The 120616-nt window shown below is 42.2% G+C and overlaps 2 protein-coding genes and 1 long non-coding RNA gene across 5 annotated transcripts; 1 reads left to right on the top strand and 2 right to left on the bottom strand.

Moving 5' to 3' along the window:
* Positions 1 to 240: 240 nt before the first annotated feature.
* On the bottom strand, positions 241 to 100584 carry MIPEP (mitochondrial intermediate peptidase). 3 transcript variants are annotated; one of them, XM_019497373.2, is made up of 19 exons: positions 100393 to 100584; positions 95017 to 95190; positions 91815 to 91903; positions 89835 to 89921; positions 87346 to 87409; positions 83276 to 83458; positions 80232 to 80388; positions 79556 to 79604; positions 78432 to 78492; positions 77750 to 77802; positions 59143 to 59296; positions 56373 to 56450; positions 53062 to 53266; positions 47278 to 47387; positions 33060 to 33134; positions 21550 to 21669; positions 10235 to 10356; positions 8251 to 8324; positions 241 to 502 (listed from the first exon to the last, which is right to left on the bottom strand). In XM_019497373.2, the coding sequence occupies exons 1-19, from the start codon at positions 100567 to 100569 to the stop codon at positions 405 to 407; spliced, it is 2130 nt and encodes a 709-aa protein (XP_019352918.2). In that variant the 5' UTR covers positions 100570 to 100584; the 3' UTR covers positions 241 to 404. The 3 variants fall into 3 exon arrangements, with proteins under 3 accessions (XP_019352918.2, XP_059576419.1, XP_059576416.1); XM_059720436.1 differs by lacking the exon at positions 8251 to 8324; XM_059720433.1 differs by lacking the exon at positions 56373 to 56450.
* Positions 100585 to 100700: 116 nt separating this feature from the next.
* Positions 100701 to 115596, top strand: LOC109285651 (uncharacterized). Its single transcript, XR_002093466.2, has 3 exons — positions 100701 to 100823; positions 112326 to 112459; positions 115512 to 115596. It is a non-coding gene; the product is annotated as an uncharacterized LOC109285651 (long non-coding RNA).
* Positions 105821 to 114117, bottom strand: LOC106736649 (complement C1q and tumor necrosis factor-related protein 9A). Its single transcript, XM_006274428.3, has 4 exons — positions 114017 to 114117; positions 112061 to 112227; positions 110089 to 110151; positions 105821 to 107361 (listed from the first exon to the last, which is right to left on the bottom strand). The coding sequence occupies exons 2-4, from the start codon at positions 112224 to 112226 to the stop codon at positions 106571 to 106573; spliced, it is 1020 nt and encodes a 339-aa protein (XP_006274490.1). The 5' UTR covers position 112227; positions 114017 to 114117; the 3' UTR covers positions 105821 to 106570.
* Positions 115597 to 120616: the final 5020 nt, after the last annotated feature.

Genomic DNA, 120616 nt, shown 5'->3' with positions numbered 1-120616 from the left:
TCTGTTGAGACATTTGATTTTTTTTTTTGTTGCTAATTCTGAATTCAGCAACTGTGTATTGAAAGATGTATCATTCTTACCACCCACCTTGGTGCCAGTTGGATTTCTAAATGGCCAGATCCTCGACAAAGATCAAATTTTCAAAGAGGTATATGTATATCAGAGGTACAGGTTGTACCTCACACCTTTGGCAAAGCTGCTGGAAACTTTAATCCATCTTCTTAAATGAAGTCACATGTGTTCCATTAAAACTATTTATTTTTAAATTCTACCAATATAAATTTTCACAAGTTGTTTCAGAAGTGTTCACTGAGAGGCAGAAACAAACACACACAGTAGTAGCATTATGTCCATTATTACTAAGATATGTCATCCACCTTTTGAGTATTCCATTCATTCCCACATTATTCTGAGTCCATGAAAAATGTCTCAAAGTCCTGATCTAAGTCTGAAACAAGGGCATCCACAAAGTCTTCAACTGATGGGGCCTTCTGAAGCATACCTATGAAAAGGAACACAACAGCCTCTTAGCAAGAATTATACAAACATTAAAATATTGAGAAAGACTATGTTTAACCTGAACTAATTTGCTCATTAGAGTTGTCAGGATTCGTAATCAAGAAAGAGGTAACCATTCTACATGGGAATTGCCTAGTGCTCAGAGTATCAGCATCCCTCACATGCTCCTCATTAGTATCCCTGTGATCCAGGAAGAATGATCTCCACTTCACAAGCAGATAACTAAGGCACAGGGTAGACTGGTTTGCAAATGGTCACAAGGAAAAACTGCAGCTCACCAGGAACTAGCCATATGTCTGTTGAGTCTCAAGCTGCGGTTTTTGTTTGCTAAAACAGCTATTCTATCCTGATACCCCATATTATACTAAAAAAAAAAGCCCAGCCTCTCACATGAAGAACCATTAAGATACATTTATCATCAGTGAAGCATGTCATATGACCGTATAGTTTAAAATCCTGTCAGGTGATTTCATTTTCTCGTCATGCTGTCAGCAAATTCAAGCTTCGATCCAGAAACACAGTACAAGCAGTACCAAGATGGGGATTTTTTTTTTTACTGGGGTATTACAACGCAGCACCCTATGGTGCTGACTTTAAAAAAAATGCAGCCTTCAGCTTTGTTTATACACCATTATTCTATTTTACATAAATTTAGAAATACCTAGAATATACTACTGTATCAGAACAGAAAACCTGAGTGGCAACATTTCTTTTTCAAATCTTTGCTTGGAAAAAAAAAAAGACACTAGTCTCTATTAATAAAGTACAATCAATTCACAAAATAATCAGACAATGTTTGTCAACATGCATTGGCAGCAAACGGTCAACACAAACTGGATTTGCAACAGGAAAAACACATTTTCTTTAAAAGCATAAAATTATATTGTTTAAATTATTTTGGGTGGTCCGTTGAATACAAATGCAAGACGCTAACTTGCTGAGTGGCTTCTTGTTAAGATTTTAAACTTAATTTTTTTTTCACGTGTAGTGGAAAAAAATCAAGAACAGTTTATACAGATCCAGTGTGTGTAAATAAAATGTAACTGCTGTGTGGCTTTGAAGTGATTAATTCTTTCTGACACAACTGCCAACGTAAATATAACCTTGCTCTTCCCTTTAGAATAAGTACACCTAGTGCACATCATTGCATTCTTTCACATCCGTAAGACTATTCAGTTTCGATAGAAATAATAATAGTGGCATTTATGATCAACAAAATCTTTCAGTGCATCTTTCAATAAAATCTGACTAGAGCCAACTGGCTCAATTCAATGTTTCTTGTAAGCACAGTAACTGCTAAATATAATGATTCAAGAAGAAAAGAAACCAAGTCTCCAGGCAATTGTCCCTAGTAACCAGATAGTTTCCTTGCTAGGATTTTAGAGCATCCTGATCTTAGTTAGTTTTAAACATGTATTGCAAGCATCAACATGAACTGCCATAACACCGTGGGTTAATACCACGAATTACAAGAAAAACAAAAAGTTCACAGTAAAGATGGCATTAAAAGGTAATCAAAGAATATTTGCATTCAGTTATTTTCAAAACCAAAGGGAAATAAATGGGTTTTTTAAATGGCCTACCATGATCACTGCCCTAGTTTTTGTAAAATAAAGTATTCAATGTACTTTTAGGGCATGGACAAACGTACAGCTGGAGTGGCTTCACAATGGGAGACAGACTGCTACCGGGGAGTTTGCAGCAGCTGTTGCATGTTCATGAGCCTGTAGCCATGCTAGTATACTCAAAATATTCTCCTAGTGGAAACTGCAAGTGTACAAGCATTCATTCAACTTCTCATGGGGAAAAAATGCCCCTTCTGGAAGATCTTCCATGTGTCCACCTGAAAGATTTCCTGTGCGAGAGAAACTCTCACATAAGATGTATGCCTGTAGACATCCGTGGTGGTCCACAAAGGGAGGAGAGGGGAGCAGCGGGGTAATGTTCCTTGACCCTTCCACAGACTGGGGACTGCCCAGTGTCAGAACTGGCCTGGCCTTCAACTGGCCTGGAAGGGGAGGGGAGTAGCAGGGCAAAGCTCCTCTACTTTCTCTCTGTTTCATAAGAGCCACATACCTACAGTGTCATTGGCTCCCCAGACCAGGGCTTCCCAAGTCTGAGCAGCAAGTAGGGAGCTTTGTCCCACTACTCCAGTACCCCCAGGACCAGAGAAGTGGAACAGCTGATGCCTTCCTCAATCTGGGGAAGGGACTGAGAGCAGGGAAGAAGGGGAGGCTCTAGGCTGAATATATGCACTGCTCCCCCACCTAGAACAATTTCTAGCAGTCACAATTTCTCAGATATTGCAAACAGAAATGAATGCCTGTGTGAAGCCAAAGTGAGGGCAATTTAGCTCATTTGTATGGATACAGGCTCACTGTAGATGCAAGTTACAGTGTAATAGCTGCCACGCACTCCCAAGCAGCAGTTCCCCCTACCCTTCTAAAGCCACTTTAAGTGTACACTGGTCCACACCCTTAGTTCATCAAGAAAAGGAGGTGCCTTTTAGACATGTACCTTATGTGGGTGGAAACACACAATGGTGTGCTGAAAGCAGTTAGGGTGGATAGAAACACAAACACCATTTTGACTACAGATCTGCAAACAACAATCCAAAAACAATCCACCCCAAAAATCCACAACCTATGTACAGAGGGGATTTTCTGTGGGAAGACCTCCTGCTCTTTAGTGGATTATGCATCTTGCCACACCATCAGCTTAAGTCTGCATTATTTCCCAGTAGTTCTCCCCGCCATGGAGATACCCGTTTAAAAAAGTCCTCTAAAAATTACTAGCAAGCTTAAAACATGGTTCCACTGAAGCTATACTACTTATGGGCAGCCACAACAAGCAGGCTGCAAGATTCCCTGTAGTCTGTCCCTCTAACAGAACCATTTGTTCCAAAAGCTGTGCGCCTTCTTGAACAGAACAGAAATCTTAACAGAACACAAGTGATTTTTTTGGTTTTCTCTTCAAAATATTGATAAAAAAAAAAAAAAGAATATTTTAAAAAGTAATATATTGTATAAAATCAGCCTAACCAAATGACACATACTTGTTCTGTCAAAAAGAATTAGTTAACAAACTTATTGTGCTATTGACAACTCCAACAAAAAATGACATGAAGATATGTACTAAAAAGAAAAAAATACATGCAAGTCAGTTTGAAAATAAAGAGATGTGATCCAAAGAAGCAAACCCAAGACAATCTGATTTATCTCTTCAGTAAAATAACAACTTATCATAAAAATCCTCCCACTGAAAAATGCAGTAAATCAAAGGAAAAGAAAATAACTATAAGTTTATTTTAATATAGCTAAATGAAGCCTCACAAAACCTTACTCAAAAATTATTTCAAACTGGATTCAAGCGAACTGAAAATTACTTAAAAAGATACCAGCAGCAGAGGTGGTGTCAGCCACTGTTTTTAAGCCACAGGGGGTTAAGACTGAGACCTGTATAAGAGACTGTAGAAGACTAGACTGTAGACTGTCTAATGACAAGAAAAGAGAAAGCCCTTACTAAATAAAACACTGAACACAGTAAAAGTCCAAAATTACAATTTAGAATTATGCTACAGCAGTGTTTCAAACTATTGCTGTATATAGGTCACACCACAGGATCAGAGATTTTAAGGCCAAAAGGGACTTTTTGTAGGTCTTGAAAAATGTTGGGTGCTGCATAACACTTCAATCTAAATGATTCAGTAAGATGGTCACAAAAACTGGCGGTTGCAGCTTTCAAAACTGTGAGCATATTTTACAAGTTCAGCCTGATTCCTATTCCAAGTCAGTCTCTCCCAAGCCTAGGGCAACTGCATTGCTCACCTCCTCTGCTTTGAAGTTGTCTTCCACATTAAAGCACTGAGGTTAACCACACCCTTTCCAGACATGGTTAGCCATAACCTACAATCACCTGTAAATGGAAAATTATAAAACCTGTGGCAAAACATGGCCTCTGCCCCCTTGGAACCTTGTAATTATTTTGTTTCTGTTTAGTTTGGAATAATATTTATTGCCATTCATAGCTGATGTTATAACCACATTTATCATTCATGTAAAAGCTCCTTATATAAGGCTCCGCAGGCCATATGTTGCTGAACTCTGGCCTACAATATTCACAAACTGCTGTAAGAAAGACAAAAGCACTTCCTGCTCTCACATGGGTGTGGAATAAGATGAAAAGCCACCAAACCCTAATTTCCATTTCGACAAGATTAGTGTTTTAGGTGACCATTATTCAAGCATGCTATTAAGTTTTGCACTGACATTCTTTTAAATAAATTGCTTAAGCGTTAAAGCAAAAACAATACTAAACTAAAAACACATTTTTCCTGCTAATTTGATAAGTACATTTTGGTTTGACTTGCACAGAGTTGTAACAAGCAGAGTTGCTCTCTGGGCGAAAGCTGGGGGGTGGGGATGGGGGTGGGCAGGGAGTCATACTTTCAAGAGTGGGGGAGTGGGAAGGTGCAGGGATTCTGGGTTCCCAGAGTTCTTTTTTTTTTTTTTTGGGAGGGGGGGGGAGAATGGGACATATGGGATGGGGTGCAGCACAGCAATCCCACCCATCTTGGGAACTCCTAAACAAGGGAACCCCAGCTGAGCTGCTGCTGCCATATGCCCTGCCCACGCCAGCTGTTGCTCTTAAAGAAGCAGCAGCAACAGCAGTGACAGCAGCAACAAGGTGCTGTTTTGCGTAGCCATGGGACGGCTCTTGTTGCTGGGATGCAGACTACATGGAGATGGGGGGTGATTCCAGTGTCCCTCCTAACTTGGTACTCAGGAAAGTACCCTTCTTTCCCACTCCTAGTTACGGTCCTGGGTTCACAACCCCTTACTGCTTCCACTGCTCTGGCAGCAGTGCCAACCTCACCACCCTGTTACTTGCTAGCCAGACCTGTTGGCATGATTTTTACTACACTGCCTGTTTAACCATTGTCCTTGTCCTCAATTTCAATTTGCACTGCTATCGCTCTCTTTCTTCAGCTTAATACTCTCCGCAGACTTGCTTTGTTCCAGAGAACCCACAAAAAGTTATTAAGAGAAAAGGATTTTTGTGGATAATGTCATTATTGGACTAAATGCATGATTGAGATAGACAAGCTTTCAGATATCACAATACCCTTCTTCAGGTCTCTTAGAGAAAGTTTCTCTCCCACAGATCCAAAGGAAGGCAGCTCTTAACTATCCCAAAATCAACGTTCTGAAACTTAACTGACATTAATGAATTAATGATACTTTAAGAGCTCAGAGGAAAGGTACTGTATAAGCATAAAGCATTCTTTCATTGAGCACCTAGCTTATATGTTTCAACACTGACATTTACATAGTTTACATACTATGATATGTGCTCAATGTCGGGAGAAAGGTGTTTACTCTGATCACATAATGCAAAGAGATTTTAAGAGGCAGACAACAAAGAATGTCTGAAGGTTGTTTTCATCACTTTTACCTTCTTTTGAAGATAATGCATAATCTAACTTTTCAATTGCTGATCCTAGAACACAAGTTCCAACCCACTACTAAAAGTGATAACAGCAGAGCTAGAAGAGATATTAGCTGAAACACCAAATAATCTTTATTCCTGCTTTATACTGAGAGTGAGTAGTCATAGTGCTGGTGCAGGCTGAAGTATTTTACTGCTATGATAATGAGATGGCACAGACTTCCTGTTTGTCAGCACTCGCAGCACCAGCTACTGCTGACATTTCATGTATTATACAAAACTGGTAGGCTCGGGCAGATTCACTGTTTATTGGTAAATGTTGATAAGCATCAATTTCACTTCACATTCAGACTGAAGGAAAAATATTTCCATCGTTAATAATCAAAATTTATAGAAAGGGGATGAAAGAAAAATGATGGCTGACGGAGCGTGACAGTGGGAGGAGCAGTCCTACAGAACCGTGCTGACTGTAGTTTGGACAGCAAATCCCAGAAACCCCAGGGGACTGGGAACAAAGGGAGAGGAAGTGACAGAACAGACAAGGGAACTACAGGAGAATGAAGCCAGGACTGATGGCAGTCCTAGAGCAGTTATATTTGTTGCAGCAGGCAGTTAAACTGTACAACCCTGAAAATGTAATTAACACAAACTGAAATAAGTGCTTAAAAATAAACATCAATAATATCTATCAAAATTATTAAAAAATAAAAAATGAATCTGGCCAAAGCTAAAAATTGGTTTAAAAAAGGAACACCCCTCCTTTATTAAAACCACCTGACTGAATCCACAGTCCGATGGATTGCAAATTGGCTGAAGGGTTGTACTCAGAGGGTGGTGGTGGATGGGTCATATTCGACCTGGGGGGGAAGCGGGCAGCGGAGTCCCCCAGGGCTCGGTTCTTGGGCCCGCACTGTTCAATTTCTTTATCAGCGATTTGGATGATGGGGTGAAAAGCAACCTGTTTAAATTTGCTGATGATACCAAAATTTGGGGTGAGGTGGGCATGCTAGTAGGGAGGGAAAGACTGCAGCAAGACCTGGATAGGTTGCAAGGGTGGGCTAACAAAAACAGGATGCGTTTCAATACAGACAAGTGCACGGTGCTGCACTTGGGCAGTAGTAACCAGCAGCACACTTATAGGATGGGAAACTCCCTTCTTGAGAGCACAGAGGCAGAAAGGGATCTTGGAGTCATTATTGACTCCAAGATGAACATGGGCCGACCATGCGAGGTCACGGTCGGCAGGGCTAACCGGACCCTATCGTGCATCCACAGGTGCATCTCAAGTAGTCCAAGGAGGTGATCCTCCCCCTCTACGTGACACTGGTCAGGCCACAGCTGGAGTACTGTGTCCAGTTCTGGGCACCCCACTTAAATAGGGATGTGGACAACAGTGAGAGGGTCCAGAGGAGGGCCACCTGCATGATCCGGGGACAGCAGGGCAGACCCTACGATGAGAGGCTACGAGACCTAAACCTGTTCAGCCTTCACAAGAGAAGGCTGAGGGGGGACCTGGTGATCATCTATAAACTCACTAGGGGGGACCAGAAGGGTTTGGGGGAGACCTTGTTTCCCCTAGCGCCCCTCGGGATAACAAGGAATAATGGCCACAAGTTGTTGGAGAGTAGGTTAAGATTAGACATCCATAAGAACTACTTCACAGTTAGGGCGGCTAGGATCTGGAGCCACTTCCAAGGGAAGTGGTGCTGGCTCCTACCCTGGGGGTCTTTAAGAAGCGGCTCGATGCCTACATGGCTGGGGTCACTTGAGCCCAGTTTCTCTCCTGCCCAGGCAAGGGGTCGGACTTGAAGATCTACAAGGTCCCTTCCGACCCTACTTCTATGATTCTCTGAGTTCTGAGGATATTTTATAAGACACCCCCCTTCCATCACTCTGTTCCTATTGCTGGAGTTGCAAAATTCGTGGTCCATAAAGCATAATCTAAGGACTAGTCTGTCTAATCAAATAAATCTAACACAGCCCCTGCAGAAATTCTATGAAAACACTGGTTAGATATAAAGGATCGAATACAAAAATACCATTAAATTATTGATTACTAGCCATCAATACTAGCTAGATGTGGGGTACTAGCTTATAAAAGCTTATACCCCACATCTCTGATTTAGTCTATAAAGGTGTAAATCTAACCTGCCTTCTTTCTGCCTGACTTCAGATTAACACAGCTAAGTACCTTTATTTAAGATGCAACCACAGAAGTTTGTTAAAATTACAAGGGACATTCTGGCTGAAAAATAATAATAGCAACCTTCCTTTTCCTTTTACCTTGAACCATGAGCATGGGCTCTTTTCCTCCACCATGTACCAGCATCTCTCTGCGATAACGTTCACCCATTGCCCTGAAGGAACAGATATAGTAAGATTATAGCCAACTGCATTCACAACCTGCTTGGCTTTCACTCACATTTGTCTTCAGCTTCTTCAAAGAACTGACACAGAAATAGATCTAATGAAGCCTGCTGCCATGAAGCAATAGCTGTCTTCATTCCACTGACTCCAGAACTGCAGAATTTACTTAAAATTACAATATAAAGGACAGAGCTGGATAAATGTGATAAAAATAAGTTGCTAATTATTTAATATTTTAACTTGGCAAAGTATTTCTTAGCATTTGCTGCAATAAAGAGAAAAATTTAAAAAGTTTCCTGTAGCTGCTTAGAGTACTCAGTTAAATTATAAAAATGGTCTGGTATCTTTCATTTCACAACATATCCTCAAAAGAATAACATAACCTTATAAATTATTTTATAATGAAAAAATCCATTTGTCAGACTTATTCAAATAAGGACCTGTGAATACATTTCTATTTTTGTTTTATTTCCCTTCAGCAGGCTGAATATACAATACTTCATCAAACTTTTCATGTCTTATTAACTTTATCTGTAGCTGATGAAATGCCTAAGTAATACCTCAGATACGGCTGCCTACAGCATCCCCGAGAATCAACCAGTAATGCTCCACACGTCTCCCAGAGTGTTGCATGAGTCACATGAGGGGATCCAATATCCTCAGTGTTCCTAGTTCCTATACATGAGGGGAGCAGGTGACTACCCTGGGCACATTTGGGATCCCAGCTTGATCATTACATCTGAAGTGACATTTGTAGCTTCATTTAATTAATAGCTTTGAAAACATCAGGAAATGCAGATATTATTGTTTATTGTCATCAATTTTCACAATTTTCATCTGGAAGGATTTCCTTGTTTTCAGAAATCAGTTTGAATTTTAAACATCACACGTTAAAACAAAGGATGTCTGAAGTGCTGAAAGATGCTTTCTATAAATAAGACTGATTTTGAGAGCCCACATGATATTTAAATTAAATGCTAATTCAATGCAAAAAGTAGCTTGCAGAGTGCAACAACCAACTTGCTATCTGTGGACAGACAAATCAAAAGAGGCTACACAGAAGAGGAACTGGCAATTGACATAAAAGTCAGCTAGATCCACTGAAAGCAGCATGGTAGAATTGCCCCTGAAGGAACATCTATGCAGCGCAATGCCAGTGTCATGCAGAAATACCTGAACTAGCCAGCTTGAGTACTGGAAACTGTAAAACCATATAAGAATAACGTTCTGCCATGCATTATTTATAACCTACTACTGTAACCATTCTACGACAAGTATCTGAGTAAATTTAGGTACTTCTATGTGGCACTGCAGAAACAGTGCAATGTAGACATACCCTAAATGGGACCTAGATTCACACAGTGTAAGAAGACTTGCAACAGATGAGCTCAGGGAGGCTACGCTATGCAAAATAGGCTGAAAATGAAAGGCACAGAAGAGATGCTACAAAAAGCCAACAAACAAGCAAATAGAGCTACGTAGACTGGTAGAGCAGAGAAATGCAATGCAAAGGGAAATAACCAGGTAAAGGCTTTGAAGTTGGTGATAAAAAGTTTGTTTAATACTTGCAGCTCCTGCAGACTTCAATCAAAGTTACAGGTAATTAGCCACTCTGAAAATCAAGCTATTTAATTAGAGGTCTAACTATGAATTTGGGTGCTTCTCACCTGGCACCTATGTTTTAAAATTCTGGCTTGAATTCTCTGCATCATTGAACATGTTCTAAAATACACCTGTGCTTCTACTTTGTTACATTTTTTAAAATTAACCACAGTGAAAAATAATTGGAATGGGATAAAAAAGAATGCAAAATGTTAATACAGATATAGCAAGGATGCTTCCTGATTGTCAGAACAAGCAGGCCATTAAATACCGCTCTGTGCATTTTTTCCCTTTTTACCTGTCAAATGGGTCCTGAGCAAAACACTGTTTCCACACCATGGAGGCGACAGCCCTGGACATGAGGTAAGAGTAGTATTTAGCACTATATCCCACAAGATGGCTGAATCTCAGCTGCCAAGCCTATAAGGAGAAGAATCAATGGAATTCATGTCACTTCTATCCAACATATTATTTTGATGTTACATATTATCCTTACAACAGATTCTTTCCGGCAAAAAGTGCACAAACTGGACATTGAATCCGTTAATTAATACAGTGACAGCTGGAATAATATAAATGAAAGACTCTGATGCTAGTAATGAGAAATGGCCAAAAAATTAATATAAAACCTTATTCTATTTAGTATTATTTGAGCAAAACATTACTTTTGTGCTATGGTGATCAGCATAATATGAGTAAACAAGGTCAAAAGCAGAGAAAAGTAAGTGTAAATAGTATAAAATATGGACATATTTAAGTATGACTAAATTTCTATTTGTGGTTAAGAGAAAAAAAAGAAATTCACTTATTACAAGCAACACCATGTTTTATCATTTTCCACATGGATAATTGCAGTGCCACATTTGAAAAAAGTTAAATCCATAAGCTTTTGCCACAAACAAAATTATAGGAGAGGCTTGTATTTGGTACTATATAAAGTACAGCTTTCCCACATACCAAAATACAGGCTCAGAGGTAGATGAATTACATCCACATGCCAGACCATTGTTTGCAGATTTGTTTATATATAACAGATTAGGCTGTAATGATATAATTGTTTGTCTGAGCTGTCACTTAGCTTTCTGACTCATTCCAGGGCAGGTGGATTCCCCTCTTAATGCTGCTTTGTGTTTACTATTTGGCTGTTTCTTTAGCAGAGAAACTTGGAAATATCTGTTCTACACACAAGAAAAACGTCCATGTTTTTAGAGTTTCCCTGCCTGTAATGTGGAAAGGACAGCAAATTTAAACTGAAAACACATATGCTTCCCTGCAGTCTTCTTACATGCTTCTTCAAAGTAAGTTACACCCGAGGAACAATGGATGAATGAGAAAGCCTTATTTGCCTTATTGGCTCCTTCTCAGGAAGTAAAGAGGCAGTCAATTCACACCACTTATTTGTCTAAATGTAATCCAATCTCCTCTCTGGATAATAATCTGAATGTTAAAAGTATGAAAGAGAGGGAGCCTCTTCCATATGAAACTGGGAAACAAGGTCAGAAACACCTAACCTTTCCTGAAGTCTTTTGGGCAGGGGAAGGAGGGAGCAGCAGTAAAGAATCTTTTGAAATCCTTTTCAGACTCAGCTTCTTCCCTTAAAGCAGGCCCATGAGCACAGTCCAAAAGTCAACAGATTCTGCTACTAGAAAGCATTCTTGGAGGGAGGCCCACATAAGGACCCTCAACTTCTATGAAGGCTTTATGTAGGAGTCTGGGTAAGGCAGGTGCACTTTACTGTTTAATTATTTTTATTACTGCAGTACATAGGAACTTCAGTCACTGAGCAGAACACTCTTGTGCTAGGTGCTGCTTAAACACTGGGGCAGAGGGGAAGGGGGAAAGAGGGTGAATCTCTACTCTGAAATAAATTATAATTCAAATGTAGACAAGATATGAAACTATAAGATGAGATTGATACAGGCATTATGATATAATTCTGGTCAGCATGGTAGGCAGTGGTCTCAACACACGAAGTAAGCACTGTCAAGATTTTTACAGGCACCACAACAAAGGAGAATTTGAACAGGGGATTTGAAGGATAAATGAGTCCATTGTGGAGGTGTTTCCAATCAGCATCGATGGACTGTTGGGGTTTTTTTGGTTATTTTTGTTTTTTGTTGTTTTTTTGGTGAGGGAGGGAGGGGGTGTTGCTCCTAACACTATTGGATAAAGTTGAGGTAGACTGAGCAGAAAGAAGCATATTGGAAGTTAAAATCCAGGACCAAAAAACAAGATCTAAAAGTTTGATTTAACCCAATCAAAAACAGCAGTCCTCTCATTTTTAAGAGTAGAGACTGGCAAAGTTAGTTTGTTGGGCTGTATGAAGTGCTGGTGCACTTTTGACGCATACGTCAACTGAAACTACTGATTAAGAGAGATTTTTGGTGCAAAAATCACCTGTGGTTTCTGCTTCAAGTCGAACAGAAAATTTGTTGCCCACTGGCTCAAAGAGAATGATGACAGATGAAGCTGGCTGCTCCTTTCTCTGTGAAATGTTAAATATTCCCACCTAACACCACAGAGGGGTACATTTTTAAAACCATACAATGCCCAAAGAACTGTTTGGAAAATGGATTCCTGGTTCGTACTACAACAGCATAAATCAAAGCATCCTACTTTGACCTCATTTAAAAAGAGGCTTCTCATAACACAGTGCAGAGCATAATCCACACAATGAAAGAAAATTTAATCAGTTTATAAAATTTTTCGCACTGGAATGAAATATCTAAAAATCACACTAAAAAGTGCCTTGTGACTTGATGGAAGTTCTTAAAAATGAATTTTAAACCCAATTATCCTACCCTAGGAGAGCACATGGTTTGAGACTCAGTTCAGCTTGCACTAAGAAGTTCTGCAGTTATGCAGTATTTCTACACAACATCTATAATTTTTCTAGCAACTCCCTTAATTTATCCATAATCACTAAACTGAAAAGACATTTTGAAACAGACGGAGAGGACACTAATGTTAGAAGACTGAACCAGGAAAACATGCCAGTCTTTATTTTATTCTATAATAGGTCATCGTTCTCATAGGTCAGAGGCTTTAAGGTTTCTGCTTGAAATACAGCAGTTTTCCCAGGGAAAAAAAAAAAACAAATAAACCTTGTATTGTTCTTTTTCTTCCACGTACTTAGAAGCATAATAATTTCCAAATCTGTGTATGAAATATTGAAAGAACACAGCTTTTTTGGTACTAGGGGAGAAGAACCCTTTCCAGAAGCTTGGCATAAGGGAGACTGCTTCATCCTGCCTTATGTCCCTCAGTAAGTAAAGATTTAATAATCTCCAACTGAAAGACATAGCAGCATGTCTCTTCAAGAAAGGGAGCACAGCCATCTGGCCCTTTGTTCTTTCTACTGGACATCTATAAAGTACTACATTCAACCCAAGGGCTTAGTTTATCTTTAAAGGTACTCAACAGTCTGAGCCCAGAGTAGCTAAAAGATCCCCGATAACACCTCCATTCTTCAGGGCCAACAGGCTGGTCACAAATAAGCAGGAGACAGATTTTCTCAAGTTCTGGTCCAAAATGGTAAAACACATTTCCTGCTTGAGTTACAGGGCAAGAAGGATTTTATAAGAAGTTTCTTAACTCCCAAAGGCTGTAGACAAGTCTCCCATTGCAGAACACAAATCTCTAGGTATAGCTTTTTGGTTTTTGCAGTATCCCCACACAAAGTGGATCCCAATTATTCCGATCCTTAAAGCAGTTATCAACTCCCCAAATCCAACTCCAAGACTTTTCAGTATTATACAAGCAAGTTTTTCCAGCTCTTTAGCTATTAACTCCTAAACCTGGCCCAAGGAAGTCAAGTTTTAAACATTTACAGTAAAAGCTGTGTTAACTGGCATGAGTGGGGTAAGGGGGGTGCCAGGTATCTAAAAATTCCAGTTATCTGAGGCAGGGCTTTTCAAACTTTTTGAAAACCAGCTGGGAGGGGGAAGCAGCCGCACGCAGAGTGGGATCGGAGGGGTGGGGCATGGCAGCAGCCGTACACAGAGCGGCAGCAGCGCAGGGTGGTGTGAGAGGAAGCTGCGTGCATTTTTCCATGATTAAAATGCAATGCCACTATATATATGGAGGGAGAGAGAGAGAGAGAGAGAGAAGTAGACAGATAAAGGTATCAATTTAACATGATGTTTTATTGATATAGCTATAATTTTAAAACAATTTGGAAGCCTCCCAGTACCTCAATCATTATAATAAAATAAATTTGAAATACCTATATATTTTGGCATTTGATTTTAGTTATTTTTATCATGGAAAAAAATCAGAGCTCTCTGCAGCAGGGCACTGGGATGTGGCTGCTCCTTTAAGGGCACAAGCAGCCCAAGAGGCTGCTTGCAGGTGGCACAGGCAGCTAACAAGAGACTCACCTGACCAGAAGAGGGCTTAGGCTGGCGCTATATAAGCCCAGAGCCTGCACCGGTCAGGCAGTCTCTCCTTGGCAGCCATGAAGCATGAAGCTCCTGGCTGCAGGGCTCCTGAAGGGACCTGGATTTAACTAAACAACTCTGCAGGCCTGGAAACACAGGCAAGTTCCCTGGACAGATAAAAACTGGGTTTGACAGGCAAGCAGCCTTTGTTTTATGTTAAACCCCTAGGCTAGGAACAGAAGTTACACATTAACTGGTTTATATGATCAGAAATTGGTTTAAACCTGTAACAGAAATTCAATGCATGTAAACCAGTTTCAAAATGGCCGAAACTGGTTTCAAATATACCTGGTTGAATGTAGCATCAGATTTAACTGATTTGGGTCAAACTGGTTTACAAAACTTCTATCCCAAACCCCTTCCTGGTTCAAGTTAAATCACAGTCCCCCAGAATCCCAGCATGCTCTCCAGCCCTGGGCTGAGCTCAGCTGTCTGCTCCAGAGAGCAGGGCTGGCTGCACCCCTCTGCACCATAGCTGGAGCAGTGACAGCTAGCTCACTGCACCACCCCCCTCACTCCCCCCCTCCCCCAGGCAAACCTTGCTGGGGTCTGGGGCCAGGAGGGGGCTTAAACTTCCCTTCCCGCGGGTACGGAGATGCTCTGCCCTGCTTACTTAGTGCTGGCTGCAACTGTGGACTACAAATCCCAGAAGTTAGGAAGCAGGAAGAGGAAGTGATGAACAACCCTGCAGAGTCTTGCTGCTGTGAGACTGGGCTGCAAATCCCAGAGACCTCAAGAGCAGCAGGAAGAGAAAGCAAACACACAGTCCATGCTGGCTACATGCCAGAGAGCCATGCTGTAGTACCCCTCGGCTTTTGGCTTGAGCCACTGCAGGCACGTGGCTGCATTTCCTGAATCAAAAGTGAATGTCTGTTCATTTGCTTATTGGTTCAATCTTTGCAGCTCAGACTAACCTGCAAAGAGTGAATCAATTCAGCCTCAGGTTTTTTGACTGTCTGTACTTAGCCCTAGATGGTCTGAGGTGCCTGTCAGAGGGCTGCAATGTTGCTTGTTTATTTGTTACACTGGTAGCTTAGCCTTGAGCCCTGCAGTGACAGGCTCAAGGCCAACTTAGAAAACCAGTTACCCAGGAGCCCTCAGATAGAGTGGGGCCCAGCAATGAGTTCAGGAGCCCAGGAAAAGGCTGAGACATGGACCAGAGGGTCCACATGCCCAGGGAAAGGCTGAACCAGGCTAGAGGGTCCACAAGCCTGGAGCAGGCTAAGCCAAACTAGAGGGTCCTGAGTCCAGAGGAGTTGAGTGCAGAATCAGAGGTCTGATAGACACTCCCCCCTCCCCCCCCCCCAGCACCAGAGGTCTGGTGAAGCCCCCCCCCCCCGCAGCACCTCCCAGATCCCCATCCCTGCATGCACAGGTGATGCTGGCCTTGCCACGTGGCTCCCCATCACCCCCTTCCCCTACTAGAGGGGAAGGCTCATCCCCCCCCTCACATTCCATCTCCCCCATACACACCTGCCACAACCTCTCTTCCCCCATCCCGGATAGTCCCCAAACCCCGGCCCTCCAACCCCCACCTCCCACAGACCTACCTGAATCCAGCTGCCGGGGATGCTTCCACCACCCTGCCTGACTGTATGCTGGGGGTGGGTGGGTGTGTGTGTGTGTGTGTGCGTGTACATATGCACGTGTTGCCCCCTGCCTCCAATCGTCTTCCCCCCCAACCCTACCAGCCCCAAACAGCTTCTTGCAGGCTGAAAGACTGCCATCTTGTATGGGGAAATCCACCATTTCCCATGGTTTTCTCCTTTAAAGAGGAAAACCCACATTTTTCTCCATCAAATGAGAAAATCCATGTTTTCCTGCAGCAAACGGAAAACCAGACCCCTGTGTAATTATGCACCTTGTAGCTTAAAAATTTATTTTATGAAATTTCTTATAGGTGCAAATGTTCCTGATTTCCAGACTTTTTTCATTTCTAGTACTGAATGATTTCTCTCTACCATTAAAAAAATCCAACATATTGAATAACAATTGAAAAGGCTGCAGGATAGACAAATTAGGACACATTTCTTAGCTGCAACTTAATGGAAATTTAACAATGAAGTTAAAGAATTTTCTAAGTATATCCACTATTTGAAGAATATATGTAATAATCATGAAAGTTTCATGAAGACATTCCTGGAGTTTATTAAACAACAGTATATTTCTGCAGCTTAGCCTAGAGCTTAAGATAATATGCCATCTGCAGGTCATGTCACTGCCTGTTATTTTTTATGGCATAGCTGACAAAAATAAAGATGCATGACTGAACCTCTCAAATTATTAAAGATAAGATACCTATTTACCATAAGTTTTCCAATTACCATGTCTGCAGAATTTCCAAACTCTTATTTACAAAAGCCTTTCTTATATTAAAGAACCCTTAAAATTTTAAATACAGTACATTTGCTGTACTCATATATGAAACAGCACTTTAAAGAAACTACATTGTTCTACAAGCTATTTAAAAAGTGAAATGATTTTACTAATTTAACCATCCCCAAGCTAAAGCATGTTAAGCTTTAAAAATGTTTCCAACTTATGTTTATCAAAAATAGGGTGAATTATGAGAGACAGCAACGTCAAAATGACAACTAAATCAATTAATACACAACTCAGCATTGATCCCTAAAAGACTCAACCATATTTTAAAAGGACCAATAAATTAAAATTATTGTGTACTTTAGTATACAATATATTATTGGAAAGTTGATTCACTGCAAGGTTTTGCATTAACAAAACCATCAGCCTGCAGTTGGATTTTGCTTGCTGGCAAGACAAGTGCACGTTGTTTATTAGTGCTTTGAGATTTTAAAATATTACCCAATACCATATTTTTATTTCTTGCTGTTTTTAATATTTGCTGTGCAGTAGAGTAATTATAGTTTTTAGCACCTTGTGTTGTGGTGCACGTTTTGGTCTAAAAGAGTATAAGAAGCATTTGTGAATTTTTTATTTTGAAGAAGTGTGTGTTAGACAAACTGTGAAGGAAGAGTGCTGTAAACTGTTTGTGGTCTTGGGAAGAAGCCTGCAATGTTGATTAAGCATCGGAACAGGCTACACAGAGGTTGGAAATGTTAAACCAGGGATGATCCTGCCTATAGTTCAGAATTTTGAAATACCATCAATTTCTGAGGTTAGGAGTGAAACAGGGTGCAAGATAAACCGACTAAAAGACATCAAAGGGACTAGAATGGAAGTTGAACAAGAGATTCAAGGTTCAATGTATAATACTTCTGTGTTTTTATAAAAAGTCATAAATAAATCTAGAAAGACAGGGAATGTAAATATTTTCACAGGAGTTTATACTGGGGAAGAGGAAAGGAATTTAATGTACAATTAACCACTTAGGTGTTTCTGCTTATGTACTATATGGACTCTGAATTATATAAATTAAATGAGAATGTGTTTACAATTGTGTTTATAATCTATCAAATGATTTGACTGTCACAACTCAAATGCTCAAAAACTATTTACACCTATACTCACATACAAGAGTGAGATGCGAGAATTATTTTGTGGTTCAATATTGCTCCACTGTCTATCAGATAATCAGTTTAAAATTCAGGCAAAGCAGAACATAAATAAAGATTTAGGGTAGCTAAATTGGACTATTTACTTAAAACAGACTTTGCTATTATTTGTACATATGTTAGTCATAATTTTTTAAAGTAAAATAGCAACAAGATGTATAATGTAAGAACTTCCAAATTCATCCTTTCTCTTCCAAGACATACCTACCTTGGATATTCATACATATGCAGCGCATATACAACAATGAACAAAGAATATTAGAATCAGGATGTGGGTATCCCTAAGCTTTTCCTGGACATATGTTCAGGCCTCAGTCTGTCTTTCAGAGCAGCAGTAGCATACTGGGATTAAATAAAATAGGTCAATACTTTAAGGTAATGTAGAGAAACACATTTTTGCAAGAGGTGGTAAATTACTAGTAAATATTTGCATAAAATGTTGGCAAAATTTCCCAGTTTATTCACGTAAAACCTGTCTCTACAAAAGGAAATGAGACATTAACCATTATTGTAAACCACTGTTCATTCAGGATCATTCTGTTCTTTTTGTCTGAGCATTTGAACATACTAGATCAGAACTCAGGATCCTACTTCTAGCACTCCTGGGACTTTGACCTTGAGCCAGTCATGTGATTTCTCTAAGCTTCAGTTCTCCATATGAAAGACAAGGGCCATAACACACTACCTAACCCTTTTCTGCTTTTTAGATAGACTTTTCGGGTTGTCCCTTATTAAATGCTCATACAGTCCTTAGGAAAAGGGATCTTGGTATCAGTTGTGGCCTCTCTATAAGATACTTATTATGTACATAATAATACACAGGCAGTTACAATTAAATTGCCACATACATATATAGCACTAAGGCTGCCATCCTGAAAACATTAGAAATTTGGCATGATTCATAGATTCACAGATGTTAGGGTCAGAAGGGACCTCAACAGATCATCGAGTTCGACCCCCTGCATAGGCAGGAAAGAGTGCTGGGTCTAGATGACCCCAGCTAGATACTCATCTAACCTCCTCTTGAAGACCCCCAGGATAGGGGAGAGCACCACCTCCCTTGGGAGCCCGTTCCAGACCCTGGCCACTCGAACTGTGAAGAAGTTCTTCCTAATGTCCAGTCTAAATCTGCTCTCTGCTAGCTTGTGGCCATTGTTTCTTGTAACCCCCGGGGGCGCCTTGGTGAATAAATACTCACCAATTCCCTTCTGTGCCCCCGTGAGAAAGAACTGTATTTTGTACACTGACTAAATGATATAGGAAGTAGATATAAACATCTATTTCAAATGCTCCCAAATCAACTTTAAAAGTTACTTAAGTACTACCTGTATCCGCTTAATTAAAAAAAAAATCAGCCTTATTACACACAAATATCACTAAAAGTTTGTTTGAGTTTCATGGGACTAATGCTTGTAAAAATAAATTCCTTAAAAGCATTTCACTATCTTATAGTTTCTGTAAATACTCTGCTGCCACAGACATAGTTGTCCTGTGAATAGTGTTATATTACTTCTAGAAAGCAAACATTTCAGCATACTTGTTATCAGGATTTTTTATTTGTCATAAAGCGAACAGAAACCCTTTAAAAAGCCAAACAAATCTCTCAGAGTGACTTTAAGACCCTCTGAAATGCCCAACGGCTTTGAACTGCATGTTGAACTTTGTGTCTCACCAATTCTTTTCAAACTGCTTTTAGCTGTTAATTATTTATAGAAAATTAACGTCTTCAGAGTTGACAGAGTGTGTGTTTAATATTCCTCTCCTCATACCTAGACCCTGAAATCTGATATTATCATATACCTGAAGAAGGCCCATTTGAAAGCTAATCCAGCGATGTGCACTTTACACAAACAACTGGGGCTTCTTCCAGTTTGGCAAAGCACCAACTTATTCTTTAGAGGTTACACAAACTTCCTGAGGGACTGATGGGTATACCACTTTCCAGAACACTCTAATGAGTTATAATCAGAGTGGCAACAGTGTCAGTATAAGTAGCTGCTTAGTAGGAAAAAAGAAGAAGAATCAAAAGACTCCATGCCTTTATCATCAAATAGGGAAACTTGGGAAAGTTTATCATCAGTCAAATAATCTGTATCTTTGATGCAGAATCACAGAAATAGGGAGCTGGAAGGGACCTGAAGGTATCATCTATCCCATGGATGTCAAACTCACTTAGGCTCCAAGCTGGATGCAAACTGTTAGACTCCTTGTGGTCTGGATCCAGACCAGGGCACAGGGGCAGCCGCTGTGGCCACCATGGCAGCAATGACAACAGGTCCGTGGGTGGCAAGGACTTTGGCGGCAGCAGATCCTAAGATGGTCCAGGGGCATCAGTAGGATTTGGGAACAGCTGCAAGCCAATTTTGCTGCTGACAACCATGGCCTGCAGTGTTGAAGGGCCCCACGTTCTGTGGCAGGTCACATCCCCAACTTCCAATAGCCTGTGGGCCACATTTGACACCTCTGATCTAGTCCACATGGTAAGTATACCTTCAGACCATCCCAGACAAATGTTTACCTAACTTGTTTCTAAAAGCCTTCAAAATTAAGATTTCACAGTGTTCCTATGTAGCCTGCTGCAGTGTTTTACAACTCTTCCTTACCATCCAACTCTAATCTTCCTGGCTTCAAATTAAATCACTTTATTCTTATCCTGCCCCAGTGAACACAGAAGAATGGCTCACCATCTACATAAAATATTCAGCGGCACAAAAAAGGCTCGTTGTGCCTACAGCTTCAGTCTTTTCTGTTTTGGAATATACTGACATAAAATTTGAAAACATAAAAATTCTGCTAAAAAGGGATGGATAACCTATTAAGGCAGGAGTAGGTAATTATTTGGGCTGGAGAGTCACTTAAATGAGTCAGTGTCCTCTTGAGGGCCACATCTCTCTCCCCCTCTCTTCCTGCTTCCCTCCATGGAGCTGTATATGCCCTAGTCCCCATCCTCTCTGTCTCTCCCCCTCCTTCCCTCTCTGAAGCTGTAGCACACCCCAATTCTCTCTCCCCCCTGCTCCCCCTCCCCCCAGCAGAGCTGTAGGACACCCTGATCCTCACTCTCCCTCCTTCCCTGGAGATGAAGCAGCCCCAATCTTCTCTCTCTCTCCCCCTCCCTGGAGCTATTTCACACCCCAACCCCCTCCTCTCTCTCCCCCCACTCCCTACTGCTTCCTCTGCCCCTCCCCCTCCGCCCAGAGCTGTAGCACACTCTGATCCCCATCCCCAACCTGGAGCCTACAGGCCCCATTCGCAGCTTACACCACTACCTGCCCAGCATGGTGGAAGCAGCCCCAAGCAGCCACCAGTGTCAGCTGTGGATGCACCTGGCAGGTTCCAGGTGGGGCATCTAGGCATCCACTTAGGTCCACAGCTGATGCCACTGCATCAGTGCCAGGCAGAAGCAGTCCTGCCTGCCAGCCTGGCACAACATAGTGGCTGGAGCCAGAACTGCCAACTGCCCACAGGCTGGATCCCACAAGTTTATAGCCGCCTGCCTGCAGGCCAAATACAATTAGTTGGCGGGCCAGATCAGGCCCCTGGACCATAATTTGCCCACCCCTGTATTAAATGGCAAAGTCCAAAGACACAAACATTTCCAAGCTTTCTGCTTTAAACCATTAAAGCATAAATGTTATACTTACAGTATTAGATACGTAAGGCAATCCATAAAATTTCTCCTGGGTTTCCTTTAAAATTTCTGTGGTTGATCTCTTTAGAGGATGTTTCCCATGATAGATCTGGTCCAAGACAGCATAAAAGACCTAGACGGATAAAATACATACATATTCAGCTTTGGTTCACACTCTTGGCATTTGGCATGTGGTTAGCCAATGGAGATAAATGCAACAGCATACCTCATGAAAATTGGAAAATGCATACATTTTCCAGCTGTTCTACTTTCTGTGTAAGATTAAAAGGGAAAAGGCCTGGTCCCACTGATGTGCTCAGTATGATTAACTCCAACTAACATAAACAGGTACCAACTGACTCATGATCCTGTAGGATTCATCTTTTAACACTTAAAGGGCACTGTCACCTTTTGTGAGTTTATATATTTATTTACCTATCTTAAAACTGAGACCTATTCCTAAAGGCTTCTAGAAATCCATCTTTTCATTGAAAATGTTTTAAAATAAATTTAATTAAAGATCTACTAACACCACTCTTTCATTGCAAGAAACTCAGACACAGGACAGCACAACATGCTCTCTCTAGGACAGCATTTCTCAACCCGTGGGTCTCTACCCAGTGTGAGAATATATAAAAGGGTCATGAACAAATTTTAAAAAATAGATTATCCTTTAAAGGAGAAAAACATGGGAAGCCGTGGCTTTTTCCTTGCAGGCTGACAGAGTTCCAGTCTGCGAGGGGCTGCTTGGGGCTCCCCCTACCTCCAAACACCTACTTCTTGCCCCACACACTGGGGGGCTGGGGGTGGGGGGACAGCAGGTCAGGAGTGAGGGGCACTGGGTTGAGAGTGACCACTGAAGTTTACAAATGGGTCCTGGTACAAAAAAGGTTGAGAACCAGTGCTCTAGGACATGTGGTGCTATGCATTCAACCATACAAAAGAGACTGCATCTGCTGTGAAGTAGGTTTGGACTAAACAATGGACATCAAAAGTCTCTTGAGCAGCCATTAGCGGTATCCTCTATAACTGACCCACTAGAGTACTTTGAGAAAAGTGTCTTCCCATTTGCCAAAGAATAGTAAGAGGTAAGGGAAACTGGAAAGAAGCACTACTGAAGACTCCTATTTTACAAGTGCTTTGTGATGTGGAAGGCAGACTATATGGGTCCCAGAATGTAAATGCAGGGTACTGAGGGTTTGTCAAGTTTAGAAATGGGAGATGTGAAGAAGTATCATTTTTGTGGGAGTCATGGGAGAAAGAAGGTAAGAGATGCACATAAGTAGTCCAAATCTATGATATTCTGCAGATTATTGGTGAAGTCTATAAAATAAGATCAGACTGCTTTATAGCAACCAACCATCCAATGGAGCAGCAGTGATGCTTAGCATCCTAGGGAACTTTCCAGGATTTTTTTTTTTGTGAGTTGAACTGGGGAGTCTAGATAGAGTCCTTGCCCGACACCCACTGAAATCAATGTGTTTATGGGTTGGAAAGAGTGTAAAGTACTGTACAACAATAGTGTAAATATTGTACAACTTCTACTCCTCTTCACCCTGTGATGGGAGCCTTCAGGTGTTTATGAGAAAACAGTAATTGCTGACAGACTAAGGAAACAGAGAACCTGCACAACTCTTTGTATCAGGAAGGAAAAGATCACTGTCTGTTATACTGTGCATGTATTTAAGAACAATTAACTTGTAGAAAGAGCAAGACCTATATTAACTTTCATGTGATACAGTGAGTAGTGTTATATAACAGTGCTTACTTATGTACTCCATTGCCATGGGAGCCATGGAACAATTCAGGAGCCTGTATTAGGTGTGTACTAGGTGTGAACTACCATGAAAATAAAGTTTGTAAAACAGCCACATATACTCTTTTCTTCTACAAAATTGTTTTATTTAATGTTGGCTATAAAACAATGAACTTGATTTTATCATGAAAAAGCTGGTTACGTTATTTAACATGACTACAGAACATATAATGCTCAACTATTTATTTCAGAATTTAAATTAATTAAAAAAACCCCAAAGCCACTGAGCATTTATGATTTAGCTAGGATTTATTTATTGATTATAGATTTAGTTTGGATTATAACCTCATGTAAATCTATGCATCTGAAACGTAAACACTTCCTAAGGATTAGGTTGCTTCCATGTAAATGACTACTCTTCTAAACATAGTGCGCCTTAATAAACCTTTCAACTATAGTTCCAAAATGATAAGTTGATAAAGATATTCAAAAGTTGCTTTTCCATGGAAAAAAGGGAATGTTTTAGATGTTAGAGAAAATGACTGGGTATTGGGACTTGGGGGATTTTATTCCTGTATTCTCCGCCAATTTACTAGATGATCTTGAGATAGTTTTGCAAATTTAAGCCCACTTGACTATCTTTAATATTTGGAGCCTCAAGTTTGCATGCTCAGACTCAGCTGGTGAGGCCCTGTTAAGAGGTGCTGAACATATACAAACTCATCCATTTATAACACAGAATATGTACAAAAATATCAGCCAAGCAGATAATTTTTCAATTAAGGCACTGGATAAACAGTGCATATTTTTATAAACTGAGACTCTGTAAATTCAGTATATTAGGAACATCATACTTTTTAAAGATAACTTATAGTAAATGTAATGCTGGGTAACTTCTCACTTATCGTGTCACAAACGGATGACAGAGGATGAAAGTACCTTCATTTATTTTTGTCTCCAGTCTGAGCAACGAAAAACCTGAAGTGCTCCTATAGCAGCTCTCTTTATTAGATATGGATGTTTTATTTGCTTCCTTTCTCCATCTGCTGGTATGAAGAGGCAGTTTTGGATGCAACAAGATCTTCACTGCAGTGGTCAATGATAGTAAAATTAGGCGGAATCAGTAGATGAGGAGGAGAACTTAATTATTGGTTAGAAGAGAGTCTCGTTTTAGGATGTTCTATGCATAGATAAAAGGATACCAGTGAGAGTTTAATACTGAATGTTGAAAAATTGGAAAGGATAGAAGAAGCCACAAAAACTATTTGAGGATGGGAGAAAATACTTTATAGAGAAAGACTTAATGAGCTCAATCTTACTATCAAAGAAGATTGAAAGGTTACTTGGTTACAGTGTATAATATATCATGGGGAGGAAATACCAGGGAATAAAAAGTCTTGACTCTAGGGGAAATGGGCAGAATGAAACCCAATGGCTGGAAACTGAAACCAGACAAATCTAAATTAGAAATGGAATGCACACTTTTTAACATCAAAGATGATTAATCTCTGGAACTAACTACCAAGGGATGTGGTCAATTTTCAACCTTTCAATATCTTCAGATCAAGACTTAATGCCTTAAACCTTTACAGAAGCACAAGTTATGGGGCTCAATTGTGGGGTAAAAAATGAAATTCAAATGGATTGTGATATACGCAATATGTCAATGTAACTTTGACAGACCTAGCCAGCTGCCTGCTCACCCCCCGGTATACCCAAGGTACAGTGAGGACATCATCACATGGACACATGAGAAGGAATCTCTAGAGAAATTCCACCAGCACGTCTACAACTTCCACCCCTTCATCAGACTACATTATAGAATACTCTGCCCGCATATTCATTTATCGGATACCACTGTGAAAGTTTGTAGGCCTTAAGACGGACTAAGAACAGTTAAAATCTGGAAGTCAAGTTCTGTGGAAAGCACGGGAGTGCACCAGAGCATTTGGAATCGTGTCAAGAACCCTGTGATGTAAGGATCAGTACAATCTTCCATACTAGATAAGAAAAATACGTAGGATAGTATAATCAACCTGGTACGTACCTGGGAAGATATGTAAGAATGCTGTAATTAAGTTCATTAATCAACACATTGTTAGGTGCATGGCACCAAATGTAACTGATCATATGTGGCTAATGATAAGGGCTTAAAAGTAAGTGCTTCTAATGGATAAAAAATAGAAATGCATTTTGGATCTGTGTTTAACCCTGCACTATCTCTGCTGTCAGCCAGTCTGATCACCTGGCTGATAGTATGAATAAAGGCTACACTAAGTTTATACTCACTAAATAACTGTGCCATGTGCTTATTTGAACTGTGCTGCAATAGGACTTAACAGGACCATGGTGACAGCAACACTTATCATTATCACATTGTATTGGAAACCAACCAATCGCTAGAACTACCTCCATGTCAACAACTCATATCCTAAGCACACTATATCATCGACAGCCAAACTATGCTACAACCGTATCTGCTCTGATCCTACTGACCAAGATGTACACCTTAAGAATATGGAGCAGAGATTCCTAGACTTACAATACAATCCTAAAACCACAGTCACTCAAAGGAACAGTCAGACTCAGACTCTGCTTTGACCTGCTTACAATAGCAACTCCAAGATGAGGACAGATTTCACTTTTCCCCTTCATGTCTATTTAGGCATGAACATTTGGCAGGCCCAACAAAACACTGTGAATTCCAGAATTTTGTCACAAAAATGGCCATCTGGCTAAATATAAGGGCTCAGACATTTGGTTTTCTGTCTCCCTGCCTTGTTGGGACCATCCTGCAACTACCCCTTGTTCTCCAACTTTCCTCATAAGAAGGAATGGAGAGTGGATCACAGTTCACATTCTCTGTACTGATCCTTGGAGTCAGGAAGCATGTGGTCAGAAAACTGGAGCTGGGAGTCCAGCTTGCAGCCAGGAAATGGGGGAAACCAGAACTAAGGGACATTGAGGTGGGCTAACTAGAGAACAATGCAGCAACAGAGCATTAGGGTAATGAGTCACTGAAGCCAGCTATGTTTCCTTCTTCCCTGGCACATGTAAGGCGTGGGAAGGAGGTTATGTGAGCCAGGCCACCTGGAGAGCACAGTGAAGAAATCCATCCTTGAAAATAAACACCAGTGAACTTTACATCCATAACTGTTTTCATCTGCAAGCCACAGTTGTGGGTGTTTGCATAGGGCCTTAAAGACAGGAATGAAAAATATTTCACAGTGCCACAGACTTCAGGAGCTGTTGACGAGGTACAGGCAAGACACTGCTTTTAAGTGTTTAGACACTGGTAGATTTCTACAGTCAATGCTATACATCAAGAAAAGACTTTAAATACAAAGGAAGCAGCATACTGCAGTAATTATTATAAATTACCACATTGAATACATCAAATTGTACAATAAAAATGTTATTAGCTTAATAATATGATTCCAGTTCATTCTAGCTCTCTGTCCACTTATTAGAATAATTATGCAATGGGTTATATGAGTGCCATTAAAGTTACTCCAGGTCCAAACACACCAGAATTTATTTCACATGACAAAAATGCACCCTACAAGAAGATGTACATTTAAATGTTGTTAAATTCTCAGGTTTAATCATACATCTCTCTTCAATATGCAGAAGATCCCAGAAACTCAAATTAATGTAGTGATACTCCAATTATGGATGGAAAAAAAAAACAATTTAAACATAAATCTACTTTTTTCAGGTACTTCTGAAAAAATGTTTTGCTGTGGTTTTTGAGTAGGCTAAGAATGCTTCAAAAATGTTTCCCTGAACTTGGAAACATCTAAAAACATTTGCATTTTTAAAGGTCAAATGTGGCACAGATGGTGTCACTTAGACCTTACCAAGAAATGTATGCTTTGCTTAGTTTGAAGGAAATGTGCTTGAGTCATCAGTTATAATTTTGTTGACATTTCTGGTTGCAGTGTGGTTTTACAGGCAACTAAATAGACACATGTGAACCTAGCTGGATAACTGCACATCAAAATAAATGCAGGAGTGTGACAGAGTACCTTTGGTGCCTGCCACTTTAAGGCTGAGAGTACGCAGCTGGCAGGTGCGGGCCAGCCCTGATCAGGTGGCCATTTTAGATCCAGGCTCTCAGGGCTGAGGCAGCAGTCTGCTGCAAGCAGCCAAAAGACAACACCCAGCTGAGCTGCTGCTCACAACACCCTGGCAGTACGGGAGGAACTGTGGGGATGGCAGGAGGTTCCTGGGGGCCCCAGTGGGGTCCCAAGTCCCACAAAGAAGGCTTGGGCCTAGAGAGAGCAACTTGTGGGCCTATACAGGGGCTAGGTAGGCCTTGATTTAGAACAGGCAGGGGTGAGGCCTGGGGCTCAGGTGAGCCCAGCTGCGAGTAGAGCTCTGTTAAGACCTCTGGGGCTCCAAGTAAGCCTAGAGTGAGATGGCTGGACGGTGGGGCCCAGAAGGGGACCCCATTGTCTAAGGAGGTCAGCTACTGCAGGGCTGAAACAAATGAACCCCGACTGGTCAGTGCAAGAGGGCCAGGGCTGGAAGGCCAAAAGGCAATTAAGCCCAACACGAGGGGCAGGCCTGGGCTATGATGGGCTATCTGGCACCCCGACTGGCCTGGAGGTGGGGCCAGAGCCTAAGGAAGCTGAAGGTCCCCTCGATGGCACGACATCACTGTCAAGGGGAAGAAAGGTTCAGCGAGACAGTAGGCTGAAATGAAGGAGGCTGAAACTCAGCCTCTGGAGGGGAGGCACCCAATGTGGAGTTTGGAGAGCTGGGCTAGCGAGAGGCAGCCAGCAGTAGGAGGCTGCAATAGAAGGTCCAGTAGTGACAGCAGCCCAGGAACAGCATATAGCCCAGCAGGAATAAGACCAAGGCAGGTTGGCCTGCATTGGTCCTGGGTATGACTGAAAACTGCACCCTGCTGGGGAAGGATGGTCTGGTGGGGCTGCCTGTGGCAGGGCAGCTCTCCAGAAATGCCAGGCCAGTTGTCTCCCCAGTGAAAGGTGGGTAGGGGCACCTTAAAACCCAGCTCCCACATCCTGGTGGGATACCCAGACCTAGGGACAGGCACAGAGGCCAGGCACAACTCCGAACACCAGAGCCCCATGGGGTGCAAGACCCTGGAGGCCCCAGCAAGGAAGAGGAGATGTAGAGCAGCCCCAGGGAAAGGGCACATGTGGAAGTTCCCAGGGAGAGGGCAGTTAGGCCAAGGTAAGTCTACAGACACCTGAGGCTGTAGCTGGGCCAGAGGCTGAGGCCCCGGTAAGTCCTCAGATGTGGTGAGGCCAAGTTCTGGGTCACAGGGAGACCCCAGTAAGCCCTCAGATGTTGTGGGGCCGAGTTTGGGTCAAAAGAACTGCCTAGTGTGAGGAGACTGTGACTGCGAGCTCCAGTGGGGAGTGAGAGTCCTATGTGAGACACTGCAGCTTGGGTCACAGTATGGGGCACTGGAGCACCATGAATACCATCTGCGAGGCATAGGCCATGGTGTAGGGGTGGTACAGAGCCATGGACAGTGCCCCCTGGCATCGGGGCATTAAAAATGGGCAGCCTCCTGTATTTTATACCAGTTTTGGGAACAACAAGTAGTGGCAGGAGAGACTGGGCAGACTGCCCTACTTAGACAGGTGGGCAGGCTGATGTTGAGACTGGGCCCCAAGATGGCCCCCTGTCGCAATGAGTTTATTTCAACTATGATACCTTCAAAATAGCATGCTGCAAACAACAAACTTTTCTACATGTGGAACTCTGAATTCACCATTTGTTCAACTTCTGTTAAGAAGAATTTTCTGAACTAAAAAAAAAGAAAACACTTTGAAAATAAATTCCTGTATTAGAGTTTAGTTTACAGACATTACTACTATATTCTCCGAAAAACACTGTATTCAAAGTCAGATTCAAGTGTGATGGCAATTATGGTCAAGGACAAATACAAATTTGACTGCTGAAGGAAAAGCCTGAGGTTCAATAGCTAGTACAGGTATACAGCTGAATAGAAGAATAACTGCATTAGAAAGCAGTTCAGCAGGTTTAGCCAATTCTTAGTTTGTACCTTGCCAAATTATTCAAAATTGCTGGATCTTATGAACAGGGCATTTGTCTTGAGTATTCATTCATTGTTATTAACTTTAGTTTTTTCAGAACTCTTGTATAGTTGGGAGTGATTCTGTTCTTCATGTCCGGATTCCTTCTAGATTGTAAAGAGTCTCAGACTGCTCAAATTAAGTAACATAAAATGCCTGGATAGGGAAAATAAAGCAACAATTGTGCATTTCAAATGTGCATTGCAAGGTGGATTGTACTGCATTTCCAAGCCTGCAAACAGATGTCAACTTTGTGCTGCCATAAAAATTCTTATGGCAGCACAAAAAATGAGCAAACAGACTTTTTACCTCTTTGTTGCACCACAAATACCTACATTTTGTGACGGCAATGACCCTAGTCATAATTTGTAACATCTTTTTCAGGCTGATGTTTGGTCACTTACAGTAGAAGAGTGCAAGTAGCCTGTGGCCACCTGCACTCTTGGGCTGCCCTGGGCAGGAGCAACTTGGGGCTTCAAGGGCCTGATCCTGTGAGAAAACAGAGCTCTGGATGCTTCACCCCAACATAGGACAAGCATCCGCAACTGGGAGATTCCTGCCTGTAGACATGCACCCCAAGCTGGAGCACAGCAGGGTGATGCATGCCTCAACTCTCTTAATTTGCAATGATCACTGACACACATACATAGGCACTAATCTAACTAAAAGCATGATTTAAGGATCAATTTGGTTAAACTCCTGAAAACCTGTACACTCAAACTAATGAATATAAAGATGGCATTTACTGATTTAACTTGCACACACAAACTTGTATGTTTATATTTCAAAATATAGAGAGATGCAGGCTGAACTAGTAAAACTTGTTTTAAATCATTATAAATGTATTTAGACAGCCAGATACATTGTTTGTTCAATTTACTCCTAACTAGCAGAGTGCTGTAGCACTTAATTGTCCTGAGTTAAACTCCCCCTTCATATCTCCAGCCTAAATTTATTCAGGCCAGTTTATACCTATTTGATCTTTCTACTGTATCTACCCAAATCCAAAACAACTTTGAATTTAGGATGACCTCCTCAGCAGCCATCTGACTAAACTGTTGCACTATACATGGAAAATGATATATTTGTTATAATATATGCCATGCCCCCTGTCCCTCCATGCCACCTGCCACTGCCTCTCCATGTCTGTGCCCATCTCTGGCTCCCTGCCTCCCCCAAAACCTGCTCCCCCCTACAGCCTGCCCACTATACATCTTGCCCTCCCGTCTACTCCAACTTTCTCCTGCAGCTTGCGCCCCCCCCCACACGTGCTCTCCCCTGCTAAAGCTGGAGCTGAGCTACTATCTGCCCCAAGCCGAATGGCTCATTTGAGAGGGACACATGGCTATAGGGAGTGTGAGGGGGATGTAGGGTGGGAGGGGAACCTACAGCCTGTCCCCCACCCCATATCCCCCCTGCAGCCTTCCCTCCAATTTGTGCCCTCTCCTTGTCTGCCTCTCATTCCCTCCCCAGCCCCTGCCTTCTTCTTCCCCTAACCCTCTTCTACAGCCCTGTTTCTCCAAGGCAGTCGGTAGCAGCACCACCCCAGCCTGGCCTCAGCCCACCACAATCAGGAAGAATCAATGGCAGCTACAAGCCGTGCTGGGTTGGGGCTGGAAGGATGATGGCTGCAGCAGAAGGTAAGGTGCAAAAGGCAGGCTGCAGGGGGAAAAAGGATGTGGGGAAGGCAGTCAAAGACAGAGGGGACAAGGGGTGGTGAGACAAGCTGCAGACTCCCCCACCCTCTGCCAGCCACATGCTCCCTTCCCTGCCAAACAAGCCATTATGGCCCACAGCTGGTGGTGGTTCAGCTCCAGCTTTAGCCCTGAACTTCTGGCAAAAGCCACAGCTGAGCTGCCACCTGCCCCAAACTGGTATTTGGATCCAAGACGAGGCTTTTTTCCCCCCGCTATGCTGTGTGGGGGAATAAAACTTGGTTTGGATTTGAATACATTTGATAGCTAGTTGATGTGCTTTATATCTAGTTGATATGCGCTTATGTTTAAATAGGCAGACAAGGTTCTTTGGGTGAATCTAATATCTTTTAGATAATGAAACCAGGGGACAGCTCCAGGCCCAGGACACAATTCTCACACAAGGTGGCAAAAGAGGGCAGTGCTGTACCCCTGGGTCTCGGGGCCCCGTCCTGATGCACAGGGGTGGAAAGCAGTGGTGCTGGGACCCCGGGGCCGGGCTGGGGCTGAGGTTGGGTGTAGGTCAGAGACACGGCTCATTAGGCAGTCACGGAAAAGGAGGGAGCGGGCAGCTCCTGCTGTTGCGTGCAGCTCGTCTGGTGCTCATCTGGTGGCTCCTGCTTCTGTTCCCACCACTCGTCTGGGAGGGCACGACGGGGGTAGGGGCCCCCAGATCTGCCTGGCCATGAAGGGCCTGGCCCCAACCCACACTGCGCAGATCCGAGGGCACATAACTCCCCCCCTCCTCCCCCAGAATGCCCTCCCGGATGAAAAGTGGGATCAGTGGCGGAAGCCACCAGACGAGCACCAGATGAGCCACGCACAGCGATGGGAGTTGCCCCCCTTCCCGCACTCCCCCAATGAGTCGTGCCTCTGTCCTATGCCTACCCCAACCCCATACCCTCTCTCTCACCATAGGGGTCCTTGATCTGCACCCCCATGCCCCTCCCTCCTCCCCTTCCCCTATGCCAGACTTAGCAGCTGCACGCAGCTCTCCGTGCTGCCGGCTGTGCTCCTCACTGCGTATGTGCTGAGCTGTGGCTGCGAGCACGCATGGGCATTTAGCTGACAAATTATCAGCCGCATTGGGCTGATTTCTGATACAGAAAATGTTCTTTATATTGGTGCCAATACAATATCGGACCGATATATCAGTGCACCTCTATTTATTAGGACTGAAAATACTGAAGTTTCCTATTTTTTCTTTTTTTGTGAAAAGGCAATATCCTAAAATATTTTAATATAAATTTTTAATCCTTCTTTTTATTTTAGTAACCATTACTGAGGTGTACCTTTATTCAACTGCACCCACTCACTACCAGTGAATACAAGGAAGTTCATGAATACTGACCTGGGAAGTTTGGCTTTTCTTTTTAAAGGAAGTGTTGTAAAAGACACACACAGGACTATACTCACTCAAGAGCTGCAGTAGCAAAGTAATAAGGTAGATGAAGAGTCAGGACTGCTAACTTTGACAACATTCATTTAACAACAAAGACTAATTTTCAAACCTGGGTGCTTAAAATGGATACTAAATCTATGTTTCACAGATGAAATAAAACTTACTTGATTGTTAAAATTAAATATCTTGATTTCCCACAGACTTTGATGCAATTTAAAGTGTTCAGTACTTCAGGTTAGTTTTAGTTAGGTGCCTCAATTTAGATATTGGAACTTAAACTTAGGTACCCGGGTTTGAAAAATGTGACTGATTTTTAACTTCCTGTGCTAAGAAAGAGCCCTCCAAACCAATGATAAAATTGGTTTTAGACAGGCGACAGAGAAAATGCTAGCCAAAAAATAGGTAAATGAACTGAAAAAAATGTATTTTAAAATAATGTGCATATATTTAGGCTGCAGAGAAACGTCACTAAAGCAAAGTTAAAGAATGAAAAAAAAAATTAAACATTTCACACATTAGGAGACTAGTTTCACCTAGTTTCCATAACTTAGGATTTTTGATTTTGAATGTAGTGAGAACTGAAAACAAAGAACATACCTGAAGTTGCATATCAGCTGCTGCACAAACTTTTTTTGATTCACAGAGTCGTGACACCATGCTTTTTGGCAGTGGCTTGAATGAAAAAAAAAATCAAATTACATTTAGAACTAGTTAACTGCTTGAGAGCTTCATTGCACTACATTTATAACTAAGGCCAAAAACAAGAAGAGCAAAGAAAGCAAGAAACTTATGATAATGCTTATAAACAGCTGTGATTTTTAAACACATTGGATTAGAAAACTTATATGGACTATTTAATTTCAACAAGTATTGTTATCTAAAAGGTTTGAAAATGTGAGTTCAGAATTGCAAAATGATAGAATAAAAATTTGCAGGAACTTTTTAATTAGTAACCAGAAATAACCACTGATTGACTCAACCTTTTTTCTTTAATTATATAAAGTGACCCTTTGTTTTAAGTATATATACACATGTAAAATATAACAGCCTTTTAAATTTTTTATGATACATAATTATAGTAATTATTTATTCCTGCAAATAATTTCAGAAAAAGAAATACAAAGAGGACAGGCAAAGTCCTCTAGGGTCACCTCATCTAATCTTCTTTGGAAGATATTAGAAGTAAAAAAAACAAAAACTTGCTAACATTAAATGTGTTTGGCAGAATTTCCCATTGGTCTGATCCAAACCCCAATGAAGCAGAGGAGCACAGGATTAGGTTTTATGTTTTTACCAATATAAAAAATACTTCACTATACTGAGCAGCAAGTATGTGCTTTTATACATGATCTGTTTCACATTACTAGAATTATTTAAAATACACCAGACAACTCTTAGGAAACTATTAGATAGATGTTCCCCAACCTTCAAACTATTTTTCCCTTTGACTGTTATCTAGAATTGTATAAATATATCCAGAGACTGTTCATTGCCAGATTTTAAAAACACTGATAGGTAACACTACATTTCTTGTGACTATTTCTTGAATAAATCAGTCTTCCAAATAAGTAAGTTCTTTTCTGTAAGTTTTGTTTTATTCAGCTAACATGTTAAATACAGTTAAATTAACTCAGTCCTTGCAGTACTGTTCAAAAGATATCATGGGTTCTTCATTATAACATAGAGGTTTAATATTAAAGAATTCTGAAAGCATACCTAAAGTTTTATAGTCTGTTGAAGTGTTTAAGAGCCAATACATCACATTTATAGATTCTAACAGCATATCCATATGTTTAAATTCTGTATAATTAATCTGACTTGAAGACAAGCTATATGAATGTTCATAGAATAAAACTGTATTTTTGCAGTAGTTTGCAAGATCTGTAACATTTTGCTCTGGTAAATGTGGTCTCGGGGTATTACAGGACTCATAATGGGGTCAGCTCTTAAATTTCAGTATACAAACTGGACCAATAAATACAAACTCTGCCAGAGAATGAATTGTTTAAAATTATATGATGATTGTAACTCTCTATACTGCTGGCCTCCAGATCAAGAAAAGGATATCAAGCAGAGAGAGATCAAAAATCTAACAAGATTGAACATGATAATAGTGATAATGGAGGACTTCAATGGACCACATATAAACTAGTCAAACAGCATGAGGATATAAAAATTAAGAGAAAATTCATAACAGTTAAGAGATTTCTTCTCAATTTATTCTCATGTAACACACAGGAGTTGATTCAACAATTAAAAAAAGATGAGCCACTAAATAAGAGTAACCACAATAAAGATAGTCAAGATCCTGGACAGAAATAAGGTACCAAAAAATAAACTTTAAAAAGGTAGATTGTAATATAATGAAACTGAGGTAGCCAAAAATCCCCAATGTTTGAAGGAAAGAAAATAAAATCCTCAGATGTAGTATGGGTGCATTAGAGTTTCATAAAGCATACAAACTACTGAATTAAACAAATAAATAAAAGAAAAGGACCAGAATGGCAATGAGAAAGCCATTATATCGAAATAGTCATACCTGACTATTCAAGCCAACCCAGACTTCATATTAGAAAAATCTAATCCTAATAAAGCCAATGAAAAGGAGCCCAGATTACACCAGGTATGATATAAGAGGGGGAAGTTGTAGCTGAATTTTAGTGGGTGGCCAACTTCATGGCTGGGATCAGAGACGACCATAGCAGGGTGCAGGGCCCAGGGCAAATCAGGCAGTGCAGAGACCAGGTGTGGTGGCAGGGAGTGGCCAGATGCAAAGCCAACCCAGCTCCAACCCCTCCCCCCCCTCCCCCGGGACAGCTCCAGCTGGGTTAGATTTAGACATGCTTAGAGGTTACATCTACTTCCATCAGCCTGCTTCTCGCCTAGGCCCCCTCCACACCTTACAGGTATTGCGCAAATAATTGGTTCACTGCACAATTACCTGAAGACCAGCTACACATGCAAAGTAGCTACCGTGCCATAAGAAGCTCCAACCAGCTATAAAGTTAGACCTCTAAAATGTGTACTAACTTTATAGCTGGTTGCTATCAAGCTTTAATTTGCATACATACTGGGCCTCCACTGTGGCTTGTAGCCCTGTCAGCTGATAGGCCTCCCAGCTGCAGGGGTGCACCACATTCAGTGTAAAACCCCCAAGCCCTAGGGATCACAGCAGCTGTGATTGCTATGGCTTAAGAGTGCAGGAAACCCCTGGAGCTGGAGGATCACCACTGTGGCAATCTCCCTGCCCCAGGGGTGCAAGAAACCCACCAGACCAGGGCATCACCACAGGGACAACCCCCCTTCACCTGCCCTGGGGGCGAAGGAAACCTGAGGCCGGAGGATTGCAACAATCTTCTGGCCCTGGGATCCAGCTCCCCCTGCACTGGCAATAAGGCACAGTGGGATCTAATGTGTGATCCCACACTCGCACCTCCTGTCATGCACATGTGTAATGGTAGGAGGTGGGATTGTGTAAGTCATGCATTAGATCCCATCATGTCTTTATCTGCATGTGTACAGGGGGTCCTAGAGACCCAAGGAAGGGTACTGTGATACCCAAAAGCTATCCTAACCATGCAGTTGGTCCAATACAAGATATCAACCACAAAAATTCTTGCCTCTCATGTAAGGTAAGAGGGAAAACCAATATGGATTTCTGAAGAGAAAATAGTTAAAAGTATAAAAACAAGTAACGAGGAATTCTTTAAGTATGTAGGAAGCATGAAGTCTTGAAAGGAACTTCTGAGTATGTTAAACAATCAGGAGTTAGAAGGAGAAATCAAGAATGATAAAAAGCTTGAAAGAAGCTGTATTGATCTCTTTGACCCTGTCTTCATGGCTGAGAATATCAGTGAGATACCAGACATAAGCAAATCTGGAACAAGGTAATAAGTATGAGGTACTCTTGCAGATTTAAGTTAACGTAAGAAGAAGTGCCAAAACAAATTAATAATTTAAGAAGTGATGATTTACCATGCTCAGATTGTATAAATTCAGGTAGCCTCCATAAAAAATTCATGCACCAAGGGGCTAAGCTGCTAGAAAAAGGATACGATTCCATTAAACAACACCTACCATACCAAAGGACTAGAGTGCAGCAAACACTGTACCTACACATAAAAAAAAAAAAGGCTACAGAATTGCATATCTGTACCTGGTGAACTAAATGCACAATTCACAACAAAATGAGAAAACTGGAAGATTAAACAGTATGGCTTAATCAGCACAATGTCTGCAAATGACAATTATATCTCACAAATCATAGGAAAGTAGGGCTGAAAGGGATTGGGCAATAAAGTAGTGGACAAAGTCAGCACATATTATTTGGATATTCAACTTTGATATTTATTTAGATATTCAAAAATGTTACAGTAGCATTAGAGTGATGTTGATGGTCCAAGAATTATGGGCATTTTTACACATGCAAGCACTACAGCACTGGGCGCTTTGAAAAGCACCCAGTGCTATGATGCTTACAGTTGTATAAGCAGTGACATGCATGTCAGCGCTGAGAAAATGGCAGAGGCACACTTTTTTAACTAAAACACATCAAAGGTGCTTTAGTGCAAAAGCGCACTATTACCATTTTCCATGCACTAAAGCACATTTTGCCACTCATACAACTGCACGCGGCGCAGCATGCGGCGCATCAGCTCACATACGAACCAGACTTGATAAATCAATCTGAAGCAGTGGATCTCTGCCACGCTGCAGAACAAAAAATGATGCGCATGCCCTATGTAAGAGGCAAAGAATTCTTAGTAATGTCTTTTATTGGACTACAGGTCACCAGATGAAGAATATCTTGCATTCAGCTCTGAACTGTATCCCAGCTATGCATCTGATCCAATAAAAGATACCACCCTAAGAAATCCTTATCACTAATAACATTAAAAAAAGGCATTGACAGAGTTTCTCACAAGAGGCTACTAACAAACTTAAGTAGTCATGGTGAGAGGCAAAGTACTGTCCAAAAACTGGCTAAAAGATGGTGGGGGTTCCAGCTTGGATAAATGGTACATTTTCATCATAGCAAAATGTTACCAACAGGTTACTTCACTGGCTCCAATATTTTAAATATATTAATTTCATAAAAAAAGAAGCTAACTAATGAGAGAACAAAATCTGCAACTGATCAAAAATATTTAGGTTAGATCATTTTAGACCAGTCAAGTTATCTTGTAGGCCCCTATCTGGCAGGATCCCAGTCTTAGATCTCATGGAAGAAATGGTCTCTTTGCACTTGTACAAAGCACCAAAGACTATGAAAATGAATGTCTTTTAGGTCCCTGGGGTCTTCCAGTGCCAAACCAAGGAGTTTGGTGTGGAACCCAGATACACAAAGCTAGATTTCTACTAATGGCACAAATATTTTGCACACAGGGCAATACGAGAAAACTGGACAAGTATCTTTAGATGTTTCTCGGCATTACAAAAAATGATCATCTAAAATCCTGTCAGCAGTGGTGCATGTATTTAATAGTTTTTATTTTGAAATGCTACAGCCTAAAGTATTGCTACAATTAAAGCCAACCTGGCTTTTTCAGAAAAACTTATTCAGTTTTATATTCTGGCTGTCTTATATAACAGCAAGATGAAACTAAGCACACAAGCTTTCAACCACTGTGATATGAAAAATAACTTGCTAATTGGATTTGTGGTAAACCAGAGTTCCACAAATCCACACTGAAACAGGAAATACAGGTTTGAAGTTAACTAAATACAGAAAATCAAGGTTCTGTTATGTGAACAGACACTGTACCTTCCTATTGGGCCAGACAGGGAGAACCATCACCTCAGCCTTGCTCAAACACCCTCAGAACCAGTTAACAGAGGTCTAATCTACAGCTCATAGGTAGCCACTTCTCACAGCTCTCTCTCATAAGACAATATGCTAGTGCAGGACTAACCAACTTGACCCTGCAAATGACTAATGTATGGCCCCCAGGCTCCTACTTGGCTGTCACTGCCCCTTTCACCCCAGCTGCAGCCTGACCCAGCAGCAGGGCTGGCAGGCTGGCATGGTGCAATCCACAGTGATAGAGGAGCCAGCAGCCTGGAGATGCTGTGTAGCACTGTGCCACAGGGCAGTCCCCAGGGAGCTGCAGGTGAGGCAGGGCGCTGTGCTGCACAGTAGTAGGGGTGGGGGTGCCCACCATTACATGTGGTGCAATGGAATAGTGGAAGGCCCACCTATGTGCTGTGGGGTTTTGGAGCACATGCCGTGGGGTGGGGTAAGTACATGGTGTGAGCCTTGGAGGCCCATGGGAGTCCACTAGTTGCAGTAGCCTTTCCAAAAGATTCTTGACCCAGTTTACTTTTCCAGCTAACTACTTACAACATTTACTCAAATCTAAGATTATTCTAAATTTAAGATGACCCCACAAATAATTAGATCCTGTACATAAAAATGTATACATTTATTATACTTTCCCATGTATAGAATATAATTATTGGAAAGTCATTTTTAATTCTTTAATTTCTCCCCAATGATGCAAGAAGGCAGGCAGTGGGGGGGGGGGGAGGGGGCAGGTGGTACAGGGAGGTCAAGGCAGCCTGCCTCCCTGCCACCTGCCTGCCCCCTCCCCACAGTCTCAGGCCCACCCTTTGCCCTCTACCTCTACTCCCTTTCCTGCCCTTCTCCCCCAGCTTCTGCTCCCTCCATCCCCCTCCTCTCCCCAGCCTCTGCTTCCCCTTCCCCTTTGTTTCTGTTCCCCACTTCCTCCTCCCCCACAGACTCTGCTCCCTGCTCTCTCCTCCCCTCCCTAGCCTCTGCTCCTCTCTCCCTCCTACCCTCCCCTACCTTACCCTTGCTCAAAGTGAGCAGGTTAGCAGGCTCCATCCCTGTTCTAGCCTGGGGCACTGAGCACGGCCCCAGCCCCGCCCCTGCAGCAGCCATGAGGGTTGCAAGCCACAGCTATGGGACTGGGCTGGGGCAGTGCTCAGTGTCCCAGGCTGCAATGTACACAGAGCAAGGGTAAGGCGGGGGGAAGGGGAATGGAAAGAGAAGTCAGTGGGGTGAGCAGAGGCTGTGTGGATGGCAGGTAGGGGCTGGAGTCCAAGCCACAGCAGCCACCTGCGCTCCCCACTCCCAACATCCTTGCACTCAATTCTAAGATTAGGGGCTCCTCCCATGTTAAATGGGCGAGGGGCACTTCATCGTAGAATTGAGTAAATACAGTATTTACTTTTATGGTCTTATTAGTGCTACAGGAGCAGAGACAATCTGTAAAGTGAATGAAAGCTAAAAGGAAATCACCAGCTCTTATGACATTGCCTGTTAAAGAAAAAAAGCACAGAAAGATATCAGTCAAAGGGGACTAGTACTAACTCATGGATTTTGCTGAAAACAAAAATCATAAGAAAGAGCACTTCAAAGGCAAAAAACAAAAGTTTTGAGTTTGTGCATGAGCAAATTAGGCTTTATTAACAGAATGACAAGGAGATGGCCTATTTGCTTCTGTAGCATCTTTTGGGACTCTAACAGCAAAGACTTTAAGGAGCAAAAACTTGGACTCCTTACGATGTCCCTCAGATAGCTAAAAGAACTATGCTTCATCCAAGTCCCCAAAAGAGATACTAGGAGAGGCCCAGGCCTCAGCACATTATGAGACTATCTAATATTTTCAATCAACAGAAAACATTATTTCCGACATTTTCTATTCTGTTCTCTCCTACAAGTCTATGTTAGTAACAGCTCCAGTGACAAACAGCTTGAGTTAAAGATTCAGCAACAGAACTATTATTTTTCTTATCCCAAAAAGAAGACTTTAAAAAGTCCTTTAATTGATATCCATCCTCTGAAAATAAGAATAGCTTTGGCTAAGATTGCTTCGATTGAATAACCATTCAATTTTTTTACTTTAAATGTTATATACTTTACTTTGGTTTCTTTTTTTCCTGTATTTTATGTTCAATAAACTTTAAGACCTTGGCATGAATGTTACAGTATCTCTGCCATAGTGGCTAAGAAAGCTAAATTCTTTGGGCTCGCAAATGGTAAGCATATTTAACTGTTTGATGTTATACTTCAACAGGGACATGCTAATGCATGTTACTACATGAGAGTATTTCTTTACATAAATGAATATATCCCATCTTTATAATTTAATCTTTCTTATATTGGAAACATAAAATTAAAAAAAAAATTCTTGAGACAACAAACTTCTCCCATAGCAAAAAGACATAGTTGAAAATGATGTTGTTTATAGTAGATATTACAACAGACATTTACCACCACTACCACATTAGTACCTACTTGATAAGAAAACCAAGAATGCAAAATTGCAGACTTAAACAATTTTGTTACTTTCTCTGCACTAGTATTTTTTAACCGGAATTTTAAATTAGCATTTGCTAGTTTTTGTATCAGTCAGCATTAACTCAGAAACTAATCCAAACCGCAAAGAAATATAAGAATTACTTTCTACTGAATTCAGTATGTTTTGGATCAGATCCTTATCTAGCCACATAAACATGCATAATACATCTGCCTATAGAATTAATGTTCTACTATGTGTGTGCTCAGTAAGCTGTTTTCAACAGCTCATTTGTTTTGGGATTGTGGGTCAGGACCTTATCCTTTGAAAACCGACTTAGCAGCAACAGTTTAGTGGCCATATTCAGAGACCAGACCCACATTACAAAGTTTTTTGCCATAGCTATATTACTTACATGCATGGAGAAATGGACCATCCAGCCAACACAAGTAAGATGGCAAAATCTCTGCTGTAGAGATGCAGCTCTGCCAGCAGAAGGATGATTCCATTAGCTTATCATAATGCCATACAGGAAAGTAGCATGGCCTCTTCCCTCAGAAAAACCTCACTCTGTTGGTATATCTGCTAACTATAACTATGTTGTGGAAGAGCCCCCAGCAGCAACAAAGGCTCTGTGGTGTAGACACAAGTCTGCACTTTAAGACCTCATGTGGGTAAAACAGAATTGAATTCTAGTCTATATGACAGGCATTACACTTTTAAAAAATGGCTGAAAAACTGCTAAAGAGTGTGCTTTGAATAATTTTTACAATGGGCAGAATGGATTTTGCTTTCATGTTCCAGTGATTCAAAATTATTATAGAGAAATTTGTTCAACCTTTCCACAAAGAAGCCACCTCAGACACAGGCCAAGCATAGGAAATATAAGATCCAATAATTAATTTTCTGTGAATTAAGTGTGCAAAAAAGCCAGGGTGTTTTTTGTTTTTTTTTAAGAGAAACTATTTTGCAGTCTTAAATATAGTAGTTGCCACTGCTGTAATAACAAATAGCAATAACCATTTTTCTTCTCTATGTTCTAACATTCATAAGTAAATCACAGCCACAAAAGTCTTTTGCACCAACCTTCTAAAGCACTTTAGACTGAATACTGTAAGGAAAAGCAGATTTATCCAAATCAGCAAATCTCAACCAGGGCGCCGTGACATTCTGGGGTACTTTGAGATCATTTCAAGGGTGCCTGCAGGGTGCCAGGCAGTTTTAGACCTGTTAGGTGCACAAACATGATTCACAAGACAAATCCGAAGTTTTCAATTAGGGATACATACTATTATAAATCATTCTGGCCTGTTGTGATCTTTCTGAGCTCTTTATGACAGAAGAATTGCTCTATTATTTTTCTGTAGTCAAAAAAAAAGAGAGAAGACTAAAAGCTGGCATTTTCTGAGAGGTGCTTGGTTTTATTGAAGGGTGCCTCAAATCTACTGATGGGTGCAATGAATCTAAAAAGGTTGAGAACCACTGCTCTAAATTTCTGATTGCAACTTATATCCTAAATTTAAAAAATAACATACAATAAAAAAGCAGCAGTTAAAAGTCTCAAGAGCCATACCGCAGTTCCTGGCCCCATTCTTAATCTTAGAGTCCAATCCATTCTTGTTTGTCCTCAAAACTGAATTTTTATATTAAAGCTCACTCAGTTGCTTCCTGGCACACACAAATTCTGTGCCAGAAAGAGAAAGATTCCATCACTAATAAACAGAAGGAATATAAAAAAAAGTGCCAAGAGACATGATCCCTGGTTCTTAGCTTATGCATTACAACAAAGCATAGTTTAGATTTAAGGCATTTTGAAGATAAAAAACAGTAAATGATGTTGGGTAAATTGCTTTCAGATGTTTTTCCCAAGCTCGATGTGCTATTCAATCCAATTAGCTTCACAATGCTTGAAAACAACACTCAATTACACTTTCAAGAGAATACTAAAATCATATTTTTTCCATCACTATTTCAACAAATATGCTACAGAGGTTTAAGTCTGGAAAATGATGAATTCTCCTCTTTTGAGCCTCTCTTCTGCTGATTTCAACAGGACTTTTATTAGGCATGCAAGGACTGACAGCTTTTTAGGAAAGCAAATAATGCCACTGTGGTAAGATATAGAACGCTGCTTGGTGCACTAGGTAGCTTTGGGTAGTGTAAGCATCGATGTGCAATTGAAGAGTTAGAACAGAGTGCCAGCCAGGTTGATAAAGCCTATTTTAATAGATACCATTCAAACTATTTTTCAATCACTGCAAAGTTACAACAGAAGCAAACAGAAAAAAGGTTTCTGCCTACTTTCATAACACTGAAACATAAGTACTGAATATTCATTGCAGATAGATTTTCATACAGTGTAATATTGCCCTGTGGAACAAACTGCAAATCACTGTGGATAAAAAAAAGCACCCCCAAAAAACCCATTGCAATTCCTGAGTACTTCTGGCTAAACGTATGAAATAGATTGGTGGCATACTGTTACTCTTTTGCATTTTTAAAATGGCTTAACAAATAAAAGCTATGTTCTGATGCCATGCCTGAACAGTGCACCAGTCAACAAAAGCTATTCTGTCCCAGCCAGCACTTTCTTTTCATTGCTCACTGTAAAGAGCTGACAGAGTTGTTTTATGTTAAAACAAAAATATTTGAGTTAATTTTAAAACAGGAATCCAAGACTGATGAGAAATGAAACTGCGTGTATGCCATAATGTGAAATGTCTGGGTACATAATGAAAAAACTGTATTTTCAATTATAAATATTTATTCACAACATAAGTGTTTGTACTGTTTGGACTGTGCTTTTTTTCTTTCTTTCTTCCTTACTCATAATCTGTAAGCCAAAACAAGACAAGAGTAAATTCAACACATTTGTTTTCAAGTGAATGAGGAAGCCTACCATTGGGGTTATTTACCAGGGTTGACAACAAATCCTCAGCTTTTGGAATTATTATTATTATTATTATAAGGCTGATAATAAGAAAGAAACACGTTTAACAGGTAAGCTTCTTGTGCTACCAATTTTCTTTGAAAACCTGTAAAGCCTGATTCAAAAAACCCTTATGAGTCCTTACATCAAGCTTAGTATAAAGATGATAATGCCCTTTCACAAGCTATATTTATTTTTAGGCTTGATCTGGCCAGTTCCCAAATGGCTCTTGCGATGAGAAAGTTTTCCAAATTCCATAGACTTCGAAGGGCAAAGTACATGTTTTGTCTGGTACTCAGGATATGTACCAACTTATTTATGGGTGTTAATTGTTTTAACTAAGTACACTATTCAAATTTATTCACTGTATTTCAAATTGGCCAACAATAGTTTTGCTTAATAAATGTAAAAAACATAATCTATAGTATTATTTCTATGGCTTTCAACAGAAAGAGTTTGCTTTTCTTTTGGTAATGTTCTGTGGGGTACACAATTTTTTCTAAAATTTAGGGAAACAAGCTCATCTACAATAAAAAGGGGAAATGACTGAAATCATGCATCTAGCTATAACAATCTGTATATTCTCTGAAAGTAAATGAAAAGTTAATCTCTACAATGTATAGTATTCCTTGAATGAACAATTTGCTCCATATACTATGGCTCCAGTAAAACAGAACTTAAGTTTCAGGAAAAATGAAGAGAACTTCCAGAGCGATGGCCAAAGACTAAGGGATTAAGGTAAAAATAAAATTTTAAAAATGGATATATGCTTATTATGGTATAATTATTTATATTAGAGCAACTCCTACAAACCTCAACCAAGGATCAGGGTTCCACTGTGTTAAGCATTACGGACAAGTTAACCTCCCTCCCTCCCCCCCCTGCAAAAGTAGATTCCCTGGCCCAGGGAGATCACAATCAAGGAAGGTCAAAGGACAGGACAAGAAAAAACTGATAAGAGGATCTGAGGCAAAACAGCAAAGTAAGGATGCTAAATATAAACAGGTAGTTTTATCTTGTTATTTGCTCATCCATTACCTATAAACCATTGTTCATCTGACATCACAGGAGAAGTGAAGTCATTTTACAGACTGGATTTTTCTCCTCAAGTATAGGGAAAAGTAGGAGAAAGCATGAAGTTGTTGAATGAGGTAGAAGCTGACCACATTGGCTAGGTGCAGACATTCAAAAAGCCTGAGGTGAAATCGATCCAAGTTGCATGGTTTTCTGTAAGTGGTGCAGTTTAGATGGGCAGCGAACAGAACATACATTTGCCCTTTGGCAAGGGGAGCAAGGGGGACAAATCTTAGTCCAGGCTCCACCATTTTTAAACCAGTCTGTGTGCACCGAACTTCTGTTCTGTTATGGGTATAGACCAGTTTCCATTCATTTATAGTGGTAAAAGTACAATGTCTGTACACTTAGACAGGATCTCAACTGTTGTAGGCACACTTTTGCATCAGTTCTGACCTAGGCACCATGGTTTTTCCCTGCCACTGTTTCCCTCTGGCCCTCAGCTGTGGCACAGGCACAGCACCATACCCCCTGGAAACAGCTCAGATCCTTGTTGCCCCAGCCTAGCACAGGTGAAGCCTCTTGCCACCAGAGCCCCCCCAGCTCCATGGGCCAGATCCAGGGGCTCCATGAACTGCATCTAGCCCCCAGACCTTACAGTGCCGAGGCCTGGACTAGTAGTTAGACGACTGACCATATAATTTATGAATGCAGACAGATGTCTAAAACTAAACTTTGGGTCTGTCAGAATACTATTAAAATGGAGTCCTCTTCTGAAAATCTGAACTAACAGGAATTATGAAAATTGTTAGCACTTGAAAAATGTAAACACAAAAGGGGGAAAGGAACTGGACTGGGTGGTACAAGGCAGTGTAGCTAGGATTACTGTGATGTAACAAAGACAGACAGCACTTAGGTTTAAATTTTTTTAAGTAACCTTGTACAATCTCAATTGAGATGTTTAAAGCTAGCCAAAGTACTACCAGACCCTTCAGGGAACAATCCTGCCCTAGAAGTAGAAGCATCTAATTGCTTGGGCCAGAAGTGCTATACCTTCGGTCCACACATCTGTGCTATCTGACTCCCAGGGCTCCACACAGGTCTGGAAATGTGGCAGCAGGAACCAGTGGTAATTAATGCTGCCCAATTTCTAAGCATTGTATTGGACCTGCAAATGAGGCCAGGGTGGCAGTCCAATCCAGCATATGCAGGGCCAGGGCTGAGGCAGCAGGCCCAGGACAGCAGGCCTGATCTTGTACACACAGGGAGGCCAGTGGTCTGAACTGGCATGCGCCCATGCACCAGATGGTACCTGCACACTGACCCCACACTGGATCAGGTCCATGGAGTGACCCTGTGCATCAGACGGACCCCTCACCAATCATCCAGTTTACATCCTGGAACATTTGGGCACCACTGCTATAGGTGGTTTCCATTCAACTTCCACGCTTGTGACTACCTATTTACTCACATCTAAAACAAGGTGTTTTTTCCATTGATTATCATGGGAGGAAGGCCTCTCTCATCTTAGATCTGCATACAAGCTAAGGGGTGGGGTAGGGCATGCTCAGAGCCAGAGTCAGAGCCACAGCAGCCTCCTGCTTCTTGCACCATTTGCCCTCTGCAGCTTCTATTCCCCGCCCCTTTCCCCCCATTACTGTCAGGCGCAGCTCAGTACCAGCTCCAGCTGGACTCCTTCCTTGGCACAAAATACAGGGAAACTCCGTCCCCTGCCTGGCCCATTAGAAGCATCACTGCTGCTTCATGGCCCAGCAAGGACTGTGCTTCCATGCGCTGTGCTCTGTGCCCAGCAGGGAACACAGCAAAAGCAGCACCTAACAATAAGGAGGGTGGAGAGAGGCAGACTGTAGGGAGTGCAGGGGAGGGAGGGGAAGGGGCAAAGACTGTGGAGAGCTAGGAGTGGGGCAGCAGACGGCGGAGATGGCAGGAAGGCTGCAGAGGGAAGGAGGCGGCAGAGGACAAAGGAGCCCTGGACACCTGATGCATCACAGCCACTGCTTCCCCTGCTTTAGCAGTAGGGAGGGGGAGAGATTAATTTAAGACAACCCTCCAATAACTGAGATTCTATACCTGGAAAATAATAACAAATGTATAAACTTCCCATAGATAGAATCTAAGGGGGAGGGGGGGGGTCTGAAATTCAAGTTCAAGTAAATATATTAGTATACATTCACCACTGTGTTACACCTATCCAAAGTTAATAGAGATACTGAATTTCTGGCCTCATTAATACAGAAATTAAAATACAGTATCTTACATAACTTAGCTCATAGAAAAGCTTTTTCTTTGCTGTATGACATTTTACATAACTTCACAAAATGATTTTTGTTTAAAGTTTAAAAACTATCAGTACATATGCAGATACAAAGATTAAATTTCCTTCTAAATATTATACATTATTTATTGTGCAGAAACTAAACAGTTATTTTCTAAATCATCAGCATATAAATTAGCAGATCAGAATTATTTATAACCATAATTTATTGTTGGGTTAATATTTCTTTGGTAATGTCAACAGAAAAAAGTTATTTTAGGCTTTTACTAAATATGCTTATACTTTTTAAAGAGTCAGCATCTTCATTCTCTTTACCTGGCCAGTCTTATAATGCCTTGCAAATTGGTTAACCACACGATAGTCATTTGCAAAATACTCCATCAGAATAGAGGGAACTTCTGCAAAATCAGTAGAACATCTGGTCCCTTTAGGGAGGGGAAAATAAAAGAAAAACAAGAGCATTAGTATAGAGCCAGTTCCATTAACACAAGTAGTTGTTTCCAAGAGTTCTCATTAGCGTTCAATTTGCTGTATTATTCTCTACTTTATGAAGTCAGTATTTTATTTCTATAATGTTATAATACATACTGGGAAAAAAATCATTACAATCCTGCCTTTTTACTATGAAATCACAAAGTAAAACATAATATTTGAACAGCTGGATGAGGTGCTTTATAAAGCTGTGGGTCACACCTTTTCTGAAGGAAATTCGGCCGCAGCCAAATTGGCCCCACATGAAACACTTGTTGGTTTTTTCTTCTTTTTTAATTGTCCTAAGCATAAATCAAAACTGTACTGTAAATAACACTGCATTAATCCCATTCAGTTATAATTCTTATCTTCCACCTGTTTGCTGAGCTTACATTTAAAAGCATAGATATTAGGCTCCTACAATACAAGATCAATCAATGCAGAAAAGCACTTTTGAACATTCAATGTAGGTCCTGAATACGTGCGATAAGTAACAATTTTGGAATTACATCATTAGGTTTTCATGCTTTCTCTTTTTTCAATACTGCTTATTACTCACAGAGTCACTAGAAAAGACTGCTGAAACAAAGCTGTACTTTTAGTTGTTAATATAAATGGGAGTTAGGCATATCAAGCCTAGGTTATATTTTGAAACACGGAGGTGGTTGGGACCACAAAGTATTCCAAAAGAGGTCTCAGAATGGCATTGTATTTCATAGAGTCATAGGGAAGCAGGGCTAGAAGGGAACTCCAGAGGTCCTCTAGTCCAACCCCTTGCCTGAGGCAGGAAAATCCTTATCCAAAACATCCTATGCAAATCCATAATCTAAACTCTTTATAAAACTACCATCAACTCTGACCATGGGGTAAAATTCCTTCCTGACCCCAAATATAGCAATTGATCTGACCCTCAAGAAGGACACAAGACCCTCTAGCCAGGAACCTCCAGGTTTAAGTCCCGGCAGGAACACTGGCACAGCCCAGTCAAAATCCCCAGCCTTGGCTGCAACCAAACCCCCAATGCCTTTGGGGAATGCTTAAAAAACCCCACAAAAAACCCTGACACATATAGCAGAGAAGAGGGGGGAGGAGGAAGTTGGAGCAGTATTCTCTCCCAGCCACATGAGGTAACCATAATAGAGTATAGAAATAGCTATGCCTATATCATCCCCAACCAGTAGCTGTCCAAGCTCTTCTTAAATACCTCCAGTGATGGAGAGTCCACAGCTTTCCCAGGCACTCTGTTCCACTGCCTTTTTGTTCTAACAGTGAAGTTTTTCCTGATATCTAATCTAATCTAATCTTACTTTGCTGTAACTTCAAGCCATTGGTCTGTGTCCTACTCTGCAGTAAGAGAGAAAAGATGCTTTCCTTCTTTTTTATGGCAGCCCTTCAGGTGTTTGAAGACTGTGTTCTTACATGCCTTTTCTGCAAGCTGAACATGCCGAGAACCTTTAGCCTTTCCTTGTATGCTTTATCATCTTTGTTGCCTGACTCTGGACCATCTCTAACTTCTCCATGTCCTTTTAAAATGTGGAGCCCAGAACTTCACACAGTACTTTAGATGAGTACTCTAGGTGAGGCCTAACCAGTGCCAAGTAGAGAGGCACTATCATATCACCTCCCCTCCCATGTCTTGAACCTAACAGAAAATGGAAAACTCCTGAACAATATCCCAGCCCAGCTCTGGTGGCTAACCTCTGCCCAACTAAGAAGGTCTTGCAGTGCGTATGGAAGGGCTCTGGCAGGCATCAATGAGGAGGGAGTTCAAGAGCTGAAAAGTGACTGCTGGGAACAACCTCCATCAAGTATTTCCCTATCAACTGAAAATATCTTGTTGGATACATCCTAGACACTGCATTGCCTTGCTCACAGCTACTATATATTATTGGCTTAGTTGTTCTGTGACTAATACACTAAGAGTAGAAATAGACGTCACCAAATAAAGCGGATCAGCTGTGTCAGTGTGTCCCAGAACAACTCATCAGCTTCACTGGCTAAAACACACATTGCCTGTTGTTCTGCCCATTGATGCTGCAGGACAACAGGTGATGTGTTCTCCCTGGGCTTGGGGGTCCTGATCCTGCGCACACTGGTGTCTCTGGGGTGTGCCTCAGTAAACAGGAAAACCCCGACTTTCCCTGCTTACAGTGACATGTCCCAGAGATCTTGGGGGTGCATCTCTGTAAGAAGGGAAAGCCAGGCAGGCACTCCCAGGGCTTGAGGGGTCCAATCCTGTGCAGGGTCAGGCTCCTCAAGCTCCTGGAGAGAGAAAGTAAGAAAGGGTACCTGAAAATGTAAAGATGTTAATAACAACAACTTAAGTCTCAAATATTCAGTCTGCCCTACCTACAAATCTTGGTTTTATTCAACAGCTTGCCAATCTTCTTTTCCACCCACAGGAAGATGAGTCCCTTTCTTTTCTATTATTTTCTTGAGGCATCAAAGCCATCATCATATATCTTTAGGTTGGACCACTTGGTGTGCCTATAGCCCCCCATCATCATAAACAGTGTTTTCCAGACAGGAACAAAAGTTACTCCTGCTGCTGCTCTTCTAACAATGGCTCAAGCAATGCAAAGAGAGTAGAGACTCCCTAAGGAGTCTTTCCATGAAAGACTGCTGCCAGCTAGGACAATTCTGGAGTGTATTTAGCAGCAGTATGCAAGGGCTTACAGTATGACTCTGTCTCAATCGTCTCTGTCATCAATTTCCTGTTCCAGCTGGAGTATTTGAACATGCCCATGTACATGAGATAAGGCAACAACAGGAGGCCCCTAAAACAGCTGATCTGGAGATGGACACATCTAGTATCCCTGGAGATCAAAACAGACAGAACAGAGTAGAAGGAGGGCAGCTATCTCAATAAGTATTCAGATCTATTGGGTAGAAACGTTTATATACAATGTAATTTACATTAGCAAAGTCAGCTGCAATATACTGTAGAAGGCAGTTCTTTTTAATGTCGAAGTGCAAGCATGAGTATGCTTGCTTTTGAGTGCAAAATATGCCTGCCTGCAAAATGTGACAGTGACATATTCCTCTCAACAAGCGTCCCTTTTAACTAATCTCAATAGCATAATAAAAGTCCGTGCTTACAATTCCATTTTTTTCCACTTTGCATGGTGCTAAACAATTGTTCTGCCCCAACAACTCTCACTTCCCAAGTTCTTGTGTAAAAGCACTTTTTAAACTGTTTGCAGATATTAAAAACGGTACCATGTAGCTTTAACCATACCATGGCTCTAACCCACTTGCCACAGTTGTAAGAGAACAGTCAGGCCAGCCTGGCAGCTGCCATCAAATATGCTAAAGCTGACTGCCATGGTTTGAAAAGAGCAAGCTGGAAGAAAAATAAGCATGTTCTTTCTAAAGCATGCTGTTTCTTTTGTGTGCATCTGGTGATCCGTGACTTGTTATCCAGTGTGTTCATTCATGTTCATTTACTTTGATAAGAGAGCCTACTACTTACCTACACACATTTAAATTATTAATTTATTTAATTAACAACTTGATTTTAAACATAGTAAACACAGAACCTGGCTCTGGCACTTTAATACCACAAATTCTTTTTTTATTTGTTTGTTGAAGAGGGGGGCAGGGGGAGAGAGAGAGGGAGAACCCTCTTGGCATTAGATTTTACACTGTATATTCCCTAAATCATTTGCAACCCAACCACTCTATTTCTATTTAGCTCAATTAGTTTCAATCAACCTATTCTTCTTATATTACATACAAAATGATGGAAAGGGGTGCCTGCAAGGCACTGGGGTAATAACATGAGAACACAAAAAGGGCAAGACTGAAGGGTTTGGAGAATCAGCTAGATTCCTTAATAAACAGGACAGCAACTGCATATTTTTTGTACTCAAGAATCCAAAAAAATCAAGTTATCACCAAGAGGCTGGAGGGATTCTGGCAGCATTCCAGAGGCAGTAACAGACGTACGCACACAAAAAAATCTGGCATGAAAGAGAAAAATAAAAAATGGAGGTCAAAGATGACTTCAAGTTTCTGTCCTTCAGAACAGTATTAAGGTTTGAATTAGAGAGAGTCAAGAGTGAAAATCAGAGACACAAGACATTCTTTGTTTTCATTCTGAATAAAAAGCTACTTTCATTCCATTTCATAGCTGAGGGGGGAGTAAACAGAGATCCTCTGATAGCTGCATTTTTTCACCCTTGTCTTCAAAGGGTATACAGCATGGCAATCCTCACCTCTACCCTCAGCCACGATGATGTCCCAAAGATTAAAACAACATGCTTCTTCTCAACTGTACCAGCTTAAGGAGACAGGGACCTGAATCCTTGCATGATGCTGCAGTAATTCCAGGTTACACTTTAATAACTAATTTTTGGAATTAGTTAAGAGAGTAGAGACAGAGGGATCAACAAGTCAATCAACGGTGTGCATGTTTAATTGAAATGTACTGTTTTCACAGGCCTGTCAGAGAAACATGTACTAACGTATAGAAAACGGCAACACACTGAAAGTTAAAAAGATAATGCAGAACTTTGGAAAACTTATAAATATATATAGTCATCAACATATATACACCATCCAATCAATGCTTGTTGTATGAAGGATGTGTACTATTATTCATGACTTCACTTTTGCACATTAAACATTAAAATATGGTTTGCAAGTTTTTAAAAAAAGAATTATTGGCTGACCAGGTTCAACATCATAAAGCAAGGGGAGACAAAATATGGCCTGCAGGCCAAATTCCGCCCACCCTGTGATTCTATCTGGTTCAAGTCAGGTCCCTCGGTCCCGTCTGCCCAAGGCACAGGGGGCAGCCTGGACTATGGTGTGTGTGGCCAGTCCCAGGGCCCTTGAGCATGGAGGTGCTGCCTGGCATGGAGCACAAGCCACCTTATCCCTGAGCATGCCTCTTGGGTACACAGGGAGCTGTAGTCTCTGAGGCCGGGCAGCCGGGCTCGGCTTCCCAGCAGCCCCCGTGGCAGCAGCTCCTTTTCGCTGCCGCTGCCAGTCTCTCTGCTGCTGGACCCAGCCAAGGCACCCCAGCCTATTTGTACTGCACCCACCACCAGGGGTGCTGGATGGAGCATGCAGGTGGGCAGGCAGGGTCTCTATGGACACTGGCCCAGGACCCGAGGGCAGGACACAGTTGGCTGGGTAGATGGGATGGGGCTGCGGGTGGGTGGGGATTAGCACCCAGTAGCTGGACAGGCAGGCAGGGAGATTGCGGGCCAGTGACAGTGTAGGGCGAGGGCCCAGGGCAGAACTGCAATCTGCTCCCCACACTTTCCTGCAATGGGTGCTGGTTCCACGGGCAGCGGTCAGCCCATGCCTGCAGAACCGGCACCTGTCGCAGGGATGGGCAGGGAGTGGATCAGAGCTCTGTCCTGGACCCCAACCCTGTGCTGTCACTGCCCTGTGATGCCAGCCCTGACCACCCATCCTGCTCCCTGCCTGCCCACAGTCAATCCCATCCACCTGGCAGAGCACACCAGTCTTTAAGTGGTCCTCCACCCCAAATAATTGCCCACCCCTTTTATAAAGTTATTAAGAGCTAATTAGACAATAATTCAGGAAATTAAAAGGGACAAAGAGATTATTCAAACCTTTTAACAACAACAAACATCACTATCATCGATTTCTTACCAGTGACATGTTGGTATCGAGTTCGTCCCAACATGGAATGCATGGCATGTCCCATTTCATGAAAAAGGTTCTCCATCATTCCAGGAGTTAGCAGTGTTGGTATATTCCTGGTTGAATGAGGCAGACTCAGCATGAGAACAACGACAGGGAGCTGGTATTCTCCATTTTTTCTTAACCTGCCTCCCCGAACTGTGAAATGGCAATCCTTTTGAAAATAAAACACACACAGAGTCATGCTACATGCCTATATGTTTAATGTAGAAGGGTCATATTCTTCTCATTTATACCCTATAAATGAATTGGCTTCAGTTGAGCTGATGTAGTATAACAGCAGAATTAGACCCAAAACTTTATAAAGATACTTTATGTACGTTATTTCTTTTCAGAGTATATTGGAAGTAGCTTCTTTCATTTCATCAGGCGATAAAAAACTGAACAACTTTTAATGTACTGAACAAAACAGGTCTTAAAGGTACATTTAAGTTTAAAACATACAAAGAGTAAATATCACAACATTCAACTTTCCACCATTCTAAAAAAACATTTTAAACAGTACAGGGCTGAGCTCTGCTGGTGTGCTAATCCTATAATAATAATTTGTACATAAAGTACAATCTGTCCCCAGTCATCAGTTGAGTTTTAAACAGTAAACTCAAAAGCAAGCACCCATATGAAGACTAAAGAAAAATCCACACAATACACTGCAGAACATTAGAATCATAGAAAAATTAGGGTTGAAAGTGACCTCAGGAGCTCATCTAGTCCAACCCCCTGCTCAAAGTAGGATCAGCCCCAACTCTATCACTAGCATACTTCATTACTAGTATACTACAATGCATTAGCAAAAATAATTAATACCCAACCACAGGAGACAAAATAAATGAAGTAATAATGTTGTTTAACATGTGTGCACATTCACTTGCCAAAAGTTGGTAATTTGCAATAAGTTTTCAAATAATTTCTGCTAATTAGTGAGGGCCTACTGTATTTCGTTTTGTAGTTCTTATTTTGGCCCTGGAATAGGAGTCACAATGTGTCCTAAAACTGTGGACAGCCCAACTATTTAAAACGAAGTTTGGGAACTGATCCAGCTGACATTTGACCTTTTGCCTTGGCACAGAGCATATTAAGTTTCAAACGCTAATTGTTCAAAAGCCATAGGCAGAAAACAGGAAAAGAAAGCACTGATTCTTAAAATACTATTTAAAAAACAACGTACGTCTCACCTCTGCTGCACCTGAGGCTTCAGCCTGGTTAGCACTACTTAACGTGGACTGCAGGACTAAGTCAAACTGTGTCACCATATACCACCTATGTACCCATGCAGCTACCATGCAAAGGATCCTATATTCTCTTCCAACTGTACAAAACAACGTAGATATCATATTTAGTCGAATGCAAGATGCGGATTTTCCCCCAAACAACATGGGGACAGGGGAGGAAGCGAGGAGGGAGTCCCTCATCTGCCATTTGTATAAAGGAAACCTCATTAAATACACTGCCTATCTTTGAACTGCTGCTAAAAGCAACATGTGCTCAGTAAAAACAAAGTAATTATGAAGCTGATTAAATGCAGCCAAAAGCAAGAATTACTATAAAGTACACGGCCTATATTGGGGCAAACATGCTTATGGAAACTTACCACAAGAATAGGTTAATGCAGCCCATCTGAATAAGAGAAATGGTAGTGCCCATTAAACGCACTTCTTCTCAGCACTGACGCTTTTTCCAAGTCATGGTGAGCCACTACACTGCATATATATTTACTTCCTCTTCACTCCTACAGCTGAGTCCTACCTTTCTTTTCCATGTCCAACAATTCCTGTTTCTTCACTAACCTGAACTCTCTCACAAACATCACCAAATGGGGACCCAAACAGTTTACCCAAAATCCCTGATACCACCTCTCTCAGCCTTTGCAATGTGACTGCCCTCCATGGAGTAAAGCTGGACCAACTTGCCCTATGTCTCACTTGCATATAAATTTTTGGAGGATCCCAGGACTCATGACCAGGGGTCTACAGAACTCAAAACAGTTGCTGGTTGATTTTTCAGACAGTCTGTGAGGCTGGCAGCCATTTTCATGGGTCAAGCTCAGCAGCACCTCCCTCCCCCCCCCAATGCCTCTGATTGGCCAAGGAACCCTGGTAGTCCTACCTCTCACCACTGATTGGCTGTGAGGGCTCGCCGTCATGCGGCCTGACTCTTGCCACCAGCTGGCCACATGAGGGGCAGGGGCAGCAGCCATCTTGCCATACTGGCAGCCCACTCCCCCCTTTCCCCCACCCATAATTTTTTTTTCCCCAGGGTGCCTGCCAAAAGCATGAAGCCTGCCCAAGATAACAGTTTTCAAAATTGGTAGGTCCTTACTCATGACAAAACACAGTTCTAATCATGAGGGAGTGCTAATTAGCACATCAGTCCTTTGTGGGGGGCCTCTGGAGTACACACATAATGAGCAGTGCTGAACTATGGGGTCACCAAGGCTTGAAATGCTGCTGACTCACCTGGGGCACAGCTCAATCAACTATATGGTAAATCAAGAGCCTTTTGGCTTTGGACTAATATCATGTATAGTTTGTACTCTCTCTAAGTAGGTGCTGAGGTGCTACTTAAAAGTGTGTTTATGGAGTACCTGTGCTAAAACCTGCCGCAGTTGCTAAAAAGGTAAAATGAATGATTTCTGAGGTGAACTAAGTCTATGCGTACTATATGCAATTTGCTGCAGCTTTGTTTATTTCAAGGTCAGTTTTTAAAATTGTGTTCCTTATTTCCACGTGCTTAGGGAGACCAGGGTCTGACAGTAAGGGAGGGGGAAGGAGCCGGGTGGGGAGAGGAAGGGGGCAGAGCACAAAGAGCCTACCTGACTTGCCAGATTTATTTTCCCTGCTATAGCAGTGAGAAATTCAAGACACACCTCCAATAATTAGATTCTATACCAAATTTATACATTTTTTATATACAGACCCCAATTATTGGGGGGCTGTCCTATAATCATGGTTGTCTTAAAATATAGGACCTACGATTTTTAAAAACATACTACCAAAGTTTAAATCAGTTCACAACAGAATCTAAAAGGAAGTTACACAATTCACCATAATGATGTTTACCCTTTGAATGAAGTATTCCTAGAATCCATGCAACTTAAGGATTTTTCCAAGATTGGCAAGTAACGCCAAAGGTAATCTTGTTATGTCTGAATGCTGTGAATTTTAACTCTAAATATGTGTTGCGAGATTAAAGTTACAAGTGAAAGGTCCTAACAGTCTTTACCAGTTACAGCTACCACTCAGTTTAGCCTACAGTATTACCTGATGAGGTTTGTCAGCTCGTTGAAAGAAGTCACAGTAGATGTATCCCAGCAGGCCCTCTTTTTCATGGACAACTGCCTGGGAAAAAGTATGTGAAAATATATGTTTCCAAAGTAAATACCCTGTTGATTGGGTAAGTTGGAAAAATGTAATTCTTAGTGACAGAAAAGGTTTATATTGAATCTACCTCACACCACATTACAGTTTGCTGATACAGGAATAATTTGATAGTAAACAGCTGAAATATATGTATGAAACATCCAAGTGCATTCTTCAAACCAAACCTATTTCTACAGTTTACACAAACTGAGTACCCAACAAAACAAAAATAAGCAACATCTCTTATCTGCATATACTATACTTTTTCTGAACACCTCTGAAATATTGCTGGAGTTGGTTTATGAAAGAAACAGATTTAATTTGGTAAGCAGAAATGCCAGATTGGCCACTGAGAAGCAGTAGCTCTCACTGGAGGCTAGGCCTAGAAGGAAAGGACAGAAGGAAATTCACTGGAAAATAGTGGGAGGTCAGGGGAAGGATAGGGGAATTGATCAGTCCTGAATGTGGTGTCTGTTTCTGTTATTTCCAACCTACAAGACAAGAAGGAAGTGGGATATAGTGAATCAAATAACAAAATAAGGAGATACACCCAATAGAAGAGAAAGGAAAGGTAGCAGACAGTAGCAATACATACTTATAGCATTCTATTAGGTTGCAACAATGAAAGTTAGCACTATAAAAGGGCAATAATCATCCCTCTACAGCAGGGGTGGGCAAAATATGGTCCGGGGGCCAGATCCAGCCCTCCAGGCCATTCTATCTGGCAAGCGGGGCCCATAAAAAAAGTTTAGAAAATGAATACATCTACCCCTGGCTGCCTGTCAAATTCGACATAAGCCAAGGGCAGCAGGACGCAGGGGAATCCACCAGCAGGATTCAGTGGTTGCAGAAGCAAAGCTTGGCATCCCCGGCCCTGCCCAGCCAGAAGCCCTGTGCAGAGCTGAGGCTTCTGGCTTGGGCCCCTGGGGCTGATCCTGACTCCCTGTACTGGAGGGAAATTCATTTAAGAAGGGGGTGCGGAGGAGACAGGAGAGGACTGCAGGCGATCATCCCAGTACTCAGGGTTGGACTGAGCCAGCTGCTGTGGTCCCGGCGCTGCAGCCGGGAGCCACATGGTGCCAGAGAGAAGGGGCAGCGAGTGGCCACGCAGAGCTCAGTGATAGCCGGGCAGAAGTACAGGATACACGCTGGTGCAGCGGGGCTAGGGCTAGCAGGGGCTCAGAGTGGGGCAGCAGAAGCACAGGCCTGGCCTGGCTCCATAGAGGATGTCTGGGGAGGGTTGTGGCATGTGTGGAGGGGGCTCTGTGCACCTGCTCACTGCCACTTCTTCCCTCCTGCTGCTGCCATTTGCCTGCTGCTGCCACCATTCCTCTACAGCTCCCTGCCAGTCGCTACAGCACCACATGGTTCCTGGCCACAGCTCTGGGCGGCAGGACACACCAGCAGCTGGCCCGGCCTCTACAATTCTCAGATAGCTCTGTACAGTGCCGGCTGGGCCAGTCTGGCTCCTGCTGCGTCCTGCGGTCTCGGCCAGGAAGCGGAAGAAGGTCAGTGGTGGCAGATGGGAGGAAGTGGTAGCGAGTAGCAGCATGAGGCTGCGCTGGTGCCAGGAGCAGCAGGAGTGCTGAGCCTGGGCATGGAGCACTGTGGGGGGCTCTGCCTGCCTCAGGGAGGCTGTGGGCAAATCCTTTCCCTCCACACATGCCACAACCTTCCCCAGCCACCCTCTCCCCAAACACTCATAGCTCCCAACAAACCATGCCGATCCACACCCCACAGCCACACACCCCCACACTCCACATATCCACCCACCCACAAGTCTATATCCACCCACCCCCACCCCCCACAATATACAAGACTAAGACTTCATTTTAAGCTATTGTGCAATCACCTCTACGTACACTACACCAATACATGTAAATCAGGACAAAAATATTTTTTTAAATCAAATTCATGAATGTTGTAGTAAATGTTTGATTTTTAGAATATAATTTGGTATTTTTCTGGTTCTGAGATGACAAACTTGCTGAAAGGAGTTCTTCTGGGGGGGGCAAGCAGAGGGACTTCTGGTGGCAAAGGTCAGGGGTGGGACATCCAGTCCCAAGATGGCGACCAGGGGGCGGGGCACCTGTCAAGGGGTGGGGCTACCCTTGAGGCCCTCAACAGCTTGCCAAAACTCAGTAAGTGGCCCTCCACCTGAAATAATTGCCCACCCCTGCTCTACAGAGAAATCACATCTGTATTTAGGTGCTAAAGCATAAACAGGCACTTAGTGGGACTTTTCCAAGCATTCATGATGCCTAGTTTCAACTGAAATCTATGTACCTTATGTGCCTGAGAAACAGGGGGTCAAAGATATGGTCCCCAGGCTGGATCTGATCTGTGGAACCCTATCAACTGGCCCACAGTGCTGCCAATGGGTCTGAGAGTAGACCCACAGGCTGCATGTGGTGCCTGCTCTGGGCTGAGATAGTCTGTGAGCTGCATGTGTGTGCTACCAGCCTGTGGGCATGATCAAGGACCAGCCCTGTGCCATTCATCAGACCACAGGACCAGATGAATTTGACATTCCTGCTTCAAAAAATGCCACAAGGTACCTATAGGCATCTTTAGTGTTTAAGTTCCTTTATCCTTGCTCTTGAGAAATTATATGGATTTGGCCCAAGGTCCCTCCTTTATGTTTAAGGCACTTAGGAATTAGAACCCTTACCAGTTTGCGAACATCTTCACACCAGACTTCTCCTTTCTTAGTTTGTTCAGCATATAAAGATATTCCCAGAAGCTGACTGAACAAGGAATTCAGACCTTCCATACATGCCCCAAGAGAGAAAAAGGGACAGTACAAACTGGGCTCAATGTTATACCTAAGGAAAACACATATAAAAAGTAAAAGTATTTGCTGAACCCTATAATCCAATGCAAAAATCCAAACCCATATACCCCATTTATAGGTATTTTATGACACTTAGCAGCATTTCAGCATTGCACATGATACAAGTATATACCATATATATGAATTAAGAATCACAACACTTTTGTTGAGCGAATTATTAACTTCACTTTTCAAATAGGGAAAACAAGGACACAAAGATTAGAGTACATTTCAAAATTATCCACTGATTTTTGAATGAATAAAATCCAAACACTAGAACTCTGCTATTTTTCAAAGTCCCTAATCAAAACGCTTTATTATAGCCAAGTGTTAAAAGAATAGTTGTTCTGCATCCACTTGCTCCTGTTTCTTTTCTTCCAGCCCCCACTAACATAAAAGACTGGGCCTTAGAACTAAGGAAACTCAGATGCTGCATTCTGGTGACATGTTTCACTGCAGTTACATTTCACTATCCAACTTCATTAGACCATGGTGCACAGCAGGATAGGATTAGTTCTCTAAGCCCACGGCAATCGTTTCTTTTAAACTTTTCTTTGTGGGTTTTTTTCCATGTCTTTTATGTTATCCTTATAAAAGCACTCTAGCAGTATTTTGCTACTGCCATGGCAACATTTGTTGAAGATATCAGAAATGTTTAGATACAAGACTTTATCTATCCTCACCCTAACGGTTTGATTTCTGGCGTGCTGCATGCATTTCATTCTGCTTTTAGCATGCAAAACAAACTAGAACTCTAAATGGTTACTACACTGGTTATTATTTCCCCAAAGCAGTAGCAGCATTTAAATTCATATTCAGTCCAGTGGAATTTGGCACAACAAAATATTAAATAAAAATTAAATAAAATCACGATACATTTTTGCCCTTACCCCTGGTAAGCTGCCATACCCAAAAAATAAAGCAAAAACATATGCTCCATTTTAAAAATGCTTTGTTTTGGATTAAGCAAGATAAAAGAATGCAGGCCTCCAGAAGTGCACGTAATCTGGATCCATTCGGTGTATTTTGGGCCATAAGAAGTTTACACCTATTGGAACATCAAATACACACCGAATTTACAAAACAGCTTTCACAGACGAGCCTACATACTTCACTTTATGAACCTCCTGGATACAAAAAATCATGGAATAAATATACAGGGGTGTAGGTAGTAGCCATGTTGGTCTAAGGACATAGGCAGACCAGGTTCTTTGGGTGAATCTGATCTATTTTATTAGACCAACTTAAATAGTTGGAAAAAATTTTCTTAGCAAACTTTCAGGTTTAAAAACCCTTCGTTAGTCTGAGGAAACATCTGCAGTTGGTGTGTGCTCTTCCTGGATGGAATGAATAACAAAGAAGGCAGAGGTTGGTATGCATGCAAGAAAGGCAGTCAGTGAAGATGTAAATTGAGGAGTCAGTGAGTGGGGGGGGGGGGGGGGGGGAGGGGGGAAGGGGGATGAATGTAGCAGGTAAATAGTGGAGAGGTACCAAGGGAGTCAGATGTCAGGCAGGTTGTAGAAATGCAATACATCACATCCAATGCACCAAATGCCCTGATGGAAAACATGTAGGAGAGACCAAACAACAACTGTGCACCAGAATGAACGCACACAGGAAATCTATCACAGACAAAAATACCCAGTTACCACTAGGGGCAGATTTCTCACAAGAAAACCACTCTCTCTCCTCTCTCTCAGTTCTAATCCTCAAAGGGAACTTACAAAACACTTTTCACAAACAAGCCTATGAACTCCACTTTTTCAACCTCCTGGATGCAAAAAAATCATGGGCTAAATATAAATATTGGATTTATGACACACTACAACCTGCCTAACATCTGACTGCCTTGGTACCTCTCCACTATTTACCTGCTACATTCATCCCCCTTCTCCTCTTCCAACCCCCCTCCGACCCCCGACCCCCCGCTTACTGACTCCGCAATTTACATCTTCACTGACTGCCTTTCTTGCATGCATACCAACCTCTGCCTTCTTTGTTATTCATTCCATCCAGGAAGAGCACACACCAACTGCAGATGCTTCCTCAGCCTAACGAAGAGCATGTATACCAGAAAGCTTGCTAAGAAGAATTTTTCCAAGTATTTGAGTTGGCCTAATAAAAGATTTACGCAAAGAACCTTGTCTGTCTGTGTCCTTAAACCAAAAGAGCCTCAACCTACACCCCTGTAGGTTAGAGATGTATTTATGTCTTCTGTAACAGGCCTTAGCAACCCTAAGAACACTATGGCTGCTGCATACAGACCTCTTGGAAGTATAAAGCTGCATCTACTCTTAAATTTTCAGATCTGAAAATTCCTAACTGGTACAGCTCCACAAGTGGTAGCACTACTGCAAGGTATAGCAGATAAGGCTAAGACAGGCTCCGGAGTTATTACCATATTTTATAATCCTGCTCAGAAAACTAAAAGGATAGATACTGTACAGGCTGCTTAATGCACCTCAGTTTTATTACAATACCCTCTCCAAAATTGATTCCCAAACTTAAGCCTCTTCTGAGTACAAAATGCAAGCTGAACTGAAATGGTATTTTCATTTCAAAAGAAATGCAGAGACAACTGTTACATTTAAAAGCTAGATACGTTCTTTGTACACATTATCTGACAGATTTCTATTGTTAGCTGACATCGCTGGTAAAAGATTGGATTTTTAAGAGCTGAGTTGCCCTTTTGCGACTCATAATTGCTTCTGGCACACAGGATTTATCATCCACCAAAATAAAGTTCAGTATAACACAAGACAACAATTTTTTTAGAAGGTTCTATGATCCTTCGTATTAAAAAGATTATAGTAGATTATACCAGTGATTCTCAACGTGGGTGCCAAAAAATGAATGAAAGCTAAGAGCTGGCATTTTCTGAGGGGTGCCCCTAGTCTATAAAGATAGAAAACCTCTGGTTTATTCCAAAGTAGCCAAAGATGTATAAGGGGGGGAGGGAAGGGGAAGGGAGTTTGGCTTCATACTACTTCAGCCAAATTATTTTCTATTCTGGAAAAGGAGATACAGAACTTCTATGTAAACAGGAGGCATTGATAAAGAATCTGAACCCTGTATACTTGGCTGGTGGAAACCAAGTTTTAAGAACTGTTGCATTTGGTCCACATGGAAGTGCTGGAAGTTCACTGAATACCTATAGTTTAGTTACCTTATACATACATTTGTGAAACGTGATTTCTAAATATAGAAATACTTTGGTAACAACAATACTATGTGATGAGATTGATGAATTTCATACATATACACGTATCTAATGAAAACACTATGGTTAAAGAAAAAAATGACACGTTATGATAATCAAGAAAGAAAATATAACAAAAATACATTTACTTTGTTTTTGGTACTTTGGAACAGATACTGCATGAACAGGTGGACAAATATATGAACACACACTGAACTTAATTCAGTTAAGAATCCAGAGACCCAGTAAAGGAACAGATTTTAAATAGCTGAATTCAGCAGGAAATTAAAGCATGTAACTGCTGCCAGCAAAATTCAACTGCCAGAGTAGAAAAGCACACATGAAAATCAAGAACAGTGTTACCAGACTTAATCAAAAAGACTTCTCTTTTATGAAGAAATTATGAAAATTAAGAGAAGTGTCTGAGAAAATGGAAGACTGGCATTACATAGTACTTTTTCCAGCAAGTGATGTGGAACTTGACTGTAAGACTACGTAGCTATACTGACAGATGTATTTCCCAGTAATTGCAAATACTGCCCAAGACCAATGTGAAGCACTATATTTAGCACAATGTATAAAAATGTTTACTTGAACAATAAATAATGCGGGGGTGTCAAACATGTGGCCCATGGGCTGGATATGGCCCACAGAGCCCAATCATCTGGCCCTCAGTGCTGCCTTTGGGTCTTGAATTGGCAGACAAACCCCTTGCCATTCATCCAGCCCTCAGGGCCTGATGAGTTTAACATAGAGTTTATGTGCTTACAAAAGCGTGTAACTTATCTCTCTCTCTCACAGTAAGTAATTACCATATTTACCCGAATACAAGATGACCTTGAATGTAAGGCAACCCCCAAATAATTAGACTCTACACACAGAAAATATATAAATGTATTATAATTTTCCATGTATGGAACCTAATTATCAGAGGATCATCTTAAACTTGTCCCCCCCCCCCCAACTATTGCAGGTAGGGGGGAGGGGGAAGAGGTGATGAGAAGGACAGGAATGGACTGGGCAGTGGGAAAGGCTACTGCCAGGACAGGCACAGAGGGTGGGGGCACTAATAGAGCAGGAAGTATGGCGCAGGTGGTAGGGGGCAGGCAGAGACAGAGACAGACACAGGCAGCCTGTATCTCCACCCCTCCCACCCACCATTGTGACTGCCCCGCCCCTCAAGCCCCAGGCCGCCCCCAATTCCCCCCCTCCTCCATTCCCCCCTCCATGCTGCTTCTGCTCTAGCCTGGCCCCACAGCAGCAGCACAGAGCCAGCACTACTGTTCCAGCCCAATCCAGTAGCAGAAGCACCAGCTCCCTGCCACTCCTGCTCCAGGGCCGGGCTGGAGCCATGCTCTGTGCCCCACAGTGCAGCAGGGACTGAGCCTGCCAGCAAAGAGCAAAGATGAGGAGGAGTGCAGCAGAGGGAGAAGCGATGCGGGGAGGGAGACTAGGGGCGGTGAGGGGGGGAGGGAACAGCTGCAGCTCCGGCTCTGGCTCCTACCCCAGGTTGGGGCTGGAACTGCAGCAGTTGCCTGCCCACCCCTCCCATGCTTGATTTTAAGGTGAAGAGTTTTTTTATCCATGTTAAATGGGGAAAGGACTTTGTTTTCTAAGTGAGTAAATATGGTACTGACGCCCCGCAAAGAAGAAAAAAAACAAGAGATGTCTACAGCATGGCAGCAGGAAAAAAAACTGCTTTACCTCTTCCCACTTCTAGGGAAGTCTGGGGGGCTAGGAAGTGCCTCCAAAAACATACTCTCCTTTGAAGTAGGATAGTGAAGTGGCATGACTCACTGACAGACATTTTGATTTATGTCGACATCATCTGACTTGGAAGGAGAGGGGAGCATTGCAGCCATTTTTGTGGGACAAGCAAAGTGGAGGGGGGAGACAGACTGGATCAACATCACTGAAGCATGAAGTAGCTAGCTGGGACACCTGGACAACGTAAGGTAGAGAAGCACAAACATACAGTATTAAAATAAAAGGACAGAGGCTAACAAGACATGTACCTTCAACATTTTGTTTACATAGTGCTTGTCTGTCTATTTAGATTTTAAGTTTTTGGGGGGAAGAGCCGTCTCTAACTATAGGCCTTGAAAAGCCATAATGTGTCAAATAAGCCTATAAAATGCCTAGGACATCTTCACAATAGATTTTGGCGTGATCACGGGATTATGGAGAGTATAGGCATAGGCCATTTGCTGAAATGAGGGAGGAATGGTAGGAGCGTTCACAATGGGGGCTGTTCCACTTTAATACAAACGCCAGATTGCTTCTCCGCACAAGCAAACAGCATTACCATGAAAATCTCTGCCTCACCAAGAGAAAATCTTCCCAGTAGAGTTTCCCCCATCCTCGACAGCAGGTATTGCATTTAAATTAGCCATAGCTTAGCAGGCTGTTTTTTCAGTACACTGAGGTTCTCATCTTGATTAAACAACATTGACAACAGAGAAGTTAAATAATTTGCCCAATATCATATGAAATCTTAGATGTTGTCAAAAACTGACTCTTCTTCTAAGGGCAGACCTAATGCAAGAAGTACATGATTGTAAAGTTGGAAGAGACCTCAAGGCTCATTTAAATTTAACACCTTACAAGATCTGCTATTCCTAAATCATCCCAGACAGATGCTCATCTGGCTGCTTCCTAAAAGCCTCTAAAGAAGATGATTTCTTAGGTTACTTAGAAAGTTTGTTCTATTGTCCTATTGCTCTTCCAGTTTGCTGTAGGATAACTATTGCCTCTGTGGCAAGGGAGAACAATTTTTTCCACTTCTTACCATAGCCTTTCAAATATTTGAAAACTACTATCACCTTCCCATTTCCTCTTCTCCAGATTAAACATATGCTGCATTCCAGCTACTGTAGCATCTTTGTTGCCTGCTGCTTGACTCTCCCTACTTTCTCTAAATTCTTCTTAAAATATGGTACCCAAAACTGGATACAGAACTCCATCTGAAGCCTAACTTCAGCTGTGTCTTGCATACAATGTTTTTGTTAATGCAACCCAAAACTGCATTTGCCTTTTTGCAAAAGCATCGCACTGCTGACTTGGGACACATTTAGGATTCCTCCTTCCCTCCCGATCTTTGCAAGCAGTACTACAACCTAACCTATTACTCCCCCTCCTGTCTTTGTACATTTGTTTTTTTCTTCCCTATATGTATCTCCTTATGTCTGTTGCTAAGTTGAAAACATGATTGAAAAATGAACCTAATTATGACATCAGTTTCACTGATGGACAAAAACGGTTCTTTTGGACAGCCTTGCAGCCACTGTGCATTCTCCTTTAGTTGACAGAATATCCCCCATGGACAAGCCAATCCATAGTAAAGGAATGCTTTGGATTCCTTGCTGCTGCTAAACTATCATGAAGCAATATCCATGATTACCACTTCTAATCGAATGATGAGCTGGCCTCTGTTATTCATACCTTGGTCATTTTTCAACTAGACTATGGCAGTGCAATGTACCTACCTTAGCACTTAAAAGCTAAGTAATATAAAATGACTGCAGTCCATCTTTTCCTGAGCACATTAACCAGTTCTCTGCTCTGTACAGTGCCTTTAGCACCAAAGTTTGAGCCAAGATCAAGATCTTGTTCCTTATCTTCCAAAGTGTTCTGTGACCTGGACCCCACATATCAAATGATCTTTTGGAACTTCTAGGCTCAGGACTCCATTTCTCTGGCACAAGAGAAGTCTCTGCAATAAGGGTAAAGCTTGTATGTGCAAACACAACTTTCTTGCAGGCTGATCCAAGATTGAGATCAACTCCCTCAGGAACTAAGGATGATCACTTTTCACTTTAAGTGCAAGAGACCTTTCTATGACCCTGCCTTTTCTAACATAACACCATGTATATTTAAAACAAGACCAAACAAAGCATTACCAAAACAAGTCACTCTATTGCACTGCAGAAAACTTAGTTATTAATTTAAAACACAATTTTTTGCAATCAAGAAAATCATATTTTAAGCTTAGATGCTAAAAGATGCCTATATGGACTTGAGATACTGAGGAGTTCTAAAAGATAACTGTACTCACAAACAGGTACAATATGATAGCACAAGTTAAAGCTGTGCTTCTTCTGCAAAGAACCACTTCTGACTGAAAAACTAATTCATTTGTAATGAAATAAAAGTAGTTTCATGCAATTGCCATGCCTGTAACTACTTCTAATAATTATGGTTTTACAATAATATATTTTCCATATTTTAACAAGTTTTTGTGGGTTTTCATACTGAGACACCAACTATAGATAAAACTCCCAACTTACTTAAAAAGAAGCAGTGAAATTGACTAAAAAATAATGTTAAATATATTAGGTAAATCAACTTTAAGGGAAAAAAGAATATTTCTCCCTCCCCCACTCTGAATTTCCAGTTCGGTATCTCAGTTAAAGAATTCAGACAGAATGCAATTTTTAAGGCAATGATGCTCTTTAAATTATTCTGCTGTGCCTATAGGAATGGTACCATACAGGGCATCCATACCATATCGTTCTGAAATTCTGCAATGTGGTGATGCAAAGTAAACAAGGAACAAGTTTCTTGGATTTTACTATGCATCTGTAAGTAAATTCCCCAAAACCATGTTCCCTTTAAGCATTTGGTTCTCTAAAGCAAGGATAATTGTATGGTATTACAAACACCATGAAAAAAATGGATTTCCCAATGCAATGTCAAAAGGAGAGTAAAGAAACTTTGCAATGTAATTTTTTATTTTATACTCAAAGAAAATAGAAATATCAAAAAAGAGAACTGTCTCTTTGATGTGAAAGCCTGCTTTATATTAAAGGATGAACTATAAGAGAAATTCAGACCTGTTACTTGTACAGCATGTGGCTCAGCAGTATTTCTAGTTTCTCATATAGCCAAATGATTTAAGAAAGAAATTAACTGACACAATTGGGTTTAAATGTTCTTCAACAACAGCAGGCTTTAAACAAAAGGCTCTCTCTCTATAAAGAACAAAAATTCAGTGTGTCATTATAAATAATTATTTCTAAGCTTGTATGACTTCATCAAGTATAAATAAAATGCAGACTTCTAAAATCACTTTCATTTAAATTGTATATTTAGAAAGACTTTTGTGTACCAGGACTTTCATCTATTTTATTCAAAATGCTTTTGATAAACTTGAATATTAAAGAACAATGTTATTTACTCAAATATCACTAAAGATTCAACATTCAACCCTTTAACAATTATGAATTAGATGCTTTGCAAGGCTTCTTACTGGCAGCTATTAACTGCAATATCTGGCAGATGTGGAAATATCTCTAAAAGCTCTTTTTCCTATTGTCATCAAAAAAAATACAAAACAATTTTACTACTTCTAATAAAACTAAAATCTTGAGTTGATTTTTTTCTTCTCTTCCAACACCCAAGGAAATTTGAAAAGCACTTTAATTAAAAGATAAAAGTAAGAGGAACCCCTCAGGTTAACTCGAAGAGATTAAGACAGAGAAAACCGCTTCCAAGTTCCATTGCATGTCAGTAAAGGATGAAATTTAAACTATTACCTGAAGCGACACACTTCTAACAAGGATTTATACGTGGTTTTATTTTTATTTTTACGTACTATGCCCCAAACCATAAACTTTTACTTATCTTATGTTCCTCTTGTCTTTCTTTCTGTTAAGCCTACCTTTCTGGGTATTTTGTCAAGTCAGATTATTGAGCCTGAAACACAAACTAATTCAATTACACTTTAAGTCTGCTCAGCACAGAGCAAAGAACTACATATCCTACCACAAGGATCAAGACAGAAAAATTATTCTTAAAATTCTTTGCAACTTTTCTTTTGATCCATTTACCATAGAGGTTAATCTTTTAGCTACCAGAAGACTACTGCTTTTAAATCTGTTTAGTATTGTTTTTTTCAATCTCTTAATATGATATGGATAGAAAATATTAAACCTAACGAAAGTATTTAACAGTAATTGAATCCAAGATATAGGTAACAAAACATATGCAAATTTAGTTGCTCTACTATAATATTTCAAAATGGTTATTCATAGATTCATAGATGTTAGGGTCGGAAGGGACCTCAATAGATCATCAAGTCCGACCCCCTGCATAAGCAGGGAAGAGTGCTGGGTCTAGATGACCCCAGCTAGATACTCGTCTAACCTCCTCTTGAAGACCCCCAGGGTAGGGGAGCGCACCACCTCCCTTGGGAGCCCGTTCCAGACCTTGGCCACTTGAACTGTGAAGAAGTTCTTCCTAATGTCCAGTCTAAATCTGCTCTCTGCTAGCTTGTGACCATTGTTTCTTGTAACCCCCGGGGGCACCTTGGTGAATAAATCCTCACCAATTCCCTTCTGTGCCCCCGTGATGAACTTATAGGCAGCCACAAGGTCGCCTCTCAACCTTCTCTTGCAGAGGCTGAAAAGGTCCAGTTTCTCTAGTCTCTCCTCGTAGGGCTTGGTCTGCAGGCCCTTGACCATACGAGTTGCCCTTCTCTGTACCCTCTCCAGGTTATCCACATCCTTCTTGAAGTGTGGCGCCCAGAATTGCACGCAGTACTCCAACTGCGGTCTGACCAACGCCCTATAGAAGGGAAGTATCACCTCCCTGGACCTATTTGTCATGCATCTGCTGATGCACGATAAAGTGCCATTGGCTTTTCTGATGGCTTCGTCACACTGCCGGCTCATGTTCATCTTGGAGTCCACTAGGACTAGCCTGCTCTGCACAATGAGCCTGGAGCTCCTCCTGGTGTTCAGTATACAAAATATCACTGATGTTCACAAGGATCCTAGGGTTGCTCACTTCACTGGTAACTGCAAACAATAAAACTAATGACTGATAATGGAGATAAACAGATATAGCAATAAAACTGACTACCATTCCGAATTTGCAGGTTCAAGCTCCTGAGGATATCTGATATTTTGTTTTCTACACAAAATGAAATAAAGATACCAAATTGAGCTATCAGGCATCCTATTAACGTTGAGACTATTTGAATCTGCTGAACAATGTTATATCCCCTACTACTGCACTGAGATAAAAGAAAATGCATAAGAAATTTAAAGGTACATAATTTTATAGAGGTGCTGGGCAAATTCAGTCAATTCACTATTAGCAAATTCAATCAAAATTTGTAGGAATAAGGAAAAAGTCCTTAAGTCCAATTAAGGATCAGACTGTGCCCCCCGTGCTTATGGTGAAAAGCACTGAAATCCATTACACAATTTCCAAAATACAAGGTTGCAAAATCAGGTGCTCATCAACTTAAGCAAAGATGGTGAAATAAAAGTCGACAGGTTTAGCTAATTCTGTGCGTGATAGTGAAACCTTTTTGAACCATGGGTCAGTTTTTTTCCACTGACAGGGGCTTCTCTTCCCTGCAAAAAATGGGTATGACTTGTAAGCTTTGAAGTGCTTGAGTCCTCTTTGCCAGAAAAATGCATTCAAAGTTTAAGAATACGTATGACAGAACCATCACAGCTAATATGTAAATATTCTAGACAGAAGACAGACCTGACCCCAATGTGATTCTAAACAACTAAAAATTATTCAGAACTACGGATTTTGATCATATGAGCAGTGGAAGAAACTGATACCATGGTTAAAAAGAATATAACAGAAAACAGGTTTCTTTTCTATTTACTTCATTTCAAAAGAATTCTTAATTATATTATCTAGTAGACATAGGCAAAAATATACCGGTCATATATTGGTTCGGCACTAATAAAAGGAAAATTAAAATTATTGGCAATCAGCTTTTTTTGGCCGGTGTAGTCAATAACGTCACTGATAAATGCTGCGTGCATCTGTGCAGCTGCAGAATGCAGACAGCCAGGAATGCAGCTGAGCAGTGTAGAGAGCAGTGTCCGGCTGGTAAGTCTTTGGGGGGGAAAGGGCGTGGGGGTGCAGATCGAGGCCCCCACAGTGAGGGAAGGAGTGGGGCAGGTGCAAGTGAATGCAACCCGGTGGGTGATTTGTCCAGGGGGTGTGGAAGGGTGGGCACCTCCCCACCATTGCGTGCACCCCTAGGGGAGCCATGGGGGGGCATGCACCCCCTGTATTTTGTCACAACCCAGTTAATCAGTGCCCATGCCACTAGCAAGAGATACCATTCAAATAGTCAACTAAGGGTTAAAAGAAATTCTTGCCAGAAACTCCTGAAACAAAATCCTGGCAGAGAGCTGTATATAATTTATGCCCACGTCACAAACAAGAAACAAAACTTAAGACTGGTCAGGGTGAAAGGGGATAGCCCTGCCATAAATCCCTGCAATTGGTCAAGAAACAAGCGTAAGCCCCTCATCGTAACCTCATACGTAACAGGCAGAAAACCTAACCCACTACCTTGTAACCTGATAGCAACCTGCGAGCACAAAGAACTGCTGCTTGCCAGAAAATTAAAGATTCCACATAACGGTTCATCATTGGGTATCTCCGTCAGACACCTCTGTCTATAAATAGTTTAACAACTTCCACCCAAGCCGGAGAACCCCGGAGAAATCTCTGAGGAGAGACCTGAGTCCATCACCAGAGTAGACTGACGGTCTAATCAGCTGTCAATCACTCCCCATTATCGTTAATTTTGACGTAATAAAGCCCTGCAGGCTCGATAGTTCGTTCTCGGCACGCTTCATTCATCATCGCTTGATATCGTAACCCAACCTTGTTTGCTCAACTGTAATCGATGCAACTGTAACGAAATAAAGGCTCAGCCTGCGTCGCACGTCACTATCTAGGCGACATAAGTAAACAATCTCCTGTAACCAACACGCGTCTGTGCCTGATAGTGATTTCACCCCATCCATCACTACCCGCCTGTCAGGTGAAAGTTTTACTGCTCCAGTGTGGGGGGGGGGGTCAGAAAGCAGCTGCTGGCGCTGCTCTGATCTCCGACATATTTGTGCACAGAGTGAGGGCAGGATACCTGCTGCAGGCTCAGGGCTAGGGGCTGCACCAGCCTCTTCCTGGCGGAGGAGCTGGGTTGGGGCTGCGCTTGAGGCAGGTGGGGACGGTCAGGCGGTGGCAGCAGTGGGAGTGGGGGTTACAGGGTGGCTATAGACAATTCTGGGGTGGCTCTAGCCCACCCCATAGCTACCCCTCCCAGTGCTGCCACCACCCGCCCTGCCCCCATCCACCCTGAGCGCAGCCACAGCCCAACTCCCCTACTAGGAAGAGGCTGGCACAGCCCCTGGCCCTAAGCCCTCACTGAGCAATCCGCCCTCGCCCCATGCACAAATCCGGGGAGGTAGCACATGCCCCCCAAGCCTCCACTGGGGATGCATGCAGTGGCAGGGAGCCGCCCCCTCTCCCCGGACAAGCCACCCACGGCTCCGGGATCACATTCACCACCCAAGCTGGGCAGCGTGGGCTGTATCCCTGTAAATCAGCTATCGGACTGGTATCAGCCGATATGGAGGGTTAATAATCCGTCATCGGTATCGGCCAAAAAATCTTTATCGGTGCACCCCAATTATCTAGTGCTTCTATTTTTGGTTGACTTCAGTGACACATGTCTATACCAGGCAATAAGAAAAAAATGACTAAACAATTATTAAGCAATTACTAAACAAACCTGTTGTCTCGTCTCTTGTGCTTATCTCTCAGGGTAATAGACATCTGTCTACATGCTATTTAATAAAACACAGCCCTAACACTGACTGAGATTTCTAAGGCTGTCATGATACCATATACATTACTTATTTATTATTAGATGTATATCCTACCCTATCCAAAAGGCTCAGGCTGGCTTACAACCCACAGACAGGATTTCCTAAACAACATCCCAAACCCAGAGAACTCCAAAAAGAGGATTAATCTAATCTTTAATGAAAACATTTTATTTATAAATAGCAAAAGTACTCTTTTAAAATAAATTCATTGAAGTATGGACATACTAATAAAGAATCAAGACAAAACCAAAGCTAAAGTTACCAATACAGTGCTGGAAAAAAGAGAGAGAGACACACAATGATAAGCTGCACCACTAAAGTCCCCTGTACACAAGACTATGGAATCACAGGGCTGGAAGAGAATGACAGGACTAACCAAAACCATGGCAAGATATGCAAAACCAAAGCAATTCCTTCTCAACATTTTTAAGAACAAACTATAGGGGTAAATCTGGGACAAAATATTAAAAATGTAAGGAGGAGCAACTCTGCAATCTTTGGGGGAAAAACACTGAAATAGGAATATATTCTCTGTATAGTAGCCTGTTACTGATAATTTCATAGCACACACACAGTAATGGATGACAGTGTGACATGTAAGTGTCACAGGGAATTGATCACTCATCTTCTAATGGCTGCAATAATTACAATTCTAAAAGCCTAGAAGAGAAGTGCCATCCTTAAATTTACTGACTGGTTTCAAAAAGTTTGAAAAGTTTAAGTAATGGAAAAGTTGTCCTATCAAGTCAGTGTTCTGCAAGGGAGAAGGCAAGAACTTGGAATTTGCTAAAAAAGAATAGTCTGCCTCCAAACCAGAATATGTGGAAAATGTTTTTGAATACTGAAGTGCAAGTTCTAGGAGCTAACATATAGGAATGAATTTGAAATGAGTTTGAGGTTTGGAGGTACAGGTAAGTGGAGGATAGTGAAATTGCATTGTGCGAAGTTAAGAGAGAGGGGAGTTATTATTACATAGCAATGAAGAAACACAACAGATTACACAGATGGGCAAATGGGCAGCTGTCAAAGAGGTGGGAAGGGAAAAGGAGAACAAGACTTCTGTGGGCACTGATTTGGGTTGCAGGTGGGAGACTGGAATCTATTATTCCAGAAGTTGGATTTATTAATAAGTTAAAAAAAAAAGGAAATAATGGGCAATAATGACAAGTAGATAAAAGAGATTAAATGATGCATACTAAAGGTTTGTTCTGCATTGTCTGATTCTTGAGGACTCTCTACAGCAAGTCTGGTAAAAAAAAAAACCCTATTGCTGAACTAGAGATCATGGTTTTTCATGGTGTGTGATGGGAGATGGGGCGGCAGAACTAAGGCATGTATTGTGACATAAAAGAGAAAATGCTATGTAGATATTTTGGTCAAAAAGACACACACAGGCACCCTCCACATAAAGGAGGGTAAGATTACAATTACTGGTATACTGGTATGTAATTCCTGCCTAGTTTCTTGCATATAGTATGATCTGTAATATTTTGCAATGGGGTAGTAAAATTCACTTTTAGGGGTAATATTTTCCATTACCTGGTACTTTGCCTAGTTATCATAAGCCTCATAAAGTAAGTTTAAAATACTACCATTTTGATCTGGAAGTGTTTTAAACCCACACTACACTCCATGTAATTTGCTATACAAAGATCAGAGAATTGAAAGATCAGGCTTTTATTATTTTCAGTAGAAAACAATGAGACATGCTCTTCTCTTGAGTTCTTTCTCCCCTTCTCTCTCTCCTGTGTACCTAGAATTAATTTTCACTGAAATGCATGTATCTCACCTGATAAATGAAAAGCAGAGATAGGCCCCAATCTTGCACTGTAATGAGTGGTGCTCCACATAGGCACAGAGGATCATTCACATTTAACCATATGCAGAGTCAGGGACTTCAGGTCTGAATAACTAAAAAATACATTAAAAAGTGCAAATTGTCTTCTGTTTTATAGTTCTCCTTTCATGATTACATGCTTTCATAGATTCACAGATGTTAGGGTCGGAAGGGACCTCAACAGATCATCGAGTCCGACCCCCTGCATAGGCAGGAAAGAGTACTGGGTTCAGATGACCCCAGCCAGATGCCCATCTAACCTCCTCTTGAAGACCCCCAGGGTAGGGGAGAGCACCACCTCCCTTGGGAGCCCATTCCAGATTTTGGCCACGCTAACTGTGAAGAAGTTCCTCCTAATGTCCAATGTAAATCTGCTCTCTGCTAGCTTATGGCTGTTATTTCTTGTGACCCCCAGGGGCGTCTTGGTGAGTAGAGCCTCACCAATTCCCTTCTGCGCCCCCATGATGAATTTATAGGCAGCCACAAGGTTGCCTCTCAACCTTCTCTTGCGGAGGCTGAAGAGGTCCAGGTGCCCTAGTCTCTCCTCGTAGGGCTTGGCCTGCAAGCCCTTAACCATACAAGTGGCCCTTCTCTGGACCCTCTCCAGGTTATCCACATCCCTCTTGAATTGTGGCACCCAAAACTGCACTCAGTATTCCAACTGCGGTCTGACCAGCGCCCAATATAGGGGAAGTATCACCTCCTTGGCTCTGTTTGTCATGCATCTGCTGATGCATGATAAAGTTCAGTTAGCTTTCCTGATGACTGTGTCACACTGACAACTCATGTTCATCTTGGAGTCCACTAGGACTCCAAGATCCCTTTCCACTTCTGTGCTACCGAGCAGGTCATTTCCTAGGCAGTAGGTGTGCTGAACATTTTTCCTCCCTAGGTGCAGCACTTTGCATTTCTCCTTGTTGAATTGCATTCTGTTGTTTTCTTCCCATTTGTCCAACCTGTCTAGGTCTGCCTGTAGTTGTTCTCTGCCCTCCGGTGTGTCCATTTCTCCCCACAGTTTTGTGTCATCCGCAAACTCGGACAGAGTACACTTCACTCCCTTGTCCAAGTCACTGATGAAGACATTGAAGAGTATCGGTCCAAGGACCGAGCCCTGTGGGACCCCACTACCTACGTCCTTCCAGGTCGATACCGACCCATCTACCAACCACCACTCTCTGGGTACGACCCTCTAGCCAATTTGCCACCCACAGGACAGTGTAATCATCCAAGTCACAGCCTCTTAACTTGTTCACCAGTATGGGGAGGGATACCGTAACGAAGGCCTTCCTGAAGTCTAAGTAGACGATGTCAACCCCTACTCCTGCGTCCAGGTGTTTTGTAACCTGGTCATAAAAAGAGACTAGATCTTTGATCTACCTGCTACAAACCCATGCTGGTTTCCCCTCAGCATAATTTTTCCTGCTGGGCTCTCGCATATATGAGCCTTAATAATCTTTTCAAAGCCTTTGCCAAGGATGGAGATGAGACTGACTGGCCTATAGTTCCCTGGATCTTCCTTCCTCCCCTTCTTGAAAATAGGGACCACACTGGCCCTTTTCCAGTCCTCCAGGACCTGGCCCGTGCGCCACGAGCGCTCAAATATTCTTGCCAGTGGCTGTGCAATGGCATCAGCCAGTGCCTTCAGCACCCTCGGATGGAGCTCATCCGGGCCTGCCGACTTAAACGCATCCAGTTCCTCCAAGTGACTCTGCACCATCTCAAGGTCAACGCTTGGTAGTCTGGTGCCCTGCTGTTGTCTCTCTACAATCCCATTGTGAGACTTGTCTTGCCCCATGTTTAGGAATACTGAGGCAAGGAACTCATTGAGGAGTCCCCGCTGTCTGTCACCAATTGCTTTTGCCCATTCAGTAGCGGTCCTATTCCACCCTGGGCCTTTCTTTTACTCCCTATATATCTGAAAAACAATTATTTGTTATCCTTAATTTGGGATGCCATCCTCAGCTCCATGATAGCTTTGGCCTTTCTAACTGCCTCCCTACAACTGTGAGCTAAGGAGGTATACTCCTCTTTAGTAATCTCTCCGTTTCCACTGCTTATATGCCCCCCTTTTTGCCCTTAGGCTGCTCTGGATTTCTCTGGTCAGTCAGGGAAGCCTCTTGGCCCCTTTCCCCCGCATTGGGAAACTGAAATGGTCTTAGGCCCCATCACAAGTTACATTTATGGCATGATGAACATGTTCATCATGCCGTAAATTACAACATGCAACACACGCAAGCAATTTATGATGCAACAAAATGGCAAACCTGTCACAAAGATGTTCCACACTAGTTCGTTTTGCTCATAAATTTTGAATGGGTGACATGAACGCTCCAGGGTGGGAGCCTGGATCAGGAGGCTGCTTCCCCCAATCTAGGGCTGGCTCCTGACACCCAGGAACAGCCCAGCTGCATGTGTGCCCTTTGAATGTGTGGGGGGGAGGAGGGGAGAGAAGCAGGATGGGGAGCTGCTCCTAGATCTGGAGCTCCATCTTCATATGTTCAAAAGTCACATAAGCATATATGTAACTGGGCTGCACAGTGCTCCTTTCAAGAGGCAGAGGGCAGTTGTATCCCAGACCATGGGGCTGCCCCTTACCAGTCAGCCATATCCCAGATCTGGGGACAGCCCCCAAGCCCAGATCACAGCCACCACCTATTCCTTGAAAGGCATGTAATATAAAATCTAAGCCTCTTTTAATGCACCATGTAGCTTTAAATACCCTGATGCCTGGGCTGTACCTTTCAAGGCATAGGAGGTAGCTGCACTCCACACTGGGGTTGGGGGGCCTGCTCTCTGCCTGCTTGATGGGGCAACCATGCAGGTTTAAACATCCCAGCATGCAGGCTGCATTGCACACCTTTCAAGGGACAGGGAGTGGCTGTCCCCCAGACCTGGGGCTACCCCCTGCACAATGGAACTGGATCCCAGATCCCAAAGAATGCATGCCCTGCCATATAGGTGTGTTATTTAGGGATGCTTGATTGTTTGGGATCCCACTGCACTACTGTCAGTCAGGGCCCTTAATGTCCCATTTCAGGACTAAATCATAACTGGAAATATGTGTGCGCACGTGTGCACATACACACGCACACCATGTACACACAGAGCGATCCATGATCAGGTCTATTTGTTCTATTTTAATTTTATCTTTCTGAGAGTTGTAGACAGGTACTAGAGCACTGTGAAATACTGTGAGGTATTATGTTCAAGAAGAAAGCTGAGAACAACAAGCCATTATTTCTAAACCTACCTCTTTTGCAGTTTTAGAAAAACTATGTTAAGTATTTAATCATTTTCTCCATTTTTAAGATAAGAAAAACAATGTTTCTCTCTATTGTACAGATACTGTGAGGATTTAATAATAATTCTGCAAAATTTTGAGCATGTAAAACAATATATATATATATATATATATATATATATATATATATACACACACACACACACACACACACACACACGCAATTTTTAGAGCTCCTGTTACTTTTGATTTTAAAGATACAGTACACAGAACTAGTTCTTTACAGTGCAGTTAGAGAGCTCATTCCATATGGCTAATTTTAACTGAATATTTACCTTAAAAAACAAATGCAAATGAACAGGAAAAATTTCCTCCTATAGACACTGCCGTGGCAGCAAAGCTATATTATTAACAATTGTTCCTACTGTTAAGACTTCATTTTCTCTAATATTAAAGTTCTACATTAGAGAAGGAAATATCGTTAATATTTATTACTAGAAGCCTGAGGCGCTTACCTTTCAGCACGCAAGACACCACTGTAGTACGGATGATCCCAAGGCATCAATTTCTGAAACAAAAAGTTCCAATTTATAATTTATATAACTGACATCAAGCAAAAGATGAAGGTTTCATTTTCTTTACATAAACCAGCATTTTGTCAAACCACTTTCAGTAACAGGAAGCACCCAGATCTGACTACTTTATCAGAATTATCATATCACAAGATTTAAGTAATTTACATGTGTTTGTGTTAAGATGAAATTTATTTTAAATATATTATGGGATTACAAGACAGATGTACAGCCTGCATGGAAAAAATTGTTTTATTCATGGACAAAATGAGTTTATGTGCAAAAGAATAAAAGCATGTCAACATGCTAATTGGAAATGCATGTTTTTGGAAGTATAGATCGTATTTTAAGGTTAATTTCAAACATTGTTTTAAATGCTCAAAATAAGACATTAAATTTTCCATATCAATTTTTGGTTGTTAGATACATCATTACTTTGTGTAAGCCACAAATTCATTTTCAATGTTTGCTCTTAACGGTATTAACAACACAAAACTTCAGAAGCCAGAAAGACAAGCAAACCACTACTCATAATTGTAAAGATCAAACTTATTTTCTCACTTTGAGGTATAGCTAGTTTGTATTATTCAGAAAGCAAAGACGAGTGTACAACAGAACAACTCACTGAATTTTGGGGATTTATTTTCATTTTCATCTCTGCCATCATTTCAAAATCTTTTTGAGTTCTGTAAAACAATTTCACCATTAAAAGTTTTTTAGCAAATACAAGACAGTGTAATGACAACTGATCTTTTATTCTGTATAGCTTATAAATTCATACTCATTCCAACAAAATGTCCGCAGCGCATCAAGAGAAATGGGTTGCATTCTGAAGTTCACCGCAGTGAAGCTTTCTTCATCCTGCTCTTCCCAGTTTAGGCACCCTCACGTTAACTCCTACGTATGTTTTCCAAGTTGTACTATTCTTATCCCCCATAGTCCTACTTAGCACCCATTTTATGTCCCATAAGGCCATTTATTTTCATCTGTTTTGCAAAACAATGGAGTGAGAGTGAAAGGTCTGATCATGGATGTAGGGATACCTAATGGGTCAGCACTTAATTGGCTTCCCCTGAGCTGTTGCCTGGTTGCACATCATGTGCTGCTGTCACTCTTATGCATTCTGCAGTCACCTTTATAATAGGATTCCTGCCAGAACTAAAGGCTGTTTAAAAAAAACCAAGACAACAGCTTATTTCCTACTTCTACTTATCATAAGAGGCAATGTAGAAAAATAAACATTTCTAAAAGCACGTCATGCTGTTTAGTACAATAGCATAAAAATGATGTTGTAGCCATGATGGTCCACAAATTATGTGATGGATTTCTTAAGTTAATATTTTTTATTGGACCAACTATGTATCTGGGCTAAAGTTAAACAAGCTTTCAAATGCAAGACATTCTTTATCAGGTTTTCTGAATATTACTTGAATGCAAGACATTTTTCATCAGGACCTGACAAAGAATGTCTTGCATGTAAAATCTTGCCTAGCTTTATGCTAACTATATATAGTTGGCCTAATAAAAGATACTATCCTAAGACATCCTTGCTTCATATGTGCTATTTAGTAAAATCTTAACATTCTAAAAATGAATTCTAGTTTTGAAGGAAAAAATAATAATATAACAGTAACAAATTTAAAGCATTTTCAAATAGCTATAACTGCCATAACAGTCTTGGCTTGCATACAAAATCTCCAATTTTAATTTAAAATTTTTAAAGAATAAATTAATGAAAACCAGACTCACCTCTGAGATAACCTGTCAGAAAGTTTTTCCAGAAAATGCATTACGTTCTCTAAAAGAAAAACAAAATAAATAAATGAATTTACTAAATAAGGTGGCGATTACTCCCTTTATTATGTCAGTTCAGGCCAAATAACAGATCAAACAAACAGTAAAATGTATTGTCTAGAATAAATCTTTATCTTATTTATTGAAATGATTATATGGGTTCCAAAGCCTCTGAGAACATGAGGATTTGCCAAGTAGCTGAGGATTTACAGAGCTACAGCAAAAAAGTTGCACAGGACCACTGAGTGCTCCAGCTGAATGGAAAAGTGGTGCTCTTTGAAGTAAAAGATGCAAGCAAGGGACAGTGCAGCTCATCCTTCACTCAGCTACCTGTTACAAACCATATGGATATCAAAGATCCAGGTTCTACTTTACTACTTATTGAAAAATAAGTGGCAGTTTATTCAGGGATGACTGGAGTAGGGGGGCAGACCAGATGACCTCATGAAGTCCCTTCCAGTCCTACTTTCATATAATCCTATAAGATTTTAATCAACAAGATGTAACTGTAATAAGGCACACCAGTGAACTGTGCCATATTAACACACAAATTGAATGAACACCATTTATTCTTCTGCATTAACAAAACACATTCCACTTTTTGCTATATCTAAACGTTCACTGATTTTACCTGGAGTTTTGGCCATTGTTCCTTGAAGAGCCCTGTGGGCAAATGTGTTATATCCAACTAATTGGGCCAGATGGTTTCGGCTAGAAAGCAATTCTTCTAAGCAGTTAAACTGATGGGCATTTGGGTAAAGAAAAATCTTGTAAGCAGCTTCTCGTACCTAAAAGAAAATGAACAAATATTCATGATAACGTAATTCATAAGAAAAACCAGTAATTTTTTTCTTGTCGAAACAATGAAAGGCTAAGTATCACAACCATACTGAATTAGTATTAAACAACAGGCCTGTCTGAAGAGGCAAGTATTTACTTCGGATTCAGCCGATTCGGAGGACAGTGATACGATTCAGAAATTCAAATCACTGTCCCAAAAATCAATTCAGCCAAAAGATTTGGCGCTGCTTTGGAGATTTGGCCATAGACTAAACAGGCAGTTGATGCGTTACTCGGGGGGGGAGGAGGGGAAGGGACGTGGGCACAGTAGCACCAGGAGCAGGGGCTCTGCCCTGCTGCTGCTTTTCCCACCCTGGCTGTGCAAGGGGGGTTGCAGGCACGGCTCACTCCAGGTGGAAGGGAGCAAGCAGCAGCAGGGCATAGCCCCCGCTCCCAGTGCTGCCACACCCACATCCCGTGCTGCCCCCACTGGCTAGCAAGCAGCGGCAGTGCAGAGTCCCTGAGCCCAGTGCTGATGCAGGCACAATGCCCTCACTTGCCCCTTCCACCTGGAGCGAGCCACACCTGCATTGCACCCCCCACCCCATCCCAGCTGGGCAAGCAGCAGCGGGGCAGAGCCCCCGCTCCCGGCACTGCCACACCTGCATCAGGGCTGGGAGCACAGGCTCTGTGCTATCACCGCTTGCCAGCCGGCACAAAAGACCAGGCACTGCCACCACTTGCCAGCTAGTGTGGAGGTGGCACAAGATGCGGGTGAGGCAGTGCTGAGAGCAGCTGCTATGCCCTGCTGCTGCTTGCTCCCTTCCACCTGAAGCGAGCCGTGTCCACATCCCACCCCCCACCGCAGGCTGGGCAAGCGGTAGCAGGCCAGAGCCCCCGCTCCAAACACTGCTGCACCTGCATCTGGCACCCCTCCCCTCCCCGAGTCTTGCACCTCCCACACCAGCTGGGCAGCTTGTCCCAGCCCCAGCTGCCCTCCCTCCTCCAACCTCAACAGATTTATCAGCTGCCTGTTTAGTCTATGGCTGAATCTTTTCTGAATCTTTTTCCAAATCGATTCGGATTCAGTAATAGGGCAAATAATACTCTGACACGTGTGAATTGAGGCATCTCCAGCAAAGCCAAGGAGGTGATTCTTCCGCTCTGCTCAGCGCTGGTGAGAGCACAGCTGGAGTACTGCATCCAGTTCTGGGCACCACACTTGAACAAAGACATGGACAAGCTTGACAGAGTCCAAAGAAGAGCCACCCATATGATCAGAGTCTTACATGGCTAGCCATGAGGAAAGGCTGAGGGATCTGGGGCCCTTCAGACTGAGGAAAAGAAGGCTGAGGGGGAACCTGGCAGCAGCTTACTAGGGGAGTACATCAAAAGCTCGGTGAGCAACTGTTCACCAGGACACCCGAGGGGAAAACCAGGAGTAATGGCCACAAAACTCCTGGAAGATAGATTCAGGCTCAACATTAGAAAAACTTCTTCACAGTCAGGGTGGCCAGACTGTGGAATAAGCTCCCTCCAGAGGTGATGCAATCGCCTACCCTGGAAATCTTCAAGAGGAGACTGGACAGTCACCTTGCTGGAATCACTTGACACCCAGTTATCTTTCCTGCTTGGTGGAGGAGACTGGACCCAATGATCTTCTGAGGTCCCTTCTGGCCTTACAATCTATGAATCTATGGATGCCTTGAATCAATTCTGAGCTTTTAACTGGGCTCCCAATTCGATTCGGAAACTCAGTCCCCGAATCTGGCCAAATCTCCTCTGAATCAAATTGGCTACCAAAGCTTTGCACAGCCCTATTAAACAACTTTTTAAAGTCTAATAAGCCTTATTTTGTGGAATGGGAGCATATAAATTTAAGTAAATAAATAAATACATAAATAAATAGCAATTACAACTGAGGGCTATCACTCTCTTATTTATTAGAAAAAGGGAGAGGTAAAGACTACCTGCTTAACCTCCTACTATTTGTGATCCATTTTATACCCCTCAAAACAAGATCATCCAAAACATCCAGCACAAATTTGTGTAACAAAAACATAATATTTTACTACCCGAGATGTCATTGTATTTTTACTGGAAGAGCCTGCTCTATTTAAACAAGCCCACCTTCAAGCTATGCTACCTTCTTATTTTAAAATCTCTGACAATGCAAAATGAGTAAGAGAAAATGAAAAGGTAAAGTTCAACTGCAATAGCAACATTACCAAATGATAAAAACATCTCATCACCATGGATATAGATACTTATATAATTATTCCTCATTCAACTGACAAGTTATATTTTGAATTCTACACCTCTGCTGGACTAATTATAAATAAAGAATTTAAACATGGAACAACTTACTTTTACCTTCCCAGAAATAAACAGTTAAAAATGATTTTATATGAGATATTACTTAACTGCATAGAAGATTCCTAACTGTGGCAGTTTCCTACAACTTATTTTTAAGGTCATGCTCAAAAAAAAAAAAAAAGGGGGGGGGGGGGCAAGTCAGTCAGACTTTAAAGCATCCAAACTACCTACTAATTTATAAGCATACTTATAAAAGATGCCATAAAAGGAATTTAATAAAGAACAAGAGTAAGCATTGTTTGTGTTTAAAAACAGTTTTGGTAACATGGGTTCAGCAACTATCTTTGGTCTACGTTCATATAAAAATTAAACAGCTGTATATGGAACAGCCTGAGTCACTATCATTAACACTTCTGAACTAATTTGTTTTGAGAAAAGCAAAATAAATATCACTTAAATCCTAACCTGAAGTTCTTGTTCCCTATTTTTAGCTGTCTGCACCCTAAGAGTCTATCACCTAAAATGAAAATTGCACCTTCCTACTCTGGGCATGCTGCAGTGAAGGTAGATAATACATACCAGATCATCTGGACAGTCTGCATGCAAACCAGAGATTTGTACGTAGTTTCCATCAACTAAGAAGTTGTAGCGAACGTGTTCTGGCAAATTGCACTTGTCAATCTTGTTGGGAAGATGAGTTCCCATAAGAAATTCATTACACAAATCCAATATTCGGACATTAAGGTTCACAGCCTTTTTACGCTGTAGGAGAAAAAATATGAAATATACATTCCCTTAAAACATAGTTCAAGTAACTCTCAGTGTTCCACAGCCATAGAAGACAATTTATACAACTAAACTATATCACGGCTTATATCCAGCAAATATTTATTTACTTAGGATCAGGCCTGTGATATAAATGAAATCCTGATTAGACCTGATTCTGTGCAAAGGGAGTATGAGTTTTACAAATGACTTTAATGAGAAGATCAAAATGTTGTCCATGTGTTTGCATATCTTATATATAAAATACATACACACACACTTCATAAAGGTTTGCCTTTTAGAAGAAAACGCGTTAAAATAGATTCTGGGTAGCTTTTATGCCTTTTATAATGTATAAGTGGTAAATAGTTCTAAAATTCTGACACACTCAAATTACTCCGCAGGTGACCCACGAGAAACAGGGCAGCAGGAATAGAATAAATTATGGAAACATCAGCTACATTAGCAGTTACCACTGATGGACTATGTAACACTCATGTCTGATCATCTTACATTTATATTGCCCTACTTCCTAAATACCACAAGCTGCTAGGTGGTATATATAGATATGCAAAAAAAATGCAATCCCTAACCTAAAGAATTTATAATCCAAGATTCTTTCCTGCAAATGGTTACATACAGACTTAACTTCACTATTGTAAGTAGTCCCATTTGCTTCAACAAGTCTACTTCTAATGCCAAAGTTAAGAACAGTCTTGGCTGTAAAAGCTACCTATAAACAGACAAAACAGGAGCAAGTTGGGAGAAAGGATATGAAATACTCATGAAGCGTCAAACACAAAAGTGACAAGGACATGATGCCATAATACTTCCATCTATCTTTATCCCTATCTTTTAAAATAAAAGATACTTGCTTTTTTTTGGGGGGGGGGGGGGGGGGGGGGGAGCGCTTTGGATTTTTTTTTTTTTGTAGGGATAAAGCAAGATTGAGGTGGGAGACAGGAAGAAATTATTGGAGTCTGATGGGAGAAATAAAAATTAGCCTGACAAAAAAACAAATGGTAAAAAGGTGAGTTGGCAGGGAAAGAAAGAAGCAAAAGAGGAAAGTGCGGATGGACAGGTGAAAGCTGGCAGTAGTGGATGAAAGGCAAAATGAGGTGAGACCAATAATCATTAGCATAAACACAACTGAGAAATAAAATTCAGCAGTCAAGTTTCAAATTTCAATGGATGATGTCAGAACTCGTGAGGACATATTCCAGCTGCTACTCAAAAGCACAAATCTTGTTTTCAGATATTATATCACATTATAGATGTTTAGGTTACACTAAATACTATTCCCTAGATTTATGTCTCTGCAACACAGGTCTGTAGCTGCCAAAGAAATGCTAAGTAGCACGAGTAAGATTAGGGAGAGACGTAGCTAGCTGTATTAGTCTGAAATCAAAAAGGCGGCAGGGTAGATTTGAACCTTATCTATCCAAGGAAGTGGGTATTTCCCATGCTTCTGGACTTTACTGGCTGCTCCTGCTCCCCTTCCCAGTTTTTTCCTTGCTATGTGTCATCGTGTTTTTAAACCTCCCCAGAGGCATTGGGTGTTGGCTACAACTAAGGCTGAGGACTATGACTGGGGTGTGCCGATTCTCCTACTCCAGGAGTGGGCAATGTATGGCCTGCAAGGCCTTCTACCTGGCCCATGGGACCCCTAAAACAATGTAGAAAATTAATATTTCTCTGCCCTTGGTTCCTGTCAAAAATGACAGGAACCAAGGGCAGTAAGACCCAGGGGAAGCCCAGCGGGCTCCAACAACAGCAGCCGCCTGGCCCCAGCTGGAAGCCCCAGCAGGTGTTTCTGGGCTGGGAGCATGTGGCTGCCCCCCATGGGAAGCTCAGGTAAGTGAGGGAGGGACCCCAGGCAAGGAAGGAGCGCGGGAGGGAAGCGCGGCTCCTTCCCACCCACACCCAGTGCCCCACGCTGCAGCTGCTTGCAGCCCAGGTGGGGCTGCCTGTACCTGCTCCAGACAGCCGCATTCTGTCCGGAGCGAGCGCCTGCAGCGTGAGGCACCGGGCAGGGGGAGGAGCTGTTCCCCCCCCGTGCTCAGCTTTTCCCTGGGCTCCTTCCCTGCACAGAGCAAAGCAACCCCTCGCCCGCCCCATGTCCAGCGCCCCATGCTGCAGCCACCTGCAGCCCGCATGAAGCTGCCTGGGACAGCCCCACACGGGCTGCAAGTGCCTGCAGAGCAGGGAGCGCAGGCCATGGGGCAGGTGAGGGGACACTTTTCTCCACGCTCGGCACCAGCTTCTTCCCTGCTGGTGAACAGGGGGTCAGGGCTGTGCGCTGCCCCCTGCCTGTACCATGGGACTGGGGGGCACTGGGCGTGAGCGGGCTGGGAGTCAGTGGGAGCACAGGGCCTGCACCAGTGTCCCAGGCCCTGCGCCGGCAGGGCCCAGAGCAGGATGGCAGGAGCACGGGGTCCCAGCCAGCAGGAGCTCTATGGAGCCGGGCCAGCTCCCCACTCCCTGCTGGTGTAGCCCAGCCCAGCCCAGATCCACAGACCCCTGCCGGCCTGTGCCCTGCTCTGGGCCCCACCGATGCTGGCCCTGGGACACTGGTCCCAAGACATTGGGACATTGGTGGTGACCAGGGGGCGGGGCACCTGTCAAGGGGCGGGACTACCCATGCAGCCCTCGACAGCCTGCCAAAACTGGGTAAGCGGCCTTCTGCCCAAAATAATTGCCCACCTCTGTCCTACTCAGAGCAAACCCGGGGGTTCCTGACTAGAGGGTCTTGCCCCTCCACTCAGAGTCAGACCAACTGCCATATTTGGGATCAGGAAGGAATTTTACCCCATGTCAGACTGGTACACACTATAGGGGTTTTTGCTTTACTCTGTAGCGAGGGCCGTGGACCTCTACCCAGGACCTCTTGAGCACATATTGAAAACATTTTATAGAAGCATGACATTTGCTGCCAGGGTTCCTCTGCTTTACCTGGGGCAGGTTAGGGTGTTAGGTTTATGTTGTGTCAGGGTTTAAATTATAGTTGTATGGGATGGTTTGGATAGGAATGATCCTGCCTCAGGCAGAGATTCATGACCTGTGGAGATCCCTTCCAGCTGTACTTATCTATGACTCTATGGGCACGTCCAGACAAGCCCACATGCGTCTCTTGCAGCATCTCAAACCCCTGTGACCAGCCTGCCACCTGCACGTAGTCCAACAGTCTTTGTGTGGGCCTGGACTTGTGGGAACTCAAAAGTTGTAAAAGAGATCGTCTCATGTAGAAATACAGCTTGTATGCCACAAACAACAGGAAGGATATTTAGGCAACACAGATCTCAATGAAATCTGCCAGCTCTGATAAACCCAGATGAAGTTTTGGGTAAGCTACCATGAAACTTACTAATGCCAGAACATAAACTGTGGTCTAAACATAGATTTGATCCCTACTAACGTTTTGATTACTCAGTTATCTAGATAATGGGAAGCATGTTTTTCCTGAGATAGCTTAAAAATGCACCTAATTTGCTCTGAGAGAATTCCCCAAGGCACTGCTTATAACTCCCTGGTATAGCATGAAAGGGCAAACCTGGGGACTAAGGACATTTTTACACATGCAAGCATGGTGTTTTAGTTCAAAAGCGCACTGTTTACATTTTCTGGGCACTGACGCGCATATCACTGTTTATACAACTGCACATGGTGCAGTGCAGTTCACATCAGCTCATGCGCAGAGCACACTTGATTAATCAAGTCTACTCCAAAGTGGCGGATCTCCGGCACATCACAAGACAAAAAATTGTGTGTATTAATTCCCCATAGGACCAATTAGGCTCCAAAAAAGTGAACAGGACACTATCTAAACTAGGAATTTGACAGTTAAAAAGCAATCTCTATTAAAATATAATAGCCAAAAAAATTACCTTTTCTTCATCCAAATGAATGCCACTGATCTCAAAATCAAACATAAAAAGTTCTGCCACTCGCCTAAAATACAGTAAACCCCTGTTAAAATGACCTGATTTCTTAGCAAACATTATTTTTACTTTTTTTCTTTTTTTTTTTCTATAACAATCATTCATTTTAGCATTCTACATTTTACAGAATATATTTTAGTTTGGTCACACAAAGCACAATTACCTAGTATATCATAAGACAGAACTATTTTGTCATAGACTTACCCTTTCAACAGGCTTACATTTTGTGATTGCTCTGAAACAATCTTTGAACAAGTATCTGAATTTTGATTTGTGGAAATTTATTAATTTGACTTTTCACTTATTTTGAATGATCAGGGAAAGAGTCTTGATGTTTGATTCTTGGAGGAAAAGTAAACTCATTATTTCTAATAAAGACATGCATTTAACACTATAACATTTTCATTGCAACACAAAGAATAAATCAAAAGATGCATATAAACAGGAAGCAGTAAAAACACTAGTTACAGCAAAATACAACTTAAAATATGCATGATGATGGGCTAATTTGACTCTACAGCAATTCTTCTCAACCTTTTTAGATTTGAGGCACCCCTCAAAAAGATGCCAGCTCTTTGCTTTCACTTGTTATTTGACTACAGGAGCAATTATTTCTGTTGTAAAGACCTCAGAAAGACCACAACAGATCAGAATATGTTTGATAATACGGATTCCCATCTGAAATCTCTGTTTATTTTGTAAAACATGTAGGCTAGCACAGCTGACAGCACTAATATAGGCCAGCACCCTTAAAGTTTCTTACAACACTCTGATTGAGAATCACTGTCCTAGAGAATAAAAATGCACTTCACAATACCCAACTTCCATTAATAAATATGTTTGATTTCATTGGAAACTTTAATTGTGAGTAAATAACTTAAAGTTATCAGTTCAGCATTTTTTCAGTGCACTGTAGATACAGTTTATGGTTTAGGATTTAAATTATCTCAAGAATGAATGGACAGGCACTCCATTTACTTTGTATGTCTAAATAAATACACATATTTCCCACTCCTTATTTTCCTTACTAAGTTCAAACCTTATTACTGTTTCCACTGTTCCACATACCCCATAGCAGAACACCACCAGGTGGTTTAGTTGGTTTTATGGGGAAATTTTGTTTCATCATATAAATATTTCAGCAGTGCAATCTTTCATACTTTTTAGCTATATACATTCAAAAAAATATATTATGTGTATTCTTTCACACATGACAAACTGTAATCAAAACACTGAATTTAGCAGCTACTCTGAAAGTATATTCTCAAAGAATAATAAAGATGCATTTGTAGCAGAAAACCCCTTTTCCTCTTGCCTGCAGTTGCTCTCCCCTCCTTGGATATGTTTTCCCTCTTCTACCTTTTCTTCCTTCCTCTTTCACTTTAAGATAAGGAATTGTGTTTTAAAATGTGTATGTGTGCATTTTATATCTCCCCTTGTATTTTGGTATTTTTATCTATTTGTGTGCTTATATTTTATACTCCTCACCTTTCAACTTTCAACTATATATGTGTTTAGTAACAATGTTAACAAGGGCAGGAGTCAAACTGCCGCTTCCCTGGATCAGGCTGGCCCCTGAAAGAGGGAGTGAATCAGTGATTGAATGTGTAACACGGTAGCAGGCAGCAATTAACACCTGGGAAATTGCAGATCAACCAAGGGAAGAAATCAATAGAAGACAATGTAGCAACCAGGACATCTCTAAACATCACTGATCAAGGGCTAGAAGCCCTGGCCTGAGTTAATCAACGCCAGGGACCAACTTTTGGGCTGAATATCTCCAGATCGACTGCTCCCAGAGCCCTATTCAAAATTTACCAACGGACTCCCAAACCTGCATGTACATGCGGTGGACAACCCCTGGGGCTGACAGATGCCATCCAGTAGCCACCGAGGGGGAAAGTCCCACGAGGGTCAATGACTCCTGGATTGGGCAAACCTGAAAACTGGGGAGTCACCAAAGTCTGCCAAGGACAGATAAAAAGCAGTGAAAAGTGACCCTCAGGGACACCCTCTTGATCTCCAATTTGACCAGCACCCGACCTGTCTTGCCAGAAGGACCAGCCAGCGACCCTCTTCTGGAAGATAACACCACGCTGAAAGAAGCCAGACTCCAGCGCCTGTAGGATAGGTATACCTGACTCTTGTAGCGTGCGTGCGTGCGTGCGTGCGTGCGTGCGTGCGTGCGTGCGTGGAGACCAGCCCCAAGGTTTATGATTTAACTTCATTACAGTGTTTCAATCTGCCTAATAAACCAGAATTTTAAGGATCCCGAGTTGGACATTTGTAGCCAACACATTAACAATGGAATGGAAAATACTCAGCGCCCATTATTCTAAGGTCCTTAAGGGTTTTGCAGTTGTATTCATCAATTTAACAACAGAAATAATGTAATAATTTATAAAATGTTTAGAATGCTTAACATTAAGAGGTACCTAGTTTCTGGATCTAGAGAATCCATCACCTTTTTATCAGCCAACAGCTGTTTCAAACTTTGACAAAGTTCAACATCTGTGTTTAACCTAGAAATAGAAAAAGAGAAATCATCAGGTATTAATGACAGTTATTGACATTTCAGTCTTTTAGTATTACTAACTTAAAAGGCAGAATTTAAACTTTTCCTGAAATACATTAGATGAAGCCATGGCTTGTTTTCTAATCACAAACAGATGTAAAACCTATAAAATGAGCGTAAGTAGTTATGCATGGCTATAGATCTTTATTTTTAAAAGACAAGTAATTGTAGCAAATAGGAAAAGTTTAAGAATAGCATTTCTTTGCAACAAAATCTGACATGTACAACACAAAAGTACAAAGACCTAGTTTCTAATATCAATTCATTTAACTATAGAAAGTCATTTAATTACTTTGTGCCTTTGTGTGTCCATTTGTAAAATGGACATAATATTTATCACACCTATCTCTCAGATATCACACAGCCCAACTAAGGTCTGTGTGTGGCAGGTTCTATATAAGCAAAGTCTTACTTTTGTTAGTCAAAAATTAGTTATCCAAGGCACGCTGCAAGACGCTGCAAGAAGCATGTGTGAGAATAAAAAAATGTTTCCTGCACTGCAAATTTGCAGTGGGGGAACAAAACTGGACCCCTGGATATAATACCCTGGGGGAAAAATACACATCAGGGCACAATCCCAGACTGTGTCCTGAGACAACCGGAAGCTCAGTCCGCCACAGAGACACTCTGGTAGCCTGCCAGAGCATCTCTGTGATTGGCCCTTTCCCCGGTCCTGAAGCATGCTGCCTGCCCGGGTGGGGCAGGCAGTGGTGCAAACTGCAGGGACCTTGACCCGGCTTATTCTAGGTAAGTAGGGTGTGGGGAGGCTGGAGGAGGGGGGAGGGGACCTTCCCCAACTCCCCGTTTGTTCCCCCCACCCCTCATTCGTTCTCCCCAGTTCTCCCTGCTTGTTCCCCCCACCCCCACTTCTTCCCCCAGTTCCCCGCTGGCTCTCCCAGCCCCCCCCCCCCCCCCCCCCCCCCAACACTCACCAGCAGTAGCAGAGAAGGAGTAGGAGGCTAGAGAGAGCTGGGGAATATCTCCAGCTCATTTCTAGGGGCCTGTCTCCAGCCTCCTGCTGGTCTCCAGCCCCCTACTCATTCCCCTGCTCATCTCCAGCCTCTCGAGGCTGGAGAAAGCAGGGCAATGAGCAGGAGGCTGGAGACAGCCCCTGGAGGCATTCCCCTGCTCTCTCCAGCCTCCTGCTCATTCCCCTGCTTGACTCCAGCCTCCCGAGGGGGTACAGCGAGGGGATACTAAGGGGTGTGTTCTATGCACCATCAATTGAAATCAATGCTATATGCATGTCTTATCAAATTTGGGGGGGAGGGGGGGATGTTTCAGCTACAAAGGCCTTTCAGAAGGCTAAAAGGTAAAACAGCACTGCACATTAATGTAGATATCTAATGGGACACAGACCCAACATTTATTTTCTGAGTATCAATGGAAGACTTTCCTCTCCTTTTTCACATAAGGCAAGAATTCAAGAAGTTGGCACACAAGCAGAAAAGGTGTTGTACGCTTTAATGTCTTAAATCTGAAATACAAGCATTCTGCCATTCCTAAATTACACTTACTTCACAGGCAGGGGAAAAAAACCTGCCCGGAATTTTAGAAAATTTAGCTCCAACAGCATAGATTTCAAAGTAAATTGTGTAATGAAAAACTGTTCCAGATATAACTTAAAACTAAAGTAGAATTACATTATACCAGACATAATAGAGATGAAACTTTAAATAACTCATTAATTAATAACAGCAGGCTAGTCTTTGTTATGAAAAATGACCACCCCTGGATGCATAATAGCAACAGACAAAAAAAACAAACTACTTTATGCATAATACAGTATTTTCAAACACATGCAAATCACTATTAATTCAACAGAATAACATCAACATACTTTTCTACCATAGTACCAATGTTTCTGCAGGCTTCTTCAGCAGCCTCTCTGAATGTATAATCAGGATGGGCAATCTTCACAAAGTCAGCCTGACATCAAAATAAAATAAAAGAAGGGTCTTAATTTGAAATCTTAAATTTAAGCGAGTATTCAAAGGAGTTTCATTTAGCATAACACACATTTATGCTATTACCTGCAATATTTTTCTCACTGAGCAATTTGGCATAACTCTGTTTTCTCATTACAAATCTGTTGAGAATGTGTTGACAGCTATTAATTGCTACAGAATAATTTCAATCCAAAGAAAATATTTTCCAACTTTTTATTATTATTTTCAATTAGGTAAGTGCTTTAGAGAAAATTTCTATTCCTAATAAGTATCACTCTCAAGAAGCCAAGGCTTTTGAATCTTACTGATAAGAAAACACTTATTTTTTTAACCAGTCCTCGTTAAAAAAAACCCCAAACGTGTAGTTTTACTGTTTTTCTAAAATGTACTAGCTTATATTTTAAGAACTCTTAAGTTGTGCTGTTTTAAAGTAAAATGCTAGCTTGCAAAAAGGACATTCTATACATAATGTATAACTTCATGATAAAATTTTAGTTACCCAAGAATTGACAGAACCTACAGCGAGAGATTAATATTTGCAGAGGAATAGACTAATGGAACAGATCTTCTTGGAAAAGATATCATGTAAGATTTAAAAACCAATTGAGCCTTTCAATAAAACAGGAAATCTGAAAAGAACCAATGTGATAGATTTCACTAAAACCTCAATCCTGCAAGCACTTAAACACAGATCTAATTTCACCTTGGGAAAAGTTTCCCTGAAGTCCATAAGATGAACTATATGCATGCCTTCAGGATCAGGGCCTAGTGGCCTACTTGGCAAGGCACTACCCCAGAAGTAGAAGCTTGTGAGTGATTGATGCCACTGAGCCTCCTGAGCCATGCCCAGATGAGACTACACTAACCAGAAATGTCTGGTTATGTGCAATGAGTAGGGACCTACTGAAATTGCAAAATCTGACATTGCCTGCAAAAGCTGGCAATGTCTGTGAAATCCATGGGGGGAAAAAAAAAAGAGAAAACTTGCTGTAAATAAAATGCTGGCTCCCCAGAGGTATTGTGGCCTGGCTGCACAGACCAGGGGGGAGGTGGGGAGAAAGGGGGAGCCACTTCTGCCTGACATAAGGCCTTGCCCCTCTCCACCAATCAGCAGTAAGGGGGGGAGCCACATGACAGACAGCCTTTGCAACCAATCAACAGAGAGGGGCAGGGCCACTGGGGCTCCTCAGCCAATCAGTTCACGAATATGGCAGTCAGTCCTGCAATCTCCCCACGAAATCAGCTGGCCGCCTCCTCGAGTTAGCTAGACCCTTAGCAATGAGATTTTTCTTATGCTTCTTGTTATATATAAACTGCTCTTTGTTCAATTTAACTTTCACACTTTCCAAGAGCCAGTTACTCAAGGTCTGGACTAAGCTGTTTACCTATGCTTAAGCCAAATGTTTATCATCTTTTGTTATTTCAGATTATGTGTGATAATACTGTTAGTTTCCCAAACAGCTTCTATAACCTTAAACAACTTTTCTGCACAACACAACCACAAAAAACCTGTTAAACACATTATGCAATGCTCTAGTTTATTTTCATTCAAAGTTATTTGTAAGAATGGTATTTTAAAGAAAATAATATATTATTTCTATTAAGAAGAAAAAGCTAAAATGGGTACAGATAATCATATATACTGTGCTTTAAGTGTGGAATCAAGTGAATTTAATAGCTGGGGAATTTTATATGTACTTTGCTGCTGAATTCAAAGTGTAATTGATGTTAAAGAATTATATGAGTTTAAAATAGATATATTAACATTTTTCAATTAAATTTTAAGTTTCTTAATCTGAAGAGTAAGATACTTGTGTGTTTAACCAGATGTTTTCTAATAGGAAGGGTAGACAGAGGAGAGCCATGCTCAGTTTTACTCCTATGGAAGTCAAGGTTAAAACACAGAATGGCGTCAGTGGGACCAGATTTAGGTCCCATTTGTGAGGTCTTGGATATACAGGCTGAAATAATTGGACTGGCGTTTTATGTAAATCTAAGTTAATATCACAAGTGGGATATAACACACCTTCAGATTTTGTTCAGGCCCTAGAGATCATGCAACTAACACACAATATAACCTGAAAAAATACATCATGAACTACAGCAATAAATCACACACCAACGGAAAAAGTTAAAACTAATGATGTAAACATTCAAAACATTCCAAAAATATATTAAATACAACACATCATAAAATATCCTTTGCAGGAGACTTCACAGTCTATAAATTTAACTCAGAAGAGCTCTTTAAAAAAAAATTACTACCGTAAGAAAAGTAAAGTTCAACCTCCTAAAACTAATACATATTTAAATAACAAGAAACTCTTACTTCAATAACTTAATTGCGAACAATCAACTTTGGAAACATAATATGGTACATTAAAAATTATGTTTGTGCTACTTAAAGTATCCATGCTTCATTAGGCTTAAAAATGGACAATTTATATTATCTGAAGTTGGGTTTTGTGATTTAAAAAAAATTACACACACACACACACACACACACACACACACACACACACACACACACACACACACATATATATATAGAGGGTGAGGAAAGAGAGACACTACAGCAGTGCTGTGCATCTTCTAAGCAGCTAGGCGCTACATGCCCACAGGCTGCACCAGGGTGAGCCACCGACTGTCCAGAAGCTGTGCAACATGTGGATACCCAGCAGACCCCTGACTGCAGCGTGCACCCATGTCCACTCCCAACCAGTGGCAAAGTGGGAGCCCAGGGGCCACAACTTAACTTTTGCAGGTTGCATGCAACCCACAGAGAGCCAGCTGGATAGTGCTGGACTACAGAATAACAAGAGGAAATACAATCTTTTGAGATCTCATAAATCAAAGCAGTATTAGTCTTCAATATACTAAAAACGGATGATCTCTAAGAATAACCTAAGATACTACAAGCATGGCACTGATGTTAAAGCTCCTAGCAGTCTTACCTGCCCACCAGAACTGAATTAACTGCTCAACAAGATAGTAAGGAGCACTGTTCAAAAAACCAGTGTGATCTAACCCCATTTACAAGAGATCATTTCCAACTTGAAAAACAAACAAAAAACCCAAACAAAAACCCCTCACCAAGTCTGCCACTCTACACAACGCATCTGACAGCTGATCAAAAATCATCACTATTTCAGGTCCAGGAGGTGTAGTATATGCTTTCCAGACCAGTCGCTCTGTTTCTTGCAGTGCTTTCTCCTGTGCTTCTTGAAATCCTTCTGGACAACTTAATTCTGGAACACCAAAGAGACCCTAGAATACAGAGAATAAATGCAACCAACAGTCAAAGTTAACAATGTTATTTTATTTTTAAAGGTGTACTAATACATCAGTCCATATCATATCAGCACCAATAAAAGGAAAATTGACATTACTGGCAATTGGCTTTTTTTGGCTGATATAGCTGATAATATTGCCAATAAATGCTACGCGTGTGCACGCAGACGCAGAATGCACGCAGGCAGGAGTGCAGCCCAGCAGCTTGGAGAGGAGTGTCCAGCTGGTAAGTGGGGGTGGGGGGCAGGGGTAGGCGCTGTACAGCTGGGATGAGGTGTGGCACGGGACAGAGCCATGGCTTGTCTGAAGGGCACAGCGAGGGGCAGGAAGGAGGGGGGGGGGAAGTCCTGCCGCTGCGTGCACCCCCAGAGGCGGCATGGGAGGCACATGCCCCCCAGATCTGTGTGCAGGGTGAAGGTGGGCTGTCCACTTGGCGCTCAGGGCCAAGGGCTGTACCAGGCACTTCCTGGAGAGGGGACTGGGCTGGGGCTGTGCTGGGGGTGGACAGAGCAGGTGGTTACAGCGCTGGGAAGGGCAGTTACAGGGGGGCTATGGTGAATTTTGGGGTGGCTATAGCCTACCCCATAGCCCCAGCACTACCACTGTCCACCCTGCCCCCACCCACTCCGAGTGCAGCCCTGGTCCAGATCCCCAGCCAAGAAGATGTTGCCACAGCCAGCAGCCCACCCACGCACAGATCTGGGGGGCACATGCTGCCCATGCTTCCCCCAGAGGTGAGTGCAGCAGTAGGAACCACCCTCCCTACCCCCCAAACGAGCTACAGCTCCATTTGCACCCCACCCTACCTGTGCAGCCCCTGCCTCAGCCCTACCCCCTCCCTCACTGCAGGTGTTTCAATCTCTCCCCCCCACCCCTGCACCCATGCCCTTCCCCCCCAACAGATTTACCAGCCAGACACTGCTCTCCAAGCTGCCAGGCTGCATATTGGGATTGGATCAGTATCAGCCAATACGGCTGATTAATAATCGGCCACTGGTATCAGCCCACAAAATCTTTATTGGTACACCCTTATTTTTAATCTCACTCTGCTTCAGAATTACACCAAAGACTGTCAAAAATCAGAAAAAACAACTTGACAAAACTCTGCTATTTCCCTTAATCAAAATACAGAAGTAATTTGTGCATTAACTATATAAAACTTACTTTGGATTCTTCTTTAATGTTTAAGAATAATTGGTTATGATTTTCACATTACTTGTGCTTTTACGCTTATGGGCTCAACAAATTATTAAACACTATCACACTTTAAATCACAGTCAGCAATCATAAACACATTCATATCATAAGGTTTGTATCACAGAACAGAATCAACATTTTGAAGAATATGTAAATTGATGTAGGAAGCCAAGCTTCATTTAAGAAAATGATTTAGGAACTTGGGACCCTAACAGCTTGTTTCCACTAGAAAGTTTTACCAGCCAAAGTTCTGGCTATATACTGATGCTAAAATGGTGGTTTTGTTTTTTGTCTTTTTGGAAGTGAGATGCAGCCTGCCCTCGCAGTATCCCACTGTATCACCAGAAATCATGTAGCACTGTGGACAGGCATCCTAATTTCCCTCACACTACCTTACAGAAAATTTTTGCTAGCACACCACTCAGAGTTACTGAGTTTACTGATAAAACTTAGTGTTAAAATAGTGTAGCGCACTGCTTTACCTTGTGTGCAGGGGCTAACATACCGCAGCATTAGTAGCAGAGTGAATTTGGTTTAAATCAATTTGATTTAAATCACTGGTCAGGAAGCCTCGATTTTTACACTGTTTTCTACAAAAAGTGCATTCTTGTTGTTTATTTATTGAATTTCTTGAAATTCTGCACTTTTAGAAAGAGGTAAGGGATCAACTGTGTGCACATAAACTTGCAGGGACAATAGGGCTGATGGGTGGGTAATCAGGTCTATTATCTCTCATCTCCATATACTGCTGTTAACAAGGATGCTATCTCTGGAGACAACAAACTCTCCCTATGCCTGAAGAAGGGCATTTGTGCCTGAAAGCCTGCAAAGAACAATTTTTCCAACTATTTAGTTGGTCTACTAAAAGACATCACATCTACCCAAAGAACCTTGCCTGTTGATCTCTGGAGACTCAAATCCACAGTTTGAGAACTGAAACTAAGCATCACAGAGATGCTTAATGGGATCTTCTAGACTGAGCATTGAGTCCCACTGGGTAGAGTGGTTTTCTTCAATCTTTACGAATCTATAGAGAAGCCTCTGGGAACCCCTATAAGATTAGGCCCCTAATATAGTCCACCGCCAGTTGACTTATTTATAAAACTTCTAAAAAGGTTACAGGAATATATTGTCTCAAATAGTATATAATTAGAAGTTATAATCCCTATTCCATGATGATATCTTTAAGTTTTAACATATCTTAAATTTAAACTTTAATTTTTGTAAAAAAAAAGCATCTTAACAAAAAAATGAAAAATATAAATAAATCAAAAAAATGATTTTAATTTAAAAATCTGATATTTAATCATTGATTTTTATCCACCCTGAGCAGTGCCATTCGTATCTACTCTACCAGTTTACTAATTCCAGGTAATTAAGCATTGTAAATCACTACTGGAAATATACCACAGGACTGTCACTAACACAACTTAATGTCTTGTCATAAAAACAATATAACAGCTTATAATGGCCAAGCTAACAGTTACACATTCACCAAAAGGGTAAAAGAACAGACCAAACTAGTTTACTCTCAATCACTGTCTAATCTATTTGAATCATGGTTGGCACCTGAAATGCTGATGCATGATGCAGTCAGAGAACAATTTTCTATCCAGAAAATATTGTTGCTTCTCTTTGCATTATATCCTAATATTGATCAAGAATAATATTACTGAATTGCTCTTAACAACAGTTTCAATACACAAGGCCAGAATTTAAAAAACTGGGAGTCAAAAAGTCATGCTCCTGAAAGTCATGCTCCTGAAGCACTATCTAAGGAACTTAAAGCAAGCCACCTGCTCTACAAAGGTGCTGACCACTTCAGATAGGTTAGGAGCCTCACTTCAACACTCAGGTTTGAAAATTTTATCCGGAGACAATTTCTGTTTGTTCCAGTCCTCTCCACTGTTTTTTTTTCTATCTACATTGAAAAGAGTATTTAGTAAGATGCATATATCAAATGCTCAAAAAGTGTTCAAAACTGCACGAGCAATTAGATGCTTTGTAATATTGCATTACCAATCTACGTATGTTCTCTAGGACAGGACAGTTAAACTGGTAGCAAGCAGGCCACATGCAACCCACAAGGGATTAGTACCTGGTCCCCAGGCTGCCAACCAGCCACCTCTCTCCCCCTCACTCTTCCCTGCCTCTTCTGGCTTCCACTTCCCACCCCTACTGAAGGGTGGCACAGTACCAGGGGAGCCTGAGCTGAGGATGAGGCTTGGAAACCCATGTGCACAATGCAATGCATTGGAGGGCAGGGGGTGGGGAGGCATGTGGCCCCTGACTCCTGCTGGTGCACCCCCAGACACTTAGAAGCTGGACAGCTCTGCTCTAGGGAAAAAGCAGCTGAACAGCAAAAGCCAAAAGTTTCCCGGGGGGTGGGGATCAGAAAAGTATTCTTAGCTTGGTGCCTAGAAGTGAGAAGTCCTGCACTTAGGACAGCAAAATCCCATGAACTCGCAGAAGCTGGGGGCTGACTGGCTATGCAGCAGCTCTGCAGAAAAGGACCAGGGGGTTACAATGGACAGTAACATGAATGTGAGCCAACTGTTTCCTTGTTGCAAAGAAGTCTAACGGCATACCAGGCAACATTGGTAGAAGCATTGCTAGCAGATCGAGGGAAGTGTTTCTTCCACTCAATTCAACACTTGGTGAGGCCACACTGGAGTGCAGTTTCCAATTCTGGGGCCCCCACTGCAGAAAGGATGTGGACAAATTGGAGGGAGTCCAGGAGAAGGCAACCATGATGGTTTAGGGGCTGGGGCACATGACTTCTGAGGAAAGACTGAGGGAACTGGGCTTATTTATTCTGGAGAAGGGAAGATTGAGGGGGTAAGCCTTCAACTACTGGAAAGGAGGTTCAAAAGAGGATGGAGCTAAACCAGGGGTTGTCAAAGTTTTTATGCCACGGCCCAGCAAACCGTGGCCCAGCTGTCACAGCCGACCGCGGCTGGAATTTCCGGGCAGCAGACAGGTAAGACTACCCCCACACCCTGGCAGGGGGTGCGCCAGGGACTGCGCTGCCGCAGGCCCTGCAGAACAAGCTGCGGCCTCTCCGCCCAGATCTGGGGGGCTGCAGTTTGGTGGTCCGAAGCCACTTTGGGTCTGGCAGTTGACCCGTCATGCCCGGGATCAGGCCACAGCCCAGGGATTGAGAACCCACGAGCTAGACTGTTCTCAGTGGTGGCAGATGACAGAACAAGGAGCAATGGTCTCACACTGCACCAAGGGAAGTTTAGGTTAGATATCAAGAAGAATTTTCTCACTAAGAGAGTAGTAAAACATGGGAACAGGTGACTCAGAGAGGTGGTGGAAGCTCCATCCTTTGGGGTTTTCAACACCCAGCTACACAAAGCTTTGGCTGGGATGATCTAGTAGGAGCTGCTCCTGCTTTGACCTCCTGAGGTCCCTTCCAACACTAATTTTCTATCAGCTGTGCTGTGGACCAATTTCATTTATTTCTACAACATGAGTCCTATTTTATTCATTTGCTAGTGAGCCCTGTGCAGAGCACCCAACGAAAACCTACACAGAGTTTGCAACTCGGTTACTCCGAGGACAGGAGCAGGATTTCCTGACCCCTGTGCAAGGGTAAGACTTCAGTGCACAGGGGCCCTTAGAAGAGCAGCTGGGAGTCGCTGGGCAATTTGAAACTACAGATTTTGAGTATTTTTACATGTGCTCTGGGGCTGGGCACTTTAATTGGTGAGCTGTGCTAATCATGGGCGACTAGTGCCACCTTAGTCAGGGTGGCCCTTCCCTTCTCACGCACGGCTTCGCCCAAGGGAAACGCACGGATCACCCTTCAAACTGCTCGAGACGCAGCTGCCACCTGCTCTCCGGAGAGCAGCGAGGGCTGCGCGGCCCACACCGACCCCTGCCCCAGCTGCTGCTCCGCTCCCGCCCCGCCCCGCCCCGCCGCGGGCACCACGTGGCCGCGCCTCCCGCTGCCAGGTGCCCCAGCCCGGTCCTCACCGTGCTCCGGCCCGCGGCGCTGCTGCGCTGCTGCCTGGCGTCGAAGGCGGCGCCCACCGGGGACCAGCCGGTGCTGACCCGCCGCCGACCAGCCCCGGCCCATCCCCACGCCCATGCCCATGCCCGCGCGGCCCGGCCCAGGGCGGCCGGCGCCACCCGCCGGCAGCGGCACAGCATGGCCGGCGCGGGACAGGGCAGAGGACAGGGCTCCGCCCACTTCCGCCGCGGCCCGCGCAGCCTCAGCGGGAGGAGGAGCTGGGGCGGGGCCCGGAGCTGCCCTGCCCCTCCGAGATGCCCGGCCTTGCACCTCCCCCGGCCCGGCTTGGCGCTGCTGCTGCTGCGGCTCGGGACCGGTGGCCCTGTTTCTGCTGGAGAAACACAAGGTCCGCAGCGGGGCTGCCTCCTGTCCACCCTGTATGGCTTCAAGGGATGTAGGTTGTTAATCTAAGGACACGCGGGCGGGCGCGGTTCTCTGGGCGGAGGTGAGATCTGTTATTGGACCACCTCAGATAGTTGGAAAAAGTCTTCTTTGCGAGCTTCCGGGCAGAAATGTCCCTGGCGGGGCGCTGCACGTGGCGTGTGCTCTTCCTGGGCGGAGTGACTAGGAAAGCAGCCGGAGAGGCTGGTCTGCGGCAGGCAGTGAGGGCGTGAGTCGAGGAGGCGGTGGGTGAGACAGGCTGCGGGAGGGGAATGAATGTAGCTGGTAAGTAGTGCAGAGGTATCTGGGGAGTCAGATGTTAGGCAGGTTATAATTAGGCTTCATTGCATTTGTGCGGGAGTGCGGGGCGTGGCTAGGTGCGGAGCTGCCTGCCCGCTCGGCTCGCTGCAAACTGAAGTTTCCCTGAAATGCTCCGTCTCCAGCGAGGAAGCAGCCGGGCAGCTCGGAGAGCAGCAGCAGAAAGGAAGACGTGAAGTTCACAAAATAGTATCTCCATCGTTCTGCAGCATCTGCCTCGGAGGCAGTGACAAAAATTGTGTCTCATTTCAACTGGAGGGTTTGCTTTGCACCTGTTCATTTTAAAGCCCAGTAACACACGACAGGGTTTTTGCACCTGTCATTTAATATTTACCAATGTGAGCACAACCACAAGGCTTTTCCTTTCATCTGCTTGTGTTATGCCTCCACGCCATACTTTTATCATTCCTTCCACCTTATCACAGGCCAAAGAACTGGGTTTAAAGCCATATTTAAACATTCCCAAAGCAGTTGTAACAAAACTAGTTAATGACATTGTGGGGTCAGCCTATGGGGAGAGGAATTAAATTATATTAATCCTACATCTAAAAATTGTTTTGCTTGGCCAGACAGAAACATTAAAGACAAAGTTAAGAGAGTTGTGTATGTGTGGATGGAGACCAATAAAGCTACAAGGCAGCATTGCAACAAACACAATTCAATTAATATGAAAGGTGGCAAAGAGCAATGCCACCAATTCTTGCAGCTTTATTGTAAGGCTTGTGAAACCTGGTGTTTTAATTGACAGCTGCTGGAAACAAAACACTGCATGGACATTTATGTTCTAATTATTTTTCAAGTAACCTTTTGACCTTCATGCTTGCAGGAAAAAAAGCTTGAAATAAGAGTACCCTTACAGACCGAAGGCAAATGCAAATAACTTCAGATATATCAATTTTGAACATGTTCATGATTTCTAGAATTACTCTTAGGATGTTTGGGGCCTGAGTCATGGTTGTTGAACTTCTGGGGATGCCAATATGGACACAGCAGTAAAACTGTAAAAGAGAAAAGAACAGCAGGCAGCTTGAGGAATGAAGATTTTTGGGTACAAAGGTACAGAGAAATGAATGTGATGACACAGTTGTGATTGCTGCATAAAAACAAAATCTAGTCAGAGGCAAATAGAGAGCCATCTCCCTAGGAGCCCACACGTACAATCTGCAATATTTTAAGTATATACTGTAAACTAAGACTGGCCAACCTGCAGCACAGGTGCCACAAGTGACATGGGCAGCTTCTATGTGGGGCAGAGCAGATCAGAGAGAGGGCAAGCAGCACAGCAAACAATAGAGCAGGAAGCACGTTATAGTTCAATTAGGATTGCTGGATTAAACCCACCCTCTTCAATATTTGTTACGTTGTGTCTTTAAAATAAACAAAAAGCAACTCAGAAATGGGGCAGGGAGGACAGGGAAGGAAGCAGAAAGCAGAGCTGTGGATGGATCAGGAGAATAGGATTGGAGTGGCACTTGGGGAGGGTGCAAAACTAATTTGTGGCACACCTGCCAAAAGGGCTGGTCTACTCTGTTGTAAATAAATCAGTAGATGATTAATGAATCCATTAGCTGACTATCAAATGATAGGGTTGGGACAGGACCTTACAGCTCTCAAGGACCTACAGGCTCTTTGCACTGGTGCAGGATTTTTCCCCCTAAATTAAACAAGCTGTATTTAAGTACTTCTGTTCTGCTTTCTTGTGAATTTTCTTCCAAATTGGCTTGTGCAATTTCTGTAAATCAAAAAAAAGTTAACTATTCATCAGAAGTTATATAGCATGAGCACCAAACTCAATCCTGCAGACACTTCTAGGAGTCCTTACTACTATAGGAAGTCTCATTAAAATCAGTTAGAACTGGGATCATTTGCAAAAAGGTGATTTGTGCTAAGTAGCTGGATTAAACCCATGGTCTTCAGTATTTTGTTACTTTGTGAGTGTGCCAACCAGAGATGCTAACTGTGTAGCAGCCTAATAATATTGCACAGTAGCATGCCAGGCAAAACCCATGCTAATACACTACTGCACAGTAGTATTAGGCTACTGAGCAGTTAGCATCTGCAAAAACCTGTGTGCTGGCACTACTGAGCAGTAGTACCAGTTACTGGGCAACAGTTACTGTGCATTGATTTAGTACTTTGCTATGCAAGTACTAAACTATGGCACATTAATGTATGTGTAGACCCAGGAGTGGGCAATTATGTTAGCTGGAGGGCCACTTAATGAGCTTTGGTGCGCTGTGCCCTGCCGCCTGGTCACCATCTTGGGACCAGAAGTCCCACCCCTAGCCCCTGACCTTTTCCACTGGAAGTTCCTTCCCTTGCCTTAGTTCTCCTTTTTTTTTTTTTTGGAGGGGGGGGGTTGCCATCTTGAAACCAGAGGAAAAAACCATACACTTAAAAAACAAACAAACATCTACTATAAGTTATTTTATTTCAAAAAATATTTTTGTCCTAATTTCTGTGTGTTTGCATAGTGTATCTAGAGGCAATTGCATAATATCTTACAGGCTGGGGGAGGACCTTCTCAGCAGCATGGCAGCAGAAAGGGATCTTGGAGTCATTATTAACACCAAGATGAACATGAGTTGTCAATGTGACAAAGTGATCAGTAAAGCTAGCCGCAGTTTATCATGCATTAGCAGGTGTATGACAGCCAGGTCCAAGGAGGTGATACTTCCCCTTTATGCGACATTGGTCAGGCCACAGTTGGAGTACTGCATCCAGTTTTGGATGCCACGCTTCAAGAGGGATGTGGACAACCTTGAGAGGGTTCAGAGGAGGGCCACTCGTATGGTTAGGGGCTTGCAGGCAAAACCCTACAGGGAGAGATTGAGGGCCCTGGATCTCTTCAGCCTCTGCAAAAGAAGGCTGAGAGGTGATCTTGTGGCCACCTACAAATTCATCAGGGGAGGGCAGCTTGAAACAGGAGATGCTTTGTTCACCAGGGCACCCCTTGAAGTAACTAGGAACAACGGCCACAAACTGATGGAGAACAAATTTAAGTTAGACATCAGAAAGAACTTCTTTACAATAAGGGTTGCCAAAATCTGGAGTGGGTTTCCAGGGTAGGTAGTGCTCTCCCCTTCCCTGGGGGTCTTTAGGAAAAGGCTAGACATGCACCTAGCTGGGGTTGTCTGACCCCAGCACTCTTTCCTGCCCAGGGCAGAGGGTCAGACTCGATGATCTGCTAAGGTCCCTTCGAACTGAAATATCTATGAATCTATGAATAACTAATAATAAAAGGGTGGGCTGACAAAAACAGAATGCGTTTCAATACGGACAAGTGCAGGGTGCTGCACTTGGGCAGTAGTAACCGGCAACACACTTATAAGATGGGAAACTCCCTTCTTGAGAGCGCAGAGGCAGAAAGGGATCTTGGAGTCATCATTGACTCCAAGATGAACATGGGCCGACAATGCGAGGTCACGGTCGGCAGGGCTAACCGGACTCTATCGTGCATCCACAGGTGCATCTCAGGTAGGGCCAAGGAGGTGATCCTCCCCCTCTACGCGACACTGATCAGGCCACAGCTGGAGTACTGTGTCCAGTTCTGGGTGCCCCACTTCAAGAGGGATGTGGACAACATTGAGAGGGTCCAGAGGAGGGCCACCTGCATGATCTGGGGACAGCAGGGCAGACCCTACGATGAGAGGCTATGGGACCTGAACCTGTTCAGCCTTCACAAGAGAAGGCTGAGGGGGGACCTTGTGACCATCTATAAACTCACTAGGGGGGACCAGAAGGGTTTGGGGGAGACCTTGTTTCCCCTAGCGCCCTCCAGGATAACAAGAAATAATGGCCACAAGTTGTTGGAGAGTAGGTTTAGATTAGACATCCGTAGGAACTACTTCACAGTTAGGGCGGCTAGGATCTGGAGCCAACTTCCAAGGGAAGTGGTGCTGGCTCTTACCCTGGGGGTCTTTAAGAAGCAGCTTGATGCCTACCTGGCTGGGGTCACTTCAGCCCAGTTGTCCTCCTGCCCAGGGAGGGGGTTGGACTTGAAGATCTACAAGGTCCCTTCCGACCCTACTTCTATGATTCTATGATCTCAAAAGACAGTCTTACTCTTGTGTATTGTGTAGAGGGGAGTAAGGAGGTATATGTGGGGGGTGGTTGGGGAGTGGGTGTGTGGGGGGTAGGTATCCTAGGTGAGGCTGGGGGGTTGTAGGAGTGAATGTGGGTTTATGGTGGGGGGTGGGAGTGTGTGTGGAGGCTGTGGGAGGGTGTGGGTGTGTGTTGTGGGTATGGTGGGAGGTAGGGTGTGGAGCTCTGTGTGTGTTGGGGTGGGGTTGGGGGGGTTCTCAGAGTCCCCGGAGTGTGCGAATCCCTGGATCTGCATGTGGTAGCAGGGTGCAGGGCCAGCCCCATCTGGCCCCATAGCACATGGCTCCCCACGCTCCCACCCCCTTTCCCCCAGTGGGAGTCCCTGGCTCTGGTCCAGAGGTGCCCCCTGGCTCAGGGCTGGGGGTGGGTAAGGCTAGGCTGGGGGGAGGTGGTTGCTGAGCAACCAGACCCACACCTCCTGCAGGGATCCCTGGCTTGCAGAGGGGCAGCCCAGGGCCAGGACTTACAGGGGGCTTACGGAGGGGCCCTGCAGGCCAGATGAAATTGCCTGGTGGACCAGATTCAGCCTGTGGACCATATTTTCCCTGCCCCTGATGTAGACCTGTGTCTTTAAAAAAAACAACAACAATAGTTTAGAATATTTAATAAGCCTCTATGTGTCTAGGATACATGAGTTTATGACAGAGCCTTCTAAGTGTAGTTTTTTCATAGTTTAGCGACATTAAAATGTAACATGAAAATCTAAAACAAAAGCTGTGAATAACAATAATATATATAACTAAATGGCTGTATAACTACCGTTAGGATTGAATCTCTGCAGAATTGCTAAAAGGCAAGGATTTCTAATGGTAATATCAACTATGTAGTTGGGATAAAGTTAGACAAGCTTTTAAATGCAAGAAATTCTTCCTTAGGTCTCTGATCACAGGGAGTCAGGCACAGTATGATCTGGACTGCTTGACTGATGAGTAAGGAAGGTTGTTGCACTATTGTTTACAGTTAAGCACTTCTCTTTGCTTGCCACTATGATGAGACAGATGTAACAATTGTATCAATATGAAATTATATGGATATCATCTGGTATGATGTAACTATTACACCTTCAGGCTTCTGTAACAATACAAGTGTAGCAAAACTGTTGCAATGTTAACCTTGTTTTATTCCTGGCTGAAGTTACTGCAGTTTACCTAAACTTGTTTTGCTACAGGAAAATTGTGACAGCCTATGTGTTCCAGAGTAGCAGTCCTTTCCTTGCTCTTTTTAAAAACAGTTTAAAGTTTTGCGTGTTCATTGCCTAAGATACACTTTGAAATTCAGGTTGGCGAGTATTTCCCAACAATATATGCAAGTGCCAGCATAATAAAATGTTGATTTACATTAGACTGGGTCTAATGTCTCAGAGTTACTGAACAACAAAAACCCAGTAAAAGTTGTATCATCATCCTGGTCTGCTAACAATCCATTAAAAACCTCTCCTCCATGGGCCTGCAACCATACTTGATCTCCCACTTGCAGTTCCAGGATAGCACCTCCTGAAGCCTGATCCTCAGCACCCTGATATTTATCCACAGTGTGCAGCATCTTGATCCCATTTTTAACTAGAGCTACTCTTACATTCCTTGAGTAAACAGTAATGTGGTAGGTAAAATAATAAACCCCAGAAACGTTGCAAGTGAATTTTCCAGTAGCAGGATCATAATGGTTTAGACCATTATACAACACTTTATCAAACTTGATTGGACGATTGGCCGGAGGAAACTTAGTTTCAGCTGTAAGACCTACACTGAAAGCACTTCTTGGTATCACTGGGGTGTCACCTGTGTTTCCTTTATCTCCTCTATCACCTTTCCAGCCCTTTTCCCCCAGAACTCCTGGATTTCCCTTTGGTCCTGGACCTCCAACACTACCTTCAGGACCTGGATTACCAATAGGACCAACAGGGCCTGGCAGACCAATTTCACCTGGATTCCCAATTTCACCCTTCATCCCTTTTGGACCCACGGGACCAATATCACCTTTTATCCCCTTTTGTCCTTGCAGCCCTATTTCTCCTTTTTGACCTTTGTCACCCACAGGCCCTACAATTCCCTTTGGTCCCAGTTTTCCAGGTCGTCCTCTCTCTCCTTTATCTCCTTTGTTCCCCTTCTCTTCAACTCTGCCATCAATTCCTAAATGAAAAAAGAATGACATATACTTATCATTTTACATTGGATTACTGAAGCACAAACAAATTAATTTTCAGTACATAATTTGACAGATACATTTACTAAGGGCATATCTCTGCACACTACAGAGTTGTTGGTAGGGGAGGGAGGGAGGAAGAATGTCAGATGTATAAATGCAGGATAAAAAGTATTGAGATGAAACCCATCCCTGCAATTGCTACAGTGCAGTTGCAGGCATAAAGCCAAAGATGGTAGTGCTTAATCTATAGCATACTGAGGGTTGCACTGAAAACCTGCCATATCAATTATAAATTTCTCTGGAAAACGTTATTTTAAAAATTTGTTCCTTATTTAACTGGATGACTCTCTGGGCACATCCTGATGAGCATGCATGTGTGGTTTGTGACATCTCAAACCTATTTGAGGTGCTGCAAACCATACAGGGCACACATGCAACTGTGTACCTGTGCTGCAAATTTGCAGCATGTCACCAAAATTTGATACCAGGAACTTCCAGTATAAATAAAACACCACAAGAACAACAACAAAAAGAGCAGCACAGCACATTCTTCAGAAGCATGCGCCAGAGCAACCGGAGGCTATCCTCCAGGGAGATAGATACTCTAGCTGCCAGCCAAAGCATCTCTCCTCCTCTAGGTCCTGGCTCCTCCAGCACACTGGGAGCTGGGAGAAGTGGGGAACGGGCAGTTTGCCTGAAACGGGACATTTTGTCCCACACCACAGTGCATGTGCAGGGGCATGCACAGGGCAAAAAATAATGGTGCACATCTTCCGAGGGCCAGATATCTCATACTAACAGAGCTGAGGACTATATCCCTGGGTATTGTATCTTTTTTAACATATTGATTCACTAAACCAAAACAGTCAGTGCACCAAGTGTTCCTGGAACTTACCTACTATAAATATAAACACTTCTGTATTGCAATTCAAGTTGTACTTGCAGCACAGCACACATGCCTATGACGTACTATAGCTGGCTTGGGTGTAATGATACCAAAGACACAGAAGTATGAACTTCAGCACAAGTTAACAACCAGAGTTCCCAGCACACTATTAGAGCCTACACAGGAAGCTCATGCCACTGTTCTTGTCACCTGCGTTCACTAGAGCCAAGGTGTTAGGGTATGCCTATATGTGCTGCAGTCAGCCCTTTGATTGCGACACAGACACACCCTAAGTGGCAATATACTATCATAGAAATAACAACAAAAGAGTTAAACTGATTTCCTAGTAATTTCAGAAAATTACCTGTTGATTTTTTTTTTCCATACCACTTACTCATTTTCTCTGACTAAGATGCTAAAACACTATAGGAAAACAGTTTCTTTTTTGTCCTCACTACTGCATTTCTGCAGAAAGATAAAAGACTGCAAATATCTTGAGCAAGTCTACGCTGCTTCTGTGCTGAGCCTGGGAACACAGCTCAGATGGATGTCTTGCCCACTTGCTACTGCTCTGTGATGCCAAACCCTAGTAATGAGGCAATATTGCTGCTTTAGATCAGTCCCCAAGCCACTCTGAGGCTACTTCAGATGTGCTTATTGACACGCAGTCAAGGGGTGTAAAGTGGTCACTGTCAAACATATGGCCCACAGAACCAATCCACCTAGCCTACTGGTAGGCCAGGCCTGCCACAAAATTTAGAGCACTGATGGACATGGCCCTCAGCAGCAGGGGGGTTGCCTTGTGGCCACCTGTCCCACCACCAGTTGAGGGCCCTACTGTAGTAAGTGGCTATCTGGCCTTACTTACTACTCCTGCCATGGAGGACACCACTGCCATAGTAGCCACTTCCACCATCCCTGCCCTATGCTGGGTCCAGGCAACAAGGAAGCCCCAGAGACCTCCCCCAAGGATCTGGCCTCCTTTACCTCATATCTGGGATTTGGTACATGTAGAATAGGAGAGAGTTCAGTAATAACAGGTACTAAACTTAATGCACTATAATTGGTGTAGCTGCACAGTAGCGCCAGTGCACATTTTTTACATGATGCTAATGCATAGTAGACTAAGTCTACTGTGTATTAGCATATTAGCACAGCTTTCGCCATGACATGCTAATGTGCAGTAGAATTAGTCTACTGCACTTCTAGTGTCTCATGTAGACATGCCCAGCAGGCTGGTCTACATGTGCATTTATGCCAGCTTAAATTTACTGCGCAGTAAATTACTGTGCAGTAAGTGGGAATAGGCCAATGTCTACACGTGCTAAAGTGCATTAACACTGTGTATGGATTCACTTGGGACTAAAGTTAATCCTAAAGCAGTCCACACACACAGTGTTACTGTGTAGTAAGGCATCTACACATGTGTTACTGTGCAATAACTAACCGGTCATAAATTTGATATCGGATGATGCAGGTATCATCAAATTTACACACAAGTTGAGATAAGTCACCATATTTACTGCACAGTACGGCCATGTGCCCCCCATGCTGTGCAGTAATTTCAGTTACTGCTCAGTAAATGCGCATGTGTAGACACACCCAGTGTGTTTCACAACAGTGCTTCAATGCACAGCTGGCAGGTAGTATGAACATACCTTAGGTATCTAACTATGGCATTTGATTACCACTCATATCAGTTCAATATAGTGGAATAGAAGAGGATTTCCTTTATCAAAGTGAGGGATGTATCAGAACCTGTGTCCACAAACTCCTAGGTAAGCAAGGAAAAAATAGCTTGACCAAAATTATAGTTTCCTCTGACCTTGTGCTCCTTTTTCTCCATTTGCGCCATCCTTCCCTGGGAACCCGGGAAGTCCTACTTCACCTAGTAGAAGCAAAACAGAGGGCAGATTTTTCAGTTAACAATGATACCACATTACAGGAGCCTGAATCTTGCTCTGAGCCTTTCACTCCCAGCATGGCTGCCAATGGCTCAGGTTCATAAGTCTTAAACACCTTACACATTGGCTTCTACAGCTTATTCTGAATTATCCAGCAACTGGGGTAACAAGTGATGACAATTAGTCCTAGGAGTGATCAGTGGAAAAAAATCCTATCCAATATTAAAAGAAAGATGTTGATGCTTGAACCAAGGTGACTATCCCCAACTCCTTTTTTAGGAATTGGGGCTAGAGAGCAATGATTTAACAGTATAATTTTAATTATGATGGGCTTTGTCCTGCTTCTACTGAAGTTGGTAGCAAAATTACCATTGTCCTAAAAGGGAACAAAGTTAACTGTAGTGTTTACAAATGGGAATGTATGTTTGGTATATAGAATGTACAAGATGGAAAAATCACCAAAAATTCAGTTCAGACAGTTATAGTAAAGTGGTCATCCATAAAAAGGCAACACTTGCCAAAAGAGACAACACCATCATCACAATTATTTCTTATTTTAAGAATAAAAAAATTAATGTGGTATTTTAGATACCATGTCTACATTTTTCATGACAGCTGTAGGAGTGAGAATTTTCTGGAGGGATCAAAGTAATTTAGACCTTTATTTTCCATTTTTCAAGCCCCCTTTGACCCTCAAAGGTTCTGTTGTACAAGGCAAATAACGGTGATCTGCATTGTGAGAAGGTATGAAAAACTTCTTTGTAGATTTTAGAAGAAGCTTTTGTTTTCTGGTGTATGAGAGACATTGAAAGCATGAAGGACAAGGTTGTTTGTTAGTGGAGCTGGAGCATTTTATAGACAGGAAGACTTGGTACAACATATTAGTCATTCTCCAAATTGGCTCACGTCTCCTAGAAATGTATTAAACCTGGTCAAAACTGATTCTGCAAAATACTTTCTCTCTTGATGTGCATGCACTTTTCTGATGAAGAATGAGACTTGTTTGCTCTGGAGCTTGTTATTTAGTCAGCAGCCCAATCCAGTAGGCACTTTTGGAGATCCCAGGTGATGAAATCAGATGCCAACTCCTGGTTCAAGAACATGATTAAGCCCCTGTTTAAAGTTAATTAAAATGTAACTTATTGACTTCAATGGGATTTAACCACCTGCCTGTGTGCTTTCATGAATGGATATTTTCCCTGCAGAGGCCCTAAATCTTGGTTAGCTATCTGGCATTTAAAGAACTGTGGAAAATATTATAGCTTAGCATCCAAGAGGTTGAGCAAACAGTTACCTCTGGATTCATGGCAGGAGCTCAGGCTCTTTTAAGTCTGAAAAGATACAATGAACCTGGCTGTGATCTCACCAGGTTTTCACTAGTTTCACTATGTGCATTAGCATCAATGGAATCCATCTGGATTTAAAGTGAGCGGAGAAGCAAGCCCTGAAAATATGAAGGAAAGAAAGAAAAGAAACACCCTGTCACGCTGTATAAGAGATTTCAGCTGAAAGTTGGGGGAAGGGTTGCTCTGCTTTACTTCCTGGGACATAACAGTTGTTATTTATTAGTTGTTTTTTTTCACAATCTGAAAATGTACATACAATGGACTTCTGAATTTCCAAACAGATAATATGCACTCACTAAACTCCTTTTTGCTGCCATTAACTTTTGTTCCTTGCATCTCCATATTAATTACTTTCATTAGTACTTTTTTGGATTTTCATGTACCAAAGCAAGGAGCTAAGAGTCTGAAATATGCTTTGAAGGTCAATTTGAAAATCGTAGTTGCTTTCATGTCATCTGTAAGGGTTAAAAGGTTCCTAACAAGATTTCCAACAAGCGGATACACTATTGCTCATTTCCAACAATTAATAGGTAGCTTGGTACTGTACCTGTATCTCCTTTGTCTCCCTTTGATCCATCTCGCCCATCACGTCCGGGTACACCATTGTGTCCAGGGTTCCCAGGGACTCCAGGATGTCCTTGGGAACAGACGTCCTGTTTTCGTGTTTCCTCTGTGTTGACTACAATAGCCAGCAATATAATCCAGCGGTTCATTCTTTAAGAAAGTTAAACGGTTTCAGCTGAAAATGTCAAGAAAACAATATCCCTGTTTGCCTGTCTGAGTCTACCTGTTGTTTCTTGTCTTTCACTTAGATCAGTGATTCTCAATCAGAGTGCCATGGCACCCATGCATACCTCAAGATCCTTTGAAGGGTGCCATAAGGTATGAGGTGATAAGAAAAGAAGCACAGATCAGCTTCTTTCCTGCATGGCCCCTCTACAAGGAGGTAAACTCTATAATAAATTAGTTTTTTAAATGGGTTGCCATTCTGTTCACAAAAGTGATGGAGCAGTGGCTTGAGTTTGAAAAGGTTGAGCCACTGACTTAGGTTGTAAGGTGTTGGGAGATAAGGAAAACAATTTTGTGTATGTGGATATGTGTATGGTGTCCATATAGTACCAGAAACACTGCCTGGAATTTCTAGCTACTACTGAAGAACAAATAGTTATTTAATTAAAGGGTCACCCAACCAAAGTTTAGCTATATTTTAAATAAGGTTGGGAATATTTATTAATTTTCACTGATTCAGGAGTACTGGATTCTCTTTCAACATTTTCTGCAGAAATGCATTGCAATGTAATATGTTCTGATGAAATCAAGCAGCTTTGCAAACTGGGCCTTTAGAAATTTTGGACCTGATACTGAGAGATGCTGAGCAGCTGCAACTTTACAGGGAGTCACAAACACTAAGTCGCATTGAGGACCAGGCCAACACATAGGAATTTAATACAGAGTTTTATATAGTTCCTCCCTAAACCAAAACCTGACCAGAGTAAAAAAAATCAACCTAGTATCTTAGTGAACTTTGTTTGCAATAACATTCAAATACAATCCAACACAGATACCTTTCAGCATCTATCACATCTTTCCAAAAGAAAAGCATTCATTTGTCTATCCTTCTCTTGATCGCTCGCTCAAACAACTTTGTCCCAGGGAATAGAATACAATTAGAATTACAGAGATAAGAGAATAAGTCTATCCCTCTTTCTGTACTCCTTAATTATAAAGAAGGAATCATGTGAGTGGCATATTAGGGATTGCTAGTATTTAGTATGTCAAGGTGGTAGAACAGTCAAAATGACACTGAATTGATACAAATTGATAGTAGAAGTTTAAAAGGAAAAAAACCCACTATTCTTTTATTGTACTCATACATCATGTTCTGTTCTCCATGGAAGGAGAATTTCAGCAGGAGTGGGCAGTCAGGCCGCTACTGGAATGTATCATATTGACTAGTAATTACCAGTATTTTGAACATCAGCTAGAATGTTTTGCTTCAGTTGGATCAGATTGTTGTTTCTAATAAAGTTCCTTATTACATGCTTGTTGAGGAAACCAAATACGATCATGATTCATGATACAGTCTCTGGACCACTGTGCTGGTGGTCCACAGAGAGGTGGCTGACCATGGGGTTCTAGCAGAGCCAATGTGCCAATGAAGGAGCTGACAGATGCATGAAATATATTTCTTAATATTACTCTGCTATGTAAACACTTACTATAGTCACCAAAACAACGTTACATGTAAGACAATGGGAGGGGAAGTAGTCTCGGGGGCTATGAATGGAGATGTCCACAAGATTAGTTCTCTATTAAGACATGGTATTCACTATGGGATAAATTTGAGAGCCTCTGTCCACTTACTCTCTCCTAATCCTTGATGCCTTTGGTTAGAATAAATACCAGTGTTCTAGAGGAACGTTGGTTCCATAAAAAAATATGTATCCAATCCATATACATGCACTCATTACCCTATACAAGCACACAGGATTTTTGGTCTTACCTAATTCATAGCTTCACTGTACAATGATGTTTCCAGGCATTTTTCACTTCATCGTGACTACCCTGTGTGAAGAAATGTAGGGAGCAAGTGTGTGTTGTGAGGACAATCTGTTGTTTAGTTACCCAGTAGTCCTAAAGTTTAGTTATTTAATTTTCAGAGTTGTTCAATAATTAAAATAGAGGTTTAAACCAGAGGCCAGTTGGCATAATTGGAATCTTTCTAGTATTTATTTAAATGCTAAACTCCAGTAAACTGTACTTTGGCTTTTTCCATGGTGATCCAAGTGAAGAGTATTCAAATTAATTGCACAGCATTTTAGGTATCTACTCAAGAGTTAATCTTTGATTTGTTGTTATTATTTATTGTTCGTATGACAACAGAATGTAGAGACCTCCATAAGTTCTCAGGCCACCATTGGGCTGTACAAACATACAGTAGAAATTGTCCCTGACCCAAGCAGTGTACAGGTATACAGGATTCAGATTTTAAGAGAGGGGCATTTTAAGACTTAAGAGGATATAGGAGAGGGAGCCAAAAGAGTGGTACATATAGAACACAGCATTACAGGTATAACATACATAACTTATTATATGCAGTTTATATATATTAAAATTCTGTGCAATTATTATATAACGTACTACATAATATACACAATATAGTATATTGTAAAGGTTATACTACTACTATAATAGTATGTATTGTATACTGTATTGTATAATGTCATATACTATATTGTATATAATTCTATCAACTACATAATATAGTAGTCACATAATTTTGTTTGCTTTTATGTAAGTAAGTGAGATGGGCAATGCCTTTAACAACTAACCAATAGGGTACTCACCTAGCTATTCAAACATGAATCAAGGCAATCATGCTATTAGGCATATTTTTGATAATTACTTAATATTTCTCTTATTGTAACTCCTAAAATTGTTTGTTTCTAAGGCCAGATAAAGGTGAAGTGATGGAAACAGCAGCAGGCTTATAAATGCCAATTCTGAAAAGTGAAAGACAAAACATTTATATTACCAGAGGTTAATGTGCTATAGGAAATCTATTCACTTCACTCCTCTTGGTGCGAGAGAATAGAAAATACTGTGCCTGAGGGTGATTCACACATTGCAATGACAGACATCCATATTCTGTTAATCTGGTAGCAGAGTGTCTCTTCTGTGACAGAAACAATTAAAATGAATATCCTGTTGAGCTCCAAGTGGTCGAACAAGTGTCACCAAAGACTGTAGTGCCATCTTGTGGTAATAACAAATATTACGCTATCTTGCAGTCAAAACTGATTCTCAACTAGAGTACTCTGTGTGCAACAGTAGCAAAAAATATACTTTTGCTTATAGCAAAAAATACACTTTTGCTATAAGATCAAAGGTGACCTGTAAAGAAAAAAAAAAAAAGTTATCCGTCTTTTAAAAATATTATTCCTGATGCAGGAAGGGGCAGGGTCTAAAACTTTGTGTTTGGTTTTTTTTCTGCATAGTTTTTCAGTAAGAAATCTGGTTCCTCTCTATGTTCCATGTAATCTGTGCACCAAGCCTTCGACATACCACCACAGCAAATGTTTCACCTCAACAATGAAAAATGGACAATACCTTCAAACTTTCCCAGACGCTGTCTATCCAATTCTCTGCTTTCTACTCTTCATATGTGGTTTGGAACACAATTAATGACATCTAGGCACAGGACTGATTTTGCCATATAGCTCATTTTATTTATTCATTTTAGACCAACAACTAATAGTGTAACTTGGGCTGGGGTGGGGGAGTAAGCAGGGACCAACCCCAGGTGCCAACAGAGTGGGAGTGCCAGAATGACATCCACCACTCCCTTAGGGAGCCCGGACCCCGAACAGCAACAGCTGTGCACCAGATGCTCAGCCACTGGGCTGCTGCTGTAGTAGCAACAGCTGGGGTGGGCCGACCGTCCTGTGGCAGCAGCAGCTGGAGACCATTTTGGGGCTCCAGACCAGGTTAAGATTCCAGACCCCCTCCTCCAATGTGCACACAGAACTTGGCAGCACCTCCCCACAACACTCTCCCCTCTTGATTTCCAGAACAGTTTTCTCAGGGTACAAACCCTGCTATTTATGCCTCTGTTAGCAGCCTAAAAGACAGCTGTTTTGCAGAACCATAAAAGTTTCTAAGGTTACACATCACTGGGATGTTATAATAGTAAATTCAGATTAGCATGTGTGACAAGAAGAGAGGTCAGCAAAGGAAGGGATCAACGCCACAGATTGTATCTGAAAAGTATTTTTTCACACATGTATTTCTTAAGCAAGAAAAGAGCCTTAGGAACTTATACCTCCTTTCTTTCCTGCAGTCTAAAGAACTCTATTCTGCAGGCCATCCCCACATGCCACTGGCATGTACATGGGCTTTTTTTTTTTTTTTTTTTCTGTTATTTAACTTGATCTGAGGCCAGAGTTCAATGTGATTTTGGCAAGACTTGTTCAGAAGAGTTGGGTGTAAGGTTAGGCTCTAAAACCATTCCTGAGTCACAGCCTTCATTTTTCCAGTGGAAATGCATTAATTTGGATAACTTCAAGCATGTCACCAAGTAAAATAAGTTATTAATAATTTCAAGTCCTCTTGTTTCTATGGGGTGGTGTGTGTATATCTTTTATCATGTTCACAAGTTCTTTTGATTTGGGAAGGACTCAAAAGAAAGCTGGATTCCTCCCCCTATTAGAGGTGTCAGTAATAAATTATTTCATTAGCTGGAACATTTTTTTTTAAAAGAAAGGAAGGTAATAGACCTTGGGACTATTTCAGGTAACTGGCTAATATAGTGTGGCCACTGACCCATCCCCAGAATACAGGACACATCCCCTTGGTGAAGGGTAGAGGGAAACCATCAGCCCTATTGGCCAGTCAGTGGTAAGAGGAGGGGCTCGACCAATCAGCAGGAAGGGGGGGGGTCTACTGGGCCCCCTAGCCAATCAGCAGCAAGGGACAAGTTACCACAAAAAGCCACCTCCATCCCTGGCTGGCTGGGAACCTTGCTCCTCCTGGCTGTGCACAGCCAATAGAATCATGAGGACAAATGATTAACATGTATTTCCACCAATGAACTGAAACACAGAACTTTTTGCAGTCCATTCCTCATTTAGAAATGGACAGGGGACAAAGGGTTTAAAAACAGGATGCTCTGGTATAAGAAAGGACCAATGATCACACTAGGCTAATAGGTGCACCATTTCTACTTTTCATTAGCATAAAGAGGGGTGCATGTTGGACATGGAATTTCAGTCAGAGAGAACATGTTTTCCAAGGCACAATGTGTTAAAGGTAAAAGAAAACATTATATCACTGGTTTTCACACATTTTGGACTCAAGTCAGTTCATTAGACTTGAGACAGCCATAGGAAAATGACAGATCTTAGCTTTTACTCATTTTTGACTGGAAAAGTAATATAGCAAACCTCTTATTGCAGAGACCTCAGAAAGTTTACAAGTCAGAATGTTTGTAACTAGATTCCTATTTGAAATCTCTTGTGTTTATGTGTCCAAATACTAAATATGTTGGTTCCTTCTTTGAAAAAGTAACATACAAATGTCCTAATTATTAACCATCTTACACAATACCCTTTAAAAATCAACTAGCACTCTAATATACTGACATTGATGTATGTGAACTAAGATCTCCATTTTACAAGTGCTGATCATCCTCTCTCTCTCTCTCTCATTAAAAAGGAACAGAAACGGAGAATGTTAAACATTTTACATAAGGCTCTAATTCAAGAAATTTGACAATCTAAGAGGAGGAATAAACCCACTGTGCAGCTGAATTTCCAATTTAGAAGATAAATTGGTTGCATTGTGCAGCTCCTACACTTCCTCCAGCTAGTTCTCCAGCCTTCTAATGATAATTTATTTTACCTGTGTCTAGCAACAGCACATTGCAGCTAGTATGCAGAAGTGGCAGCACCAGAGAAAAACAGAATTATGTTATTCTACAGTCAGTCAAAATGGAAAAAACAAACCAATCTCAGACTTTGATAAAATTTACCTGTTGCGATGTCACACGGGATTGCTGCCAGTTTGGAAAGGCCTATGGACTTTGTATTTCCTGTGGCAGCCAGCTAGTGGAAAAATCAAGATTCAGACTGAGGGCTAGGGAAAGGAATTTGCCAGGACTTTGGGAGTACCCAAGCCCAGACTGTGCTTGATAAATTGAAAATTTCAGCCCAACACAGTGTTTCATTGAAGCTGAGATATAGCACAGAGACATTTCAGCTTAAACACAAATATCATCAAAAAGTTTTTCTTGGTTCAGGTGCACGTGTCGCAGGGGGTAAGACCATGCATGTATGCATGAGAGAGGAAAGGCATGGACACATAACGCTTAGAGTAATTTAAATGCAGTCAAACCTGAAGACAAATATACAAGCCTCTTTAATCAACTTAACTGGTTCAAAAATATACATGGAAAACCAAGTACTATTATGAACCACTTCACTGTGAACCGGCTTAGTGTTGTGTGTGAACACCAAGTGTTTTGTGACACAGTGAGCACATCTACACATGTGCTTTAATGCACAGTAGACCATTTTACTGCACATTAAAGAGTTACGTAAAAAGTGACGTCACGCTAATGCAGTATAAAACAGTCTACTGAGCATTAGGTGCCACTAAAAAAAGCATGCAAATGAGCTACTTTGCATTAGCACTGCCTAATACACATTAATTTAGTACCTCACATTGGAGGTACTGAATTTAATGTGCATTAGAAAAGCTGCATTAATGCACATCTAAATGCACCCAGTTAGTCCTCCTGGTGTAAGTGTTCAGCCAGGATGTAGGTTGCCAGGCCTGCAGACAGGACTCTAGAAGCAACTAGGGGATCAGCAAGGTGAGAAAGCATTAGGCCAAGGTCTAATTCAGGGGACTAGGAATACAGGGACCAAGTTCCAGGAAGACCAAGAGGGAAAATAAATCCAAGAGGCATAATCTGAGAAGTGAGCCAATATCAGAAACCAGGGGTCAGAGAGCTGGTGGTTAGTTCCAGGGGAGAGCCAAGGTCCAAGTGAAGAAAAGTCAAAGTCAGGAGCCAGGAGAAATCATAAGGAGCAATGAATTTGTGGCTTGCTGGAACAGACTGAGACCATCTCTCAGCCTGAGGCTCACAGAGGAAAGACTTGGTGGAGAATGTAGTAGTGAATGGCAACTTGAGTAGCAGCCACCACAAGATGATTAAGTTCAGGATCCTGAGGAAAGGAAGGAAGTAGAGCAGCAGCAGAAGGACCCTGGACTTTGGAAATCCAGACTTCAACTCACTCAGGAAACTGATGGGCAGGATCTCCTGGGAGGCTCGTCTGAAGAGGAAAGAAGTCCAGGAGAGGTAGCTGTATTTTAAAGAAACCTTACTGAGGGTGCAGGAACAAACCATCCCAATGCACAGGAGGAATAGCAAGTATGGCAGAAGAACAGCTTGGCTTAGCAGGAAACTCTTCAGTGAGCTAAAACACAAAAAGGAAGCTGACAAGAAGTGGGAACTTGGACAGATGACTAGGAAGGAGTATAAGAGTATTGCTCAGGCATGCAGGGAAGAAATCAGGAAGGCCAAAGTGCAATTGGAGTTGCAGCTAGCAAGGGATGTGAAGGGTAACAAGAAGAGTTTCTACAAATTGACAGCAACAAGAGGAAGATAAGGGAAACTGTGGGCTGCTTACTGAATGGGGGAGGCAAGCTAGAGACATTTTATGTGGAAAAGGCTGTAAGTACTCATTGTCTTTTTCACTTCGGTCTTCACAGGCAAGGTGAAGGTTTAGTCAACTCCTAAACTAATGCACCTGGAAGCATAGTTTGGGAAGGTGAGCAGCTAACAGCAATGAAAAACAGGGTAGGTACTATTTAGAAAAGCTAGACATGTACTAGTCCATGGGGTCAGACGCAAAGCACTCAAAAGTGCTAAGGGAGTTGGCTGATGTGTTTGCAGAGCCACTGGCTGTTATCTTTGAAAACTTGTGCTGATCAGGAGAGGTCCTGAATAATTGGAACAGGGCAAATATAGTGCCCATCTTTAAGAAAGGGAAGGAGGATCCAGGGAACTACAGACCAGTCAGCCTTACCTCAGTCCCTGGAAAAATCATGGAGCAGATCCTCAAAGAATCCTTTTCTAAGCACTTGGAGAAGAAGGTGATTAGGAATAGTCAGCATGGACTCAAAGGGCAAATCATGCCTAACCAACCTGATTGACTTCACTGATAAGATGACTGGCTCTGTGGATACAGGTAGACCAGTGGATAGGAAATACCTTGACCTTAGCTTTTGATATGGTCTCCCACAACATTCTTGCAGACAAGCTAAAGAAGTATGGCTTGAATAAATGGACTGTAAGGCAGATAAAAAACTGGCTGGACTGTCAGACTCAGAGGGTAGTAATCAATGGCTCAATGACTAATTGGCAGCCAATATCAAATGGAGTGCCCCAGGGGTTGGTCCTGGGGCTGGTTTTGTTCAATGATCTGGAAGATGGGATGAAGTGCACCCTCAGCAAGTTTGTAGAAGGCAAAAGCTGGGGGGAGGGGTGGGGGGAGATAGTAGATAGGCTGGAAGGTAAGGCTAGGATTCAGAGAGGCCT

This window comes from Alligator mississippiensis, chromosome 1, assembly GCF_030867095.1.
Source record: "Alligator mississippiensis isolate rAllMis1 chromosome 1, rAllMis1, whole genome shotgun sequence".
In the NCBI taxonomy this organism is placed as follows: domain Eukaryota; kingdom Metazoa; phylum Chordata; order Crocodylia; family Alligatoridae; genus Alligator; species Alligator mississippiensis.
This window is presented reverse-complemented; position numbering and strand designations above follow the sequence as displayed.

Excerpts from the sequence above, each read along its gene's own strand:
- MIPEP (XM_019497373.2), bottom strand. The coding sequence starts at position 100,569 with ATGCTGTGCCGCTGCCGGCGGGTGGCGCCGGCCGCCCTGGGCCGGGCC. Across the intron at positions 95,191-100,392 it reads GCGCCGCGGGCCGGAGCACG|GGTCTCTTTGGTGTTCCAGA; the intron begins GTGAGGACCGGG and ends TCTGTATTCTAG. Across the intron at positions 59,297-77,749 it reads GGTGTCTTGCGTGCTGAAAG|GTATAACATTGAGCCCAGTT; the intron begins GTAAGCGCCTCA and ends TGTTTTCCTTAG.
- LOC106736649 (XM_006274428.3), bottom strand. The coding sequence starts at position 112,226 with ATGAACCGCTGGATTATATTGCTGGCTATTGTAGTCAACACAGAGGAA. Across the intron at positions 110,152-112,060 it reads GGGAGACAAAGGAGATACAG|GTGAAGTAGGACTTCCCGGG; the intron begins GTACAGTACCAA and ends TGCTTCTACTAG. Across the intron at positions 107,362-110,088 it reads TGGAGAAAAAGGAGCACAAG|GAATTGATGGCAGAGTTGAA; the intron begins GTCAGAGGAAAC and ends TTTTTCATTTAG.